The sequence below is a fragment of the Juglans regia genome, chromosome 9, assembly GCF_001411555.2.
Source record: "Juglans regia cultivar Chandler chromosome 9, Walnut 2.0, whole genome shotgun sequence".
Taxonomy (NCBI): Eukaryota; Viridiplantae; Streptophyta; class Magnoliopsida; order Fagales; family Juglandaceae; genus Juglans; species Juglans regia.
In genome coordinates, this window is record NC_049909.1 from 22585283 (window position 1) to 22693956 (window position 108674).

Sequence of the window (108674 nt, forward strand, 5' to 3'; positions counted from 1 at the left end):
ATGTAATTTTTGTGTGCAAAATGTCATGTCATCAGGAGTGCAATTCATACTGTATGGAATGTTCAGCAAACAATATTTCTAGTTCAGCTCTTATCCAAACTAATCCTGAAATAACATAAGATCAATTTTGAACTGTTTTTTTTCCACATCAGGTTTGTCTATACTCAAATTTATTACAAGTTTGGATTAGCATGCAGTTCGCAACTTCTTTCTGTATTATATTTAGCATGTCTGGAATATACACACACATGCACACATATATCTATGTTTATATGTATGTATGTATGTATGTATGTATGTATGTATATAGGTGTGTGTGTGAGGAATATAGAAGGCAAACTAGCATAATTAGAATCTAATTCATTAAGAAATTAAAAATAATATAAACAACATACATCTTAAAGAGCCAAAACTCTTTGAATTTGAGGATCACTGTGGACTGCCATAATCAACCCATGTTCCATTTACATATAAACTTCTCATTTGTCAAGAAGCTTCTATGGATTAAGTCACAAGCCAAAACATGTTTTAAGATGTAATGCAAATAGGACCATACCTTGGCTAACGTCCAAACTTCCATGACTTGCAGTTGAATCAGACACTGATGCATCTGCAGAGCCATTCTGTTTCCCACCAGAGAGACTATTTGGGTGAACATTAATCATAAGATTCTGATTATCATCAGGATCTTCACCGGCAAGTATGATCCCAGATGTTCCCAAATATGGCAATTCTGAATGAGAGCTAGCCTGCATTGCGGCAATTTCATCTACCCAAAGCCTATCTTCGTTCTTTTTCTTGCATAGATCAATGAAATTGATGCATGCTTCCCTGAATGAAACCAGAAACATTATATTCTTTTACCAATATTTTAAACAGTACCTCCGTACAAAAGAAAAAAAAAAAAGAAAAAGAAAAAGAAAAATTGAAACAAATTGAAGATTGAGAAAGTAGGGGCAGTCCTCAAAGAGGATAGAATCTTGACAGTGTACAGTCCTTTAATTAGATAAGAATCACATGAAGGCTGAAAAATATCTAGACAGCCCTTCAGTACATAATTTTTAAAAAAATAAACAAAGCCAACGATCTCAGCATATCAAAAGGATGATTACAGAAATAATATAGATAAAGTAAAAAACTTGTATGAACTATTGCAATACATACAGATGGCAGATCTATATTTCTCCTTCATTACCTTAAACGGGAAGCTCCAAAAGCCTCAGCAAAAGAAATGAGATGGTCGATATAATTCAGATCAAATCCAGCAACTAAAGCACGGGCATAAGCCATTGCTTGCTCTTTACGGAGCATTGCCTTCCGAGTTTCCAGAGCACGCTGAAGACGAATCCTGTTCATTACCAATGCTGAACAATGAATGCATGAGAGTATAGATGTGTCGTTACTAAATTCATAATGATTACATGCAACCTATAGAAAGCCAGAAAAATTACTTGGAATTTTCTTCTGTCACACCGTCGCCTTTTCCATTGGATTCACCTTTGGACTAAGATACACCATTAAAATAAAAGGTCATTTTTTTATTAAAAACTGTCAATAGTTTGTGAAAACTTCAAAGAAACATTCAATTAAAAAAATTATTTTACAAGCACTTATAAATGATGACATACACCGGAAAAGGAAATCGCCCTTTTGGAATTCCCATCAGCAACTGATCCATTTCCTGTCAATAACAAGGTAGTAAGCAAAAGACCTCAATACATTCTTTTATACAAAATCTACGATGCTGAGTAATGCTACATACGGTCATGAAGTGCACAAGTATCGTGCAGTCACTTTAAAAAAGAGTAGGGTCTATTATTAAAAAATTAATTTTTTTTCATGTGGGTCCGTATTTATTATTTTTTTCAAAATAATTGCGCAACATTTGTACGTTCCCGACTGCAACTATCATTTATCTTTAACAAAATAGAAAAAATTGGGAATGGAATTGATTCGGTGGACATACGTCAAAAGAATTACTACAAGGGATATGATAAATAAGTATGTCCAAGCATTACCATCTGCCTCTATCGATTCGCTTGATTGTATCGAATTCTCAATCTGCACAATCTCTCTCTCTACAGTCACAAATCTCTCGAGAACCTCTGGTGTGCTTACAAATCTCACAAACCTGTTTTTCATACAAATAAAAGAGACTAAAATAATTAACAAAAATGTCAATAATTAAACAAATTATCAGCGATAAGCAATTAGTTGGCCCATCCAATCTCACAGAAGTTTTTTAACAGCCAACAAGAACAAATCCGTGAGGTTTTTTTTTTCTTAGTGCCCATCGAAAACAAAAACTACAAATTTCTAAACTTGTATATGAATTAAAACAATACACATTCTATATTAATTTTTTTTATTGAATTCACAAAGAACGCGAAAATCACCAGTATTTTTGGCTGGAACACTCACAAAGCAGCCAAAATGCTTAAGTGGATGAAAAGAGGTGAATTTACTCACTCGGATCAAACACGTGAAATAGTTTCTCGAAATTAAATTGTAGAGTTTTGAATCTAGACCGCTCAATTAATACCATTGTTAATTAACAAATTATTTTAAAGTTTAAACTGATGGCAATATCAGAGAGGCAAGTGAATATATTTACCTTTGCAGAGTGGCTTTGGTGAACCAGTACGCATATGAGCCCGAAGGACGCAAAGTGATTGAATACCCACCTCTCGAGATCTGATCTTTGGCGCATTTCAGGTGCAAAACGAAGGGTTCCAGAAGACCCGACGCCAACTTCTCGCTCTGACCGCCGGCGAAAATCACCAAATCGCATCTACAACAAGTGAAAACCAAAGCACGAACTTTTAGAATTCAATTCAGTCACAAAGCATATGGATCGATGTAGACATCTAGAAGAATACCTGGTTCTGGTTGGGGTGAGTTGGAAAAGAACATGGTCAAGAAGAGTCGCGGAGTCCATTATGTTGTGCGTTCGTGAGAGAGGGGGAGAGAGAGCTCTTCAAAGGCACACAATCTTAGTTCATCAATACAAGGGTCCGGGCCTCAGTTTCTGGATGTTCACCATTTTTCTTCCAATGTCGCACATGGAATTTAGAGAGAGACAAAGGGAGTGCCACTGCCACGGTGCCACCCAGAAGACGAAGAAACTTAGCACATGGAAGTGGCTAGGAATCGAGGAACGAACAAGGAGCCTTGTTTATTATTATTTCGTGTTCCATAAGGGTCCCGCTTCAATATGCCGACAGCACATCTAAATATATATAAATATATATATATAAATATATATATATATATTATTCTCTCCCTCCCTTGCACACACTGACGGAGACACGCTCCTCTCCTTTTTCCTTTCCCAAGTTTCTCTGTGAAAAAGAAATTGAATTACAGGAGAAGAGTATAATGATGAGGAAGATGGGTGCTGCACTACGCAGTATTGGGTGTGTGGTTGAGATGTCATTTTGTTCTCCTTTTTTTTTTTTTTCTTTCTACCCGCCCTTGAGGTATCTACGCTTGTTATCCAAGAGAGCAGAAAGCAATCTCCCTCTCTCGCTTTGCTTTGCCATCACCATCACAGTGGAAGAGTGAAGAAGTGGACAAGGAATAATAACTGTCCCATCAGCCAACCATAAAAATGGCACCTTTTTTTTATTAACCACGTACTTCACAGCCGATTCATCATTCATGGATAACTACTGCATGTATATGACAGTTTGGGCTTTCCATTCTTGGTTGATATAATTTTCTTCTATAATTTTTAACATACTCATGTTTTAAATTGATATTCTATAAATTATTTTATAAAAATGCATTTCCTTTGAAAGAGAGTTATGAAAAAAAATTTAATTTTCCATGAAAATATAGACATGCTTTATAGGCAATTTCTTAAGGAATCATTCTCCATAAAAATAAGGTTCAGAGCCTTTTTTTTCCCGAGTAGGGTATGGATTTTGTTTTTCTATTCCAGATAAAAATATATATATATATATTATAAAGAAGTGTTCTTCTTATCACATTTTCTGAGATCTTTTGGAAGAGTTATTATTTTTTTAAACAAATGTGTAAAATATATAATTCACATCACTTAAATGGTAATATTTAATTTATAAAATTTAAATTTTAAAATTCTTTATTATAAATCAAATTATGTCATGCAAGTATTTTCTTAAGTGCGCTATCCATATTTACTTATAAATAAAAATTTTCCTTATAGAATATATGGAGAGAGTGAGCAAGTCATGAGTGTACTCAACCAATAATAGATATGCTTTCTAATTATCATTAAAAAATAAAAAAGAGTGACTTTGTATGATTTTGTGATTGTAGTTGGATAAAATGATACAATCATAGCTTGTATATGCCTAACTCCTAAGAAACTTTTACTAGTAGTGACAAACCAACCCGATTGAATCTAAGATGTGAAACAATCATTAGGGATTTGCTTTATTTCTTTCTTTGATCTCTACATGATTCAATTATTATGTGTATAGTCAAACGCTACCGATCGAGCGAATGATTAATCACATGCAGTCCGGCCCATAACCACCATTATCTATTAATTATAAATGATCATCTCTAATTAGCTAATTAGCCCAAAAGAAAATTAAGGTAATTAGAAATCTATATTATTTCATTAAGGTCCCACTATATATAGTCTGGAAATTTGTTAACAAGGAATAGGATATATAGGTGCAATATGATTGGCAATTAAAGATTTTCTAATCTTAAATTAATTTATTTCTGTGTTCCTATTTTCAAACAGGACAAAGCTGAGTTCAGATGTTCTTCGGCAATAATCGTATATTAATCCCATGTTTCCAAGTCCTAACAATGTGATACCTCATATGATATAGATAATGGTAGGTGGTGTATGAGATCTCATATTAATTGAAAATGAAAAGTTCTTCCTCTTTATAAGGTTCTAATAGAACTTTAATTACATAATTGATTAGTCATTTTAAAATATAAGCGTATTTTATTAAAGCGTTACAAACAACGTACGTACGTACGTTAATGTTATTAGACTATTTCAAGGGTGGAGACGGTCAAATTGCCGCGTCAATAATATTTTGCAAATTAAAAACCTCAAAATAATTAACTATAAACAAAAAGCTAGCATGCATGCTTCACAAAAACAGATATATAAATAAGAAAGCCTCTTATAAGAAAAAAACATGCTACCCGACGGTCGAGCTTAGCTGGATATATTATGATCACATGTTGTCGTCTTTGGTGATAAGGACCAAACACCCATATCAACAGGGACATTAATATTACTTGGTCACAAATAATTAATATTGATATGAAATTGTAACCACCTGTACAGGCCAGAGCCGGACAAGCAAAGCATTTTGCAGTAGTTTAGAGCCGATCGATCATCCTGATCAGAACTTGATCAGTATATCATGATCATAATCTTGGACCCTAAACAGAAGTATTAATTGGTGGGACTATGCCACTGCACCTTATAATTATAATTAATAACCAATAATTCAGGAATAAATTAAAGTAGAAGAAAAGAAAAAGAAAAAGAAGTGCTTAATTTGTTTAATTACACTACTTAATTAATAGGTGAAATGGCGGCATTACTGATGGAGGAGCTTTATCTTTTTTTCAATCAAGTTACTTCCTTTGTTAAGCATTCTTATATAGTTAATTTGATAGGTCTTCATGTTACACAAAAAAGATTAGCGGGCGGGCTTGTTTTATAAAGGCGTAAGTAAATCATGACCTAGCTAGCTCATCACGTAGTTGTTGTGGGGGCATAAGTCTAGCTAGCAGATCTGATCTGAATAGCCTTAATTGGTTGACTTCTGAATCTTTCCAACAATGAGGATTACAGTTTGGCATGATGTGCGACAAACCACCTCTTCAACTTAAATTGCATCTTTAACCTTTTGGATAATCTAGTTTTAAACAACGTTGATCCCTGTGTTGGTATGCATGAATTCCAATTAATGACGTCGTTGGCGATCTAATATTATGTTGTTTAGAAGTAGTATAATATTATAATTAAAGATAATAAATGTTTTAGCTATAAAAATATTTAACAAACTTACGTGATTTGATGTAGTATGTTAGATTGTAAAATAGATCTATCGTATTATATGAAATCATATCAGTTTATAGATTTACTTTTGTGAAATCTATTTATAAGTAATATAGCACTTTATAAATATAAAATGTTGTAGAACCTTAGGATTTCCATGCATGAGATGGGCAAGAGATGAACATTTAAAAAGCAAAAATAAATTAAAGTGTTTAAAAATGGGTTTATATATTTGGAAGCATTACATTATTAATATCATATGTAGATTATGCTTCGACATTAATGACAACTATTTCTGCAAAATTACTAAAAGAGTGAAAAAAAAATTTAAAATCAACTAACGGTTAAATCCAACGGACAAACTAGCATTTTCTAAGTTGCAACTGGTGTGAGAAAAATAGAACACATATCTAATGCGCGTTAAAGAGCTCAAATTATCAGATCATCCTTCCCTCCCTCCACTCTCCTGCGATTCTGCCCTAGAATGGCCTGTGTTTCGTATCCTCTTTGGTGTTAAAAAAAGATTGTTTCTTAGCACTTGGATGGACGGTCTCCAATTTTCCTGATATATGGTATTCACTTACTTAACTTGATGGTAAAAAACTTATATTCAGCAAGATAAACATAGAATTCTTAAAATCCAAACTTGGGCTTTCTCCTTTGAAGCACCACTTGCTAGAATCAAAACTTGTAAAAGAACAAACCCCACAGCTATATTAGGATCCTAAACTATTTAAAACTCAGAAGCACCACCAAAATTAACCAAAGATTAGAATGGACACGGGGAAAAGCCAAATTGATAAAATCCATTAAAACCGAAGATGAAAAAACTTGAAATCGAAATCCAAAATTAAATAGACCAAAACCCATTTAGTTAACTACAGATAGTCCACATATAGCAAACTAGATATTGTCTGATTTGAGGTGTATGTTTGACATACGTCAGATTTGAGTGAGAGAGAAGGAGAGAGAGGTCTGGTCCGAGAAAGTTCTGGTCTGGGTTTGGCGATTAAACTCGCTTTTCAATCTTCCTAATATGTGTTTGGTGACTTCTGGTCTGGGTAAGTTGGGACGTCAGATTTGAGAGAGAGAGAGAGAGAGAGACCACCTTCGAGCAGTGCCTGGGCAAGGGAAAATTTGGGGGGAGGGGGGAGAGAGGGTCGGGTCATCTGGGGGAGACGAGTCTTCGATGCTCGATATTGAAATGGAATGGTTTTAATTAATTAAAACTTTCCGTTTCATTAAGTCATGCGTGAGGAGGCCTTATTTCAGGACTACACCTAGAATTATTCCTTAATTATATAGAACCAAGCACGTACCCAGATTGTAATTGAGCGCAGGCTTTCCAAAAGAACCAATTCAGTGAAGGATAGAAAACCTTGTGAGCAGTAGGCCTGTACCATTGGGCTCACCCATTTTCATGTGACTTCCCTACACTGTATTATACGTGCGGCGGCCTGTGGGCTGTGATACACTTCAATTCCTTCTCTTTTTGTCACGCCCCCCTTTTAAATACCATCCATCTCTCACGATGTATATACCTCTCTCATCGATGATCTAGATCTTTCTATATCCATCCGGGCGGCCAAGGCCATGAGGATTTCCACCTTTTTCGTAATACTAGGTACTACTAGTTTCATTTCCAGCCAACATGATTGCCAGGCACACCGGCTAGCTGGGCTTGGGAGCAGTCATGTATATATACTTCTTACTTCTTAGAATCTATATATCTTGCATGTGTTCCTATTCGGTTAAATTTAGACGCAGTAGGATTTGAAAAAAGTCTTTTTTTTTTTTTTTATTTTTTTTATTTTTTTATTTTTTATTTTTATTTTTATGATCAATTTGGATTTTGTCGCTCCAAGTTGCACACTTGCTATATAACACATCGATCTCTTTGCAAATATATATAAGAAATGCTTTCCGAAGTAGTTTGATGTCATACGTAAAATTGTAAATTTTTTTTGCTGTAAAGTAAAACTAACGATGTCATGCATGCAAATATTAGGCCATACCATGAACCAATTAAATCTCTTTTGAGGTGGGCTAGCTCGGACTTTATTTGATCAATTAATCACATATAAGTCATGATCCTTAGTTTTACTTGATAACTTAAATAAGGAAATGAGTCGTAATCTTGAAATAGTTGCTCTGACGATTGACACGAGATAATGGCCACCATCATGAAGGGGAAGATGCAACATATATAGGCAATTAGCACAGACATATTGCCACCAATTTATAGCGGAGAAGGGCAAAGGGAAGTGAAAAGTGGCCACCCACTCCAAGTCGAAGTTGCTGGCTCAAGATTACCCGATTACACGCATGCTTGTGGCTCCTGTCCACCCTGTCGATTGGTCATGGTTAGCTTCGCATGCGCCATGCTCACTGATGCAGAGACGTGCCCTATATCATATAAGTGTTTGTGTAACAATAGTCTTATCCAGTTCTCTAATCATGACCTCTCTCTCTCTCTCTCTCTCTCTCTCTCTCTCTCATTATACATAGTGTTAGGGGAGGTTTGGATTAAAAATTTATTTAATCTAATCATTACAACTTTTACAAACTTTTATATAAAATATAATAAACAATTCAATTTTTTCAAATCTCAAAATAAAAATAATATTATAACAATATTTTATTTAACTTTCAACTTTTATCTCATCTCAACTCACCTCACTATCTAATATTTTAGTCAGCTTCCAGTAGCTGGAGATAAGTTTCTTCGACATGTATTAGTTCAACAGTACTATTTTCACGTTTTTGGTAATTCAAAGCACTCGTTTTGTACATAGCCAGAAATTAAGGAATCGAAATCGGTTCATGCATGAAATTAAAAAGTATTCTATTCTACCCAAATTCCTAAAACAATATTAATTAGGAGAAAGAAGCCTCATGCACATATATATGACTCTTATTTTGATCAAAACTAATCTTCAATATTAATGCTTCAAGAGCAAATATATATGTAATTATATCCCTAGCTAATTACTAAATTTTCTTTAATATTCCAGTTAGGAGTTTTGGTATTCCCGACATCATTATAAAGGCTCTAAAATAATTATTTAAAAAATTAGATTTTTTGTCTTCTAGCAAGACTTATTGCCAAGATTAGACAGAGAGTCGAGATCAACTACCCAGGAATTTGGGATTTGGCATGTTGGTAATCACATATAATACGTGTCGAGGCAGTATGCATTTTTACACAATGACACCCTGATTTTTCTACAAAGCATTCTCCCCAATCCTTTTGAAAAAACGTGCATAAAATAAAAGGATCATTTCAAGAATATCTCGGTCTAAAGCCGGTTGGCAGGGGAAAAATGGACTACAAAATTGTTAGGAGTTAGGACTACGATGTTACTTGACCCAAACCATGCTCACTTTTGGTGACCCAATTTTTCAAAAACAGAAAACGGAAAAATCTAAGCTTGGTACCTACACTGTATGTGCCCACGGAAGAACAGTAACACAGGCTTTTCCATGGTTTTGCATGGAAAGAGTGCAAAATTTTTTTTATTGTTTATCGCACTGTTTTTATCCTTTTCAAAGATTGAGTTGTCAAAATTTTAATTAGAGGCTGCAATAGCTGTATGAATTCTAGCATTATGGATTAAGATTTATCAAAGTTTAGTTTTATATATCCATGGCGCCATGCATGGTGGTGTCACTTTAGGTGGTAGCGATTGTATTTTGTTATCTGTCGTACGTTATGTTTTCCAATATTGAGGAATAAATCATTACTTACACATGAAAAAAAGAATTAACCCAAACAATACTTCTCATGTTTGAGCAAGCAAGTAACTTCTGTAGCAGTTTGAGCAAGAGCTCTATATTTAGACTCGGCGCTGGATCTTGATACTGTGTGGGTTGTTTGCGCTCTAGGAGATCAAATTTGAGCCAAGAAAGATGGCATAACCCGAAGTTGATCAACGAGTGTCAGGGCATCCTGCCTAATCCACATCTGAGTATGCCAATAATGAAATTGAACGTTGTGAAGAGAGGTTGAAACCAAAGGTTATTGTGCCTTTGACATATCTAAGGATTCTTTTGATAGCTCTATGGTGGTCATCAATTGGTGCATGCATGAACTGGCAAACTGTATTGACAACTTGTGATGGTGAGATATTGAAAAGCACCAACCAAGGATCAATACAGGGTAGGATCAGAAAATGTTGAACCTGTACTGCTAAGCTTCTAACCAACAACCATTGGAGTAGAAACTGGTTTGCAATCTACCATGTATGCATGTTGAAAAAGATCATAGGAGTATTTAGTTTGAGAGAGAAAAAGGTCGGAAGAAAGGGATTGGACTTCAATGCTTAGAAAATAATGGAGTGTGCCGATATCCTTCAAGGAAAAAGCATGACTGAGTTGACTGATTAAAGTGTCAATAAGCTTGTTGTTGTTGCTTGTGACCACAATATCATCTGCATAGAGAAGTAGATAAATAATGCTTGCTGGATGGTGATAAACAAAAGCTGAAGAGTTAGCTCGACTGTATTTAAAACGAAAACTGATTAGAAAGCTGCTAAACTTCTGAACTAAGCATGTGGTGCTTTTTTTAATCCATAAAGAGCCTTGTGGAAGCGACATACATGAAAAGAAAGTTGAGGGTTGATATAATCAAGGGGTTGCTTTATGTATACTTCTTCAGAGAGTGAACCATAGAGAAAGACATTTTTAATAGGAGTGTAATTTTAAACCGGAAAACCGGTCCGGACCGGTTTTATCGATTTTGAACCGGTTCGGTCCGGGACCGGTTCCAAAAATCCTAAAACCGGCCGGTTCCGATCTTGTTTTGGTTTTAGGATTTTTGGAACCGGACCGGACCGGTTCATAAAAAAAATATACAAAAAAAAATATTTTTATATATAAGTTATTAAGTTTTATACAATATATTATATATATATATATTAATATATAAATTTATAAATTTATATGTGAAATTTTTATATATAATATATATAATTATATATATTCATATATGAAATAATTTCATATTATAATTTATAAATTATTACATTAAATGTTAATACTAATATATAGTTTATAACTAATACTAATATATAACTATACTAATAGGCTAATATTAATACTATTATATAGTCTAATATATTATATAGCTATACAAATATGGAAACACAAGTAGCCAAAAGTACGAAACATGGAGTAAGATGGGATTTTACAATAGAGGAGCTCATATGGAGATCTGCCATTGAGAAGAGGAGTTGGGAGTCAATTGATGATGAAGACTGCCGTGGAGAATGCCTCAACCCATAGAGATGTATGAGCATGAAAATGAAACAAAAGGGTAAGACATGTTTATGTGATATGACGATGTTTGCATTCAGCCCTTCCATTTTGTGCTGTGTGTATGGACAAGAAATATGTTGTTGTATGCCATGATCATCTACGTAAGTTTTGAATTGAGTATTAGTGAACTCGGTTCCATAATCACATTGAAAACATTTAATTTTAGAAAAAAATTGATTTTCAACCAGTTTGTGAAACCGAAGGAAAACTGTGAATAAATCAGTTTTGGTTTTGAGAGGATAAAACCATGTGAACTAAGTGTGATCATCAATGAAAATGACATAAAAACAAAAACCATTGATGGAGGTATGGGAGATGGTACCCAAAGGTCACAGTGAATTAATTCAAGAATGTTGGTGCTGTGAGTTTCATTAAGATATAATGGAAATCTATGACTTTTGTTTTGTTGACAACTTGAACATAGACTAGGGCTTGGCAAGACAGAAGTGAGAGATAAATGACCATTTTTATTCAAAAGATTGAGTACCAGTTTTATTCAATATGACAACTTATGGCAGCAAGTTGATCACAAAGAGTCTTGAAGGCTCGAGAATATTCACTTACAATACGAGTACCTTTCTTCATCAATTGAAGATCATCCTTGAGGTGTAATTCTCTTGCTTTGAATTTGTGAGAGAAAGAGTGTTCAAGAGCAATCCAGGCATCATGAGAGGTTGTTAGGCCCAGGACTTCACCCATTGCCTCTTCAGAAAGTGAGGAATACAATAGACTAAGAATCAGTTGGTTAGTTTGCTTCCAGGAGAGATATTGAGGATTTGTAATAGAGATATTATCTTTGGATATGGTGGGTGAGGGTGGTGAGATTGTTCCATCAATATAGCCAAGTAAGTTTTAACTAGTAAGTATTGATAGAGATCATATGAATCATTATATTTATAGAGAGAAAAGAAAAAGAAAATGAGGTGTTTGAAGCCATGGAAGTGAAAGGATTTGATTACCCCACACACATATCATACCACGGTGTGTGATCTTGCATTATATAAAATAAACTGTACAATCATTACATTAAACACAAAGATTACAATGCTGAAATCTATACACTAATCTTGATACACAATTTATGATTGTGCTGAGTTAGTTGATTGGAGGGCTCCAGCTGTATCCTTAACACCTTAGTTAAGCTCGTGTATGTGTCCACGGAAGAGCAGTAACACAAGCTTTTCCATGGTTTTGCACGGAAAGAGTGCAAATTTTTTTTATTGTTTATCGCACTTTTTTTTTATCCTTTTCAAAGATTAAATTTCCAAAATTCTTAAGCTAATTAGAGGCTGCGATAGCTTTATGAATTCTAGAATTATGGATTCAGATTCATCGAAGTTTAGTTTTATCTATCTATCCATGGCGCCATGATGCATGGTGGTGTCACTTTGAGTGGTTGCGCGCGATTGTGTTTTGTGGTCTGTCGTACGTTAACCCAAACAGTACTTATCATCATGTGTATCCATTGATCATTAAAAAGAAGGGCCCCAAATTGACACATAATTACAGAGTACGGGCCAACCCTTGAAAAGTATTTACCTTCAAGGAAGCTAATTCCTTCTAGCTCTTACGAAAGTCCGGAAAAATTGAGCACATTCAAGGTGTTAAGCTTTTCGCACAAGCCCAAAAACCACTTCCCCCCGAATGAGCGAAGTCAAATATATATGCATGACAAGTAGGCACGGCACAGTATTCTATCTCGATCGTCTCGGTAGTACTATAGATGATCAAAATACCATGGAGGATGATATTCAAAAGGGAAAAAACGCTGCATGCGCATGCAAATTAAGCCCCAGAAATATTTTTCTATTTTATATTTTATATAGAATTCTTAATTTGTTGTTCCAATCCCAAACTTCTTTTTAATTTGAAAGAACAGTGATCGCAATGTATGTAACACAACAATAAATTAAGATATTATATATCTTACTATTAATTTCATCATGTCTTATACGTAAAGCTATGCAAGAAGTAAGGCTTTTCTACGTACCGATCTAATTATGTTATATTGTATATATACTTCTTCTCTAATTCATGTATTTTCAATAGTGTACCACCCCCGAAATAATTAAGAATTAAAATGGTAAGGAACTGATCCTACCTACTTTAAACCCTGATCACCATGCATGGTACGCAGAAACCACATATGGCGCTGGGAGCCATTGTACGTTGGCTCTAGCATGTATTTTTTGATATGTTTTTTTTACAATTATTTTTTATAGAAATTTTTTTAATACTTTTTAATATTTTTAAAAAATAAAATAAATTTATAATATTATTAAAAAATACTTCCTTAATCATAAATTAAAAAAATTATTAAAAAATATTTCTTTAATCATGAAGTAAAATAAAAAAAAATAATTTTTTTTTATTTCATGATTAAGGAATTATTTTTTAATAATATTTTAATTTTTTGTATTTTTTTTAAATATTTAAAATTATTAAAAACATCTATATAAAAATAACTGTAAAAAAATATATTAAAAAATACATTATAAGCGATGACTTCAGCGGGAGCCACCTCTATCAGAGCTTTGCTACACAACCTCCACCACACTCCACACTCCACACTCCATACTTTTTTAAATTTTTTAAATTTTTAATATTTTTTTTAAATTTTTTTTGAGTTTATTCTTTTTAAATTATTTTAAATTTTTTATTCATTATTTATATAATAAATATTTAATAAAAAAATAATAAAAATTAAAAATAATATAGAGTGTGAAGATTGTATGAATAGTAAGAGATTGAGTAGACTTTTTGTTTCCAATATATATTGCGTTCAATCAGTCAAAGAAACCCTTTAAGCATCAAATTGGGGCCGGGTTTCCCTTCTCTCTTCCGGAAAAAAAAAAAAACTCTCTTCCTTCTCTCTAAACTCTCTCCCCAGATCCGGCTAGAGGGAGGGGTTGCTTTAAACAGTCAAAGAAACTTTTGAATCTGTTTGAATGAGTATCGAGTGAACTAATTTATGCCTGACGCTTTTTCTAATTGCAAACAATGTAAAAAATTCAAGCACGTGCTTCATGACACAAGCCTTATAAAAAAAAAAAAAATCCATCAAATCAAGCTTCACAAATCCAACAAAGGGGCACGGAGAGAGAGATATATCAAGCTTCGCAAACCCAACAAAGGGGCACGGAGAGAGATCTTTAAGAATTCATGCGGAGAAAGAATGATTCAATGAACGTGTTTGACCGTTTATTTTCTTAGAAGTGGTCAAAAAATTTTGTCCATTTCCACTCCTGTCAAATCAAAGACACGGTTGTGTTGATTTTCAATCTCTTTAATTCGACAAACATTGGTTCTTCAAAATCAATTCAAATTTCAAGATAATTATAATATTAAAGAAACAAAATATTAACTAGTTCGATAGCGGCCTGCCTCTTCTTTCATACAGATATATTGTGTGTATATATATAATACACATTTAAGGCAATGCAATTCACCAAAAAAAAAACAAAAACTTGGCAAGAGATCAAGCTGGTAGTACGTACGTACAACTCCTATACCAAATTAAGCAGTACTAGGCACGAGAACCTAATATATAGGAAAACCATGCAATATCGTTCATCAGTCCAGTTGGCCAGGCGTGTTATTAAACCCTGCGATGTGTTTATTAATCATAGAGGGATTGACACAAAGCATACAATAGCCACGTTGTTGTACGATTATCTGTCTCGGCTCAATCTACGTCCCTTCTTAGACAACAAGAACATGAAGCCTGGAGACAAATTGTTTGAAAAAATTGATACTGCAATACATGGCTGTAAGATTGGTGTTGCTCTCTTCTCGCCTAACTACTGCAAGTCGTATTTCTGTCTGCACGAACTGGCTCTTTTCATGGAGTCCAAGAAGAAGGTCATCCCTATCTTTTGCGACATTAAGCCGTCTCAGCTGCATGTTCCACGTAATGGAGTTTGTGCGGAGAAGGAGCTCCGGAGGTTTAGCTGGGCTCTCGAAGAGGCCAAGCATACCGTCGGGCTTACGTTCGACTCCTTCAAAGGGTGAGAATTTATTATATTTTTGTTTTCAGCATAGTTGCTGCCGTAGCATGCAGTAATTAATATCGTACGTTCATCGTAAAAACGTTAGAATTTTATCCATTAATTCCATGATTTCGATTGTGTTTATAGGAACTACGCAGATGTTGTAACAAGCACCTCGGAAATTGTGATCAAGAGCTTGATAGAGCTTGAGAATGATGAGCAGATCATCATGAAGCGTCGACGGAAAACTCCCCTCTCTTCATAAAACAAACCAATTATATATATATATGCTACATCGATGATCAGGGATCGTACCGTAAATGACATCGGCAACTGATCATTCTTCATCGATCAACTTTCCTACTAATGGGTTCTGCATCGTTTTTGTTCAATATCGATTTGTTTCGGTCTTTAAGCCAAAGTTCATTCTTTGTAAAAGAGAAACTATTTTTTTTTTTTTAATAAAAAACTCGAAGTTTTTTTTTTTGTTTCCCTGAAACATAATATTCCTTCAATTTTTTCTAATAGCAGTAATGTACAAAAAAATTAATAAATAAGGGAAACAGGCAAATGCGCAGAGCTCCTTTTGTTCATTAATGTGATGTACATTTACTGTTAAAATTGTTTAAAGTTATTGACGTTGTTTGAGTCTATGACTCGACGGAAATGTATCAAACAACATTAATATTTTAATTTCCTCAGTTTTTTTGTATCTTCATTTCTTCTTGGGAGATCAGTAATATTGTATATAGTACTGTATTTATGATTTTAGATTAACTATAAATATTGTAAAATCTACCATATGTATCTATTTTCTTCAACTTTAAATCGAGCTAGTCCAACCACAAGGCCATTAAAGATTGGATGTTTATAACGTCGAATGTGGTGTTCTTCTTTCGTCAGTCATGTCGAATACGCGTGTTAGCTACCTAGGTCTACAAGATGGATACTTTTTTTTGTTAGAAACTTGTCCAACGCTGCTATGTCAAGACCATGAGTAACATTCAATGTAATTTAGGGCATGTTTGTGTTGGATTATTTCAAAAATTCCCTCTAATTTGACGTTGATTTCTTTTCAAGTTAATTTCCTTCCATTATGAGTTTTTTTTAATCTATGGAAAGACAAACAAACTTTTAATAGTTTATAAATGAATGTGTTTCACAATACAAAAATTGAAATACAAGGGTAGACACACAAGACTATCGCATGCGCACTACTCGTGATGCATAGATGCATGCACGTACGCATCGTCACAAGTGACAGAATTATTTTAATTCAAAAGAAATTATATGTTTTTTCATCCTTTTTTACAATTATTATTAACTGTCAATAATTGTTTTATTTCACACATTTTTTTATAAAAACCATTTTATTCAAATTCAAATTCAAATAAAACAATATAATTTCTGCTATTACATCTGTTTGTTCTAAGATTAATGTTCGAAATTTCCAATCCTCACACTATATAATCAGTGTTGTATCCTGAGGAAAAATTTGTCAGATTTTCTTTTGTCGAACTCAATTTTGTGAGTGAGATAATATTTGTCTAAGAGATAGATTAACAACTGCTTCACTATTTGCCATTTTCAATCTTTGTTTGCTATTATTTTCTAATAGTTTGGACATTTATAATATCTCATAGTTTTGTGAATAGCTGTAAAATAATTTGAGTGAAAATATTTAATTAGATTGTAAAAAATAAAACAAAAAAATTGAATAAAAATATTATAAAATTTAAAATTTGATTGAATATAATTTTTTAATATAATTTTTTTTTTTAAGTTTGTAAAAATTATATTGATTTTTATGTTTTATGAATATATAAGTTTGTAAAAGTTACAATAATTTTTATGTTTAAATAAAGATTAGATAAAAAAAAAAATTTAAGATTGAAGAATGTTGTCCAAGTATACCCCTTAGGAAAAACAAAAATTGTGAATAACTTGCCTTTAGAGTTTAGATAACATGGAACAAAAAGCGTAGGACATGAGAAGTCAGTACGGCCTTTGAAAATATGAACAAAAATAATTTGACCGAGGATTGTTTTAGTTATATAAATTGGTTAAGTAATATATAAAAATTTAAAATTAAATAAAATATTATTAGTATATAATTTATTTTATTTTATTATAAAATTTTAAAAAATTATAATAATTATATAACGTAGAAAGTTTCAAACCATACGGAATCAAGAATTCTTCTTCACGCGATCGATCAACGTCAACACAAAAGGAAAAGGCAGTAACGAAAATAAGTAACCAAAACGCGGAGAAAAGAAAGAAAGAAAAAGTACCCAAAACTATAATCGAAACAGCCGATGAGCAGATCTATAGCTAGCATTACAGCGATCATTCCTCGAACTCCTTGAAAGCATCACCATGGCCACCCAGCTCACCTCCCAGGCCGAGCTCTTCATTCTGCATAGCAGGACGTAATTAAAGAGAGTCTGGACATGGGTATTGTTGTGTACTGGGTATACAGATCTGGGTGTGGTTGATGTGTTGTTTCTTCTTTACATATAAAGCTGGTAACCAGCCATGTTTGGGGAGTACCGTTGTAGGTAAAAAAAAAACCAGCGAAGAAATTAATATGAAGTAGTTGAGCAAGGAAGATTAGAATTTTGGCAGATGAGAAAGCAAATTAGGAAGGCCTAGTACTGCCTCTGATCAAAATCCGTTGAATGGCGTGGCCAATCTTTTCAGCCATCTCCCCTGCGTATCTCATTAGCATTCCTCGTAAACTAAGTGCCCACAACCCCACCACCGCCATTACTATCTCTGCTCCCAAGCTCATCCCTGCCTAATTTTCTTTTCTCTTGCATTCTCTCCTCTTTAATTCTCTGCTAGCTTCTGAAAATTACGCTCATCAACCACCGGTACTGACTTTAATTGGTATAGACTTTAGTAATGTTGTGGATTAAATTTTTCCGGCTGATGATTAGGTTTGTGAACTGACTAATTAAGGACTCGTTTGTGTTTGGAAATGTGATGAAATTAAAGTTAAAAAATTAATAAAATATTATTAGAATATATTTTTTAATATTATTTTTATTTTAAAATTAAAAAAATTGAATTATTTATTTTATTTTATATTAAAAATTAAAAAAATTATAATAATTAAATAAAATAAAATGAGATAAAATAAAATAAAATAAAATAAAGTAAAATGAAATGTTTTCTCCAATCAAACGAGGCCTTAGTAGGGTGTGGCGGCACAACGCTTATCTTCTTCTTGAAGTTCATCGTAAAAGTTTTCAACTTTCCATTCCCACCTAACAGCCCTTTGCTGGGAGTTGCCGGTACTAGTGGTAGCTTTTCCATCACTTGCATTGACACGTGTCCGTTGTCACATTTGCATCCATAAAATCTCAAAATCTCAACAACAGCCTCTCGTATGTATTCGTATCTCATATTAACTCATTTCAATTCAACTCATCTCATCATTATAACTTTATTAAATTTTTATATAAAATATAATAAATAATTCAACTTTTTTAAATTTCAAAATAATTTTCTTAAATTTCTACATAAAATATAATAAATAATTTAATTTTTATTCTATTATTTACAAACTATCTCAACTTATCTCTTAATCTAAACTGCTCCTTAATTTGTACGAAGATTATATATATTTCGTGATATCAAAAAAGACTCAAATGGATAAAAGGGGCTTGGCAAATAACGGGCTTCGCATTCAAGTACTTAATGGACTAATCCATCCGGTCAAAGAGACTTTTTATTGGAAAAGCCCAATGGGCTGGTTACTACAATAATTCAGAGAATTAGAACATTGAGCCCCTAAGCCACCACGGGCAAATTTTTTGTTTTTTGTTTTTTTTCCTGACTATATAAGCCCATTACTCCACAGTTAACAACTGCTAAACAAGATTATTAGATATTCTCTAAATTTGTATAATATGATATTTCTATCTTAGAAATTATATTTATATCTTAGAAATTATTCAGTAGGCATTAATTATTAATAACGTGTCATTTTGTAATAAGAAGAAATTGAAAATACTATTTAGACTTTGGAGGGTCAAATAGTCCCTCTGGCCAGAACACCACACCGTAAAGGCCCACGAACCAAAGGCTTGCTCGCACCAAAGATCCAACTGCCAAAATGCATTGATATTTAATTTGAATTCAACTATCATTAATGACGATTTAATGATATAACAGGTGAACAATCTCCGGCGTGATATCCTTCCGTTATATTATTCCCCCGCGGTATAACAACGGATTTGAAGCTTTAATAGTCCGCAATCCAGCAAGGATTAGAGAATGTCAAGCCATGCGGCAAGCCATTCTCGTCACATGCTCAACTCGTATAAATAAGGGTTAAAGAACATATTTGAGGTAACTTTTAAACAATCGGAGAATTGAAACTCTCTATACATTCTATTCTGACTTAAGTATCGGGGGTAGTACAAAATATACTTCCTTGTATCAGTCATGCTTTCCTTTATCTAGATTGAGTTGCTATACAGAATTATTTTTCTTGATTACCTCCTTTGTAATTTCCTTAGTTAGATGCTTAATTTGCTTCCTCTTGTACTTTATACTATGGGCGTTTATGTGAATATGAATGAGTAATTTTTCCAGTAATCTCCATGTTTACTCCTAATAGGAGGTATCCCTCACCACACCGAGCCCATCTTATTTTCTTGAACAAGTTGCTGAAGCCGTCAATAGAGTACAAAACACATACACAACACTGTAGATTCTGCATGTCACTAACAATCTAGTTTTCTATAAACCATAATTCAATGAGAAAAGCTTAGAACAAGTCGGGTGTTATACCCATTTTTACACCGGCCAATAGGATTTCAACATATATGAGATGTATTTGTCTTACAGTGGATCCTACCTTATTGAATCAACTCTATTCCTTTCCCTCTCCTCTCCCATCCCAATTCTCTTCTATCTTTCCTCACCCCCAGTGTCCTCACCTCTTTCTCCTCTTCCCTTTCCCCCTTTCTCTCTTCTCTCCCCCGCGCCCTATGCTCTTTCTCCTCTCCATCAAGTGCTTTGGAATGAATTCGATCAGAACTCACTGGATTTTAGACATTAACCTATACGTTTTTTTTTTTTTTGTTTATTATGCATTCTCTTCTGCATATTATGTATTTAGGGCATATATTTATGGTTGATTTAGGGTCGATTTATTTAGGGCATGTTGGATGCGAAAACCCATCGAACTGATCAAATCGTGTTGGTTCACTTTCTATATTTAGGCTCAATTTATTTGATAATAATCTTGTTGAGATTTTTAGGGTCGATTTATATCTTGGATTAGAAAATTGATCTCCTCTCCGTTTCTTCCATGATAATTAGGTTATGACCCTAAGTAGGTCTTGTATGATAATTAGGTGGGGTTAAGTATGAGCCAATGGTTTCTTCCATGTTTTTGCAGCTGCCGTGTATGAAACTTTCCTCTATTGACAATGTGTAGTGCTGAAACTGGATTTTTTTGTTGTTGCACTAGGTTGTATTTTTGTTGTTGTTGCATTAGTATAAGCCAATGGTTTCTTCCATGTTGTTGCACTAGGTTGTGTTTGTTTGCTGCTTCTTGGTTGTCTCTTTTGCAATGACATACTTTTTTGGGATTGCAAATTTGTGTCCTTTGTTGCACTCGGTTTTGATATTTTGCCATGGGAAGGGGTGGTAGATGACCTGGGTTGTGTTTCTTTGTTGTTGCACTAGTTTGAGTCAATGGTTTCTTCAATATTGTTGCACTAGGTTGTATTTTCTTTGCTGCTGCTTGGTTGTTTCTTTTGCTATGGCAGACTTTTATGGGGCTGCAAATTTGTGTTCTTTGTTGCACTGGGTTTTGTTTTTTTGGGGTTGGCTAGCTTGTTTGTTTACTACTACATGTAATGGATGATTGATATATCTGATTTGATTGCATTTTTTGCATCAATATGAAAAATAATGGAGGAAACACCATATCTAGTTTATGGTCTATGAGGGCAGAAGAAGAAGTGATCTAGGGATGAAGACCATTATGTTATTGTGGTATTCCCTCCAAACTGAGGATGTCGGGCAACCTAAAAAGTTTTTTTCGGCGGTTTTTGAATTGTTTATATTATAAGGTTAAAATTTTTAAACAATGTGGATTTTTTAAATGGGTTGATTGTGAAATGAAACAACAAAATTGTAGTAAGCGAACATTGGAATTAGCATAATGAAGAAATGAAAGGATAACATCTAAATGTGTAAGGATAGAACATGCAAAATTCTAATCAATGAAGAAGAAGTACAAAAGTGTGTTGATTGCATGTATGGTTTTATTTATTGCATTATTAGTTAGTCTAAATTTTTTTAAAAGTCAATGATAATGTAAATCGTTTAATGCTATATTAAGATAAATTTGGCATATCAAGTTGTATTTATTTTCCGAATCAGCCTACGTGGGTTGTTGCAAACTGCAATATTCAAGTTGTATTTGTAAAAGACTTCTTTATGTAAGACTATTTTACATGCCAATTGAAAGATTGTTGTTCTCAATCTATGATTGATAATTAGATAAACTAAATTGTATACTGGTCATAGCAAAAGAGATGTGTATATATCTTGGTCATGGATGCCAGCATCTGTCACTACCTACTAAATGTGAGATGAGAATCATATTTTCATCTAGTTATGCTTGAAATTTTAAATATATACACATATTTTAAACTTTCAGATATATACACATCTCTTAATCAAACTTATTGTGACATGTTGTTAACCTTATTGGTGCTGCACGGCTAACTGAAAAATATAAGGGTAAAAGATATGGATTTATGTACTTTATGATGGCATATACTTTATGATGACTTGGATTTGGCAAAAATAAGGTTCTGTTTAAATACAGAAATACTCTTAACAACCCATTTCATCTTATCTCATTATTACAATTTTTTCAAATTATCATACAAAATAGAATAAACAATTCAATTTTTTCAAATTTTAAAACAATAATAATATTAAAAAATAAATTTTTCATTGGTACATTTTCCTTTGAATTTTTTTGTCGTTATGATTTCGACCTTCATTTGAACACAACATGTGAATGATCTTGTAATGAAAATTTTGAGAGTAATTGATTCTGGACTGTATCTCTCTACGCGTTACCATCGCCATCAATATTCATCAAGAGAAGCTATTGATGAATATTCTCTATTCTCCTAAAAACATGCTCAAATCTATGGATAGATAGTGACCCTATCTCGGCAACTTTATAAAACCGTCTCATCAAATGATGTTTCGTGACTGATACAGTTGGGAGCATCTCTAATGGCCCCTCATCGACACATATCCCATTTATCACATGACTCTCTGTATTGATCGTCCACCTTTCTAAAACATATAATTGCAGTACACTGTTCAAACAACTTTTTTTTGCCAAAACATGTAGGTTGTGTCGGCATAGAAAGTCAATAAATTCAAGCTTACAACATGTACAATAAACAATGTTGTTCTCCCTCCCGACTGTCACTTCATATGTCGACTTTTCTTTCCCATCAATGCCTACCAAGTATATTTCTCATCCATCTTCCTGCGTGTTTTGTGTGCCTTGTACCTTTGGCTATTAAGTCACTCATATTGGAAGATAAAAAATGATTTTTTTGTATAGATCTTGGCCACTTTCTCATCAATATTGTGAGTAGTTCACATAATTGGCATTGATGTTTTTGTCTTCACATCTCTCTCTTTCTCACTAAGATAACGGACATTCAATGCTTTATCATATTGATGGACGAAGTCACTTACCATCATGCTTGAACAAACATAGTCTTTAAAAAACTTTTTCTCTCCTGGTATAAATATTCTACAACCAACTATTTTCTTTAATATTGTACTTCAATAACATTTCAGTCTACTCCATCTCAAACTCCTAAATAGTGAGTGTCTCATGAAAACAATGGTTAAATTCATTTTGAAATTATGGATATTTATTAGAAACATGAACTAGATGTTTATGAACTTTTTGTAAGAGATGTCATAAGCATAATTTGTGCGTTGTACTGGGCAATACCTCGGCAATGGTCCTCAATAGACAATTTGTGGCCATTGCCTCGTCATTATCAATTATTATTATAGAGAGAGCATAACCAAGCATCACTTTTAGCCATGTTCTGAATAACTATGTGTTAGACTCGACCGTCTCATTTAAGTAACGCACATCCAAATATCACAGATTGATGATGATGGTGAACTCTAGTGAATGGAACAAAGGGCATCTTGTAGTGATTTGTGAGGTATGTAACATCAAATGTAATAGCATCCCCAAAATATTGGCATGCATCCTTGATCTAGCTTTTGCCAAAAAGTAATTCCCCATCGACCTATCTGCATCAATTTGGATCGAATATACAAAACCTGATTATTAAGTTCACTTTCCAAAAAGTAAACATATAACTTTTGTGCCTCTCCCTCTCCGAGAAGTTGTCTCCTTCGATTGCCTAAGTAATTTTGAATGTCCTTACTCAACATGGATATTATTTTTCATGTCGGTTTCCCAGACTCATTTAGCGTGTCTATTAATTTTTTCTGCGTTGGTATCACTCGTCCATGCCCACGAAGCAAACTTGTACTCCGAGGTGTCAACAAATCATTGATTATGCTGGAGTACAAACTTGGACACAATCCATTTTTCTTCATCATTCTTTATTGTCATCATCATCTTACACCTATACTTTGTTTCTGCAGCCTCGAGTTTTACTTTCTCTTTAAGTTTAGAATTATGATCATGGAATCATTCTCTCGAACAAATATACTCTACCTCAATTAATGATTTGTCTATATTTGACAACCGAGTATGGTTTGTTCGAATGTTAAAACTAGTTCGTCTGGAAAATGTTTTAAAATAACTATGTGCATCCTCTACATCGTTAAACTGTCGCCGCACATACGGCTCCACATATGAAGATGACATTGTATTATTTGTCTTGTCTTGTTCAACCTCACCATCCTCTTCAGAAATTTCAGTTTCATCAGCACTAAAATTACAATAATCTAAAATCTCAATATCATCTCCTTGAAATACTCATCATTCAACCTGATAATATTAAACATTTGACTTTTACAAACTGAACGCCATCCTCGTAAAAAAAATACTTGGTAAAACAATATGCTTTCTTCACCGTAATATAAAGCTATAGACGATACCAGACAAATATGTGAATTATTTTCATAACTGTGGGCTGTGGCTATCTTCACATTTTAATTATTTTCATACTAGAATTCTTATGTTAAAGCAATATGCAGCCTTTCATTAATAAATCGTGTACAATTTAAAGAACCTGGCTATATGAACTAAGAAAATATCCACGAACAAATCGAGTACAATTTAAAGAACCTGGCTATATTTTCCACAAATAATTTTGAAACAAAGGCTAATGATTTTTCACATTTTCTGAGCAACCAAACATAAATTAATAAGCAACCAAATCAGAATAAAAAAGGCTGAGGTTCTAACCTCAGAGAGCTACAAACTTCTTCAAACGATGGAGGCTGACAGCTACCAATTTTTTCAACCAATGGGGGGTTTCGAGAGGACGGTTGGAGCATGCCAACAGGGGTGGAGGAAAAGACATGTTTAGAAGGGACGGTAGAAGTAGGCCGACGAGAGTGGGGGGAAGGTGTTTCGAATGGACTATTTTTGTCTCACAGAGAGAGAGAGAGATCTTGGACACAAAGAAAAGTGAATACAAAAAACATGATTAACCGCATGTGAGTCTCTTCTCTATGTTGGGGAAACCCATACATGACAACTACTTATTCGTTGGTGTAAAAATGGTTACGACCGGTTCAAGGCTTCTCCCTTAAATACATTTTGTTTCAAATGATTCTAAGGATAATTAAATAGTTAATTATGTGGTATTTTACAGCTTTAAAGGGTAATTAAGTAGTTCATTTAAATGAGGGAACAATTATTCTCTCTTCCCACTTTTTTTTGTTTTTTTGAAGTGACGGACCATTCATTATGGTCAGAACTCTTATACATGCAGGACGCTTCAACCAAAAAGATAAATGGTTCAGAAATTATTTAAATATGTTCCTCACTTTCCTTGCTGCTAAATAGTCAATATGGGGAATAGTACATGTTCTTCACTTCTTTGCACATGGCTGTACAGCATTCACACACGGGAAAAACGTTGTTGTTGTTGTTGGTGTAGTTGTCAATGCAATGCATGTCTTTCTGGTTTTTTAATTTCCCCTCTCATCCTTGCTTTCTCCATTGTTGTTGTGCATTATTCTCCAATTATCCAGTATTTGACTAGTTTTCGGCATCCCACGAATTATTCATCCTTATCTGTTATCAGTCAAGATTTCAATATCCTTTAGTTTTGAAAATTATTGGTTCATTTTAAGCAATTTTCAACAACAAATTAGTCCCTTTTTTATTTCAAAACTATAACTGTAGTAAATGAAAAACTAACGATAAAATTTTCGAAAGCAATGAACATAGACGACTTTAATGGCTAACCTGAAAAGCGAATTTCGCTTGTTAAAATGCTCCTAATGTCAATGGGTCCTTGCCAACCTCCGACTTTAAGGAGCCAGCGAAACTGACTGGAAGAAAGCTCAGCGTAAATGGTCAGGTCTAATAGTCAAGACCAAACTGAAAACTTCTGGGAAGTTCATGCGTGCACATTTACATCATACATATCATGTTGTTCTTGAATCATGATACCAACCTGGATTTGAAGTCACGGACTGTCGGTCTGTTCATGTTTGTCAAAAATCAAAAGGCAAGCCTGCCCAGAAAATTAAAACAAGTAATGAAAATGATTAGGAAGTTCATGAAAATGGTACTGTTTTAATGGAACAATATATGTTACAGTGGGCATATTCGATCGGCTGGCTCTTTAATACGGTCAAAAGTTCAGAGCATCTTCATTGACACGATGGAAGAAGATGCCAGCCGCCTGGGGACTGCCGCCGCCATTTGGAATTTTCAACAGATGGAACGGCCATATATTCGCACATGGTTTATATATTTTATCATGAGCACTACAGAACGAATCAGAATACAGGGAACTAGGATTGATTTACATTTGTTTAAATGATTTGAGTTGGTATGTAAATAATAATATTTTGTAAATTTTATTAAGATGTATTTAAATATAAATATATTAAAATATGTGTTTAAATTATATATAAAATAAGTTGATATAAGATTAATTTTTTTTTATAAAAAAGTTAAAAAAATAATAGATGCGATACAATTGATTGGAGAAGGGGAGTAAAAAAAAAAAATGATGGATGAAGGGTTGGATCACTTTAACAGCCAACCAGTAAGAAGAGGCAGAAAAGAAGTTGGAACATCTAGCCGCAATTCTATTCCTTAAAAACTAAGAAACCTTTAAAGTTATTCTCAGACTAACTTAATTCACATTATAATTAAACAACTAGATTAGGTGACATGGAATACTACTTTAATTAATTAATTAATGAACATTAATAGAAAGCGAAACAGAACATGATGTGAATATATATTTATATAATTTACATGTTTTTTTTTTCTTAACATTAGAAAAGCATGCCAAAACAACCGTTAGATTTTGACGGTTACTGCTGGAAGGCATTAAAAATAAAACTTGTCCATAATCTAGTCTACATCCTGATCTTCTGATAAGATTAGAAGTCATTTTACCTTAAGAAGAGAACAATGGAAAAGTCAGGAAGAGTAATCTTAAATCAAACGAATGCGATAAGATTGACACCTTCACTCAACTTAATACCAGAATCAATAAAGTAAAATAGTATCATAAATTTACAATTTTACTCGTACAATCATATGACATGTCAGCAATTGAAATAGTAAAAATTCTAAAAATTTCAAATTCAAAATTAAAATTAAAAAATAAAAAATTAATAAAATAAGCTGATAGATACTTAATATGTATAATAATATTGTATGGGCATAAAATTATACGTACATGTAATACTTAAAATCTTAATCTTTTTCTTTTTAAATTAATTTAAAATCTTAATCTTATTGAACCGAATGATGTACATAAGATAGTATATATAATTAACTAAATGCATGTTTAGACGTTTTAATTAAGTTATATTGCTCCTGAAACGCGGTTTTATATATGCATGCCAACTGCCAATTAAGTTCATCAGCAATCGGCTTTTTCAATTGACGTGTGCAAGGCTTTAAACGTATTCAAACTTGAAGGTCATCGACCCAACCGACACCGTATCTTTAGTTTTTCATGGCATGTGTATTCTTATCTGCCAAGAGTGCTGGGATATATATATATATAACCATGACCATTCATATAGTGCCACCTAATCAACAAATATCTGCACGTGGCGTGAAGCAAAATATCTACCTTCAAAGTTCAAACAATTAAATATCTCCGGCCTCTTGCCAGGTTTCACATTATTTAGACAAAATTAAGAACTTGGACTTCTACTTTTCAAAAGACTCGAACGCTATCCTCAAAGAAACCACATGTCACGGCTTATGTAAACGAAATTCCTCCTATGTTTCCATTTTATTCTCAGATATTTTATCTTTTTGGTTTTTGTCATGACTCAACCAAAAAAGTCAAAATATCCCAACAAAAGCATATCCATTTTCCTGTCCCTGTCTAACCTAAGAATCTCCACGCTCACAAAATTCTAAAACCACCTCTATCAAATCAAACCATCTATTTCTTATATAATTATTATATTTTTTAAAATTTTTATATAAAATATAATAAATAATTTAATTTTTTTAAATTTTAAAATAAAAATAATATAAAATTTTATATTATAATAATATTTTATTTCATTTTTAATAAAATATCTCTTCTCATTTTAATTTTTTTAAACTTTATAATCAAAAGAGGCTGAAGAATCCAGTTTATGAGAACCCAAAAACATTTTGACCAAAAGCCACATCATTGCCAATCTTTTTGGTGAAAACCCCCCCATTGGTCCATACCATTTATATTTTTATACACTTGTAAGCTAGCCATAGAGGTGGATGAGTGGAAGAAATCTAAAGCTCTACCTAAAAAATATAATTTTTTTTTCTTCTTTTTCTTTGAGCTAACGTGGCACTAAATTGAACGGTTACATCTTACAGCTAATTTTTTTGGATTTATCTTTCTTTTTCTTTCACTCTTTTTTTTTTTTGACAAATTGCAGCCTAACTCTCTCAGTCTCAGCACGTGTGTCCACGTTGCTGTTTCATTTCGCTGACGTGGGCTTTTCCCGTGTGTAGTACTATTGTCGTTTTGTGGGGGGTTCATGCACTGGAACCAGATAAGGTCGGCCACACCATAGCATCGAACATCGGATTAGTCTGGACACGTGGGAGTTTTTTAAAGGTGAAGAACTCAAGGTGTGTCCCATTCAGCCAACAGTAAGACGAGGACGACCCGTACAACTCTCGGTGCCCACTCATGTTTAAAATCTCTATATAAACAAGCCCAACTCATTCAACTAAGAAAAAAAGAAAAAGAAGTAAATTCAAAATTCAATTTCAATTTCTCTCTCTCTCTCCCTCTCTTAAGTATTCTTTTCTCTTTGTGGAAAATCGTTGCCGGAAATGGGTGCGCCGGAAATAGACGCACTTTCTCAACTAAGCTTGCCGCCGGGATTTCGGTTTTATCCGACGGACGAGGAGCTTCTGGTGCAATATCTATGTAGAAAAGTTGCAGGGCAGGATTTTAAATTGGAAATTATAGCTGAGATTGATCTGTACAAATTCGATCCATGGGTCTTACCAAGTGAGATTTCACACCCAGAATTGAATAATTGAGCTCAAAGCATCAATCTTGAACCATAATTCAATCTTGTATTAAAGTTTCTCATATTTAATTTGGTACTTGCAGGTAAAGCAATATTTGGTGAAAAAGAATGGTACTTCTTTAGTCCTAGGGACAGAAAATACCCAAACGGTTCAAGACCAAACAGGGTTGCGGGTTCTGGGTATTGGAAGGCAACTGGGACTGATAAGATTATCACCACGGAGGGTCGTAAGGTTGGCATAAAGAAAGCTCTGGTTTTCTACGTTGGAAAAGCCCCCAAAGGAACCAAAACTAATTGGATCATGCACGAGTACCGCCTCCTAGAACACTCACGAAAGAACGGAAGCTCTAAGGTAACGGAAATTTTTTGTTACATCATGATACTCCACGCTGTTTTAGTTACTCTGGTTTCTATTTGATTTGTTTTAGGTGGTTTTACTTTCTCTTTCTGATGAGAGTTTCTTGTTCTTGTATTTTTTCTTTTAATTGCAGCTGGATGATTGGGTTTTGTGTCGGATTTATAAGAAGCACTCGAGCAGTACTGCTCAGAAGCCCACGACGAGCATTTCGAGCAAAGAACATAGCAATGATTCATCGTCTTCGTCCCACTTAGACGATGTCATGGAGTCATTTCCTGAGATTGACGACCGCTTCTTCGATTTGCCGCGCATGAATTCTCTCAGGAACCAACAGAATCTGGGTTCCGGAAATTTCGACTGGGCCAGCCTTATAGGCGTTAGCCCGGTACCCGAATTCGCCCTGGGAAATCATGCTCAGGCTCAAACGATTTATACAAGTAATGACATGTACCTCCCTTCCATACCGCCGCTTTGCCACGTGGAGTCCCCGCCGGAGAAGTTCAGGCACACGGTGGATGAGGAGGTTCAAAGTGAACCCATAACTCAGCGGGTCCATAACTCGGTCTACTTTCAGCAGAGCCCGAACGTTTTGACTCAGAACTATTCAAACTCGCTTGACCCCTACGGATTTCGTTACCCAAATCATCCGGGTGGGTTCGGGTTCCGAGGTTACGACAGTAAAAAAATGGTACAAAAATTATCTTCGGAGACCGGAGTGAGTCACTGTTTAGAGCAGTGGGATTAGAATCTAGATTGCTGTAAATATTTTTTGGGATTCTTTGGGCTAACGTTTCGGCTTTAGATTCCAAAAGTGGAAACCTCTTTTTTAAATGTCTTCGTTATTTTTAATTATGATTATCTTATCAATATATTTTATATTGCATCTAATAATTGTCAATTGACGTATAAATAAATAATAGTAAAAAATTTGGTTTAATTAATAAATTTACACTATACATCATCAATATAATTTAATTTAAAAGATAAATATTAAAATTAGAATTGTACAAATTAAATTATAGTATTATATGTGGTATAGAGATTTTAGAATAATATTATAAAATAATTTACAATTTGCAATCCAAGATAGTCAGAGCACCATGTTTAGGGATTATAATTTCCCGTAATTCATGGGGACCTCGAATGCTCGAATCTTGTTTGGACACCAATAATTTGGGTTTCCCTATGTTACATAAGCATGTTATTTGGTCGACAATGATAGTGTTCCAACTTATAAGCCGCAATTATGTTTGCATGTGACCGATGAATTTTGGTAGCAAAAATAGCAATGTTGAAGACGGCGACGGGACAACGTGGTAGGGCATGCTCTAATTAAGATCATAATGGTTGGTTTTAGCGTAATGAAAGGTATGGCAGTGTGGGACAGACAGTGATGTTAGTGATATATGTTTATGGTATAATATATTAATGAAGTTGGTATTTGAAAAGCTCCTCGCCTTAGTGTAGATTAATAGATTAATTATTCTTAATCTGATCTTTCTTATTGTTAATTTGTTGTACATCAAACGGTGTTTTTATTGTAATTTGAAATTATTTTAAACATATGATATCAAATAATAATTAATTTTTTAATAATAAAATTTATTACTTAAGTTATAAATTATAAATCTTAAAGTTATAAACTTTATTTTTCATCACAATCTCAAATATGTACTAAGTTTCTGCCAATTGCGTGTAGACCATGATCTATCATTTGGAACTACCTCTATCTATAAAAGTTGTTACTTTTTCTTTTTTTCGAAAATCGAATATTAGGATCGGCGAAAAAGAATCGGAAGAGAACCATCAAACGTTCTTATAATGATATAAATAAATATAAAAAAAAAAATTCGAATTATTTTGATATGATATATTAAATTATAAAATTATTTTTATTATAAAATAAATTTATTATATCATAAATTTTTAATTAATTTATGAATTTATTTTTATATAAATTTATTTAACTGAAACACTTTTCTAATCGAAATACACGCAATCATTCTTTTTATTTTTCAATAATTATTTTTCTTTGACTAAATAAATCAACGCGACAAGTTCCATTCAGCGCTATAAAGCCCTTATGGCTTCTAGTGGCTATAATTCAAGGGGCTGCTAATTTAGTACCAACATATTTTCTATAATCCACAAAAAGGAAAAAAACAAAGAAATCAAAACAGGACACAGAGCAATAAAAGACTTGACCAAGTCGATCGTCGGCTTGCTTGATTATCTTTTGTAAAAGATATTCCGATAATTTCCTTTTGAGGGAAAACGTGGGTGGCACGATTTTTACGTTTATGCATAAAAGACGGACCCAAATTGCTTGCGACTATTCTCATGACTCATCACACTTTTTAATGTGCGCATGTAAAGATTGTGATTATGCTATATGAGCGGTGCTACTCCAAGTCATCGCTTGGTTAAATTCTTTTTTTTTTTTAATTTTTTTATCATTTTAAAATATTTTTAAAAAATATTAATATATTAATAGTTCTTTAATTATTAAATATAAAAAAAATAAAATACATGATATGTCAAAATAAAATGACAAATTAAGTAGATAAAATTCCATTTTTCTTTGCTATATATGGTTGTTAGCCAAATTTAATTAGCAATTATAACAACTATCTATAATTTTGTTTTATTCTTTCTGCTTCCTCTCTTCTTCTGCTATCGCTAACAAATGAATAAAATTACATTGAAAAAGATTATTGTAACAGAAATTATAAATTTATATAGACAGATTTAAAGAGTATGATATGTAAATGCTCTTAAAAATATGAAGGCAAAATGGTATCACCTGTATTCCATTCATAATGACAGAATATCTAACACAGTACACACTCCATAATTAATTTTGTCCATTTCAAACCAAAACCAAGCTTCACCATCATAGCTTCTAAAAAATCTCACTCAACTTTATCATAAATTTTAGACATGTCCAACTTGATAGTTATATTGCCCTCTCTGTCCCACTGTCTTAATTTCATAGTATGAAGCATAATATTATCCGTAATTAATATATCAGGAATAAAATTATATTTAGAGAATTATATATTATATAATTTTAATTTTAAATAATAGAAAAGTAAGTGCTTTTATTTAGAGAATTAGTATTTGCGTTTCTATAATTGCGAAAGTCCAACATATCATATTTTTTTTAAAAGTTGGTAAATCTATCATCTACATGAAATAATTATTTTTTTAATAATGTATTTAGTATTATTTTTTAATTTAAGATTTTTGACAAAGCCTTGACTAGTCGAATATTGTTAATATGCTATAACGCATGCACTTATGTCATAGAAATTACATTTTTCCTTCGGGCCATACTCGTGTGTTGATGATCAATACACAGCCGACAATATATTATATATTTAGCTTAAAGTTGTTAAAAACACCACAAGAAATTTGGGAGATTTCTCGTCCGCATTAATTAAAAGTTTTCTACATTTTCCATATATATATATATATATAATAATGTAGACCACAACTTTAGAGTACTCCATGTATGCCTGCTTGATCACTATTCAAACCATGAATTTTGACCATTCAAATTCAGATACATACGCTGTCTCTTGTCATGCATGAAGTACTCCCACACCAGATTTGTCCCATTCACAACCTCGTAATGCTCGTCACCACAAATTTTAACGTTACTCACGTTATGAAGCAAATTGCAATGCATCCACATCTAGTTATATTATTTATTTTGTTCGGATCGATAACGTTACTTGATTAAAAAAAATAATTCAAAGGCCTAAATCACACCCCAAATACCCAAAAATATCGAAGGAAAACCGAAAATATAGTATGTCTCATGGTTTTTTCTTTTTATTTGGACCATTCATGTATTTATTTATTTTTATTTAATGGTTAAAAAAGTGATTATTATTGTATATTTTATTTTAAAAAATATTTAAAGATGTTTAAAAATTGTGAAAAAAGAAAAAAATCAAAAAGTATAATTTACATCACGTTCAGTAGTCACCTCTTAGCAGAGTCCAATATGGAAAGGGTGTCGTATGCAAATGCTTAATTTGGGCCCGTACGCGTTGGGTTTTCAATTCGAAATTCAGAGGCGTAAATCATATCTCAGACACCCGAAAGGAACCAACCTTTTTTTATACCCCCAAAAAGTGTTTCCAATCTGTGTCCATAAATATGCACAATTTTTATGGGTATTGGAAGCATTTTGTTTGAGTGATTTTTCATTCCCTTTTTCTCTTCTTACACTCAATTTCGTACTTTGGGCTCAAGCCCAAACCAGTAGCACGCGCCCAACGGATATTTGCAAAATAATGTGCGTATAAATTGTAACCTTACGTGGAAAACTCTATTGGTAGTCAAATTTGCACACCCCTTGTGCACTCCGAATGATATGGAATGGATTTAATGAAACGGTATGGATTGCACTTTAGGTGTGAGATGAAAAATTCAAACGCTGCGGATTGTTTTTGGCGGATTCCTTCTTCCCCAACCCTTCTCCTTCTTCCCCATTCCCCTCATAAGCTCTTATCCTTCATCCCATTTCCCCCCATAGCTTCTGCAAGTTAAAAATCGTGCTCTCTCTCTCTCTCTCTCATCAACGAGACCCACAATTCTCGGAGACGTCCGATCTAGATTCGTTCACTTCATATCTCTGAATTTTATGATTGAAAAGTAAATGGAGAAAGATGTTAAAAACCCATATCTATTAATTTGCAGCAATTAGAAGTAGATCTCTCTCTCCTGCCTCCTCAATCCCTAATCTTCAAGCCTCTCAATGTTTTCAAAAAATCCGAACCACCATCAAAGCAATTACTCTCATTCTTCTTCCTCATCAAAAAAACTTTCCTTGAAGTAGGAAAAGATGATCGTTTTGTGTATCTGACTTAAAACACATAATTATGGGCAAAATCTTGCCCCAATCTGGGTTTTGATAAAAAAAAAATGCATGATAAAAAAAATTGACTTTTGATGCTCGGACTTACTGGGTTAAGAGTATTGTGCTTTTTGAAACTCTCCTCAAGAAAAGCAGATTTCTCTTTGGTGAGTTTGAATTTCTTCCGAGTCGACTCATTTTCATCATCATTGCTGGCTCTTAAGTCTCAACCTCCAAATTTATCTTCATTTGTCCACCATTCCTAACACATAAATCCATCTGAAATGATGAAACTATACTGTTTGGAGATGATATCCATAATTAAACTTCTTTTTATTTTTATTTTCTTCAAATTTATTAAATTACCCTGCCAGGTCAGCTGGGGTGTACATGGGGTGCGCGAATTCGACTACCCCTAGTAGAATTGTATGTAAATATATAAGGCCATTAATTAGAGCATCTTATATATATAGCACGTCTTGTCATAAACTATTGGCTGATACATGAAAATGATGTCCCAAAAATGATGAACTATGGAAGTAGTACTATATACACACACACACTGAGAAGTGTAAATTGTGGTCTCTTTGAAGAGATTAAAGCTTCAAAATTAACAGGTGGTTTTTCTTTAATTTTGATCTTTGCTAACTATTATTAATTAGTACATATGGCACATATGCTAAATCTGAGTAATGCTACATACAATCGTGAAATGTACAAGTATTATGCAGTCGCTTTAAAAAAAAGTAGGATCTATTATTAAATAATTAATTTATTTTCATGTGAATCTCATATTTATTCATTTTTTTTAAAGTAATTGCATGGCGCTTGTACACTCACAACTACTGCAACTATCATTTCTCGCTAAATTTATTTATAAGTTTGCTGCATGTGCCTTAATTTTAAAACTAACTTAAATATATATAAATTACCTCGAAATCTTCATTTTAGACTTTGATATATTTAATCATGTCCAACCACATGTTACATTTTAAAGACAAGTGTTTAAAATATACATGGGAACGATAAAAGCCATGCAATGGAAGAATAATTTTTGTTTTTTGTTTTTTTTGTTTGGGCAGGCAAGTAATGATTGGGCTATCCTCAACATGATTTGGGCTAATACTATTATATACAAGCTATATGCGTACGTAGGTATCCTCAATCCTGGCGTGCAAGTCTCAGATTGTGGCTTTGATGCCTCATGAGGAACAACGCGTGCTAAAAAGCCTCTATGCTTTTACTCTATCGAGAAACCTCATACTTAGTTTTTGTATTCCATGAGTCATCGACCATATCTTTGACCTATGGATGCTCTTTAATTTAATGCTAACAACGAAAGTACTATATAATATATATATCTATCTATGTTGCAAACGTACGTACGTGTGTCTACAACTACAAGCAACGGCCAGTAAAGACAAGGTAGGTCAAAAATCAAAATCAATTATCCAAGGAACTACTTGCTGCGCGCCACGAATAAATGGATCGGCTTGTTAATCATGCATATATATATATGGCACCCTATATATGATCGCCATTTGTAGTTGGTTACAGGTCATTTAGGCCTGCAAAATCATGGGATGCAGACTAAGAAATGCTTACGTTTAGGAGGAAAATTATCTGTAATAATATTTCTAGCTCGCAAGCTAGGGTTTCCATCTTGGAAACGCAAGCTTCATATATATATATATATATGCATGCATGTCCCCGACTTAATTTTTGTGATTGCGACAGTTATAAAAAGCAAATGAGAACACATGAAGAGAATTCTGAAGCCAAGGATTTCAGAAGGAAGTGGGTTGGAGCGGCCACACTACATGACGAACCTTTTTTGGTTGGAAAATTTGGTCTGTCGTACCGAACTTATATTAATTACGTATGAGACGGATGGATAACAATGCTTGCCATCTGACTAGACAGGTCCCATCACATGTTAAGGATCATGCAATTGTGACTTTGCCCATATTTGTTATAAAGATCATGAGGTGGTGGAGTTAGTCCAGCTAGTTTTTTATATATAGCATGATCGATGCTCGCGCGCGCGCGGCCGTGTGGCTGCATGCAGTACTGTCGCGCGGCCGAAACATCCAATATGTTATATGATCATCTGAATTGGGGAGTTAGCATAGGTACTGTTAAGATACCAAAACATGATTAGGGTAATTGCCAAATATTCGAATAAAATGAGAACAATTTTTTCTGAATATTTCTTTTTCTTAGGTACGTAATCCCCCCCGGCCCCCAACAAAATAATACACACACACACGTACACACACATGATATTGTTAATTTCCATCGTGCTTCGCATAGCAATATTGAGTTATTATTTAAGGTCATGAGTTGCTTTGATCGCATGATATATATATATATATATATATATATATATATATATTATAGATTGATTAGTTAGAATATAGTAGTACTCCTCCAATATCTATCCTAATTTCCTGCTCTTTTTAAATCATGTCTTAAAGTCGTGATCATTTCCTTTGAAACTAAGCTCCGACTCCATTATAATTTGTTCTCCCAAGCCCTACATATACACGTACCCTGTCCAATTTTAGTTGACCAATCTTTCACATGATTAGCCTAAATGTTCGGAGTCTACTCTTACTTATAATTATAAAGTTCCATTAATTTATGTGATACTTTATGTGGATTACGGGGCTAATTAATAATTAACTGCTCATAAATGACTACAGCTATAAATATATATATATATATATATATATACACACACTTATACACACCAGCTTTCTCATAAGATTCTTAATTAATTCGAGCAAATTGGTGGTATGTACTCTAGCTAACAGTACAACTAGCTATACTTGTAAGGGCCGGCCGGTTTAGTTTTGGGTGAGGAAATATCAAATTATGGAGCAATATTACTCCATGCATGGCATGGTGCCATGTGTGACATCCCATATGATAATGATAATGGTAGGTGGTGCATGAGATCCCACATTACTTAAAAAAAAGAAGTTCTTGATCTTTATAAGATTTCAATGAGACTCTAATTTTATCATTGACTAGTCCTTTCGGAATATAGGTCATGTGATTTGGGTTTTCTATTGAAGCGTTACAATGGTATCAGAGCTTATTCAAACCAGAAATGTGAGACTTGAGCCGTGCCATCTACAATGGATTGGCCCGATGAGGACGTTGAGAATTTAAGGGGGGAGATTGTGACACCTCATATGATAAGGATAAGGGTAGATGGTGTATGAGATCTCACATTACTTAGGAAAGAGAATTTCTTACTCTTTATAATGTTTCAATGGAGTTCTAATTGTATTATTGACTAGTCTTTTTGAAGTATAAGTCATGTAATTTGACCCTTCCATTGGAGCATTACATCATGCACATTCTATTTTTTTCTTTAGTTATAAGTTACATGATCAGCAACGATCATCAAAATAATTAAGGCCGGTCCTGTTTGCAAATTCTAATTCATACTTCACATGATTGGCCAACAAGATAATGTAAACATCGAAGGGCAAGTATAAGGGCAAGTATAAGAAGATGATCATAACGTCATATATAATATATATAAATATATGCGTTACAAAATATGATAAATTACACGTTAATCAATCTTCTTATTAGGTACTAATTAATTACCCACATAGCTATATAAAGTAAGGATAAAAAGAGCAAGTTAGGTATACCGGGAGAGGTAGAAATCGAATGCTACGTACCAAAAATTTGATAACATGATCGGTACTGGTGTTGATATTATCCCTATCTATGGTCTCGGTTAATGCTTATGCAATCCACATGCTTAATTACTAAATAGAAAGATAACCACCCATATTTCCAAAACAACTCTCTCTCTTGATCAATGTGTGTTTTTTTAAATGTATAAAAAATATTTTTAAAAAGTAGATTGCACTGGCAGGCATGTCCAGCGATAAGATCGATTGGGACACGACACAGTAGGACGGCTCATATTTGAGATGAAATAGATTGAAAGTATTTCTCAATCCAAACGACTCCTTAACTAGTACTATATAGTATTTGAGCTGGCTAGTATAGCAAATGATAATAGTACTAGTTAAGGAGTCGTTTGGATTGAGAAATACTTTTAATTTATTTCATCTCATCATTAAGTGAGATAATAATAATAATAATAATAATTATAATAATAATAATAATAAGGAATGGCAGGTGGCCGAACTATTAATACAACTGCTATAGTACACATTCACACACCTTCATGAATCATGATTGTATTTTTAGACGAGAGTACTCTGGGTGCCATTTAAGTATGGAAAAAGTTATTTTGCCTCTCAAGATATACATTGCTTGATAATTTTTTTTTTATTACTTAGTGATTAAGAAAATAATTTTAAGTGTATTGATATATTTTTTTAATATTTATATATATATTAAAAATGTGAAAAAAATATTATAAAAATAATTAGCAGTAACAATAAACGATGCTACTCAATAAACAGAATAGCACTGCTCTTTTAAGTATTTGTTGAGGAATATAAAAATAAGAAAAGAAAAAAGAAAAAAAGTTGACATAAAGTTTTGATTGGTTGATATAATTAATTTGCCCCCAAAAAAAGAGAGATTTTGATTGAATAATGATGTCAGCTCCTTCGATCGATCCAGATTACGAAATATAGATGAATTATTATGAACATGAAGTACTAGTACTGATGCGTGTTGGGACCCTCTGGTCGATCATAGACCAGCATTTTGGACCCACAAATTTTGGCCACGCCGAAAGGTTCTGGGGCCGGCCACTCTCGGAAAAACAACGAAAGCAGTTGTAATTTGATTCTTTGATATGATAGGAACATACGAGAAATTATATTTATAGTTGTAAAATATATTAATGTTGTGTAATATTTTTTTAAAAAATAAGTAAATATAATATATATAAAGAAATTATTTTAAATAATAAATTTTATTTTTATTTTAAATAATTATGCAATATTTGTGAAATGTACGATTATATGTAAATCCGGCACAAAGAAACAGAGATATTATATGTAAATCCGGACAAATGCATGAACATTGAACACTCATCTTTACTTGAATGCATCCAATAACCATCAAATTTTCAGCGCCGCTACATTCTCATCCCTTTTTCCTTCGACGTAAGTACAGCATCATCTTAAATGATAGATAAATAAATTTTTTTATAATAATTATATTTTAAATTAAGATAATTTTATATGTTTGCACAATAAAAGCATGACATCCGAAGCGAAAAGCTGAGTTCTCACTCTCCCGGCCACCACAACACGACACACCACACACATCTCTCCATTATCTCTCTTCTTTGTCTTTTGTGGACTGTGGCCCCAGAAGAGCCCCCCACCCACGTGTCAAACCCTCCTAATTCGGAACTTCACGTGTCACGCTCTCGACGGCCCAATTTACCCTTCTCTTCATGATCGATCGGTTATCCATCACCTCCACATCACACTCATTTTTATTTGCCAACCACGTCCATCTATATTTTTACCACTATCATTAGCAATTTAGGAAATTGACTAATCTAACCTTAATCCGGAGACGTGGCATGCATTCGTTGGTTTCTTAGAAAACCACATGGAAGTGCATGTGTAATTTAACGGCTACCCACCCACATAAGTGTATATAGTCAATGTCCTATATAATTCTCCATACACATTTAATATTGAAGGCCTCGAAATTAACTCATTTGCAACAAGCTCTGTACGATCGATCACTCAAAGCTCTCTTTCTCCGTTATGTTCTCCTCCGATAAGCCTAATTCGCAGCTCAAACCAAAAAAGTTCTGAAACATACGCCGCTGCTAGGGTTAATTCGTGCGGGTCATGGAGAGCACTGACGTGTCCACCGGCTCGCAACAGCCGAACCTCCCGCCAGGGTTCCGGTTCCATCCGACAGATGAAGAGCTAGTGGTTCATTACCTCAAGAAAAAGGTTAGCTCGGCTCCCCTTCCGGTCGCAATCATCGCTGAGGTTGATCTTTACAAATTTGATCCGTGGGAACTCCCAGGTACAAACAATATGTTTGATTTCATCAAAATCTAGCTGCAGACAATTTTCATGTTTTTTCTCATGCGTACGTTGTAGTAGCAGTGCTTAATTAGTAGGTTTATACGTTTCTTCAGCTAAGGCTACGTTTGGCGAGCAAGAGTGGTACTTTTTTAGTCCTAGGGACCGCAAGTACCCGAACGGGGCTAGACCGAACCGGGCGGCAACTTCTGGGTATTGGAAGGCGACGGGAACTGACAAACCTGTGCTAAGTTCGGGGAGTAATCAAAAGGTTGGTGTGAAGAAAGCCCTTGTGTTCTATGGAGGGAAGCCTCCAAAGGGGATCAAGACCAATTGGATTATGCATGAGTACCGGCTGGCAGATAACAAGGCTAGCAATAAGCCTCCTGGGTGTGATTTAGGCAACAAGAAGAACTCTTTGAGGGTAATTTTCCGGACTGTACATGTAATTTTGATTGTTCTTAATCATTGGGGGGTAATTGTGAAAACCCACTTGAATCGTTGATGAATTGATTGTTTTTTGTTTAGCTTGATGATTGGGTCCTATGTCGAATCTACAAAAAGAACAACACGCATAGACCTGTTGATCACGAAAGGGAGGACTCGATGGATGACATGATTGGACCAATACAACCTTCAGTTGCCGTGGGCCAACATGTGAAACTACAACTACTTCCAAAGGGGCCCAGTACCAACTATGGCCTCGAAAATTACCCCAGTATGTTCGAAGGGATGGTAAGCAGTACTGATGGGGTCAACTCTGCTAGAGCGATGTGCCAGTTAGCCTGTTCAAGTTCCAAGCGCGAGCTACCTATGGTTCCAGCCATGGCAATTACCTCGAATAACTTCCCTCCGAAACGGACACTCCCTTCTTTGTACTGGAATGATCATGATCAGGACGCAACCGGGCCTTCATCGAGCAAGAGATTGCATCTGGATGGTAGTGATGATCAAAGCGGAGCAAGGACGACTGATGGGAATGCGTCAACGTCTATAGCCACTCTGCTTAGCCAGCTCCCACAGACCCCTTCATTGCACCAACAGGCAATGCTGGGGTCTATTAATGGAGACGGCCTTTTTCGGGCACCTTGTCAGCAGCTACCTGGTTTGAACTGGTATTCTTAATTAAATTTCGAGTATTGAGCACGAGTGATTGCGCATGTACATTATGAACTTGTCATGTCTAAGTAACATTATGATCGAGCGACTAAAGGCTGCATGCAGAGCTTAATTCCGTCGTGTAAATTGCCAGCAGTACTGATCCATGTTATCTACTTGTCGAAGTTGCAGAAAGTTGGGATGGGATAACGTACGTACGTACATGATTTTGATGGCTATTTACGAGACTAAAGAGCTAGCGTATAACAGACTTCTGAAATGGCCTCGAAGTCTTCTAAGTGTAAAAGGTATATATATATATAGCTGCCAATTTCAGATGAGGCCATTAGCCGTATATATATATTCAGACAGTTTTATATATCGTATACATATAAACTAGGTTTTTTTTTTCATGTAGAAGTGGAAAGAAAAAAGAAGATCAGATATTGCTATCTAGCTTTTCATGTAGAAAACTAAAACATACAGATGATCATTTCGTATATTTTGTCTGTGACATAACGCTACATCCTCCATGTATATATCGAAATTCGAAGCTAATATATTGCAGAACTTCATCATTTTTGTACATCTTATAATTAAATGGATAATGATCGATTATGGTTTGTCTGTGCATTATTATGTCTGTTGCATCTTGATCATTGGCCGAAGTGTGCTTTATATATGACTGTACCTAAAAATTGTAAGAGAGTGCTTGGTTTTCGATCAGCTTCTTTACAAAATACATAAACCAGTCCTGATCCCCTGTCACTAAATAAACCCAAGAAGCTAAGGTAAGATCAGATGATCTTTTATATTTCGATTATCTTTATGCTCCTTTCCATCCAGGTCTGTGCGTAGGAAATATATGAACGATGAATATACAATCTAATATTGTACAGTATTCTTGCGTCCTCAATGATTTGCCAATTGATGAGACTTGGAAAAGGTGAAGCGTAATTATTTATAACCGTCCATTGGAGAGAAATTTATTAGGACGATCATGTATATATATTGTCATGATCAATGGACTTTTCTTTTCTTTTCTTTTTTCGTTTTCGTTTTCGTTTTTGTTTTTTTGTTAAATTGGTAAAGGTATCTATTATGAAGTAGGATGCTATTATCTATAATTTGGCCGTAGAAACGCATCATGATCACAGGATCATAAAGATATTAATTAAGACAATATTAACAGGAAAACATAAATGTATTGCCTGATCAAAAGTTAAATATCTTTTGTAGGTTAAGAATTGCATGGTCATGTTTTTTGGCCGAGATTTTATCTAGAAAAAAAAAAAAGAAAAAGAAAAAGGAAAAGAAAAGGGAAACGAAGAGGAAGATGTACGTATTATTACCTCGTAAAAAATGTTCAACTTAAAAAGAGATTTAGGCCACTTTTGGACAGTGAAATAAGATGAGATGGTTCTAGATAAAACTTGAAATTTAAGTAAAATATTATTATAATATTATTTTTTATTATTATTATTATTTTAAAATTTTAAAAAAATTAAATTATTTATTATATTTTGTGTGAAAATTTAAAAAAAATATAATGATGAGATGAAAATATATAAGATAAGATAAAACCATTTCTATATCCAAGCGGGCCTTAATTTTCAAGAGAAATTGAAACCTAAAGATCATGACCTAGCTAGCTAATGAGTCATTAAAGGAACAAGATGAAGGGCTATGGTTTAGGCCTTACACTTGAAAGTTCAAGAAAAATCTGAAACTGTTATATATTTTTCATAGAATAATTAATTAATTAATTATAACCAATCATCGAGAGCTGTATATATAAATATATATATGACCGATCTCTATTTTGAAATTAAGGTGTTCAAGTAGTACTGATCATGATCATGATCCCTTCTCAGAATCTTCAACTTTTCTATGCCATGTTACTATATATATAGCAAGCTAGCTAGGGTTGTCATGCGGAAGAGTGAGAGTACTGCATATGAATCGATCATGCAGACTCATGCATGGCCCAGGAAGTGGAAGTCGAGTAATTTGCTTTTGCTTTTCAACACGATTAAATTTTAATCCACCCAATATATATATATCCTCGATCGAATTGTCTTGACTAGAACAAAAAATTCTGAAGATACTTGAGCAGCACGGTTGTCATCATGATTTTCTTTCATCGCGCGTACTCATGATGATAAGACGTAGCCAAGTATATTCCATGACCCTTTGATGTCACATGCACACGATCTTGACATGATCAGCAAGATCAGGAGGCTACCTCTAAAGTGGCTAGATTTCTTTTCTTGCTGTCTTAATGCATGCATATATGGGACCGTTCTCACTATCTTCTGAAGGGAATCATTATCTTTAAACCACACGAATTAAATAGCTTTTAATTGCATTCCTTCCTATGGAAAAATACAAAACAACTTTAAATATAAGATTCCTCATCATGGGTGCTTCATTTTGGAATAGATATTGATGAGGCGATGAAATGCGCAATTATCGCAATCCATTTTTAGGATGATGCTCTTGCAAAGTCTTGAAATCAATAAATATATATATATATATATATATATATATATGCTGATGAATACATTAATGAAAGATATCTGTCTCTTCACGCCTGTATAGATACCAAAATACCAATACAAATTAAGCATGCCGTGAGTAGAAATACCACAATTTGTATCCTCAACTGCAAATTAATTAAAGAAAAAAAAGGGCATTTGAATTGGCTCACTAGCTACGTACTACTAGTAGTTTGATTCTTAATTATTGGATCCTACTCTTTCATGCCCATCTGATCATAAAAAGTCAAAAAGCAAATCAAATTTGAACGATCATCAGTTATATTTGTAGCGTGCGTGTGAGAAAGAGATTAATTTCTGACCAAATTAATTACACAAAAAGGTTTCAACTTTCAAATATTGATCATGAAATCCTGTCTACCAAACAAAATTTAAAAGAAAATTTGGAGAATATATAACTTTTGAATCGGAAAGCAGTCAAGTACTAGCTAGCATGCATAAAGGTCTAAGATGATCCGAAGATTTTAGATAAGTTGAATAAAATATTATTATTACGTTAAAATTTTAAAAAATTAAATTATTTATTATGTTTTATGTAAAAATCTTAAAAATTTATAATAATGAAAGGATTTTTATATCTAAATTGAAAGTGTTTGCAGGCACAAGATGCTTGAACCCACAATAATAACATTTGGGTGGATGGGATGGTACAGAATTTTTTGAAGATTGATGAGCAATTAATTACATTGGGGTGCATATATGGTACATAAATTTTTGAAGATTAATGTAACGAGCAATGATATTTACATAATATATTTTACAATACATTTTATAACACATATTATAAAATAAAAATATTTTTATAAAATGATGTTAGTTTTATAAATTATTTTATAAAAATACTCCTTATTTAAAATATTATTATATAAAATATTATATAAATTGTTGTGTGTTTATTATTTTTCTAGTATAATTATTCTCCGGTTATTACGGGACAAAACAGGGACTGGAGTTTTCTGGCCTGCAGTTGCAGCTAGCTAGTTGGCAATATGTACGCAATGGGAATAAAACCCTTATCATTGAAATTTGAACGCAAATGAATGAGTATGAGCTATAGATCATTCATTGGCTGTTACGTACGTACCGTTTGTTTCAAGTATATATTGACAAAACAAAAGAACACTCCAAAACAAATTATTACTGATCAAATCCCAAACAGATGCGCGCAGAGATGTGAAAGGGCTGAGATCTGTCAGATACAAATGATATGGGATGTGGGTCCTAAGGATCAAATTAATCAGCTCTATTTTATGACGTCATATTTATTTTTATATAAAAAAATAATATTATACATCATACTCTTACTATATTTTCATCATATTAAATAGTATGTGACACATTTATTACTATTAAATAATAAAGAAACATATAATAAATAATAATTTAATAATGATAAAATGTATCGTATCATACTTAATAAGATAAAAATATGGTGGTAGTATAGTGTATAATTTACAGGCCCATGGTCATCTACAGGCCCACGTACAGTCCAGTCCATCTACAGGCCCACAAACCCAGCTTGTAGGTCAAGCCCGACATCTTAATCGAATTTTATCTTCCCAATTTCAATCGCAACTCGAGACCACTGCACCAGCCTCCAAGGATTTACCTTCCCCAAATGCAACCTTGTTCAAGTTCTTCCATAGTCCGCCTCACCTCACAGAAAGAGGTTAGCTTTGCATTTCTCTCTCCGAGTTTTTTTTGTAGCAGTAGTAGTAGTTAGCAAGAGAGAGAACTCAGCTTCTTTTTTAACGAGGAAAAAAGCCTTCTGCTTTATTCAAAAATGAAGGAAGAAGAAGTGAATCGATGCCAGATTCAGGAGTGGTATCCGAGATTTAAATCCGTGTCCATTAAAACCCAAATTCATGAACTTCCCGAACCCTTTATCCAATACCTTCTTGACGATTCTTCCCCTTTCCTGTTACCTATCTCCATCTCGAATGATGATGCCCTGCCCAATCGAGTTCATAAACCCGAAGAGGAAGAAGACTATCAGGTATCAGAAGGATCCGACGACGATTCAGAACCACCTTCGCCTCCCCCTTCTTTTCCTGAACTCGAATTGAAGATTAAGGAGTCAATCGAATCTCTTGGCGGTGCAATCTTCCCTAAATTGAATTGGAGTGCACCAAAAGACTCTGCTTGGATTAGCTCAACAGGGAGTCTCCGATGCACTAATTTTAGTGAGATTGCGCTCTTGCTGCGATCATCTGACTCGTTGATCCATGATTTGTGTCATGCATATGATTCGTGCGGTGATAAGTCCTCATCAAGACCACCGAGTTTCTTCCTTGCACTCCGCAAGTGGTACTCATCCCTTAGGCCGGAGATGGAATTCCGTTGTTTCGTACGGGGTCACAACCTCGTCGGTATTTCCCAGCGTGAGGTCACGACCTTTTATCCTCTTCTTCTGGAGAAGAAAAATTATTTTGAGCGATTGATCCAGGAATTTTATGAAGCTATTGTACATCTAAAATTTGAGTCGGAGAATTATACGTTTGATGTTTATGTTACCAAGGATGAGCGGATCAAGGTTTTGGATTTCAACCCTTGGGGTGCATTTACATTGCCTATGTTATTTGATTGGGAGGAGTTAGAAGAGACTAGTAGGGAAGAAGGAAAGACAGTGGATTTCAGAATCGTGGAGAGTCAGTGCGCTGTTAGGCCTGGTTTGAAGACAGCAGTGCCATATGATTACTTGGATGTCGGCCCCGGAAGTGGCTGGGATCAATTTCTAAGGAGTGCTGACGATGAGTATCAGAGGCAGACGAGGTTTACTGAAGCAGGTGCTTGAGGTGCTTTTGAATGTCTTGATTCTTGAGGATAGTGTTTGCTGCAGTTTCCTTTCTACAACTATAGTGTTTATGTTCGCTTTTCATGGGCAGACTATAGATGTTATCTGTTATTTTTTTTTCAATGGTTGTGTTGTTGATCGAAAAACAAGATTTAGCATATGCAAATCTTCCCGGTCTTTTCCTCTTCCATTCAATTTCCTTATTTCTGATTGTCATCTTGATTCTCAAAAAAGTATAGGGATATGGACTCGGACACTACCGCATTTAATTAAATCACAACCTCATAGTCATTCCTCCATACATAATTCATAAACGATATTTGGTTGACATGCGAATTATCATTGCTATCATCGAGGTTCGCAAGGTCTCATCAATGGGGCTATCCATTGGCTTGCAGTATCCCGAAATGGCATAGAGGGTCCTTCGTTTGAATGGCTATCCATTAAGCACTAGGTTCTCGGTTTTAGATTTTGTACTTGGGAGTTCTTGGTTTTGAAATGACTACATATGTATCATTTTTTATCTTTAGTTGCCTCTTGATTTGAAGGTATTGATCCATGTTGCCGCATGATGCCTTATTCTAATTGTAAGTTGTATTGATGAATGTGGATGGGAAAAGCAAAGTTACGAGGATATTGCCTTCTTTGGCAGGCAAGACACTGAAACTTTTTTACCGTGGCAAGCGGGTGGAACTTGAGGAACAAGCATACCGAGCTCTATCCAATGCCACAACTTGATAACATCTTACAGGGACCCAACACAAACACGAGTTTATTCCTCCCAAGGTCCAATGATATATATATATATATATATTTTGTGCTCTCTCAAAGTAGAACTCGGACACCAAACATGATGGTGTCGGTTGAGATGGCCTTCAAATTAGAACAAGAAATAGAAAGTTGGGTAAAACTATACTTCACTCTGTGTCACTAACTTGTATGAGCATCCTGCGATTTGCATTGTGATTCCGGTGGCAAAGGAAACACACATCATTAAATCATAGGTCACAGTTATAATGGGAGAAGTTTATCCGCCTTCAACCAGCAGCTTCTCAAGAAAACTTTACAGTAGTACAGATTACTGTTGCAATGAATCATGCCAGCCAGCCATGATCTGGATTGCTTTGTATATCACTTCTGAGTCACAATCCACGAGAAAGTGGGTATTCTCTCTCACAGTTGAATCAGCAATTCCTCCTTACCATCCGACTTCTGAGTGTTACAATGTTGTTTACTCCTGACGGGGGGAACAAGAAAATGACAACAGAAGGTATGCACGTCAGAGACTGTTTAGCTGCTTTGGCACTTATGCGATAATTAAATTTGAATGAAGCTGCAAGCGCAAAATGATACTAGAAGCCACTTCATGTACCTGAGGAGGATCTATGGATGGAGAACTGGAGTTGGCTTCTTCTGGTGTCTCTAAAATTCTTGCTTCTGACTTCTCATTTGAATAACTAGCAAAGAGAAAATCAATCAATGTAAGAAATAGAACATAACCAAACATTGCCAAGTCCATGCACCTAGTTAATTTAGACTAACAAACGCTAGCCACAGAAAAACTTTACGCCAAAATCACGCGATTAATTGACACGGGTTTCTTAAATGAACGCAAAACAGGAGAATTCTAATGGTTGAAATTTTCCTTAAAATACAGAAATAAAAGAGAGAAGACAAAAGATAATGAGGAAAAACTATCGTTTAGATCTGCCCAAAGAAAGTCTCAGAATCAGTCAAATTCTATCCACATGTGACATATCCTTGAATCACATACACCCAATATAAGCCAGAAAACTCAAACTCCTTGTACTTATTTTGCAGGATCACTAGAACTCGATGGCTGCAGACAATTTTAATGAATGCAGTCATACCTTTATCTGTGGAGGAAACAAAATAGTCATGCAGCTTCATCTTTGAATAGTAGATGATTTGCTCTATCTTTATACAGGCATCACATAAAACTTCAAATAAGCCAGAAAACCAAGCATATCTAAACACAGGGCCAAATCAGGAGCCAATCCCAAACTGACATTATGAGGAAAGCCATCCCTCAACATGCACATCTTCTTCACCATATATTTTTGTGCCAACAAAGTCACAACAGGGCCAATATGCCTACTTGGCCTTATTCTAATGCTTGAATATTGTTCCCCCAATTAGGCGTCCCCCTATATATTCCCCCAGTGTACTTGGGTTGCACCAACAACACTTTTGAACTTTTGAATACAGTGTTGTATTCAAAAGTGTTGTATCTTTGCCTTTAAAAAACATATTGTTCCTCCAAAGAAAAAAGAAAGAAGGGAGAAGACAAAAAAGATGAGGGTAACATATGGTTTAGATCTGCCCAAAGAAATCTCAGAATCAGTAATTTTATGATTTTATCCTTGCATCACATACACCTAACTGAGGACATTTTAAGTAAATGAGATCAACATTTAAATGAATGCAGTCACACAGCTATTTATTTTAACAGAGTATATGATTTGCTCAAACCAGCATGAGACTTAAGATTTCCAAACATCCCATCTTTACGCATTCATCACATGAAACTTCAAATAAGATAGAAAAACAGATCATATCTAAAGCATATCTAAATTTTAGCCATTTAGATTGTTCTCCACCAACCAGATCATTTTCAGGAGAATATTTAGAATCAATACCAAGTTCTTCCATCTTCAGCCCTTACCACCAACTCAATATAATCTATATTAAATACTCACGTAGATAGTATTGTCACCCAGATAAGCTCTACACAGTCCACCCAAAGAAGTCTTTGTTCCACTGGGATCACACCATAGGTAACTAGATGAGCAAAGGGCCAAAGTTTCCATCCTGCCTGCATAATACAACCAACACCAAGGTCAGATGGAAGAGGAGTTAGATAAAAAATATATATCGACCTCAACTACAAGGATCAAGCTGAACTTGGCCCGAGTTAACAATGAAAATATAATTATCAAAGCTAAATGAGCTACTAAGATAACTACAAAGAAACATTGGTGAAGAACATACACACACAATGCATACAAAATCGAGTTAGAATTTATAGAAAGATATTTCAAACAAAAGAATGCAAAAATTCAATGAAGATTAACTACTTTGACACAAAGTAAAGAGGGCACAGACAGAGAAGGAAGTCAGATTTTAAGTTGGGCTGTAAAAACTCTCAGAAGAATGCAAAGATATAGCATTAGTAGCAGAAGGTTCACTTACAGTTAGCATGGGCCAGAAAGTTGCCTTCAATTCGTTGAAAATACTAACTGGGGATTCAAGACGCAAAAATCCCAAGACAGTAAAATAAATGCTGTTCCAAACTGCTGCCCATGCAGTTTGGTCGAAGATAACTTTGGCAGGAACCACCCACCAGTCTTGGAAAGGAAAAAGCTCCTGGAAATAGGAGGAAGCTGTTTCAGTGAACCAAAAGAACTGAAATAGAAAATCCAATTAACAAGAAAATATAAACCATAATAATCACCTCACAGAACTGGTAATAATAATGAGAAAGGGAACCGTGTAAACTAAAGCCAACAAGGCCAGATCTGAACATTCGTGCTCGATCAAACTCAAAGAGAGGTTTCCCTTCATAGCACTGCAGAATTCATGAATTTTCTTAATGAAGAAATTATGTAAAAGGTAATTTCTTAAAGCAAAAACAAGATTAAGGACTAATTTGACAACAAGGACAAACCTGTGCAATCCAATCCCCTAGAGAGTACACCACTCCACTAATAACCATTTTTGCTAAAACTGGATTTTTCTTAAGAGCTTCCTCGTAAGCAGTCCAGTTGTGTTGAGGTGCATATCTTAGTATCTCAAAAATCGTCCACCCCTATAAAATAAAAATAACAAGTTTAGAAGATAAAATAGATTAAACCTGTGTTTATTGCGCCATGCACGAATATATCAAAGGTTATAATTATTTAAAGCCCCTTTTAAATCAAAAGTGCATACCATAAAGGTTTTGATACGAGTAATTTAAGATTCCCACATAAGCAATCACAAACTTGCAGAGGTAATTCACTAGAGTAACTAGTTGGAATTTTTTTTTTAGATATTGTTTAGCACTGCTCTAGCCAATCCCAGGCTACAGCATCTCCTGGGACTTAAGTGCACAGATCTCTCCGCTTCAACATAACAGCTCCACGTCTTTTGTAGCCTTTTTTCTTCTAACCATACAGCCTTTAACTTCCAATGAATCATATCTTGCCACAATCAAACCACCAAGTTCCCGGCAATGCAATTCATCCGTCTGCATTTGCTCATCCCAGATAAGTTTGTTCAATACAATTGTTGCATTCCAGCTGTCCATCTTGTAGTGCCATGAAAACTTAGATTAATTGCCATCTTGTGAAACTTTAAGCTTCGAGTCAACAAGTTGAGATCAATCACGAAACCCTTGAAAATCAGGTCCCCAATTCATTCATGCACCTTTAGTTGTATACATAGCATCATTTGACTCTTTCCAACCATATGAATTATCGAACTGGCATAACAGCACTATGGTTAGCACCAATTCATTGCGATCCAAAAGCCATGAATCCACTGCAAAGCACCTAAAGACAATCCAAACAATCATTTGCCGTTTGCCCCAAACAATCCTATCGAATTTGGAGCAGCATACCCATTGCCTCAGTAAACCCGGACACTCGCTTAAACCACCTTGACTATTTCCCTCAGCCCCGATCGAAAAAGAAGAAAGAATAAATAGAATTTGGAGTAGAAGAAGAGGTTGAATGGATCCGCACTAAGAACCGAACTAAGCACAGACTTGAGCATTGAACCTAACTTAAAACCTATTTCCAATAGCATCAAAGCATCAAAGCATTAACTTCAAACACACACCAAAATCTGAAAATCACCAACGAAAACCACAGCTACTCATCTAATCATCACAAACACATAATACGAACAGAAAATACTAGAAAAAAAAGATCAAATTGATTTATAGGGCGACTCACATGCCAGTAATCCTGGTCAATGGTGAGCAACTTGGTGATGGCGAAAGAACCCGCAGCCAGAACTATCGTCGCGTTGATGGTCCTATCCAACAGTCTCTCTATTTCCTCGCTCTTCCCCACTCCATCACCAACGGAGCCCGAAGAAGAAGAGGAAGGAAAGCTTTGAAATTCACCGGCCCCTTCGAACGAGAGCCTACCCTCATTCGCTCCGAACCCGCTCACCAACTCCTTTTCCAACCCACCTTCCATCTCCACCCGGCTCACCACCACGCCTTCTTGATGGTCCGTACCGTCCGTACTATGTACTGGGATCACATCCTGCTCTTCCCCCACGGACACGGAGCGTACCACCCACAACTTCGTTCTCTGTTTTTTGTTTCTAGAGACAAGTGGGGTCTGGGAAAACTTGGAGATGGTTCTGAAGTTAGGCTTCGGTTTGGAAGGGGGGAGAACGCTCTGGGGAGATATGGAGTGTAAGGAAGCCATGGCTATGGCTACGGCTACGGCAGCAGACTGAGTTGGGAGGAAACTGAGTTGAGTCCAACAGACTGTTTCTCCGAGTTGTAACAGTCAGAGTTGGGGTTATGTAGGTTGGATTTGGGAGGGAAACTTTGGTGCCTCGCGGTGTATGGTATTGTGCTGATTTGACTTCAATTTTCAAATTTATCCATCAAGTTGGTGATGTCTTTCATGCTTTATGATTGGCTGGCATGGTGGAAAGTAGACTTTTATGGTGGACTGTGATGCTGCTTATTTTACTTCCGAGAGATGAAATTATTGATGATGAACGTGGTCCACATGAGAAATGGTGGCTATAAAAATAGCCCCAACTTTGTAAATAAGAAAACAACCACAAAAAAAAAATATATATATATATATATAAATACTTCAATTTCGACTTTGCACGTTTTCTTCTTTGAATACGTTATATGCAAGTCTGTTAAAAAATACCCGAGATTCATTATATTTATAAAAATAATTAAAATATTAATATTGCTTTGTATAAATTGATCTGGCAGGCGTTGGTATTAAATGTGTTAATATACAGGTATATAAATATTCTATAACATATGTTTATTTTATTTTATTGATATCATGATCTTCATTTATCTTTTAATACGTTTTTAAAAAAAAACATTTATTCATTTTTTTTTTTTTTTGGAAAGTATTAATTCATCTCTTGAATGAAGAGGTTGGACTTCAGCAGTAGGCCCCAACAATCAATCTGTAAGAGTCCCCTCCACGCTACCATTTAAAGCACCTTTAAGTTATCCACAAGTTCTGAATTTGTGGGCCCCCTACCACGTACTCCATAGCTAATTGCCAACTCGGCATGAAAGTTACGCTTCTGTAATATCTCTTCCTAGTGGTTCAAGATAATTCCGTGGACTTAACATTATTTTGGCTTCATTTTCTGCGAGCCACTCCTGTATTGACAGGAGCACACGGATCACATTTAGCACCGAATCAGCAACAAAATTAGCAATACTATGATTTTAGGAATTAACCATTGTACATTCTTTTCATACTTTATTTGTTATTATAGCAAGCATAGCCTCATGTACCTATATATTTACCAATTCTATCATTATAAAAATAAGTCTTAAAAATAAAAAAGTTCATGTTTTAGAAAATTTAATATGGTCTCAGCCTAATCACAATCCTCTCTCTACCTCCTCCATGGCCTCTTCTTTAAACCCTCACCACCCTTCTTCCTTCTCGCACCTCCTTCATTCATCCGATTCTCTTAGTTTTATTCTTAGTTATAGCCTTCTTATAGGGGATAATTTTTCCAAATAACAGAAAGCCATGACCCGTGCTCTTAATGCCAACAAATTAAGTTTTGTTGATGGCACTCTCCCACTCCACAATCCCAACTCTATCGACTACCCCCAATGGAACCAATTAAAGGACATGGTCCTTACATGGCTTCTAAACTCCATCAGTCCCTCCAACTCCAACTCCCTTGAATTTCACAGCGACCCTCGTGAAGTCTAGCTTGATCTTCAATCCCCTTTTTGTCACGGCAACAATAGCCATATCTACCATCTCAAACGTGAACTGTCATCCCTGCACCAAAACACTCATTATGTTCATGAGTATTACAACCAAATTAAACAAATATGGGATGAACTTAGCCATTTACAACAAACCAATGATCTCAAAGAATTGCAACAAGAAGCTGAGGATGAACATGTTTACCAATTTCTACTTGGCCTTAATGACTCATTCTTCCAACTCAGAACACAAATTCTTGCAATGGAATTCCTTCCTCTCATCACCAAAATTTTTTCTATTCATTTTTCAGTAAGAGCAGCAGCGTCTCCTCTACCTTCGACCACCATCATCTGATTTGATAGCATTCGCCACCCATGGCCACTATCCCGTGAAGACCACCCTCCCACTGCTCAGAATGTGGCAAATACGGCCACCTGTGTGACCGCTGCTAGCGCATCATCGACTACCCATCAAGCCGAGACCCACGACCCAAGCTGCGACCTTTTCTTCTCGGCAAACCTCCCCTTTGGTTTGTCGTCTACCTTGAACAACGCCTGCATCTCCTCTATCTCGTCGTCGGTGCTTAGTTTGTCACTGAATCTCTACCAAAAGCTGCTCGACTTGCTCACTCTGACCACCTCCTCAGCCAACTTCGTGGGTAATCATGTGTCTCATCCTCCCCTCTTTTCGACAGCCATCGTGACTGGGTCATGACAAAGGTGTCAGCGACCACATGTGCCATGAGATAACCCTCTTCACCTCCCTTTCTATTTCTTCTCCTGAGAAGCACGTTAGATTACCCACAGACCACACTCTTCGCATAGAAGGTGTCAACACTTGTGTTTTGACCCAAAACCTAATTTTGCAAAATGTCTTTTATGTCCCTCACTTTACTTTTAATCTCCTCTTAGTCCCTCAGCTTACTATTAATCATTCTTGCACTGTTCTTTTTCCTCTACTAATTTTTTTTTCAGGACCCACACTTAACGAGGCTGATTGGAGCGGGTGAGCTTTACAATGAGCTTTATGTGTACCGGCCCAAACCCATTATGGCCCTCTCCACGCAAACTACTGCGAATAAAACCTTATGGCATCAAAGCCTAGGTCATCATTCCCGCTTAATCATTCCTAGTCTTTTTGATAATCCCTATGTTATTTTTGATTGTGATGTTTGTGCTCATTCTAAGCACACAAGACTACATTTTCATTCTCATGCTAATAAAAGTAATTTTGTTTTTAATCGCATTTTCTATGATATACAAGGTGGTTACCATACTTCTTCACTATGTGGTGCTCATTACTTTTTTACAATAGTTAATGATTTTTCACGCACTACTTGGATTTATCTTATACGTTATAAATCTAATGCCTATACCCATTTTATGCATATCTTTGCACTTATCCAAAATCAGTTCAACACCATGATTAAAATAATTAGAACTGATAATGGACAAGAATTTCTTTCCCACAAATTTCAAACTTATTTTCATGATCACGACATCATTCATGAACGTACTTGTTTTGAAACTCCGCAACAAAATGGTGTTACGGAATGGAAACACCGACACCTCCTGAATGACCTTGCAATCTCCATTTTCAAGCTCACTTACCTTTGACTTTTTGGGGTGAATGTATCATCACCACGGCCTATCTCATCAACCGTACACCAAGTCTTATTCTCTAAAATAAATCTTCTTTTGAATTTATCTTCAACTCTTCCCCTACCTATGATTACCTTTGCATGTTCAATTGCCTTTGTTATGCTCAAACTCTCCATGCTTCTCGAGATAAGTTTTTCCCTCGTGCCTCTAAATGTGTCTTTCTTGGCTATCCTAACACTCATAAAGCCTACAAACTTTATAATCTCGACACTCAAGCCATCTTCTATTCTCGTGATGTCACTTTCCATGAACAGCAATTTCTCTTTCAAGAAATTCCTGATTTTACACACACCTTCCTCCTTATCCTCCATCTCCATCTCCCTGTCCCTAAGCCTATATTGTCATCCCCTTCTCCCACTTCTTCCATTAGCAACCACGATCCACCCCCTCCTCCTACTTCTTTTCGCCCTCGCCTCACAACTACCCGACCAACATATCTTCAAGATTATGTCTGCCCGACCCTACACACAAAGCCCACGACATCCTCACCCGCTGCACATCCCTCAAGTACTGCTCATCATTTATCTGTTTTTCTTTCATTTTCTCGTTTCTCACATTCTCATCTTAATTTTTTAACTGCCCTCACTACTTTTATTGAACATTCCTGCTATTTCACTGCTATTCGCCATTCCCATTGGCATGAAGCTATGTCTGCTGAACTTTGTGCTCTTGAAGACAATTCAACTTAGACACTTGATCCACTACCTCCTGGTAAGAAACTCATTGGTTGCAAACGGGTATTTAAAACTAGGCTTAAAGCGGATGGCTTCGTCGAAAGATACAAAGTTCGGCTAGTAGCCAAAGGCTACACTCAAGTTATAGGCCTTGACTATCATGAGATTTTTGCTTCCATTGCCAAAATGACCATTGTTTGGTATTTGTTGGTTGTCGTTGCTACACAACAATGGATCATCTATCAACTTGATTTCAACAATATTTTTTTACATGGTGATCTTAATGAGGAAGTATATATGACACCTCCTCCCGGTTATTATCTCAAGAGAGAGACTCGTGTCTGTCATCTCCGCAAATCCCCTTATAGTCTCAAACAAGTATCCTGCAACTGGTTTTTTAAACTAACCATTGTGCTTCTTATTGCGGGTTCTTCTCAATCTCAAGCAGATCATTCTTTATTCACCTTGGTCACTTCCACCAATATCATTATTGTTCTCGTCTACGTTGATGATATTCTAGTTGCTGGCAATGATCCCTCAAAAATTGAGGTTTTCAAAGGCGCTCTCTCTATACACTTTAAAACCAAATATCTCGATCCTCTCAAATATTTTCTTGGTCTCAAAGTTGTTCATTCTCTGCAATGCATCTTTCTCAATCAACGAAAATATACTTTTGATATTTTATCTGACAGTGGACAACTTGGTGCCCGGATCGCCCATTTCCCATGAAACAAAACTTGAAGCTCACCAATCATAACAACACTCTTCTTCCCGATCCTTGTACCTATTGACGGCTTGTTGGACATCTCATCTATCTAACTATCACACGCCCTAATATTGTATTTGCAGTGAACATTCTTAGTCAGTTTATGCATGCTCCTCGTGTTCCTCACATGCAAGTTGCCACTCATGTTCTTGGTTGCATCAAATGCAGTCTGGGACAATGCATTTTTTTCTCCTCCTCCAATGGTTTGTTACTGCCTACACCAATTCGGATTGGACCAGTTGTCCCACCACTCGTCACTCCACCATATGATACTTCATTCAGCTAGGCATGAGTCTCATTTCCTTGCGCACAAAAAAATAGACAACGGTTGCACATTCTTCTGCTGAAGTTGAATGCCACGCCATGGCTGTCACCACTTGCAAACTCATCTGGTTGAAACAGCTCCTCACTGGCCTTGGTGTTCCTCATTCTGAGCTCATCAGCTTACATTGTGACAATCAATTTGCCATCCACATCGCTCATAATCTTGTGTTTCATGAACGCATCAAACATATTGAGATTGACTGTCACATTGTTCGTGATAAGATCCGGTCAGGCCTCCTTACAGTCGTTCATACCTCCTCCCATAAGCAAATTGCTGATATCTTTACCAAAGTATTAGAATGGGAACTCTTTCATTATTTTTCACGCAAATTGTGCATTACGGATCAGTAAAACAAGGTTGAACTCGAAGAAGCAGCAAAGTATAAAGAAAAAAGATTGATCCATATTTAGTTACTAAAAAGGCCATAACACATCGAGTGTATCAATCAATAGAAGTACAAGGATCAGTAAAACAGTTTCCAGTTTTGGGAAGATATTACAAATTTCAATACAGACTTCTGAACTTAAACTATCGACAAAACTGCAAACAAAAACTAACGCTGAGAAATTTGACGGGCCAACCTGCAGCAATAAGATCAGACTGATGACATTTAAAATGTAGCTACTACAACGAACAAAGAATGAAAAGCATCACGCTTGGAAAGAGAACAGATCAACTCTCATTTGGCAATATGAGGCGATCTTGACCTTCTACCAGCTTTGCTGATCGAATAACATCTCCAGTTTTTATCTGTGGAAGAATGTCTCTCCCAACAGTTGTGTATCTGTTTATTGACACTGGATGTTAAAGAGAGAAATGATGAAACCATCAATAGGAAATAGCTTTTTCTCTCCCAAGGGAACTCAAAAAGTTATTACTGTCATGAAAAGTCAGAGTCTTAAAATCATACCCAAACACTGAAAATTGACCTTCATCAAATGACAACCCTCCCAAGCCAGCCTATTAAATGCATGTGCATCACAGCACAGGTGAAGATATAAGTTCAAAAATAGAGAAAATAATAATTTCTCCCCAACGGAGAGAATACATTGAACAAGAACTAAACTCAAACTTCCGCATTTCAATTTCAGTCTTACAAAATCCTGCAAAAAGCCTGAACTTGAAAATCAATTTAAACATATTATTGGGTTGTACTTACATTTCTTTTATCATAAAGATAGAAGAAAAACTGATATGGCGATGAGCAATCCTCAGAGACTTCACTATGTGCCATTGCAACCGCCCCATAAACAGAGAGCGGAAGAACTGGCAGTTCTCCATCCTTTTAAGCAGAGAAAAAAGGAAAGAAAATGAGAAGCATTACTTGCAAGAAATCTCTTGTTGATACAAGAGATTGACATACCTGCACATTTAATGTTGTTCTGTACAAGGGCTCAAATTGCCCAGATGGCTTTATCTCTAAAGGAACACTGTAACCGTTATTCTTGTCGAGCCCATTATCCGAAAGAACAGCTTGGTCGGTACGGCTAAGTTTTGCCCCGTCATATGTCCCATCAATTACCTGAAGTATTGCCAATTGATCATCTGATCCTTTCAAATAACATTTAAAAGCACAATAAATTCCAAGAATTCAGATTCACCAGAAAAAGAAGGGGTGGGAAAGATTAAACTTTATGGCACAAACATAACCAAAAACTTGGATTTTGGTGTGGCCGAATCTCAATAAATTAGAACTTCACTTTGTTTGTCAATCTGTTATCATATCCACAATAGGCTCTATTTCTCATGAGCTTGTCAGATCTTCATACTTATAATCCTTGCATCCCTATTTTTTCCCTCCTTACTTCTTTTATGGGAAGAAAGAGTTTTCCACCAAATGTAACACTCACAAACCAAGGAAAAAAAAAATCTTTCAGCAAAGTATCATATCATCTGGCCAAATTAAAGCGATTCTGAGATGAAACAATAAGTTACATCTACTACAAAACAAGATACTGTAAAAGTAAAAATATGATGGTTAACACATTAACTACATGATTGAACCTTGAAGTGAAAAATGAAAATTAGCCCTCCAAGTATACATAAATTTATATGTATGTATACATGTGTGTGTGTGTGTGTGTGTGTGTGTGTGTGCAGCCCAAGAGTAAGGATCAACTACCTTACCAGCTTTGCGAAATTCCCTGCCGTTAATGGTGCTGAATATCCATCTACAACAACCTGAATGAAGAGGTAAAGTCAATGCCTTGGTCCAGCCACCATGTTGGCACATAAAATCTACATTTTTAATAGTACAAGAGGAAAGAAGTTGTTGACCATTTAAACATTTCACAGAGTGCAACCAAAAGCAAAAGCTCATCCCATGAGTACTCCAACTGGCTCAGTTGGGAAATAAATGGAACACTAGACTTTAATGCTGTTAAGATGAGGCTTCACAAGCAGGCACACACACTTGATGAGCACACACATACACAGTTACTGTTGAATACCAACATCTTAAATTAATACACCATCAAAGACAATGCAAATCATCAAGCATCGGCTTCAGAACTAATTATAATCTATGCCCAGACATTATTTGACTTCTGAATCCTTAGCACAATGCACAAATGGTTCATATTATGGTGCCCTCTGTTTGTACACAGCTGAAGTGAATATCCCCCAAAGTTAGCAGGCAGCGTATAAGAACATTGTAACAGAAATTAACAAGGGAAGTGGAAACAATTTCAATCGGCCGCTCCTATGCCAGATGCCTAACGTCTACCATTTTGAAGACGGGTATGTCATTCACTTATTATGTAAGGAGAAAGAGTTACCAGATTCTCTGATTGTCATGTTACATCTTTCAAAGAGAACTCTGGCTTGAGGTTCTAATTGGTCGTTCCAGCACCAAGAAGTCAATAGTAAAGCTGTCGGTGACAGTGTTAAGCCCCTCAATGATGTGCAAATAATACAAGATCTCAAGATTCCAGAGATCAAACAAATTGTGCCAATAAATGCATAATTTGTTAATATACATTCAATGTCATAAAACAATTATGTGCAAGATTGCCTGATACGATAATTTATCCTTCTAGAAATGTAAGTTTTAACATACCTGAATTGTGGCAGTCTTTCTTGGTTCACCACTAGCTTCTGGAGAAAATGTTGAACCATCTCCTTTCTCAATTGTAAATTCAACAATTCCTCTCCCAGTAAGCCTACAAATTAGCAAGAAAACTATTACTTGTTCAAAAAACTGATGGACAATGGCAAATGCTACTTAGCAGACCAAATGAGGTTTTCCATTGCGGTTTAAACGTTTCTATGTGACATCCAAACAGCTAATAAATGTCTCAAATATCCCCAAAAGAGTTAGTGTATAGATCTCTACTGACTTACAAATAATCACTAAAAACCTGCTAGAAAAATTTAATTTGTGCCTCATATATTAAGTCCTCATCAAGTTAATTCGGAAATATTAGCTGAAAATCTCTGGAAAAGACTGACCTTGGATATTTCAAGTACTGCCCGGGCAATAAAAATGACAAGCCTGGAGCCTGTTACAAACAATATTAAGTTGAGATTTGGATCACTTATGCTATTATGGTGATAAATGTAGCTGTCATATATATCTTTTTGAACGGTAGCAAATGTAGCTGTTATATGAATACATTAAATGGCCTTTAAGTCAAAAACACTTCAGGTTTCCAACAACAAACAGAAGAAAAAATCTGAGGAATTATCTCAAGTGTCATTATATGCCTTCCAACAAGCATCCCTCTTTTGATCTTAAATACACATTTTAAGTAATGCTACTCATAAGACCATGGGCGTAATACCCATGTAACACCAATAATGTTGCAAGCACGTATCTCCTTAAAAAATTGAAATTTGAAAATCCAACCATAACATTGAAATCATACATGGATTAAGAGTTACAAAAGTAATATATCGCACTGATGAGTTCCATTTACCTGCAACAACTCCAGCTCTGCAACAGTATCAAGTGAAGATGCCAGGCCTAATGATACTTTATCTGGGTCCTGGTCCTTTATAGATACAAGAAGGGCTTGCAATCCACCCTGGAAAACCAACGGAACTTCAATAATATTCTGGCCGGCTTGACAGTCAACCATAACAACCAAGTTTGTCAAGATATTACTAAACAATTTAAAGACCTTTATAACCATCAAAACTTATTTGCTAATTGATCAACCAATAGGGATATTCTAGATTCTGTATACTGGTTCTGAAGAAAGATAGAAATACAATATTGTGATGACAGCCGTCATGTAAATTGAGAGAGATTTCTTTCTTCCGAAGTATCTTTGCATACCTTCCCATCAATAAGCGATGCATATAATGTGGAACCCTTTTCCTTCAGGTCGACTGGTAGACTCGCCAAAACAGAATCCTTTTCATCCACCGCTATCTAAAAATAGGGAAAAAAAATTATGAAAAAATAAAAGTTCAGAAGTCATTGCATTGGCATAACATTCGTATAAAGAACAAGCATATAATGATAATTAGACATCAGGGAATGCTAGCTGCTCCTCCTGTAATGCACTATAAGAAAGGAACCCCCCTCCTCCCCCCAAAAAAATAGAAATAAAAATAATATACCTTCAAAGCTTTCTTCACATTTCCTTCCATAGTTCCATATGGCTTTCTCTGTGGAATCCTCAGCAGGTAAGAGATATCCTCCAGAGAATCCTAGAAGCAGAGGCAAGATGGTCTGCAATCTGATTATACTGTTAAAGTTACAAGAGGATAGAAACAAGTTAATCGTCAATAGTAACCTGAATAGCCTTCATGTTTGTATTTGCAGGGATGGCCTTCCTCAAAGCAAGTTCTCCAGTTCTTGGAACCTTGGTATCTGGAGAATAAAGAACTGCCCTTGCAGGAGATATAGAAAAAGAGTCCCAACCAAACAAAGGAAGTGGAGAAGAAATTTGAACCCATATAAGGATTACAACAATCAGATTTTCAAGCTTCTTCAGTCCAAATCTGCATATTGACATGTAGAAGTTTGCAGGAAAATCATGCCTTTCTGCCACTTCCTGCATGATAACAACCCGTTTCGGAATGTGGGAAAACTGGAAAATAATTATTATCTTATCTTCTAATTAAATAAATAATTTAGCCTTATCAGCATTTAACGTGGCTACAACTGGAAAAGGTGAATCATTGAAATGATTTTGACTCTCACGTCAGGCACGTAGAATGGGCAACAACAGAAGATTAATAACTTGAGAACTTGCAAATCATTTGAGTTAAGAAATCAAGTGGATGCAATAGTAAACATCGATCATTGCACATCATGGTTATTCGACGATACCAGTGTCATATGCGGCATTGTGCTTCTGACCACAGGTTATAATTTCCGGCCTCCTCATAAAATACTAGAAAGGTAGAATAAATTATTCAACTAAGTAAATATCTGCGTTGCATATGATTTTCAAAAGTTGCTGAGCAAAAAAACGTATGATTTTCAAGAGACTTCGTAGAAAATTTATCAACATAAATTTTGAAATGTGAAGTGAATAAATGAAATTATCCACCAAGTTAGACATTTGCTTCATAGCTTTAAAATACTCCGATTTTTTGGTTTTATGAAAATATGGGCGAAGAACAGATATGTTAATACTTCACATTGGAGTAATTGAATTAGGGGCTAAATCCGAATTTGCTTCCATAAAACCTCAAATCCAAAAGCAACATAAGCATCACAATCAGATTCATAACATCAGCAATGTTTGTATATTGCAATCTCACATAATCAAAAGGTTCCAATTCGTCGTGCCCATTGGACCTTAATATACGACACGGATAGACATGCTGTTCAAATGCACAATGCACAAAGAAGCGATCAATAAAAAAGAACGAAGGGACTAAGGGAGTATTCGACAAGATTTTTCACTCAAACAACATATTTTTCGACGTAGCTAAAATTCCAGTCAATCGCAATTTGAACTACCACAACGGTGAAACCCATAAACCATGTTTTGAACATAATCGAACCAAATGAAAACCAACCTCGGAAAATTTTCTCTTGGAAAAGCAAAGAATTCTGGAGCGGCCTTTTCTTGCTGGGTCTTTGCTAAGCATTCGATTGGAACAAACTGTGAAGTGGGTAGAGAGAGACACTCGCTTTGGAACGGAGGGAGGGATAAAGACATGGAGAGAGAGCTTGTGATAGATAATGGCTGAAGATAAAGGGAACGCCATGAATGGAGGTTGGACGTTGCAGAGAGGTTTTGGCGCGCCTCATCCAGAAAGTCTATCTGAAACATTTTCTAATGGTTTTGTATGGTCGCGGAAATTAAAATGACTGGTATAGCCTCCTCCTAGTTCTCTACCCCCGACCACGTGCGGGTTGTTAAAAATTAAATTAAATATTATTATTATTTTAATATTTAAAAAAATTAAATTATTTATTATATTTTATATAAAAATTTATAATAATAAAGTGAGATAATATAAAACATTCTTATATTCAGAACGGTGTTTTTAGATGTTGAAATGAGTTGAGTTGAATTGAGTTGAGATGATAAAATATTGTTAAAATATTATTTTTTAATATTATTATTATTTTAAAATTTAAAAAAATTAAATTATTTATTATATTTTGTATTGAAATTTAAAAAAATTATAATAATAAATTTAGATGAGTTGAGGTGAATTTATGATCCAAACTCACCCTTACAGTCTTGCCCCCAGAAACTGATAACGTATTAATGAAGAAAAATGATTTAGACACCACACTTTTTTACTATATTTTATATAATTATATTTTAAATGAAAATTTTTTTTTAAAATAATTTATAAAATTAATATCATTTTATAAAAATATCTCTATCTTAAAATATAATTATAAAATATATTATAAAATGTGTTGGTGAAGACATAATTATTTATCAAGAAATACTGTTATTTATGTACATCAGCTTCGCACTAGTATGCCTTTGATCGTGCTTTGGATTCCTATCTTCCTTCTTTTGACAAAAATAAAATAAAATAAAAAATAGTTTCAGCATATAAATAATGGGAGTCTTTTATTCTATCATAAAGTGATATATAATTAAAATTATTTATATTAATTTTTAGTGACATGACATAATTTATATTAATGCTTGTAATTTCTTGCCATCTAAACCCCTTAGAAATTCACAACAGTTTTGGACAAAAAATGAGGAAAGCTTAATGTTTTACGATCCAACGGAAAATATGTTTATATTATTGCTCGCTCGCGAAGTGAGTTGCATCTCAAGCCCCTATTAACACTGGATTTACGGAGACAGGTGATTTTTCTGAGAAGTTTGAATTAAAAGAGATAAAACTGCAAGAAGAATTAGGTCCCACCGAGATTTGAACTCGGGTTACTGGATTCAGAGTCCAATGTCCTGACCACTAGACCATGGGACCAGCGTTGCATTACGTGCTGTTTAATTAAAATATAATGTTTTTTTAATATTTATCATTTGAGAGATATATAAACATAAATAAATCTTGAATGAGTAGAAAATGGTCATAATTGGTTCACTTTAATAGAGCCGCAAACAAACAATAATAGTACAAATACTTATTTTCTTTGGGAGGAATTATCATGGATTGGTCATGATATTATTATTAAACCAAGCCCAATGTAGAGTATTTTCATTAAAATGGACTTAACTCACTACTTTACCCTCCTATCCTTTTAAAGATTATTATTATTATTCTCATTTTATTTTATTTTATTTTTCCTAATTGTAATCATATATCTCAAGCTCCAAATCTCATCTTAAACCTTTTGAAAACAAAAACAAAAACAAAAAAATAAAGAGCATTTGTTGACTCATACACTAATGGGTTAAAAATTGGAAAAAAAAAAATGTTGGATCTACGATCCAGCCCAGCTAAATTAGTAGTAGAGTGCCTGAACATGGTTGTTTACAGATGGCGGCATGGTGCATGTAAAGGATGCTTGGGCCACATGGTGTAATTAATAAGTTTCAGGATCGAAACAGACGTCACGACTACCAAGAAAATAATTAATTATCTCACGAATGGTATACCACCGATTGAGGCTTCGTTTGTATTTACAGTCCATCTCAACTCATTTAAATTCATCTCATTATTATTCACTATTATTCAATAACTTTAACTCACAAATTTTATTAATATTCACAATTCATCTCATTACTATTTACAATCCATCTCAACTCATCTTTGAATTCAAACGATACCTGAGTTTTTTATTTATTTAATAATTAAGTAAATATTTTTTAATAAATTTAAAAAAATATTTTAAAAAAAAAAAAAAAAAAAAGAAGACTATTTAGTGACTCTCTCAGTAGCCTCCCTCTGTGGAGTAGCACCACCCATTAATAAATTAATTAATTAAAAAAAAAAAAAGCCACGACTCACGAGGGATCAACCTCGTCAAGGATATCTTTATTAGGCGCCATCGCTGGTTTTTTACAGCCCTTGTTGTTAATTTTGCCTCTTTTATTTTTTGTTTTGACGTAGGGACAACAAATATATTGTATCAAACATTAATAAATTTCGAATCCGAAAAGGATTTTACTCTCATCTTTTTCCCCGAGATTGTAGCATAAGATTCTGCCTTTCTTTTTTATAAAATATTGAACGCAATGTGTCACTATAATTATGTTTGATTATGTTTTCTTCACATGCCATTATTTCTTTCTTCCTACCTTGTCTCTTTAATTTAAACTTCCATCTGCCTTTATATTTCTCTTTTTTTTCTTTCTTTCCTTTCCTACCCCCAAGGGAGCAACACCACATGCAGATGCAGCATCAAATCATAATCTAAATGAAACCAGAGACGTACAGCGACAATGCCATCAGCTCTATTTTATCATAACAAGATTATAACATTATTCGTAGACCATGTGGATAATATTAAATACTTTGAAACAAAAAATTATAGAAAGTTTTTTATTCATTTCGAACAAGCTACGATTTGTACAAAATTCAAGTAGTTATCCATGAGAATTAAAACGGCGATACATTATTATCGTAATTACAATAAAAGGATATTACATCTAAAATATTATCTCTCTCCATCCGGGTCGGCTTCGCCTTCCCAGACATTTAAAAACCCACAAAACCATATATTTGGTTTTTTTTTTTTTTTAGTTTTTAATATATCAGTCATCAGAATTAGAATGGCATTATTGCCACGTTGCTCAGCATCTCCACTCGAGCCTGACCTCGCCAAGGCCCACCACGGGCTGACTGGGCTTGCGAAACGACACGATGTGGCTGCTGACCATGAAAGCCGTCACCGGCTCCGACACCCTGATCTCCTCCATCTTTAGCTCCTGAAGCCTCCTCGCGTACTCCGGGACATGCATTAGGTCCCACACCACCCCGATCCCACCGGGCTTCAGCACCCTCACCATCTCCCCCACTACCCTCATCCTCTCCGCCGCCGCCTCAACCGTCCGGTTACCGTGCTCCTTTCCAACCGTGTGCACAAACACTCCCGACATCACCACGTCGAAGCTATTGTCTCCGAAAGGCAGCCTCCTCACATCTCCCTCCCTGCAAGTCACATACTCCCCCACCCCCTCGAGTTTCGCTGTCCGCAACGTCCGTAGGGTCTTCCCCTTCGACCGGTCCAACCCGACTACCCGACCAGAACTCCCCTCCTTCTTCAGCTGCGTCGCCACGGCGTTGAGCAGGATCCCTCGCCCGCAGCCCAGGTCAAGGGCGTGCTTCACCGTGGACCAGTCGTTAACCGCGCTTACCATGCGGAGAGCCATGTCGTGGTGGAGCGGAACTGCGGAGTAGAAGAAGTTGGCCGCGGCGAAGAACAAGCAGACGGCGGAGAGAGCTGTGACCGATCCGGTGAAACCTGCGGCGAATCTGGCGACGCCACCTGGAACTGCAGCGGTGCGGGCGAGGAGGGACTCGAAGAAGGCTCCGATGGGGTCGAAGTAGACGAGGTAGAGGACGGAGAGAACTGTGAAGAGGAGGGCGTGCAGTAAGAGGAAGAGTAGAGTTTGACACTGGTCCAAGCCGTAGATCGCATAGATCTGAGTCCAGTCTCTGCTCGTCATTTTACCCATTCTCTTTTGGATAAAACGAAAACCCGCCAACCGAGCAGATATCTGGGTGATCAAGAAATCGTCAAAGTTGCAACTTCCTTCCTGTTTGGTTACCGAGAAATTAGAGAGAGAATGAGTAGAATACAAGAAAACGTGAAATTTAATTCTTCCTGATAAAATTATCAGAGCCGTGAAAAAACTGCTGGCCAATTAAGTAGAGTATATTAGTATATCACTAAAAAGTCAGGAAATGCTGCGACTCATTTTGTTTAAAATTTTCCCTGCATTTTCTCGATAAGCAACATACCCACTAACACAGAGTGCTTTATTTCCTGTATTTATATGAACTTACAATGACGACGTCTGGGAATTAGCTTAGACCCTCAGATCCAGGAGCTGCATGGTTGGTACCTTTTGCCGATCCCAAGATGGAAATCAAGAAACGCACAGAACAGAGCGCCCTATCAGTCCAACACCACAATTTCCAGCAAAGGACCCCAAAGGACCTTTAAATAGAGAGAGAGAGAGAGAGAGAGTCGCACTAAAAAATCTGCAAATGTCAGTTCTGGTACACAGAAGACAATGAGGAGGAAATCATTCTCGAGCTAAATCACTGGATTTCGGTCGGCCGTCTTGCGTTTTAGTGTTGTTATTAGAATTATAAAGAGGAGGCAAAGCTCTCCAAATTGAAGCACAAACAGAATCTCGAAGCTACAAAAAATGGCACTTCAGAGTGGCTGTGAAGTTGTACGGACTCATGGAGGTTGTGAGTGGAATTGGTGGGAGTGCGCTCCTAGACCTGGTTATGTATATTGGAGTACGGTGCGCCGGACGGGGGTGGTGAAACAAGTATTTAGAGGACTGTTTACCGGGTGATCTGCTCAACCGGTCACTTAATTCTTTTTTATAAAGTTCTTTTTTAAATGCCAAACAAATTCGGTGGTACCTTATTATGAGTAATTAGGATTTGGAGGTTATTAAAATAAGTCGGTGCCTTTTTTGGGTTGAGTAAATATTTTGTGATTATCAATTGTCATGATGAAAGAGAAAACAAATTAAAATCAATGCGCAAGTATATATAAAATGTAGGATAAAATAAATGTAATTTTCCTCTCATAAAACAATTTTTTTTGGAATAAAATAAAATGAGATTTCTTTTTTCTTATCAATTTAAGGGTCCGCTTGAATACATAGATGAGATCAAATATAATCGCATCTAATTTAATTTTAATTAATATTTTTATTATTATTCATAAATTATCTCATCTCACTATCTAATCGGTCTTAAATCTATACATTTCTCTATTGTTTTAATAATAATGAATTCTAAGATTATTCTATTGTGTTTAGTTGTTAACTAAATTTAACTTATTTTAAATTAATTATTTATAAGATATATTTTTTTTTTAATTTTTAGTAAAAAAAAATTAAAACTCACAAAACTCAACTAATTTTCAGATGATTTAAAAAACTTTTCGTCAACGTCCATTAAATGCAGAAGAAATATATATGAGCCATTAGGCTCCGCAAATCATGGAATGTAAATAGTGGGCCGTATATGAAAAATGAAATGCCTTTGGGATTGATGTAATTGAAATTTGAAAGCTCTTTAGTTAAAGCCTTTTTGACTTGAGCACTTTGGCTCGTCCCATTCCCTTCCGTTCACCGGTCACACTACCACTGGCGTGGCTTTTTTTTTTTTTTCTGTTCCCCTGATATCAGACCATGCCACAAAAGTTAAGTCCGTCCCTCTCAAGTTTCACCGGAGCCTTCAAAAAAAAAAAAAATTAGAGGTAGATTTCCTTATCTGCCCACGGCATGGAACCCCTCTCTCTCTCTGCCGTCTTTGAAAGTGACCCAACTGACCCTCGACTTTTCTTCAAATTTTCAAAATGCTTGCCAAAAATATAGATGCCCATTCTTGACGACGCGTTTGTAAGTCAGAAAGACAAACTTGTCCCTTTATGTAAAAGCATATAGATTACAATTTACATGCATATAAGCTAATGGAACACACAAGACTAACGAATTTCTTTCTCATGAGAGAGATGTTGGATCAAATGACAACTTGTAAATAATAATAATAATAATAATAAAAAGAGTAGAGCCCACCCCCTTTAAAACATTCTCATTGACTTGGTCAAATTCATCTTTAAAATTTAGCCAATATAACACTTTTTTATATTTACCTATTCTATTTAAACTCAACCCCCACATTGGATTGTCTATTCACTCTCTATATAATAATAAAATATTATTAATTTAATTATTTTTTTATTTAATTTATTTTTATCACATTTTGTATCTCTACCAATTAAATATTAATAATTATTATATTCTAATTAAATTAATATTAAAAAAATTATATTTTCAAAAGTCATTTAATGTTAATAATAAAAAATATTTGATTAAACTCATTTAAAATTTTATCTAAATTTATTAATTACAAATCAAATAGTATTTTTGTTTAGAGTGAGAAATTAATATTTTAATATTTGTTTGGAGTGAGAAATTATTATTTTAATATTTGATAAATCAATTGTAATTCTCTATATTTAGCTAATTAATATAGCAAAAATTTAAATTATTTTAGATTTGTTCAATTTAATGTGAAATATTTTTTATATTAATTATATAAATTTTAATCAATCTTTTCATTTGTTCAAATCAATAAATATGCTCTTAAAAAAAGTGTGAAGTGAGTGGGCTCCAAACAAAAAGAAGACGCGGGAATGACAGAGAGGGTACGGCCGTGGCTGAGGAAGGCACGAACTCCACCGCTTTTGACCATTTACACCAACAAGTCTTACATATGATAGAACCCGACTGACTTGGACGTTTTTGACCGAGAAAGATTTTATAGAAGATAAATGTTATCTATCAATCATCATTCACTTCTATATTTTATATTTATAATTTTTTTTATAAAATATATAGATATTTTTTATAAGATATAGAGATATTTTTTATAAAATATGAAATGTATAATAATAAATAATAATTGATGATAATAATTTATCTTTATAAAAATAGTTTTAGGCCTCGTTTAGATACATAAACGATTTTATCTCATTTTATAATTATAATTTTCTTAAATTTTTACATAAAATATAATAAATAATTTAACTTTTTCACATCTCAAAATAATAATAATATTAAAAAATAATATTCTAATAATATTTTATTCAACTTTTAATTTTTATTTAAAATCATTACATCTCATCTCACTATCTAAACGGGACCTTAATATATAATATGAAATTATGTTAGGGACTTGCTAAGTACACCAAACCGCGTACCAACATTTACATAGTTTGTTTTATTAAAAAAAAAATTTAAAAGAAGAATAAGGTCATCTGTCTCACAAAAATTATTTTTGAGAAGAGTTTAGATAGTTTGATATGGTTTGTGAATAGAAGTGAGATTATTAATTGAAATTAAATTAGATGATCTCACATCTGTATCCAAACCGTTTGGATATAAAAACGATTTCATTTCATCTCATCTCATTATGTAAACAATACATTAATATATCATATGAAATAATATTAATTTATAAATTTATTTTTATAAGATTTTTTTGTGAACATAGTACTTCTCTTTTTATTTAAAGTTTGTGAACATAGTACTTCTCTTGTTTTTATTTTATAACAAGAAAAGATTGTTTTTCCTCAATTTTTCTCAACAAATTACACAAAACAATATATTTAAAGCATGTGACGTTGGTTAATAAATAGCATTTTATTTTATTTTTCATAATTATGATGAATAGTACAGCAGCAAATAATGTGTTGACGTAAAGAAACCTACAAAATAAATCAATCTCAGGCCTAAAAGGCTAAAAGTCTAAAGTCTAAACCAGGCTTAATTAATTCATTCAACAACTACAAATTAAGTTCAATGTCTCTAATACTCTTTAGTCGTAGGAGACGACCTACGATGTTTATTGTATTTTTATATTTATACTATGATTCAAACTTCGAAATATTCCTCTAATTCTTTAAGATCTCTCTATATCTTGCTCATCAATTTGTCTAGAGAAATAACAAAAGGAAAATGATAACTTGTCATATAATTGCGTTCTCTTATTTTGACCGTTCATATATTTTATTTTAATTTTTTATTTAATAATAAAAAATAATTATTAGTAAATTTTTATATTTTTAAAAATATTTTTAAAAAAATTACACTGAGAGTGTACCTAACAGTAAATACTGGACGGCGGACTAGCATTGTCCTAGCAAAAGTATCACCATGAAATGTAATGACATATTGTGTCGGTTTCTTTGTTTTCTCTATCTCTTCTCTCCCATCAAGGGTACAAAAAACAAAAAAAAAATAAAGGAAAAGAAATCCAATGAACCATTTGAGTTATCCTCACCCTCTCAACCTAGCCAGCTCAATCCAGCTTAATGGCAATAATAAATAAATAAATAAATAAATAAATATGAGATTCATGTTAAAAAATTAATATTTTAATAATAAATCTTATTATTTTTTAAAATAAGTGTGAGAGATTTACAATCTTGAGACTACTTTACTTTTATTCACTAATATTTATAAACAATTTACGATTTTGTTAGTATTATTTACTATATTTTATTAATATATAGCATCCAAACAAGAACTTAGCATTCGTCAAGTAGGTAGCAAATAGGTGGAATTACTATTTTTAGAACTAGTCAGTTCAATAACAGTTCATAATTTAATGCTACAGGACCATAAATTCCCAACTGTAGAGGGAAGCATTTATGGATCGATGAGGTAGACGGGGGATAATACAATCCACAATTATTAAGGGCTGCTAGGCATATTTTGTGGAAAGAAATTACAAATTTTTTATTGAGTAATGATATCTTTACATTTTTTTTATTATTGTGTTAGGTTATTTTTTTTTCTTTTTATTATTTGAATCTAGACTAAAAATTAAAGAACATGATCTTTTTACGTAATTTTAAAGTGTTAGAATGTACAACAAAAAAATACATCAAGCTCAGCTTATAAAATTACTTTACAAGTTTTTCCAGATTGATAAATTTCAAGTGTTTCCTCTTAGTGACGAAGTGTACTACGTAGTATAAAGTTATAATAACACTTAACAAATCTACAGCCTAAATATCTTATCAAGAGATAATAAAAAAAAATAGAGAACTTTTATGTGTTTCAGATAGTTCCAAAAACCAATTGTCCTCCTCCACACGGCTAGCCTTAAAGGCCAGCCTTCAATTGCCATATTGAATGGCAGTCACGCATGGCATTACAAACAAATAACGCATGACTTTACATTGCAGTTAAGGAGGAGGTCAGCCCCACGTGGGCGCCCCTCCATCTAACATAAAGATAATAAATTCAATCAACTAATGTAATAATATAATTTAATTAAAAATAAATTTAATTTTATAAAAATTAACATTCTTTTACTATTTGAGTTAATTTTTATCAAATTGAATTTATTTGTAATTAAATTATATGATTAAGTTAGTTTATTGAATTTATTTTTCTCCCAGATTATGCAAGAATGTATTTTATTTTTTCCATTTTCCCTTAGAGTCTCATGTATTTTATTAAAAATTCAGCTTCCTAACGATCTTAAAAAATGAAAATAGGGATTGAATAAACAAGGTTTTATTTTTCAAAGAAAAAAAAATCCAATATTTTATTTGTGATTTTACAGAGATAACATAAATTATAGTCATCCATCGGTCCATCTAGATCTTCATTTCATTTATTTTTTTCACTTGTGTTACTGACCAAACCTAATTATGAAAATATTTATAATCTAATTATATATCTATTTTACTTTCTCATTTCATGGACTAATCACCAATCAGCATCGTCTCCGGCCTTGGGGCAAGATACTTGTCTTTTGCTGCATTTTTCATAATTTATGTTTTTTTTTTTTTTCTTGGCAAGTAAGCATTTATAGATAAATTAACGAATACAAGATACAAGTTCGGTGGGATAGGAATCCCCTATAGTCTTCTCAAAGCCAACACATATTACAACACAAAAGTAAAAACATAAAGGGAATGATCGGAGCCAAAAAAAAGTGACTCTCACCCAATTCCCATAAAGGGAGACTGTTTGGTGACGATTTTTATATAATCTGATGAACAAACTATTAAACTACAGCTATAAGCCACAGTACAAAGGAGTGTGCTGCAATGTGTTGGTCTGGACTGGTTGGAAGGAACTGTCGCATTCACTTTCATTCGATCTTTGGTTAGGAAAAGTGAGAACATAGTGTAGCAACAAAAAATTGAGATGAATCGCCTGTAAGGGGCCACCACTGGTTGTGGTGGCGCGTGCAGTCACCTGGAGAGGGTTGAAAGGACGGAATAGGAAGATCTGACACCGCTGATCCCGACAGTGCCTTGAGTGGCGGCAAGATGCTTCCGCAGGCGCGGCAGAGTGTGAAACTTGCGCATGGCATAGACCTCGCGTGAGGTTTACGCGCCACTCAAAAGGACAAATTTCTTCTGCCATCTTAAAGATTGGCGCCTGGGGAGGCTGATGGTGGGGCGTGTGTCGGACTTTGCTCGTCGAAAAGTAACAAATCGACGTTTCGATGCAACCAGTAAAAAACTAACACCTAAACAGAGACTAAGATTGGCGAGGGAGGGAGGTGGGTGAAGCCAAAGCTCCAACCCCCCTCCCCCAACGAACGGATCAAACTCTTGGACATAATTTATGTTGTTGAATATGTAGCATATATATGAATATGAGTAATGTTAGAGAGAATCTATTATAGTAGTGCACATTTTATATTCATTGCGTGACTGTTTCTAGTTGATTGTTCTCAATACTCACTTAAGGAGATGTGTGGTCTACATGATGTTATATCATGTATATAAAATAAATATTTTTAATAGTAATTTCTATCACCATATACAGTGACATGAACTGTACATGGCGATAAAAAAACCTTTGTCGGAACCCAATTGCTAGGACAACAACATACGTGGAAGCCGGAAGGCAACAAGTGGCGATCACGCGACCACCTGTCCATTTGCGTTAATTTCTTGCTAATTGGCACAAAGATTTCATGAGATGTCGTACTCCGACGACAAACTGGCCTTAATACGAGGCGGCATCAACGCAACAAGTCGTGCATATTCAGAATTCTTAATTTCTTATGAATATACGGTGATATGTTTTGGTCCCTTAAATCAGATAAAGCTTCATTTTATATTCCTATTTTCATTAATTTTATTTGAATATTTTTACACTACACATTATTTATATTTTATATTATCTAATTTAATTTGAAATATATATAATTTTTAAAATTTAAATCTTATAAATTAAATTATCACGTGAATAATGAATAATGTAAAAGTTTTCAAATAATCTTATCTTTATGTTTATGTTTTTGTTTTTGTTTTAAATTCAACTTGTACGGAAATAAAGGGTGTCTCTCCTCCACCCACATTTTGTCTGTTTTTCTGTGTCACTTGGTCATGGTATAAGACTATAAGTCGTGTACACCAATAGGCATTAACATGCTATCCCATCTCTTGATTTGTGACGTTAATCATTTTTGTCCCATATAATGAAGATAAGGATTAAATTGCCGTCATGCATTTAAATATTTTAAGCGCTAAACCAAGACTTCTAAAACCCAAACTAAACAATTTTACGCCCTTTTTTTCTATAGATATATATATATATATATTTTTAAAGATGTTTGGAACACTTTTCTTAGCCGTCAACGAGGAACATTTTAGTTTTCACATTTTTTGTTTGTTTGTTTGTTTGTTCTTGACAACAACTAGACGATTTGGAAGCAAGTACCCCTCTGCCTAACTATGGACATCATGTCTACGGTCGAGGAGGATCCTAATGGGCATTGTCACTTTGTCAAAGCCTATTTTCAAAACCAATGGGCCGGGGAAAAAAAAGCTTATAATAATTTAATATGTGATTACTTCTTCGCCAATTAGTCGTCAACGCATAGGACCTAACAATTGACTTTAACTTACTATTTTTTAATGATTACTAAAAAAAAATAAAAAAGTAAATCCTAGAGCGATATTTTTGAAATATTGTCTATTTTGGAGAAGAAATAACACTACTTATGATGGTTTTTTTAGAAAATGGTGACAATTTATTAGAAAATAAGCTTAATTAGACTGTATGCTATTTAAATTTAATGCAATTTTTTCATGCTGTTGAATATTAAGAGATCAGGGTCTCTAAATTTCACGTAGGCAAGCAAAATCGCTTGACAAAGAGAGGATTTGAGACGAGTTTGGTTGGAATTGTAATTAACTTGGTTCAAATCACAGAAGAAATGATAATTATTGAAGAAAATTGCCATCAATTATTAGGTGGGGGAGGCCGAAGTCCATGGCAGTAAAGAGGGAGCAATGCATCGCATTGGTCCGACATGCACCCACGGAGGTTTGGGTTTTATATTTCTCTCTCGATAAGATATGCTTCGAAAATCCAGCACTGAAAAGAAGGCAAGTAGTCCAAATTTGGAGGGTCCAGTCATCCAGGCCCGGAGTTTGGGCTGCACTAAACAGTGAATTACGGTCCATATCTGCCAGGACAGGCCTTGTTTTTGAGATTTATGTACCCACTTTTACAAATCGTGTCGATTGGCCTGCCAATGAGCTACAGATTGTGTCCATTAATTTGCTAGAGATTGTGTGCTCGAAAGCCAGGTTCATTGGATTAAAAAAATATATATATATGATTATTATAATTCAAACTTTATTCTATTAAGAAAATTTGAGTTCTATATAAATATATATTTTTATTAATATTAGTGCACAGTGCAAATCCCTCGTACTTTTTAAAAAAAAAAAAAATAGGGAGTAAATAATTTCTTTTCTTGTAAGTTATAGATTTATCACTTTTTTTAAAAAGGAATGCACTATTTACATATTTTAAAATTATAAATATAATTTCTCTATATTTTTTTATGGTCGATATTCGAGAATCTTCCACGTTTGTCAAAGGGGAAGAAATTACAAATGGTGAAACTTTTTTCTTGGAAAAGGTTGGATTGAACATTGGTTCTTCATTGCCATCTCATTATTTCAAGCAATATCTCATCTGGACAACACTAAGCGATAACTATCACACCAAAAATAAAGAAGAAAAGAAAATGGAATTAGGGACTATTTGGATAGTAAGTTGAATAAAATATTATTATAATAAAAATATTATTTTTAAATTTAAAAAAATTATAATGATAAAGTGAGATTAAATATTTTTATTATCTAAACGAAATCTTAATTATTGAGCACGTTGAGGCCGTTAGATGATATTTCTGCTGTTATTCCTTGCAAGCGGAAAACAAAAAAAAAAAGCCGAAAAAATAAGAGTTATAAAATAAATGAATAAATGGAAAGGGCAGTTAATGGCAGACATAAAACACAATCTCTCCTTGAGAGCAGACCGGCAAGCTCAATTCATCTATGGTGAAGTTAATGGTGCAGCTCTTATATTAGCAAAGAAGGTTTTACTTATGGATAGTGAGCAAATATGGACGGAAGAAGGACTAAATAAAATTAATGCTATTGTAATGAGAGAAATGGAATGGAGTTTCAAAAAAAAAGAAAAAGAAAGTATGTTTAATTGGTCTTTTGTTGGGGTTTTCGTTTGGATCAATACAATTAGAGGCTTCAAACATGAAAGAGGAGTTAAATAATGTTAGATATAATTTTTTGGTGTGCAATTCCGGCACATTTTATTTTTAAAAAAATGAGCTTTATCGCTAAAAAATAAATTTTTATATATAAAAAAATATTATATAAATTATGTGAGACAGACTTATTTGTTTTCACAACTCATATAATCATTCAACTAAATTTAAAAACAAAACGCAGCTTAGCTTCTCAGAATTGAAAAGGTATCAACAACTGCAAGGAACGTGCCGCTCGGCTTTATTCACGGGGTACTCAACGTGAATGGCGGTGCCCGTGTCCCTTCCTATACGTTTGGGTCAACGGCTGATTACCAAATTGATATTTTCCTTTCTCAGCTAACAAGCTGAACTAATGATAAATTGGGATCATTCTTAATTGTCTGTCGGTTTGAATTGAATAATTCTCATTTGGAGAAAGATATATATATAAGGAGTACTGCTATGGGTCTTGAATTTGTGATCTAAAAAATATTTCGAATAATGTAATTTTTTAATCATTATAAATATTTTTTTTTAAAAATATAAAAAATTCACAATATTATTAAAAAATATTTTTTTAATTATTCGATTAAAAAAAAATATTCCATTTGAAATATTTTTTCGGGACTTTCTCCTATATGAGAGTTTCATGTGTAGGAGTAATTATTAAGGAAAAATGATAAAGACATTATCCATTTTATAAACCATTATTTGGACTCTCTTTTAAATTGATAATGTCTTTATAAAATAATTATATCTAAAACAAAGTTATTAAATAGAGCTTTAATGAGTCATTAACTGCAAATTATCAAACAACTGATTTGATCAAGTTTAAAAGTTTAGAGAGTTAAAAAGTTCAAAATTAGAATGGAGAGACTAAAATATGTAGACGATAAACCATATGAACTATTTTAATATTTAACATTAGTTTTAACTTTTAATGACATAATATTTTATAATACAATGAGAGTACTTACTGCATCATTCATACTACATAAATACTTAGTGATTTTTTCATATTTAATTAATTGATACAAAAGCTTTCTTATATTAATAAATAAATAAAAACCAAATTTTTCCCAAATTTTGATATCTAAATTACGAGAAATGATACTTGCAGTCGTGAGCGTGCAGTCGTCGTGCAGTCGCTTTAAAAAAAGTGAATAAATAAGGGACCCACCTGAAAAGAAATTAATTTTTTAATAGTGGACCCCACTCTTTTTCAAAGCGACTGCACGGCGTTTGCGCATTCCATGACTGTATGTAGCATTGCTCCTAAATTACAGTTGTAAAAAAAAAATTACTGTCAATCAAGTGATGCTATGACACGAGAAAGAAATATTTATTATTTGTTTATTATTTTAATATTTCATGGTTTCATTTTTTTTTTAATATTGAAACCTCTCAAAAATAAGATCCTTTAGAATCATCACACAGGATAAATTTCGATCCTTACACTGCACTTTAAAAAATTTTCTTATATAAAACTGATTAAATGGTTAAATTCTATTCCAATGGTATAACTCTATGAACATTCTCATTGGATTAGCTAAAAGCTAAATCCAATGAGAATTTAGCTATTAGGTCAAGAAATTGCTCACATTGAATTAGCTATATTCCAAATGGAATATAGCTACAGTAATATCCAAACTAATTTTTAAATTTGGAACACACTATTCATTCATCAAATCCTTTTTATATTATTTATTTCTCTCTCATTTTAATATTAATTATTTATCTCTCTATTTTAAATGACAATTGAAAAAATATAATTAGAATATAATTACAAATTAATATATAATATTATAAATAGTAAAATATGATAAAATAAAATAAATTTATAATTAAAAAAATTAAAAAAATTTCAAAATTATTAATTACTCATTACTATATAATGAATAAATGGATAATTCAATTTGGAAATTTGATGTGAATAGTCAAAATTAAATTCATCTTATATTATTTTATTGTCATATAATGAAAAAATGGCTATTCCAATGTGGAGATTTATAAAAATGAAATAGCTAAAAGTTAAATTCATCTTATATTCATCAAAAATGTATTTTAATTTAGCCATTCGAGAGTTCTCTAAATGATCATTTACACGTATGAAATATTGAAGGTTGAAGGGAGTGATACGCAAAACCACTCCCAAATTGCAATGGGAAGTCTGAAGTCTTGGTCCTCTTGTCCTGTCGACGTGACACGTGAATTGCCCGTCCCTTCCACGTTCGCTGTCCGAGTCTAGGGTCGTTTCATTATAAATAGGATACTGCTACAGCCCCCGCTGGGCGCTGGGGGCTGTAGTAGAAATTGTATGTGTTTTTTTTTGAAGTTGTTTTTTATATAATTTTTTTTTTTATTTTTTAATATTTTTTTAAAAATAAAATAAATTTAAAATATCATTAAAAACATTTTCTTAATCAAGAAGTAAAAAAAAAAATTATTTAAAAATACTTCCTTAATCACGAAGTAAAATAAAAAATTATAAAAAAATATTTTATATTTTACTTCATGATTAAGCAAGTATTATTTAATAATATTATAAATTTTTTTATTTTTTAAAAATATTTAAAATTATTAAAAATATCTATATAAAAAAAAATTTTAAAAATACACATTATAAAATACACTGGAGCTCCAGCGGGAGCCCCAGCGGGAGCTCCAGCATTTTCCTTATAAATATCCAGCTTATAAATTAAATTATTAAACTCTACGCCGCCACTAAAATTTAAATAAATAAATAAATCGTTTAAATTATAATAAAAGATGAACAGAAATTATGGATTTTTTCATTCATGGATAACGTGTACGTGGGCCCGTGGCATAGAATAAAATTAGGAGAAAATATGTTTTAGCAGAAAAATATGTATCATACTATTTATTATTTAAATTCATAAATAAATAAATAAATAATTCTAAAATGAAAATGTTTTAAAATAGAAAATGATGAGGACGACAGGGCTCGTGGCCATGTGATTGAATGCGGCGGATAAACTGCACACGTCGAAGTCAATTGCAACGGTCCTCTGGTACCGATTGCATTAGGTGTCAACCATTTTTGGGGTCCTGCAAGTAACGCCGACTTAACGCCGTTGTGCGCATGTTTTAAAATGTTAATTAAAATCTGAATCATATTTGAGGCATGTTTTAAAATGTTAATCAGTTTAATACTTAATATCCTCTAAAATTATCATGTAAGGGTAATTTTTTTTAAAAAAATAATCTGAGATTTATCAATAATTATATGATATAGACCAACTATTTTATTTGTAATTAACCATGATCTCAAGCGAAACCTCGCAAGCGACTAACGCCATCAAATGGCAGCCAAACAAGGACGGCTACCAAACGGCAAACAGTCGCAAAACATATCAAACTTCGTGAAATCATGCCGTCAAGTCCGGTGAGTCTGTGTGACCGTTTCTCAAAGCCGCGTAGAAGCGGGTCCCAGTGATCGTTCGTCCCTGCAAAGAAATATCAGCGAAAAAATGTACATAAAAATCTTTCACATATTATTAGTCTCGAAAAAAGAAACAAAAAATCACTAACTAATATAAAAGAGAAAAAGCCTAGAACAAAACAATAATAAGAACTACAGCACAATACCGGAACTTTCATAGTGTTTTCTGTTATAATATTACCAATCTTTCGAGAGATTCTGAGTATCCAAACCAAACTACAGTACTATTTGGAAAACAGCTGGTTTTATGCGAGTTGTGTGAGCTTTGGAGTTCATATACTTCTTATTCTTCTTTTATTGGGGGGTCCTCTTCTTCCTTAAATGACAGCCTAATGTACAGCCTGGAGAAGGTAGTGGTAGCAGCACTAAAAAGCTCTGGTTGATGGGTTTCAATGGGTGGTATTCCTCGAGCTTCATCTGGGTTTCTCTGTTTGGTTCAGACCCATTTCATTTCTTGTCAGATTGTGCGCATTCTGCCCTGTGAATGAGGTAAGATCTAACTTTGTCTGCTTATATCAGCGAGCTTACAGCATACTAGAGTTTGGTCGATTTTTGAGCAGGATTTGTGTTTCTGTATCGTTTTGTACTGTTAAGATATTGGTACTTCGTGTGTTCCTTAAAATACAGGGTCTCTTGGTTATACGGTGAGTTAGAGGGATCTGTGCTTGGTGAAGTTGTGGGATGTGGGAACAAGTAATTGGGGAAGTGGGTTTTTAGCATTTGGGACTGTAAGCGTTTGTTGCGGTATATTTAGGGTCTTTTGGACTTGGGCCTTTTCAGATCTTACTCTACTGGGAGATAGGTTGTCTTATAAGTTTTGAATTTGTTTTTTCCAGTCATTGTTTGCTAAACTGGTAATCAAGCATCCTTTTTGTTTATCAGGCTTCTAGGATCTTAGATCTTACACAGGGTAAAGATGAAAGCGGTGAAGTTCGTACCTCTGGTTCTGGCTGTGATTCTCTTTATGGTTCATGGATCAAGTGCCTCATTCACTCCTATTGACAACTACTTAATTGCTTGCGGTTCTTCCAAAAATGTCACCTTTCAAGATCGTACTTTTGTTTCTGATTCGGAGCATTCTTCACTTGTTCTAAAAAGTGGCAATTCTAGTGTTGCCAGTTCCAATTCTAGTGCCCCACTTCCAATCTACCAATCTGCTCGAATTTTCTCAGGCATGGCTTCTTATAAGTTTAAAATTGAGCAAAAAGGCCGGCATTGGGTCCGCCTCTATTTTTACCCTCTTCCAAAGTCTGGCCAAAACTTGAACTCTGCCTCAATGTCTGTAGTCACTGATAAATTTGTTCTCTTGAACAACTTCACATTCAAGAAGTATAATGGTATTTATATGTTTAAGGAGTATGCGATCAATGTGACTTCAGATACCTTGACTCTCACTTTCCTTCCTTCCAACAATTCGGTTGCATTTGTTAATGCGATTGAAGTTGTCTCTATCCCAGATGAGGTGCTCCCTGACCAGGCATTGGCTCTAAATCCATCTACTCCTTTTAGTGGCCTCACCGAACTTGCCCTTGAAACTGTTTACCGGCTAAATATGGGGGGTCCTTTGCTCACCTCGCAAAATGATACACTTGGAAGAACTTGGGAGAATGATCTGAAGTACCTCCATGTGAACAGTTCAGCTGTGAATGTGTCGGTTAGCCCCGCAAACATAAAATATCCAGCCGCGGTCACCCCCGAAACAGCACCTAATTTGGTGTATGCCACTGCCGAAACAATGGGGGATGCAAATGTACCTAATATGAAGTTCAACATAACTTGGGTCTTCTCTGTTGATCCAAACTTCAGTTATTTTGTTAGGGTACACTTCTGTGATATTGTGAGCAAGTCTCTAAACACTCTAGTTTTCAATCTCTTCATAAATTACGATATTGCTCTTGGGAGTCTTGATCTATCAAGCATGACTGGTGACTTAAATGTGCCTTACTATAGAGACTTTGTTTCCAACTCCTCGGCGAACACAGATACTTTGACTGTTAGTGTTGGTCCGGATAGTGTGGCCGATACAACTAATGCAATTATGAATGGGCTGGAGATTATGAAGATCAGCAATGAAGTTAGGAGCTTGGATGGGCTTTTGCCTGTTGAGAGTTTCCTTCCTAGTTCACCCTCAAAAAAGAACAAGATGGTAATAATAGTTGGTTCTATCATAGGAGCTGCAGCTGCAGTTGTACTAATTGGTTTGTGTTGTTGCTGCTGGGTGGCCCACAAATCAAAGACTACTCAGCAAGGATATCCATGGCTGCCTTTGCCCTTGCATGGAAACTCTCAGACCATGACAAAAATGTCCACAACTTCCCAAAAGAGTGGAACAGCTAGCTGCATTTCACTGGCTTCAACAAATCTTGGCCGTTTTTTCATGTTCCAAGAAATCCTGGATGCAACGAACAAGTTTGATGAAAGTTTACTTCTTGGGGTAGGTGGATTTGGCAGGGTTTACAAGGGAACTCTAGAGGATGGGACAAAAGTAGCTGTTAAAAGAGGAAACCCCCGATCTGAACAGGGTATTGCTGAATTCCGAACTGAGATTGAGATGTTGTCCAAGCTCCGCCATCGGCACCTGGTGTCTCTTATTGGCCATTGTGATGAAAGGTCAGAAATGATTCTCGTGTATGAATACATGGCTAATGGACCCCTTAGGAGCCATTTGTATGGAACAGATCTACCACCTCTACCGTGGAAGCAACGACTTGAAATTTGCATTGGTGCCGCAAGGGGGCTCCATTATCTACACACTGGTGCAGCTCAAAGCATAATTCACCGAGATGTGAAGACTACCAACATTCTCTTGGATGAGAATTTTGTAGCCAAAGTTGCTGATTTTGGCCTTTCTAAGACTGGTCCAGCTCTGGATCAGACCCATGTGAGTACAGCTGTTAAAGGTAGTTTTGGTTACCTTGATCCCGAATACTTTAGAAGACAGCAGCTTACTGAGAAATCAGATGTCTATTCTTTTGGAGTAGTCCTAATGGAAGTTTTCTGCACAAGACCGGCTTTAAACCCTGTTCTCCCTAGGGAGCAAGTCAATATAGCAGAATGGGCAATGAGCTGGCAAAAGAAGGGCATGCTGGATCAAATCATGGACCCAAATCTGGTGGGGAAGGTGAATCCTGCTTCTCTTAAGAAGTTTGGAGAGACAGCTGAGAAGTGCCTGGCCGAGCATGGGGTTGACAGGCCATCAATGGGTGATGTCTTGTGGAATCTTGAATACGCACTTCAGCTAGAGGAGACCTCATCTGCGCTCATGGAACCTGAAGATAACAGTACAAATCACATTCCTGGAATCCCATTGACCCCACTTGAACCGTTTGATAACAGCGTGAGTATGATTGATGGGGTGAACTCTGGCACAGATGATGATGCAGAAGATACTGCCACAAGTGCTGTATTCTCTCAGTTAGTAAATCCTCGTGGAAGATAGGAGGATACCACTTCCATTCATTTCTGATCCTTGCCAGTAGATGTCCCGTGAAAGATATTGGCAATTGGTCATCTTGTCCGGGAGAGTACTCACAAATATCCTGAGGGAATGGTTGAAGGTTACTTTTAGTTTCAGTTCTGTTCTTTCAACCTGATTTTTTCGTCCACAATTTATTTAGTTTGTAATATAGTTAAGCGATGGGTGCCAATTGACCCGTCTGAAGTTGCAAGTTAGGTAACATAAAAACTGGATTGTTGTCTCTGGCTTTTTGATGTTCATCACACAATTACAAGATATGGATTTGTATTTTGGTTTTATATTTTTGTTGTTCCCAAAAACTGAATATAGAAAATAAGCCAGCGGTTATGATACCTCTGGTCAAGTTTAGTTTCCATGTTATAGTCTTATAATTCTCTACAAGTGGACATGGACTTTGGAGACGTTTACTTTCATGATTTCTTAAATAAGTGATAAATACATTTTATTATGATAATTTTTCCTCGTGCTTACAAATAAGAGAATTGCTTTTGCCACAGAAAAATCACAAATGTAAATCTACAAGTTGAAATGGTTTCATATGATACGATTGTGGGAACTCTTTATGACTGCAGCTTCCGGTACTTGATCTTTTCCTTGATTCTAATACTTGGATCTTTTTCTTTCTTTTATTTTTTTTTTATCGATAATTCAAATACTATCTTCAATGTAGCTCCTTAATTAGCATACATGATTTTAGATCAGATTTTCATCCTCAATAAAGACTAAAGTAAGAAAAATATTATTCATTTTATTCTTAACTATCATTCTATTTGTAAATCACTTGGTATGGAATCAGAAAATGATTAAAGGAGAATGGTTAATAATAATACGATCAATAAACATTCAAAGTTAATTTTCTTCTGAAAGAAAATGAATCGGGTATCCCATATTTATTTGATCAATGCATACTTTTACATGGAATGAAGCAATTGAAAGAAAGAAAATGGTTACACGATGTGAACACAAATCTGGTGTGTTAAAACAGAGAAAACAAAGAGAAGAATAGCATCCGCCCTCACTTTCTTCGAACAAATCTCCGCTCATAAAAGGAAGATCAAACAGATGTCCTTTATTTATCATTTGAAGACATACCAATTTTCATACTTATTTCCTGCAAACTATTCCATTCCCACCGCTGGCTCCGCCGGTGCAGTCTAGCATGCCATATTCCGTCACCACCGAGTCCTTTTGTTCCGAAACTTCAGATGGAGAGAATGCACAAGAGCTGCAATCTGCCGAGAGAAGTGATGTGGTTCTGTACTTGTCCTCGCCTCCCACGACTGGCATTGCCACGCCTGGCTTTGCTGGATTCTCAAAATCCGGTTGATAAGTCCGGCCAACAACTCCTTCAACTTTTGAGGACAGACCGTAGAATCTAAACTGTACCTCCAAGTGAGCAAAACAGTCATTTGAAGGTATCTGATAGTTGTGGATTCTATCATCTTCCTTGGTCACGGGCACAACATTGACTGATATCTCTGCAACCTCTGGGAGAGTGACTATGACGCTGTTCGTGTACGATGTTCTCTCCACTCTAATGTCTTCTTCCGGGCTTCGCCATACAGAGCGATGGCCTTCTGGTATCATTAGTTCCTTCCCATTGTAAGAGAATCTCAAATGGTCAATTTTGTCATCCCAGGTCGCCGCTCGGGTGGCCTCGAGAGAGAAAGTGTTGGAGTCAAACAAGACACCCAGGGCTTGAATCCAAGTATAGTCCCTGGTTCGGCCTGCTGGCCGGAGCCCGACGAAGCGGGCATTGATTTGGAGGTTGCGATCCGAAACTAAGCTGAAATGCTCGTTGCTCTTGCCGTGAAAGTAGAAAACAATGCCATCTCCACCAATGAAGCGGGGATCGTAACATCCTGCTCCAGGGGCATTGCAGTTTGGTTTCCGATCTACATTAACCCAGAAAAAAACTGAGTCGGTAATTTTATTTTCTATCTGCTTCTAGGAAAATATAATGGAAAAAAGAATACAAAAAATTAACTTTGTGTAAAGAGTAATCCACTAATGTGATTGGCTGTGTAATTTTTTTTAATATAAATAACTATTTTAAACAATCAAATCAGTTGAGTGCGTAAAGAATATGCAAAAATGGTTGTATGTAGTAAAATTCGAAAGAACAACATTGACTGTTATGAACCCACACGTCGTAAAATATGTAGAGGTATATGATGATAGTCTTACTTTTGCACTCAGCTTTGCATACGGGTGAATTACAGTTGATATGGCAAACTTTCGCTTTCGGGTTCTTCGGTGATGATGATGGGCATTGTGCTGGGCAAATCATCTTTTTAAAGCGGCATGGACTACTTTTGCTGGTGCATGTCTTAATTTCTGCATGGATACGCACAGCACCAAATAAAAAGAGTAGCAGAATCATCAACAAACCATTCCTGCTTAAGATCTCCATGGCGGCTTGTATATTCAGACTTCAATGGTTAGAAGAATACAAGAATGGTGTGGTACAAGGGACTCTCTCTTCCATGCTCTTATAGAAGAATTATAAGTGGGATTTTGGTGTTAGTTTGACATTGGTATTCTTTCTTAAGATTCTGTTTTTTAAATCTTGGTCAAGTTTTGGGGCTTGCAGTTCTGATTCAAGAATTAGGCAACTAACACTAAATCGAGATGGTTAGGGTTAAAGCCTCATATGACAAAGCGTTGTCATCTGCCAAACTCAATTTTTTAAGACTTTAGAGCGGCGGAAAGCAAGCCATACGTGAGCGCACGCAAAGACCACAACGCTGGTGTCAATGGCAGACAAAGGAACCCTGCACTTGCATGTGAAAGGGACTTGGCTTTTTGACCACTAAAATGGCCATAGGTCCTGTATAATAATATGCGTCCCTCCCAAGTCCCATTTTCTTTGCTTCTGTCCCTTGCGCTAGCTATAATTCGAGCATTATTGAAGAGCATCATCAAATTGCATCTTCTCTAGTTAAGGTTGTTTATTGGATGTGACTTTGATCAGTTTTTACCTCATTCATCAATTGGACTGCATACGCAGTCTCCATTCAGGATTTTAAATAGAATTTCTAAAAAATATATAGCTTCTCTCTATGATGCACTTTGCTAATAATGCGTAATGAATGACCAGTTATATATATTCCTCTTCTGGGTTGTGATGTTTGTTTTGGAGTATTTGTTAGGGTCCCAACTCTCTATGTTTGTATCTAATTTATTAGTTGATATATATAATCTTGGCAAATAAATCTCAGTGGCCAATACAAAAACGTTCATGATGATGTGGTGATTCTTCACATGCAATATTGCTTGCTACATGCAACAGACCGCGCCGTGCATGAGATCTCACACTGCATATATGGTTCGACACTTACTATTACGGAACATCTCCAGACATTTATTTCTTCGACACTGCATATAATATGCAGGTTCCTATAAATATATATATATATATATATAGATATATATATATATATAATTACTAATGATTTTTCACAAAATTTGTCTTCGCACTCCTTAATTAAGAAGCTGCTTGCATGCAGGAAGTTCAACACTAGTCGATCCAATTTGTGCTTACTGATCTAATTTATGTGTAACGTTCTAGTGGAAGATATAAAACACATAATTTATACTTTAAAATGACTAGTCAATGATATAGTTGAAGCCGCATTGAAACCTTGTAAAAAATAAAAACTTTTTCCTTCTCAATTAATGTGAGATCTCATTCACCACCTACTTTTATCCTTATCATATGAGATATCACATTATATCTATCAAAATGAACATAATTGGAGGAGAATTATATATAATCGAAACCATTGGGTAATTGATGACATCACTTTTATATATATATATATATATGTTCCAACGCTTTTAGATCACTTTAATTTTCATCCAATTAAACTGATTTTATAATTAAAAACATATAAACAAAATATGTAAATAATAATGGATACACACTGACACAGTATGCAAATATCAATAATATTTTGATTAAAGCTAGAGCTCGTTAAACAATACCGACTTTTGCCAAAATATGGTGGGCTTTTAAATTAATTAATGAACTAAATAAATATGTTGTGCAAAAATAACGTTGGAGCAAATAAAATAGAGATGAATTGGTAAAAGATTTTTAATAAAATAAACCACACATAAATGTTGCGAGACAAATATAAAAGAGTCAGTCAAATTTCTTCTTTAAAAACAACAAATCACATATAAATGCTATCTTTATTACTCATAGACATACGCACGTACAAATTACTTCACAATAAATCTTTGTTACTTCATAATATTTACCTTGACAAACTTCAGATGGAAATAGAAGCTTCAGTTCTGGTAGTATAATACTCTTTGTTAAAGGGAAAAATCTTCTTGCAAGCAAGTTCGTGCACCAATTCATGCACCGATATTAATATATAATGCATATGTTTAACGAAACGATATGAATTGAAGATGAAAATAATTTTCATGATATAAGAGATTTTCTTCTTCTTTCAAAATATTTTTTTTTTAAATAAAAAAAATTATCGGTACGCGATATGTGCACGAACTCGCTTGTACTTAGCAAAACTCTTGTTAAAGTATCTAGTGCAACCACATCAGACCCCTCAAACTCCAGCTCTGCAGATCGTGCACAGAATGAGTGCCCAAGAAGTATCATCACCAATATGGCAAGAGCACCTCCGTCTCCAGGATCATGACAGCAAGCCTCCAGACAGCTAGCTTTACAAATATGAAAGCTCACACTTAAGGAAAACCTTTGCAACAATCATGGATCCTACAATATCTGCTGTATAATTCTGTGATCCCATAGATTCAGCAAATCAATCTTATTTATGTTAATTGTATCTTTTGCTATATTGTACAAAAAAATAATATGTATCTCTCAAGATTGTATCTTTTGATTTTTCATTGACTTGTACTGCCTATATAATGAATACACAATAATACAATATACTGGTTTGGTGTGTTGGCCAAAACGATTTTTCTGCAATTTTTTTCACTCTTGATTTTGGTAAATTGTTACTGCGTTCATCGCTCAGCACATAATGTAAAGCTAGTATATATAGGAATTTTTTGAAACCTTGGTGAGGGGCTTTTGTAATCTCATATTTATTTATAATATGGTATTCTTCCACTATAAATATGAGCTACTAATAAAATTGGGATAATATCGTTCTTGATAGAAACTATAAAGTAAAATAGAATTTGAAAGAAGAAAATGAGAGAGAGAGAGAGCATAAACTTTTAAAGCTACATCTTCCTTATTCTCAATTGTTATTGAATACAAGACATAAATATCTATTTATAGAAAAATTATATTGAGATAAGATAATGTAAATATCTTAATCATTATGAAAATCAAATCAAGATACTATAAAGTCAAATTATTGATTTGATATTATCTCTAACATTAATCCTCTCAAACTCAAGGTGAAGAATTTTAAAATCTCAAGTTTGAAATTTGAACGTAGCATTCTGGATTCGTTTGGATAGTGAGATGAGATGAGATGGTTTTAGATGAATTGAATAAAATATTATTAGAATATTATTTTTTAATATTATTATTGTTTTGAGATTTGAAAAGTTGAATTGTTTATTATATTTTGTATGAAAAATTGAGAAAATTGTAATGATGAGATGAGATGGGTTAAGAGTGTTTCTGTATCCAAACGGAGCATGATTGATCACCAATGAAATGTGAAGTGAATGGCAACCGGAACATCAAATTTGGAGTTGTAGCCAACAATGGATTATATATGACCTTGGTGATCAATTATAGAACCAAAATCAAAAGGCCGAGAATGGATCTCGAGCTTCAAACAATACTCACAACAGATTAAAACTCAAGAAAAATGTCTTACAACTAATAAATATATTCCAAATGCATAAACATGAGATAAGATATAATTGACCATTGATGAAAACTTTGCAAGAGGTAAAACTAGCAGAAGAATTTTAAAAGAAATAATTCACATGATCGAGCTTGGTATTAGCCAAGGACTCTAATATCATAATAGAAACTATAAAATAAAATAAAAACCGAAAGAAGAGAATGAGAGCAACACTTTGAAAGTTACATCTTTTTTATTTTCAACAATTATTGAATACAATCTGTATAGATCCCTATTAATAGAGATGGATAAGAGAAGGTAAATATCTCAATCATTATGAAAATCAAATCAAAATAATATCAAATCAAAGTGATTTGATAATTATGAAGATTAAATTCAGATAATATCAAATCAAATAACAATATCCAACACTCTGATCTTGTATTAAAAAAATAACAATAATGGACTGGTCTTACTTAAGGTGATTGGCACTTCCAATTGTTTCCATTATCATCCACCACCATGCAATTTTAAAGTATTATTTATTATTAAAAAAACACCAACCCCAACAGCAACAGCAACTAATTCATGTGCTCATGATATTCAAATTTAAAAGATAAAAACCGAAAGGAAAAAACAAACTATAAATAAAACAATATAAGTATTTAATCCTAAAGTTAAGAATAAGGCTTTACACAAGGTCGGTAGAAAACAAAAGGGCATCCATGATTCTATCGTCCACCACCCTCGTCGAGACTCGAGAGATGCTTTTCCGTATACATGATTTGAGTATAATATATCCAATAATTTAATAACCACAATAATTTAATAATTTTCATTTAAGTTTTTAATAAAAAAAATATATTTTTAAATCAAAGCCACCAAAAATAAAAGAAGAAAAAAGTTGTTGCTAATACAATAAGGAAAAATACTAAATATATTTAAAAAAAAAAACGTACTTTATATTTATCGATATGCTGAAAATTATAAGATTTTAAAAAAATATATAATAATAATAATAAAATAAGTCTTGTAAAAAAATTGTAAAGAAACGTATCACTACTCGTATAATAATATAACATATTTCAGTCCACTTCATTATAAATCAATTGAAGTGCCTTTACACCATCCCTCACAATTCCCTTTGAAAGCTGCCTTCATTTCAAGAGCTAGCTAGCCCTGATGGAAGAAGTACGAACCCAAGCAAAAGCTGCTGTTGGTTTGGACATCTTGTGGAAAGCTTTGACCAAAGAACTGAGATTTGTTGTTCCAAAAGCTATCCCAAACCTCGTAAAGGACGTGGAAATGATAGAAGGAGATGGTGGCCTTGGTTCAGTGCTGCTCTTCAATTTTTGCTCTGGTTAGTCCATCGATCTATATATTTTTTACCATTAATTTAGCCGATTGGGTTATAATTTCTGTATGTTTTTATTTTTTATTTTTATTGAATTTATTTTCTATGCAACAAATAATATTAGATGCATCTCCGATGACATATCAGAGGGAGAAGATAGTGGAGCTTGAGGAGTCCCTGCACCAAATTGCCCTGGAAGTAATAGAAGGAGGCCATCTCAATCATGGGTTTTCTTCCTACAAAACAACTTTCATGCTTACTGCAATTGGAGAGCAGGAGACCCTGGTCGATATCAAGGTCTCATATCAGTTTGATCAAAAAGACGATAGGATTACTAAGATGCCATTAAAGACGACAGATTCTACATTATATTTTATCAAGTGCTTAGAAACCTATTTGCTGAATGCTGATTCCTAGTTTTTCTCAATGATTATGATGATCATTAAGGCCCAACAGTTCTGCTATTAATAATAATATGTATGCTCCATGAGTACTTTCACCATCTCAAACGCTTGACCATCTTTTAATAATAAATCTCACTATTCTGTTTTTAAAAAATATGTTATATTTATACAACTGATGACTGTCTATCATTACTTTTTCCAACCACTACTCTCAAAGCTGTATTGATCTGGATTCAACTATGCTTGCGAACGCCCGATGCATGCCGTACGTCGTGAAATGTCCTAAACCAGAAAAAACAAATGGAGAAGATGATGATCCGGTGGCATTTCACGAGGCTTGTTGCTCAGCCCAAGTGTCACCAATTTGATTAGAGGACATCTGAGGCAGTAAACACATGCTTTGTCCTTCAATCAGATATTCCCTGACACACGATTATATAATTTTCAATGCCCCATACATGGTAGGTACATTGTACATGGGCATAAGATTGTTAGTACCTAGCTGTAGCCAGGTAAATGAATTGTTATTTTTTGCATTTGGCTTGGAACGCATCAGATATTCCCTGACACACGATTATATAATCTTAAATAAAAATATATATACAAGTTATAAATTCATAAATTTTGAGTAAATTTTATAAAAAAAAAAAATCCACCATAAAAGAGTGTAAAAAACTCAATTTTTATAAAAAATTAATGCAAAATTTTATATTTAAGACTACATAACATTATTCAATTTCAATTTTCAACGAGCTTTGAGTTGGGTCCCAATTTGGTAGGACGGGTAGAATTAGTATTAATTAGTTACTTATGATCACCAAACAAAATCTCGTGTGTAAAAAATTGTTTAGATGGTCTCTTGCTTCGAATTGGTTTATTGATAATCTGCTTTATAATCTTTCAGATACTAGTTATAACTATATTTGACAACACTAAAGACAAAGTCATCCCACAGAGGGATCCTGCGCCATGTCTATACTGTGCCACGTCAGTTAATTTTGTTCTCTCTCTTACCAACCCATCAATCTTGCCTTTCTCTCTCACGGCTCCAAGGACTCATTGGCTTGTTCCAAGGACTTATCTGTTGTCTGCACTTAAAGGTTTCTTTGAGAAGGAGAGAGTCGTGGGACTTGAGGCTCTGGAGCTTCTCTGTAGGTTTGCTTGTTGGTTTTGGGCCTTTGGCTTCCGTCTGGAATTGAGGGACTACTTCTTTGTGGTCTTTGGTTTGATGGGTCACTTTCCTTTTAGCCATTATTTTTTTTTTTTTTTGAGGCTGTGATAATAGATAGCATGATGGGATTGGGATTTGAGGGTTACGGTGGAAAGTGACGAAGTTAGGGATTGCTAAAAGTATCCTTTGTATTGTATTTCCCTTAATCTTTACACAGAGGTCATGCCTCCTTTATATATATACAAGTATGATAGAATATTCTTTTGCTAAGAGAATTGTACAGATGGCAATATATAGTACGTAAGTTACAAAGGATGATTTGTAGAGACTGTTCTAGAAGTTGCTGGTGAGTGTGAGTGTGCATGCACGATATCATTGTGAGGAGAATCTGCAGCAGCTAAGGATGAGGACGTAGCACCATTATGGGTAGCGTTGCATGCATGAGTATTGTGTGTTATTCTGACAGGCCCCTCAAGTCAAGTTGTAGACGAAGGCACAGACTTGAACACAAAAGCTGAAACCTTGCGGTTGATAAAAGCTTAGTGAAGACATCAGCTAATTGATCATGCCCATAGATGAAAGTAACAACTAGAGATTTGTTGAGAACACGATTTCTTACAAAGTGGAAATCAATTTCCACGTGTTTGGTTCGTGCATGAAAAAGGGGATTCGACGAGAGGTACATAGCACCAAGGTTATCACAGTGGAGTTTCAGAGCAGAGTTGAGTGTGATACCAAGATCTTTGCATAAATGCTGTATCCAGATGATTTCGGCTGTAGCGTTTGCAATGGCTTTGAACTCTGCTTCGGTTGAGGATCTTGCTATTGTATGCTGCTTCTTTGAGGACCAAGATATTAAGTTGGAACCTGAATAAATGAGATAAGCACTTGTAGACCTTCGATCGTCCGAGCATCCTGCCCAATCCGCATCAGAGAATGCGTTGAGGTTCATTGAAGATGATTTGGAGAATAAAAGATCAAGATTGATGGTTTGCTAAGATATCTAATGATCATTTTTACTGCCTACCAATGGGAAACCCGAGGAGCATGCATGTACTGAGACACATTGCTAATAGCAAAAGCAAGGTCAGGTCGTGTGAAGGAAAGGTACTGAAGGGATCCCACAGTGCTTCGATATAGAGAAGGATCTTCAAAAGGATGTCCATCATGAAGGCTTAATTTCTCAGAGGCAGCCATCGGGGTCTTCACGGGTTTAGCGGAAGCCATATTGGTGTGCTGGAGTATATCTTCAACATATTTCTTTTGTGTTAACAGCAAACCCTCTTGGGTGTAAGTGGCTTCGAGACCCAAGAAATAGTGCAGTTTACCCAGGTCAGTAATTGGAAATTCTGTATGAAGTGCATGCAATAGCTCGGAAACAAGAGAATGAGTGGAACCGGTAACTAGCAAATCATCGACGTAAACAAGCACGTATAATGCAGTGGATCCAGAAATTCTAACAAACAAAGGTGCATCAGTAGTGGATATTGAAAAATCAAGATCAATTAGCTTTTGACTAAGCTGCGAATACCAGGCCCAAGGGGACTGTTTGAGATCGTAAATTGCTTTACGGAGTTTGCACACAAGAGTGGGGAATTGTGGGTGAGAAAATCCTGGTGGTTAAGCCATAAAAACCGTCTCAGTGAGTGGACCATGAAGGCATTTTGTACATCATATTGATGAATTGGCCAATCGTTTGTGACTGCAAGTGCTAATACCATCCGAATAGTTGTTGCTTTAACAATGGGGTTGTATGTCTGATCATAATCCAATCCCAATTGCTACAAGAAGCCCTTGGCCACCAAGCGAGCTTTCCTACGCTCGATGGTGCCATTTGAAAAATACTTGGTGCGAAAGACTCATTTGCAAGAAATAATATTTGGTGCTTCATTTGCTGACACAAGGGACCAAGTATCATTTTTTAGGAGAGCATTGAATTCGGTAGACATAGCATGTCACCACTCTGGGAATTTTTTAGCAATGGTGAAGCAGGAGGGATTTTCGGGAGTATTGGAGAGGTCAGAGAAGTGAGCTCTTGGTGGTGGCCAGGGGATGGTGCTATCGTTGAAATGCCGTGGGCGAGCTGAACCAGTTTGCGAGCGTGTTAGCACTGAGCGTACAAATTGTTGAACATTGTGTGTGTTAGAGGGAGATGGAAGACTTGGGAAAGAAGATGATGATGAAAGTGTAGAGGGAATGGGGCCTAAAATGGAAGGTGGAGTTGATGGGCAAATGATAGGTAGTTGGACTTGAGAGGATTCGAGAGTATGGTTGGACTGGGAGTGATGGGCAAACGGAAAATGGGCCTCGTTAAACTTGATGTCTTAGGACACATAAACATGTCGAGTAGGTATATGGTAGCAAATAGAACATTTATGGGCTAGACTCAGACCTAGATAAACGCATTCAATAACCCTATAGTCAAATTTGCGTGTTTGAAATAGTCTGGTTAAGGGCCAGCATGAAGTGCCAAACACACAAAGGCCTTTAATATCTGATTCAGTTTTATGCAAGAGGAAAAATGGAGATGAGTTTTGCAAGGAAGGTGAGGGTGACATGTTGATGATTTGGACAACATGCTGAAAAGCATATGGCCAAAAGGACAAAGGAATTGAAGCATGAGCTAAGAGTGCTAAACCAGAATCGACAATATGTCTGTGCTTTCTCTCCACAATGTCGTTTTGGGTATGGGCGTGGGGACAAGTAATTCGATGATGTAGGCCCGAGGTGGAAAGAAGTTCAGAGAAGGACCTGAACTCTTCACCCCAATCTGTTTGAAGTTGTTTTATTTTAAAACTAAATTGAAGCTCAACCTATGCTTTGAATTAAATGAAGGTTGATAGAGCTTGAGATTTATTTTACAAAGGAAAAAGCCATGTGTAGCGTGAGAAGTCATCAACAAAATATATGTAATATTTAAAACCTTCAAATGAAACATGAGGTGAAGGTCCCCAAAGATCACTGAATACAAGTTCAAAATGAATTAAATACTTAGTGGTTCTAGGATAAGCAGGTGCACGATGGTGTTTGGCCATAGCACATGCATTACAAAAAGAGTTTTGGGAAAGCTTGTCAAAATGAAGTCCATGTTGCAACAGAGTTGTTTGAACAATCTTGAAGGAAGGATGAGCTAGCCGTGAGTGCCATAGTGACTTAGAGGAAAGTGTGCTGGAATGAGCTTGAGGAGGCGGCAGAGAAAAAGTGTGAAAGCCATTATTGGTTGTCCCTTGAAGTAGAGTTTTTCTGGTGGTACAATCCTTGACACAGAAACGATCAGAAAAAAAAAAAAAAAAAACATTGTTATCTAGACAAAATTGACGAACTGAGATAAGATTTTTGGTAAATGAAGGAACACATAAAAGTTTGGTTAAAATAAAATGAGAGGAGGGAGAGGGAAAAGTGGTAGAACTAGTCTGAGAAATTTGTGCTAGAGATCCATCACCAACTTTGAGTTGTTCATCACCATGATGTCCGACAGTCTATAAGTTTAGATTTGCTAACTCACTTGTAACATGGTTTGTAGTTGCGGTGTCAAGATACTAGGCACCATCAAAGGATGGAGTAGAAAAACTATAGTTGGCTGAAGGAGGAGCTGAAGCAGTGTATGCTTGATTGAAGCGATAGAGGCATGTAAGAGCAATGTGACCCATTATGTTACACACTTGGCAGATGGGTCGATTGTCAGTGAAATTGTTGGAAGAAACAAGGAAGGGATTGCCTGAGTATCCAGAGGTACTGCGACCATGATTGTTGTGTGTTCGACCTCCATGATTTATGTTGCCATTATAGCGTCCGTGGAAACCACGATTGTGACTAGAGGAACCTCGAGCAAAGTAGTTTGTTGATGGTTCAGGTGAAGAGAATAGAGCAGCATTGTTTGCATGGTGCTGCAGTCGGGATTCATGCGCAAGAAGAAGACCAAGTAGTTCCTCAGTGGAAACGGGTTCCATGCGAGCAGTTACAGTTGTAACCAAGGCATCATAATCTGGTCCAAGACCAGCTAAAAGATAAGGAATAAATTCAGCAGATGGTAATGGACGTTCAGTTGTAGCCATGGTATCCGCAAGGAGTTTGGCTCTTTGATAATATACCTGAATAGAATCTGCGCCCTTTTTCAACAAGGTGAGTTGTAGTTGGGTTTGAATCAAGCTAGCTTGAGAAGTCGAGAGGCATAGGTAGATTCCAGAGATAACAAGACTTGGCGAGCAGAGAAACATCCGATGACTTGCTCAATGATAGTTTCAGAGAGGGAAGAGATAAGTGCAGACATGACAAATTGATCATGTTGAAACCAGACTTCATAATCAGGGTTTAGTTCCTTATTGGTAAGTTTGGTGGGAGGAGGTGGGCAACTGCAGTCCACGTATTTGAATAAACGTTGTTCATGAAGATAAGGAACAACTTGAGTTTTCCAGAGAATATAGTTATAAGGGGAAAGTTTTACTGAGACAATGTGGGAGAATGTGGGCGATGGGAGGGAGGAAGAAGAAGAAGAAGAAGACATGTTGGACAGCGAGTCCTTTTTACTGCTATGATACCATGCTAAAAGTATTCTTTGTATTGTATTTCCCTTAATCTTTACACAGAGGTCATGCCTCCTTTATATACAAGTATGATAGAATATTCCTTTGCTAAGAGAATTGTACAGATGGCAATATATAGTACGTAAGTTACAAAAGATGATTTGTAGAGACTGCTCTAGAAAGTGCTGGTGAGTGTGAGTGCGCATGCACGGTATCGTTGTGAGGAGAATCTGCAGCAGTTGAGGATGAGGACGTAGCACCACTATGGACAGCGTTGCATGCATGAGTATTGTGTTATTCTGACAGGGATGATGCCGGCGACGACTACATATAGCAAAAATAATGAAGACAACAAATGGCAAGTGGAAATGAACGGGTAAAAGCACCTGATGAAGGGAAAAAACAGGAAGAGAGAGAGAGAGAGAGTAAAACGGGATGATGAAGCTCAAAGGAACTGGAAAATACTAGGAAAAGAAGGGTCCATGATGCTCAAAGGCTAGACTTGGGAGGATTGAAGGGAAAGGAATTGGACAAATTTCGTAAAAAAAAAAAAAAAAAAAAAAAGAAGAAGAAGTAGAAGAAGACAGTAGGACATTAACTAGCTAGGATACAACACGGAAAATCAAAAGAGACAACAAAACAGCACATGATTTTTTGTAAGTTGGCAGGGCAGCAGCCAAGTACTTCACCAGTAGTTATCATCGTTATAGATGGACGCATGAGCTTTCAAGTAATGTTATTGATATCTTAATTTTTATCATTTTATACTGTGTCGTTAGATAATTTGAGATTATTTATTATATTTTATTTGTGAACTTATTATCATCTAATAATACATCATAAAATAATAAAAGGATGATAAAAAACAGATGATAAATAAATTTTTTGTTTCAAATATTCAATGGCAAAGCAACCAATATCTATGCATTTATTGCAGCAATTAAGTTGCAAACATATCCGGTCTCCAAAAGACCCGCAGGGTGCAATCTTGCATGCCATATCCATCATTCATTTGCAGAGTGATCTCTTTCTCCAATACACTGAATCTTCAATCTTGGGAGAGATCGAAAAAGAATGGAGCATTGCCAAACCAAGCTTTGCCGGTTTCTGGTTGTCAGACCATTTATATATATTAAGTGTCCATAAAAATATATATATATATATATATATATATATATCATAAGTTCACTTTATCCATCTATATTTTTATTATATTTAAAGTGTCTAAATTTGAGGGAAATCTTTTTTAATAACATCATATTAAGAACTTTGTATGTTAGGCGTAAACGACGGTTTGTTTTGAGGATGGCATACTATATTGGCCCATTAGTTTGGGCCCCACCTATCACCTTCAGCCCATATGCCTTTTTTTTATTATTATTATTATGGACTGAAGCCCACTTATTGTCAATTCCCTCCAATCCGATTTGTAATTCACCGAGTTAAACTCGTTCCCACTCCTCTCGAGATCGCGCCAGAAAAACCCTAACTCTCATTCAACTGCTTCACCGAAATCGCCAATCTGCGAGACAACTAGTACCAACAAGGTGAGTCACACTTCTGTCTCAGTTCTTCAAGAACCTCTTTCTCAAATTCCTAGTCCATTTTAAACTTGATTCTGTAACTAGCTTTTGGCAGTGAACCCAAAAATTTTAACACCAGTTCCAAGTAATCTGATACGAAGTTTGCATATTTTTAGTTTAGAGTTTAAGTGTGAGTGATGAGAAATCGGATTTTCTTGGACTTGACTCATTCTTTCGTTAAGTACGAAATGGATTTCGGAGAAAATGAAAGACCTATTGGACAATTTTTGCTTGGGACGAAGATGGGGTAGTTGTGAAGAGAAATGCGCGGCTGTGTTCTTGAAAGGTTCGTGAGCTTAACTGATTGATTTTGTTAGAAATCTTGTTGGTAAGTGAACCTGGGATAGGATAATGGAGAACCCGGATTCGGGCGGTTCGGTTTTGAAGCGGTCATTGAGAAAGAAAGCGGGTCTGCGGAATTATGATGAGAATTTGATGGATGAGCTCATAGAGAAGCATTTGGGTGGTTCTTTGAAGAAGAGGAATAGAACAAGAGAGGATTTGGAGAAAGAAACGGAAACTGAAGCTATGATAGCCCTGTCAGTCGGGTTCCCAATTGATGCTCTGCTTGAGGAAGAGATTCGAGCTGGAGTGGTGAGAGAACTGGGTGGAAAGGAGCAGAATGATTATATTGTTGTGAGAAATCATATACTAGCTAGGTGGAGAGATAACGTACGGATGTGGTTGTCAAAAGGACAGATTAAAGAAACTGTAAGTAGCGAGTACGAACATTTGATATATTCAGCTTATGATTTTCTTTTGTATAATGGGTATATCAATTTTGGGGTTTCTCCGTCTTTTGTGTCTCATATGCCAGGGGAGGCAATGGAAGGGTCTGTGATAATTGTTGGTGCGGGACTTGCTGGGTTGGCAGCAGCAAGACAGCTGTTGTCATTTGGTTTCAAGGTGGTTGTTCTCGAAGGCAGGAATCGACCTGGTGGAAGAGTTTATACTCAAAAGATGGGGCAGGCGGGTAAATTTGCTGCTGTGGATCTTGGTGGTAGTGTTATTACTGGGATACATGCGAATCCTCTTGGAGTTCTGGCCAGGCAACTTTCTGTACCACTTCATAAGGTCAGAGATAACTGCCCTTTGTACAAGCCAGATGGAGCAATTGTTGACAAGGACATTGATTCCAAGGTCGAATTCATCTTTAATAAGTTGCTCGATAAAGTCACTGAACTGAGACAAATTATGGGTGGATTCGCAAATGATATTTCTCTTGGTTCAGTTTTGGAGACACTCAGGCAATTGTATGCTGTGGCTAAGAATACTGAGGAGAGGCAACTTCTTGATTGGCATCTTGCAAATTTGGAATATGCCAATGCTGGATGTCTTTCTGAATTGTCAGCTGCCTATTGGGATCAGGATGATCCTTATGAAATGGGCGGAGACCACTGCTTTCTTGCTGGAGGCAATTGGAGATTGATAAAAGCGTTGTGTGAAGGAGTTCCCATACTGTATGGAAAGACTGTCAGTACTGTTAGATATGGAAATGAAGGCATTGAGGTGATAGCCGGGGACCAAATGTTTCAAGCAGATATGGCCCTGTGCACTGTACCACTTGGAGTTTTGAAGAAAAGAGGTATCAGATTTGAACCAGAGTTGCCCCAGAGAAAGTTGGCAGCTATTGAAAGGTTGGGATTTGGGCTGCTGAATAAAGTTGCAATGGTTTTTCCGCATGTTTTCTGGGGGGAAGACCTGGACACTTTTGGATGTCTAAGTGAACAGAGTGATAAACGTGGAGAGTTTTTTCTGTTTTACAGTTACCATACCGTTTCTGGAGGTCCATTATTGGTTGCGCTGGTGGCTGGAGAAGCTGCACAAATATTTGAATTAACAGATCCATCTGTTTTGCTTCATCGTGTTCTAAAAATCCTACGAGGTATGAGAGTTTTTCATAGGCAAAATCTGAGAGCTCTTTTTGTCTTTCACTTTTGTGTCTTCAACATTCGACTGTCTTCCTTTACTAAGCTTAAATTACTCTACCTTGTTTAATATTTTCCTTCTTTCCATTTTTACAGGTATATTTAGTCCCAAAGGTATTGATGTGCCTAATCCTATACAAACCATATGTTCAAGATGGGGCAGCGATCCCCTTTCCTATGGCTCATACTCTCATGTTAGAGTACGCTCATCTGGAAGTGATTATGATATACTTGCAGAGAGCTTGGGTAATCGGCTTTTCTTTGCTGGTGAGGCAACAAATAGGCAACATCCGGCTAGCATGCATGGTGCTTTCTTGAGTGGCTTAAGAGAAGCTTCACACATGTACCGAGCAACAAGGTATCGCCAATATAATGGGAGGAAATTTACACAGAGGAATGTCGGACCAAGCAATGATGCACTGGTAGATCTATTCAAGAAGCCAGATCTAGTGCTAGGGAACCTTATGTTTATATTTGATCCTTTAACAGAAGACCCAAAATCGATGGGGCTTATGAGAATTACTTTGGGGAGTAGGGAACACAGCTATAAAGAGGAATCAACTAGCAGCTGCCTACATCAATCGAACCTTCCATTGCCGCTTTACACAGTTATATCTCGAGAACAGGCACAGCAACTGCAACTTGTGACTGAAGGGGATGAAAGTAGACTCTCATACATAGTAAAAAATCTTGGATTAAAGCTGATGGGACCTAGTGCATTAGGAAATGTAGGCAATTCCTTGATAGTTAGCATTGCTAGTGCTCGAAGAGGCAAGGGCAGGAATCGCATGTCAGTTGGACCACCACACATTGTTTAGAGACGCTAATAGTTTAAATGCCTTAATTTTTCAGGTGTTCTTCATGCCGCCGTGGAGTCTATTGATGTATAAACTTGCTCCATGGAAGTGATGTTAGAAAGTCAGCATGGATTCTGCTCCAAGAAGTCGCACCAGATATAATCTAATCAAGTTCGCCATTCATCGACTTCAAGAGAAAGCAATTTCTTGGAGTTTGACTGGAGAAGCCCCTCCTTTTCGGTTTGAACATTTTTTGTCTAGTGATCAACTTGGTAGCCAATCGGACCCACCTGTTGATCAATCATGTAGCTTTAAAATTTTTAGGACTAAAGACTTTGTACGAGAAGCTCAATCTTTATTGGAGGTAAAGTCTGTTGAATGTTGTTTGTGTAATGTATCTGATGATTCTGATCCCTTTGTTTATACTTAATAGATGCCAATGTAGAAAATCTTGTATGTTGGGCCCTTCTGGCTCTGCTAATGCATTTTCTTTTCTTATTGTCCCCCTTTCTTATTTTTGGTTGGTTTTGTTGCATAGAGTTAATATAGGATCTATATTCAAGAAATCACCTCCACGTGAAAAATTATTTGAGGTGTGAAAAATGTTTGGCCATTTGAATCTTACACGAAGAGTCGAGGACAGAACACTCACTGCTGGTGGAGGCATGCAATTTTTCCCCTTAATCAGTTTCGTTTTCATGTCATGTTTGGTCGCCTGAACACTAGAAATAATTTTTAAGGTCTGGATTGGACAATGAGTTCAGATAAGATGAAAATTTAAAATTAAATAAAATATTGTTAAAATATTATTTTTATTTTAAAATTTTAAATGTTGAATTATTTATTTTATTTTATTTGAGAGATTAAAAATATCCAAAGCGTAACCTTTTTTTCATCCTGATACTGATTTCTGAAGGTGTGTATCCTTTTTCTTTCTTTTAAAATAAAAGGACAGCCAAAAAAGAAGTAGTTAATAACTTTATAAAATTAGGCGTGCGGTGAGCGTGGATCGAACACGCGACCTTCAGATCTTCAGTCTGACGCTCTCCCAACTGAGCTATCCCCGCTTGATGTTCAAGTTCTCTCCTTTTTTTTTATTAAACCGTTGTTTTACTATCCCATGACCGCTGGTCATTTCCAGTTAGGCACAATTTGGATTCGCAAGTCATCTCAACTCATCTCACTACTATTCATTACTATTCAGCAACTTTAACTCACAAATCTCACTACTATTCACAACTCATTTCATTACTATTCACAATTTATCTCAACTTATCTCAGCTCATCTCAGATCATCTTCGAATCCAAACGTCTCCAGTGGACATAGATACTTGGATGCACGAGAACGAGGTTGCTGGCGTGCTGTACAAGTGTGATTTTAGATACATTAGGGATGAGCACCGATTTAATTGGAGTTAGTATTTTGCTAAATCTGATTCTGATTCCCATTTTGTTTGAGTTTAAATCCAAATTCCAATTTGTGTAGACTATGATCTCGACGTCTACTTAGGGTTTGTTTGGACGTTGAATTGAATTGAGATGATTTGAGTTTTTTATAAATAGTAATGAGTTGAGATGGTAGAATGAGTGTGAGGTAATCTAAAATGAATTTAGATATGTTTGGATATTAATATTAGTTTAGATATATTTATGAGAAGTTAAAAAAAGTTATGAATTTCGCTTGTAAATAGATGTTGAGTTAAAAGAAACTGTGGATCCCATGTGTATAGAGGTTTTGAGTTGAGATAAATCTAATGATTTGAGAGCTGGGTGTTTGGACGTTAGACTTGTCACTTAACTTAAAATTAAACTGAACTCCAAGTTCCAAACGAGACCTTAGGCTTTCAGTTTTAGGCTTTTTTTAGCTTCATATTTATCTCATTTTAAAAAAGAATTTTTTTATGGTTTTTTCCAAAAAATTTAAAACTAAAATTCAATAATTCATTGCTAATTTACTTCTATGCTAATATCTAACTTATTTTTATACTAGACATATACTATAGTATCTAATTACATATTATGATAATATAATATTACATATTATTTTAGTGTCTAATTACATGTTATTATACATTAGTATTACATGTTATTATACTAATATCTAACTTAATCATATACTAAATTTTCTAGTGTCTAATTATATGTTATTATACTTTAATAAATTAGTATATTTGTTATTAATTTAATATACTAGACTTATTTAAAGACTAAAGTCTAATTTATTTCTATACTTGATGATGCATGGTAGTAATACTATAATGTTTACATATATTAAACTATCATTAGTCTATTTATATTATAGTATAAATATGTTATTTTATAATAATTAACTCATACTAGTTTACTATTGAATTTAACTATATAAGTTATAGTTATATAATTATATAACTATACTAGTATATATGATAAATATATAGATAAATACATATTTTTATTATATATGTACGGTATCGGAGTCGGATTCAGAGTTGGAGTCGGAGTCGGAGGGATCGGAGTCGGAGTATAAAGTTGGAGTCGAATCGAATCAAAGTCAGAATCGGTCCAACGACACCTTCGACCCTGACTCCGACTCCGTATGAAAAAATTAAAAAAAAAAAAATTCCAACTCCAACTTTAACTTTGTCTTGTCGAAATCGGAACGAAGTCGGATTTTCAAATTTTTGCTTAACTCTATGTACTTATAACATTGGGAATAATCTGACCTTTTAATATCTGGTTTGATGCGTGTTGAGGAAGCCCTACAAAAATGTAATGGTGAGTCCAAAAGTGTGTCCTATCTCGTGTTTAGTACCGTCATTTTAAATTTTAGGTGAGTGGAGAGTGGGGTTTGTTTTTTTTTTTTTTGTTAATTTGCATAATTGATCAGGACTTACTTCAACACCTAAAAGATAAATAGAGCAGGCCAAAACTGTAATTACAAGATAAACACAAACATATTCCTTCAAGAGATTGCAAGGCTAGCGAAGGATTCAATTCTCACGTACACATGGAACTGCCCCAGAAAAGCAAGGGTGATTTTTCTCCAATTTTCAGCAAAGAGACGTGGAAAGTCGGCCAAAAAAAGTTTGTTTTGGTGTTAATTTCTGAGAAAAGCATAAGGTGATCTAGTAGACTGCATAACTTATCTGATAACGCGACAATTCTGACAAAAAACAACAATCTTTTTCAGCTGCCGACGCTTGTTTTGCATAGAAAGTTTAGGCAGAAAATTAACATATACAAATTGTAAGTTTCCCTAGGATCAATGGAGAGAATAAGAAAATAAATTTCAGCTAAATAAGAAAATAAAATTCAGCTTAGAACAAATAGATCCCTTGGCCCGGCCCGCAGGTAAACTCCCATGAATGTAACCCCCATGTGGGAGTGTACTGCAGGGGGATGAGATTCGTCGTCTTGGAGATCATTCGAACAACATCCAGCTATTGAGTATCTGTCTACATAAACGAGCAAGAAGTAAGGAGGATCCTCGAGCTTTTGACAATGTGACATCGACAGACTACCGAGAACACCAACAGAATAAGACAAATCGGAAAACCATGCTGTATTAATGACACCACTAACCAAGTTACATGCCACATTAATGATGCCGTCTTAGAGGCATGATGTATTAAATAATTCTGACAAAATGAACAATAAAAAAGACATGGACTCTAAGGGGTAGGCACAATCTGTCATCCTCAGACTCTTTGTATAAATATCAATTTTCAGGTACAAGAAATGATTCTGATTTTTAGACTCTCTCATTATTTATAAACTTTTAAAATACTCTATTAATTTTGGCAATGGAGATCCGGCCCCAAGGCCACCCCCTTCCAATTGTTTTCTTCCTCATCTTCGCAGGCCTAATTTTAAAAATTTGAGTTACTGAACTTGATCAAAAGACGTACAAAACATATAGTTAACACAAATGATATTGAGAATTATGAAGTAAGAGCGCCTTACCCCATTGCAGGAATTTACGTGGAACCTGACATTAAAATGAATGGATCACAAAAGTCAGAAAACATGCAACACTCTCACGTCATTCTCGCATTTTCCGACCCCATATACAAAACCTAGGTCAACATAACTACTCCGCACCCATATAGAATGCTGCGTGCTAATTATCAACGCGTACACACAGCATTGCGTTCACGGAAAATAATGGGGAATGGGTAGGACATGATTCGATGACAACGACTCCCATGCCAACCCCAAAAAAGTTATCGAAAAAGTCAAAGCCAACGGCAAGAAACTTTGCATGTTTTAAAAGTATGTTGGTCCAAAAGGTCAAATGATTCGTGTCCATGATTGGGAGCTTGAATAATTATATAAAACAACGATCTAATTAAAGTTTGCAATTTATTTTCTTCTCCTTGTCTACTATACTAACAATAAAAATACTACTACTTACAAAAAAAAAAAAATACTACTTAATTTTTTTAAGAGTGCGGAGGAGCAGCCAGTGTAGTCGGATGGAGCAACACATTACTATAACCCCACTAAGAGCATTAGCATTGAATTGGTCATCCTATTTTTCAAATTTTGACTAATATGTAATTTTTTCACTTTTAGCTAATCATTCAAAACTTGAAGTCTACATTGGATTAGTCATCACACTTTCTATAATAATAAAATATTATTATTTTTTTATTTATATTATTTAATTAATTTATATTTTATTTTTATAATCTTCAATAACCTCCAACAAATCATATTCATTTTTATTTTCAGGATCTAACAATCTATAATATAATAATTTCATATGTATATAGATGGTAAAATCTCATATGAATAAAAATCTCATATTTATAATAAAATAATCTAAAAAAATACTTTTAGACTTGCTATAGTTCTTTTCATATTTGAAAAAAATAATGAATTTACTGTAGCTTATAATTTGGATGAAAACAATTTAATTAATTCAATGTAGAGTAAATATGGATAATGTTTGTTTAAGTTTGAATATGAAAAGACATTTGACTAATCTAATACCAATACTCTGCCAACATGTAAAGGTTTCTAAGATTTTATTTCACAAGTTTTATTAAAGCAAGCTGTTTCGAACTTATAAACTCGAGCAAAGAAGGAAAAAATGATTCCTTAACCTTTGCCAAGTGGACTACCACAAGAGAGTACTTAATTGAATGCGATGAAATAATATATTTTCAGTAAGAATTATTCTTTCAAATCAGTGTGTATACCATATCATCTACGTCACTTAAATAAAGATTTGATTTGTAAGATTTAAATTAAATTAAATTATACTATACAAATACTTTACTAGATGTATTCTATATACCGACTTAAAAATATAATTTTTCTTACTATAATACTTGCAGGCCAAAATATAAGAACAGACAGGGGACCCGATCATGTAAATATCACAAAGACAGCGCCGATGACATTTGTTTTTTGTCATCCCACTTGATATTAAGTGGATGGATAGAGATTCCCACTAACTTCTCCACTTTGTATCTTTGTATTCATCCATCAACTAACGAGGCAGACGACATTTTGATTGGAACCCAGCTATCTCACCTTGATGATCCCAATCATTGAGCGGGGAAGAGAGTTATCAGGTGCACTGCTTAGGATTAAGATGCAGTTTTGTACTTAAAAAAAATAATAATAATAATTATTTTTGATCCACATGTCAGTTATTGATATTCTGAAAATCATAAAATTTGAAATTTAAAATGAAACTAACAAAATAAGTCTTGTAAGTAAAAATATAAATAAAATTGTAAGTACATATAAAACCATTCTATTTACAAATCTATGTATAGAACATACTTAGTAAAATATTGATTGGATATAATTTAATTTTAAAGATAAATTTTAAAATTTAAATCTTACAAATCAAATCTTAATATTTAAGTTATGTAAATGTTGTGATTCACAAACCAATTTCAAAATACAATAACTCATTAAATGATAAGAGCTAACATTTTTTATCACCCTATAAAGACTTGTGAATTCAACACGAGATTAACATGATTAGAGTCAAGCGATTTAAAATCAAATCGATTTGAGTTAAAGATTGACTTGATCATAGACAATACGCATATAGCGTCACACAATCTGAACGTCGACAAACAAACCCACTTATGGACATGAGATTTAGGCTTGATTTGGATACAAGAACTGTTTTATCTCATTTTATTGTTATAATTTTTTTTTTTATATTTTTACACAAAATATAATAAATAATTCAAATTTTTAAAATTTCAAAATAGTTGACGTTATATGCATTTGTTTGTCTCGATCATTACAAAACATTTCATCTAAAGATTGACTCGATCATAGACAATATGCATATAATGTCACACAATCTTAATGTCGACAAACAAACCCACTTCTGGACATGAGATTTAGGTTTGATTTGGATACAAAAACTGTTTTATCTTATTTCATCTCATTTCATTATTATAATTTTTTTATAGTTTTACACAAAATATAATAAACAATTTAATTTTTTAAAATCTTAAAATAATAATTTAATAATATTTTATTCAACTTTTAATTTTTATCTAAACTCATTATACAAACAGCACCTTAATATATAGGGATGTGTAATGGTCTTATGTATTGTTCTTATTTGAATCACCAAACATATTTTTACCAAAGAGCGGTGCTACTCTGTCGCCTGAGTAGCATCGCTCCAAGTAACCGCTAGGCCAAATTAGCATTTTCAATTTTTTTTAATTTTTTTTTTCATTTTAAAATATTTAAAAAAATATATAAAAAAATTTAATACACTAATAGTTACTTCCTTAATTATTAAATAAAAAAATTAAAAAAAATAAAATATACGACATGAGGGGATAAATTAAGTGAATAAAGTAAGATTTTTTTTTTTACCAAATCGTTTGACCCCCTACACTTCTAATCCCAACCCCTCCACACGTTTTAGAGATCGAAAACTCGATAGCCATGCGTGCGCAACCCGAGACCAGAGAAAATATATGGCTTGGGCTTTGGTGTTGCTCGTTTATGGTGGAGAGAGGGGCTATGGTGCAACTGGGTGGTCTGATTTAGTGGTGTCTCGGAACGTGACATTGGGTTCTGTTTCGAGCTGTGGCTGGGGGCTGCATGGCTTTTCCACGATGGTCCTGTGGCTAACACTAGGATGAGGGGAACAAAGCACGCGATGCTTGAAAAGGTTGTGGCCGATGTACATGAAGTGTTGCTGGTCTTGGTTGTCCACAAGCAATGGCATGGAAAAGGAGGCTTGAGTGGAGGTTTGTGGCAACACTATGGCTTGGTTGATAAAGTTTACCTATGTATGTATATGGTGATGGGAAAAAATCCTAGGGAGGGGAGACGTGCACATGATTAGCGGAAAGAGACGTGCAAGGTGGGGAGTTTTTTTATTTTTTATATTTAAAAAAAACAAACTACACACTGTGTCTCT

The 108674-nt window shown here is 34.8% G+C and overlaps 12 protein-coding genes, 1 long non-coding RNA gene and 2 other non-coding genes across 17 annotated transcripts in view; 8 read left to right on the top strand and 7 right to left on the bottom strand.

Annotated features, from left to right (window-relative positions):
* Positions 1–3214, bottom strand: part of LOC108993081 (COP1-interacting protein 7) — a 7312-nt gene extending 4098 nt beyond the window's left edge. The window contains exons 1-7 of one of the 2 annotated variants that reach the window (XM_018967844.2): positions 2880–3214; positions 2615–2791; positions 2019–2131; positions 1629–1681; positions 1452–1504; positions 1196–1348; positions 557–831 (exon numbers count right to left, since the gene is read on the bottom strand). In XM_018967844.2, coding sequence (XP_018823389.2) covers positions 557–831; positions 1196–1348; positions 1452–1504; positions 1629–1681; positions 2019–2131; positions 2615–2791; positions 2880–2938 — 883 coding nt within the window. In that variant the 5' untranslated portion in view covers positions 2939–3214. Of the gene's footprint in view, positions 1–556; positions 832–1195; positions 1365–1451; positions 1505–1628; positions 1682–2018; positions 2132–2614; positions 2792–2879 lie in introns of those variants that run through there. The other variant, XM_035694038.1, reaches the window with a different exon arrangement.
* Positions 3215–14899: 11685 nt separating this feature from the next.
* LOC108991972 (TMV resistance protein N-like) lies at positions 14900–15595 on the top strand. Its single transcript, XM_018966403.1, has 2 exons — positions 14900–15348; positions 15478–15595. The coding sequence occupies exons 1-2, from the start codon at positions 14900–14902 to the stop codon at positions 15593–15595; spliced, it is 567 nt and encodes a 188-aa protein (XP_018821948.1).
* Positions 15596–28775: 13180 nt separating this feature from the next.
* LOC108993094 (NAC domain-containing protein 72-like) lies at positions 28776–30265 on the top strand. The gene is made up of 3 exons (XM_018967860.2): positions 28776–29054; positions 29160–29428; positions 29568–30265. Exons 1-3 carry the CDS (start codon positions 28874–28876, stop codon positions 30177–30179), a joined length of 1062 nt encoding a protein of 353 aa, XP_018823405.1. The 5' UTR covers positions 28776–28873; the 3' UTR covers positions 30180–30265.
* Positions 30266–39950: 9685 nt separating this feature from the next.
* LOC108993104 (NAC transcription factor 56) lies at positions 39951–41989 on the top strand. The gene is made up of 3 exons (XM_018967871.2): positions 39951–40304; positions 40420–40727; positions 40832–41989. The coding sequence occupies exons 1-3, from the start codon at positions 40121–40123 to the stop codon at positions 41426–41428; spliced, it is 1089 nt and encodes a 362-aa protein (XP_018823416.1). The 5' UTR covers positions 39951–40120; the 3' UTR covers positions 41429–41989.
* A 3530-nt stretch (positions 41990–45519) lies between these two features.
* On the top strand, positions 45520–47050 carry LOC108993125 (cell division cycle protein 123 homolog). The gene has a single exon (XM_035694255.1). The coding sequence runs from the start codon at positions 45743–45745 to the stop codon at positions 46751–46753; it is 1011 nt and encodes a 336-aa protein (XP_035550148.1). The 5' UTR covers positions 45520–45742; the 3' UTR covers positions 46754–47050.
* Positions 47051–47503: 453 nt separating this feature from the next.
* LOC108993109 lies at positions 47504–52344 on the bottom strand. The gene is made up of 7 exons (XM_018967883.2): positions 51712–52344; positions 50442–50582; positions 50229–50342; positions 49967–50140; positions 49474–49589; positions 48126–48210; positions 47504–47990 (listed from the first exon to the last, which is right to left on the bottom strand). The coding sequence occupies exons 1-7, from the start codon at positions 52195–52197 to the stop codon at positions 47985–47987; spliced, it is 1122 nt and encodes a 373-aa protein (XP_018823428.1). The 5' UTR covers positions 52198–52344; the 3' UTR covers positions 47504–47984.
* Positions 52345–57515: 5171 nt separating this feature from the next.
* On the bottom strand, positions 57516–63363 carry LOC108993134 (peptidyl-prolyl cis-trans isomerase CYP37, chloroplastic). Of its 2 annotated transcripts, none has more exons than XM_018967910.2 (12): positions 63115–63363; positions 61878–62138; positions 61702–61791; positions 61415–61510; positions 61053–61160; positions 60586–60635; positions 60194–60296; positions 59263–59316; positions 58499–58657; positions 58295–58417; positions 58046–58095; positions 57516–57919 (listed from the first exon to the last, which is right to left on the bottom strand). In XM_018967910.2, the coding sequence occupies exons 1-12, from the start codon at positions 63304–63306 to the stop codon at positions 57808–57810; spliced, it is 1398 nt and encodes a 465-aa protein (XP_018823455.1). In that variant the 5' UTR covers positions 63307–63363; the 3' UTR covers positions 57516–57807. The 2 variants fall into 2 exon arrangements, with proteins under 2 accessions (XP_018823455.1, XP_018823447.1); XM_018967902.2 differs by having other exon boundaries at positions 57516–57932.
* A 1068-nt stretch (positions 63364–64431) lies between these two features.
* On the bottom strand, positions 64432–64503 carry TRNAQ-CUG. Its single transcript has one exon. It is a non-coding gene; the product is annotated as a tRNA-Gln (tRNA).
* Positions 64504–66065: 1562 nt separating this feature from the next.
* Positions 66066–67965, bottom strand: LOC108993146. The gene is made up of 2 exons (XM_018967931.2): positions 67489–67965; positions 66066–67238 (listed from the first exon to the last, which is right to left on the bottom strand). The coding sequence occupies exon 2, from the start codon at positions 67155–67157 to the stop codon at positions 66273–66275; it is 885 nt and encodes a 294-aa protein (XP_018823476.1). The 5' UTR covers positions 67158–67238; positions 67489–67965; the 3' UTR covers positions 66066–66272.
* A 12363-nt stretch (positions 67966–80328) lies between these two features.
* Positions 80329–84069, top strand: LOC108993152 (receptor-like protein kinase THESEUS 1). Its single transcript, XM_018967942.2, has 2 exons — positions 80329–80725; positions 81119–84069. The coding sequence occupies exon 2, from the start codon at positions 81153–81155 to the stop codon at positions 83673–83675; it is 2523 nt and encodes an 840-aa protein (XP_018823487.1). The 5' UTR covers positions 80329–80725; positions 81119–81152; the 3' UTR covers positions 83676–84069.
* Positions 84070–84567: 498 nt separating this feature from the next.
* Positions 84568–86181, bottom strand: LOC108993162. Its single transcript, XM_018967954.2, has 2 exons — positions 85902–86181; positions 84568–85609 (listed from the first exon to the last, which is right to left on the bottom strand). The coding sequence occupies exons 1-2, from the start codon at positions 86125–86127 to the stop codon at positions 84819–84821; spliced, it is 1017 nt and encodes a 338-aa protein (XP_018823499.1). The 5' UTR covers positions 86128–86181; the 3' UTR covers positions 84568–84818.
* Positions 86182–90598: 4417 nt separating this feature from the next.
* On the top strand, positions 90599–91373 carry LOC108992208 (phytohormone-binding protein CSBP-like). The gene is made up of 2 exons (XM_018966687.2): positions 90599–90878; positions 90997–91373. Exons 1-2 carry the CDS (start codon positions 90701–90703, stop codon positions 91287–91289), a joined length of 471 nt encoding a protein of 156 aa, XP_018822232.1. The 5' UTR covers positions 90599–90700; the 3' UTR covers positions 91290–91373.
* Positions 91374–98403: 7030 nt separating this feature from the next.
* On the top strand, positions 98404–101781 carry LOC118349482. The gene is made up of 2 exons (XR_004802438.1): positions 98404–98517; positions 101334–101781. It is a non-coding gene; the product is annotated as an uncharacterized LOC118349482 (long non-coding RNA).
* LOC108993169 (lysine-specific histone demethylase 1 homolog 2) lies at positions 98412–101669 on the top strand. Its single transcript, XM_035694218.1, has 2 exons — positions 98412–100438; positions 100578–101669. The coding sequence occupies exons 1-2, from the start codon at positions 98905–98907 to the stop codon at positions 101297–101299; spliced, it is 2256 nt and encodes a 751-aa protein (XP_035550111.1). The 5' UTR covers positions 98412–98904; the 3' UTR covers positions 101300–101669.
* Positions 101782–102272: 491 nt separating the features above from the next.
* On the bottom strand, positions 102273–102345 carry TRNAF-GAA. Its single transcript has one exon. It is a non-coding gene; the product is annotated as a tRNA-Phe (tRNA).
* Between the last annotated feature and the right edge of the window lie 6329 nt (positions 102346–108674).

Bases quoted from the DNA above. Each gene is read 5' to 3' on its own strand.
- LOC108993162 (XM_018967954.2), bottom strand. From the start codon at position 86,127: ATGGAGATCTTAAGCAGGAATGGTTTGTTGATGATTCTGCTACTCTTT. The intron at 85,610-85,901 runs GTAAGACTATCA...GGGTTAATGTAG, and splicing joins ATGCAAAGCTGAGTGCAAAA to ATCGGAAACCAAACTGCAAT.
- LOC108993109 (XM_018967883.2), bottom strand. From the start codon at position 52,197: ATGGCTTCCTTACACTCCATATCTCCCCAGAGCGTTCTCCCCCCTTCC. The intron at 50,141-50,228 runs GTGATTATTATG...TCCTATTTCCAG, and splicing joins ATTATTACCAGTTCTGTGAG to GAGCTTTTTCCTTTCCAAGA. The intron at 49,590-49,966 runs GTAAGTGAACCT...TGTATTATGCAG, and splicing joins CTTTCTGGCCCATGCTAACT to GCAGGATGGAAACTTTGGCC.
- LOC108991972 (XM_018966403.1), top strand. From the start codon at position 14,900: ATGCAATATCGTTCATCAGTCCAGTTGGCCAGGCGTGTTATTAAACCC. The intron at 15,349-15,477 runs GTGAGAATTTAT...TTGTGTTTATAG, and splicing joins ACGTTCGACTCCTTCAAAGG to GAACTACGCAGATGTTGTAA.
- LOC108993134 (XM_018967902.2), bottom strand. From the start codon at position 63,306: ATGGCGTTCCCTTTATCTTCAGCCATTATCTATCACAAGCTCTCTCTC. The intron at 61,161-61,414 runs GTATGCAAAGAT...TTGGTTTTCCAG, and splicing joins CATCGCTTATTGATGGGAAG to GGTGGATTGCAAGCCCTTCT. The intron at 60,636-61,052 runs GTAAATGGAACT...TGTTTGTAACAG, and splicing joins CAGAGCTGGAGTTGTTGCAG to GCTCCAGGCTTGTCATTTTT.
- LOC108992208 (XM_018966687.2), top strand. From the start codon at position 90,701: ATGGAAGAAGTACGAACCCAAGCAAAAGCTGCTGTTGGTTTGGACATC. The intron at 90,879-90,996 runs GTTAGTCCATCG...AAATAATATTAG, and splicing joins GCTCTTCAATTTTTGCTCTG to ATGCATCTCCGATGACATAT.
- LOC108993152 (XM_018967942.2), top strand. From the start codon at position 81,153: ATGAAAGCGGTGAAGTTCGTACCTCTGGTTCTGGCTGTGATTCTCTTT.
- LOC108993169 (XM_035694218.1), top strand. From the start codon at position 98,905: ATGGAGAACCCGGATTCGGGCGGTTCGGTTTTGAAGCGGTCATTGAGA. The intron at 100,439-100,577 runs GTATGAGAGTTT...CCATTTTTACAG, and splicing joins TGTTCTAAAAATCCTACGAG to GTATATTTAGTCCCAAAGGT.
- LOC108993094 (XM_018967860.2), top strand. From the start codon at position 28,874: ATGGGTGCGCCGGAAATAGACGCACTTTCTCAACTAAGCTTGCCGCCG. The intron at 29,055-29,159 runs GTGAGATTTCAC...TGGTACTTGCAG, and splicing joins CGATCCATGGGTCTTACCAA to GTAAAGCAATATTTGGTGAA. The intron at 29,429-29,567 runs GTAACGGAAATT...TTTTAATTGCAG, and splicing joins GAAAGAACGGAAGCTCTAAG to CTGGATGATTGGGTTTTGTG.
- LOC108993146 (XM_018967931.2), bottom strand. From the start codon at position 67,157: ATGGGTAAAATGACGAGCAGAGACTGGACTCAGATCTATGCGATCTAC.
- LOC108993125 (XM_035694255.1), top strand. From the start codon at position 45,743: ATGAAGGAAGAAGAAGTGAATCGATGCCAGATTCAGGAGTGGTATCCG.
- LOC108993104 (XM_018967871.2), top strand. From the start codon at position 40,121: ATGGAGAGCACTGACGTGTCCACCGGCTCGCAACAGCCGAACCTCCCG. The intron at 40,305-40,419 runs GTACAAACAATA...ACGTTTCTTCAG, and splicing joins TGATCCGTGGGAACTCCCAG to CTAAGGCTACGTTTGGCGAG. The intron at 40,728-40,831 runs GTAATTTTCCGG...TTTTTTGTTTAG, and splicing joins ACAAGAAGAACTCTTTGAGG to CTTGATGATTGGGTCCTATG.